Genomic DNA, 144,179 nt, shown 5'->3' with positions numbered 1-144,179 from the left:
GACCTTAGTGGAAGAGAAAGGTTGTAGGTCTGCAGAGACGACCACCCAGGGCAACGGCGGGCACCTGCCCTCTTTCAACATCATGTCAATTGGCTTTTTAAAATGACAACATGGAAGTGACTTTAGTTGCCTATGAGGTCACACTGGGAGCAAGAACAGCCTTCTAAGTCCTCAGGAGATGTAGCTGTTAACACGATTTCAGGGATGGAGGGGGGATCCTTTTAGTCCTACTCAGAAACCTCTCATCCAAACAACTGAGGACTAGATTCCCACCATTTCAGTTCATCTCTCGGTTTGAGATTTGCCTTTGTCCAGTGAAAACTCCCAGTAGGAAGTGTCACACACCAAACCTCCTAGAACTGCACAGTGCCAGCCTGCACAGCTGCCTGCGGTGGCCTTGCAAAGCATCTTAGCATGAATGATGAAGCCCTTTCTTGTGAATGAATTTTACTGGAAAGCTCTGGGATCTGGAGGACAGGAATGTAGAGGGGATGAGTAGTGGTTCCAGCAAGAAAAACTGAATTCGAAGACCAATTTTGCCTATTTCATAGTCTTGCAAAGGGAAATGTAATAAACAGAAGTCCCAGTCTTTGTTGTTAGGGAGCTTACACACCTAGGACACTTTGTAAGGTACATCTCATGCGGCCTAAACATCTGATCTCTGCAGAGCTAGAGTGACAGGCTTAAAGGCGTCTTCCAGTTGGCAAGGAAAAAGCAGACATGAAGGTGAAGGTTCTGAGGTGAGATAAACCCACCCCTTTTTCCCCAACATAGACAGTCCTGGGGAAGGGGGTGTTGAATGGTTCCCTGTCCCTCCATGGGTCTATCCAGCCACGTCTACCAGAGAAGGAAGTCCCCTTGGCACCAACTAGGCATTTGTAGCAGTCAGTTTTTCATGATCTGGTGACTTTATCCTTGTGCCCTGGAAGACAAGAAGGCAATTTCTTCAGCTCAGACCACCAGGGCAGTGACCCTGTACAGGGCTCTCCTGCCAGCAAGCACTTCTCTCAGGCCAGCCCCAGAGGCCTCGGTTCCCCTGCCATCATTTCCCAGATGCCCCTCCGGGGACCAGCTTGCTTTATTTACTCTTCCCAGACGTCCCTCATACCTCCTCTTCTCAGACTTTTCTTCTCAAGACTGACTTCTTAGTAGATTATTAGCTCATCAGCTACACTCTTCCTTGCTATCCTCAAAGGCAAATACAAGCGCCTTTAGTGTTTTCAAGCAGTTGATGGGATGCAAAGATGTCACAAACATGAGATGGACACAAGGCTTCCAGAATTGTCCTCAGTCCCCCTGGGCACTGTCCCACACTGCGGTCGCCCGCTCCTGTTCAGTTCTTAGCCGCCTTTTCTTCTTAGACCTGGACAATCACATGATCCCACTTTATCTGCTATTCTTTAGGCTGAAACCTTCCAAGTATCTCTCTCTGGCCTCAGCTCTTTCTCTGAGCATGAATCCCCCCCATCCCACTGCACCATAGATAGTCTCCATCCAGGACCACGTCAGCATGTCCAAACCCAACCCAGTGAGAGTTCCCTCGGAGGCTGCTCTTCCACCTGGTTCATTTTACTGGCTTCAGCATCCCCCCACTCCCTGAAGCCCCAAACCTGGGACCTTTCCCAGCCAACTTCTCTTTCATCCCCACGCCCCCTTATGTACCTACAAAACCTCATACCTCTCACCATCTCTGTTCCTGACTGCTCCCTTCTCTGCCACTTCCCCCAGCCCCAAGCTCTCACTGTCTTTCCCTCGAACTGCGTCAAGAGTAAGAGTTGTCCCCTCTCCATCTTTTGCGATGCTACCATAGAATGGGTCCCAGGAGGCAGATATGTTGCTGTTACCCTCCTGATTAAAACCCTCAGCATGTAACCCAAGCTTCTTCGGGTGGTCTTTGAGGTGGCCTGCGAAAGTGTCTCTGCTAACTTTCCAACTTCGTCTCTGGTGAAGACCCCCACCTCCCTCATCCCACCTGCCCTGGCCGTCTTCCAGGCTGTCACCCTTCCTTATACCTCCGTGCCTTATTTAGTGGGTGCCTTCTGCCGCTCACTGGTCCCAATGTTACTAAGTCAATTCCTTCTCCAGCAGGTAGATCTGAAGTTAGATTTAAGGTAGAGCAATAGCTGTGATGTAGCTGACCAGTAGCTCTGGAAAATTCAACTGCGTTCCCATTCTAAGGTCCATTATGGTAGTTTGGCTTAATGATGGTGGACTGACCCTTTCTTTCTAGTATAAGTCGAAATAAACTTTAGCTTAGCTAATGTGAAGAGCTTAAATAGATAACAAAGCAAACTCTGGAGTCAGAAGGCTCGAGTTCTGATGTTCATTACTCAACCCTTAGCTTCCTCATCTTTAAAATGGGAATCAAGATAATACCCATCTCATAAGGTGTTGTGAACATAAAGGAATTATGCAAATAAAGACCCTAGATTTTAGAACAGTGTCTGGCAGAGAGCAAGTGCTTGGTAAATGTTAGCAATTGATGTTATTAGTAGTGGTAGTAATATTTATAGACTTCCATGTTCCCTAGCAAATCATCAGAAGGATTTTATCCCGTAACTGTCAGAAAGAATATGGGATAATTGGGTGACTCGGTTGTCCTTTTCGGGGGCAGAAACTGATGGAGCTATGCAAATGAAAACACAGAACTCATTCCTCCCACCTCACCCTGCTTTATATTTCATAAAGGGAATGCATGGCCTGGTGGATCTGGTGTTGGGCACAAGTACTTCCTGCCTCTTCAGGCTTAAGGCCGTCAGAATCTTCCACAATTCAGCCCGAGCCCAGGGTACTACAGATCAGTTTTTGGTCCTGCCCCTCTGTAGGCTACAATTTATGTCACTTCGACCTCCGTGACCTCTTGTGATTCCCACAGTGAGCTCCCCAGCCACAGACAGACTCTGTCACATGCCTTTGGAAACGCTTTAGTTGCTGCTGTCTGGATGGCCATTCAGAAAACACCTAAATATTTGCTTTGGTGGTTTTGTGTAGACACAACTGAAAGGGACCTTGGCAAATAGTCTTAACTCAAGCCACCGGGCAGGGAAACTACCTGGGCATTTGGCCTGGCTTTATAAGAAGAGCCATATTTTTCAGCTGACTAGGAAGAACCTTATAAAGGCAATAAAGGAAGGAAACGAATGAGACACCTCTTTTCTCACAGGTAATGGGGTTGTTCTCGAGTGGTCTGCAGGGGCTAGAGCAGCTTTTACACTTCAGTGACAATCAAATGCCTTGGAGACAGGGCAACAATTATGAGACCTGAGAAGAAATAAAAGAAAGCCCAACAGCAGCCAGATAACACTGCCATCTATTAACAAATTATTACAGGCTGAGGCAGGCTTTAATGAGATTTTAACAAAAGAAATCTAGTCGCGTTCCTCTGGGGCAAAGAGATTTTATTATGATGTGAATGATGAAGCGGGTAAGAGGCCCTCCCTCGGAGCTTCAATAAGGAGGAAATGAGCGAGGCCTGTGCCTGGCTCCCCGGGGCTCCGAGTCCCATTCACGGTGGGGACAGGCCGTGGGACACTGTTCCACCAGGAGTGTCAGTTTGGTACCTGGCCTGGAGAGCCCGGCCAGCCTTTAGGAAAATTATCCTAGCCCTTTGTGTTGTGATTCCAGTACTTCATTGTGCTCTTGACTATCTTAAAGGGCATCAGGAAACTCTCAAGAGATTCTTAAGTGACAGTATTAATTTGGAAGAAAAATGAGGCTGGCTGGAGTGAGGACCTGCCTGCCGTGACCTTGCAAAGCCACGGGGTGTCGGAGGAGTAAGCCGTCTCCCTCTGACAAAGGTTCTCTGCTTGACCAAACTTTAGTCCGGCTGCTGGGCCTTCCCCCTCAGCTCATCTTTGCACTAACCTTGTAAAATCCAGTTCTAGCAAGAACCCCTGACCCTGGAGATCTGATCAGGTTCCCCACCTCCCTCCACCCCTCAGCGACGTCTGATTACCCCGCCCTGTATCCTGCGAGACTCTCGTTAGGTCACTTCAGCACAAATCTCCCTTCCCCCTGACGCTTTCTCTTAGTAAGTTTTCATCCACTGACCCCCACCCTGCTCCTATAAATTCCCGCTGGCCCCCACTGTATTTGGAACAGAGCCTGGTTCTATACTGGGCTCTCTTTTCCCTTACTGCAACAGTCCTGAATAAAATCTGTTTTGGCCACTTTACTGTCTGCCTCTGGCTTTCTTTGACACCTACTTGGTGATGAGTCAGGGAGACCGATCTCTTGGCAGCTGGGGCACAGTGTAAGACTATGTCACCTTTTGTGGCAGAATAACAACCAGAATAGCTTTATACACTGCTGGTTATACTCCCCTTGGGACCAATGGCAGACACTGGCTGTTAAAATATTTAGTGTCTGATAATATGTGATAAATGAGTCAGGAGGATAGTAGCACTTCCCTTAATGGCTCACACTGTAGGAAAGAGATTTAATACAATTGAAGATGAATTTAAAATGACATGGAAGATAAATCTCAGGAACATATATATTTGGGATAGATAGCTCATTTTATTAGAACATAATGCTAGTATTACTATTAACTAACATTTATTAAGTACTTAGGTGGTGCCAGGTGCTGTTTTAAGTATTTGCACATGTTAACTCCACACTTCCCCTACTATCTCTGATGATAAACCAGTATGTTTTTAAAATTTCCTATCTTTCATGGACAACTGCTTTCATAGAATTCAATAAAAATGAATTAATGCAAAATGAATATTTTAATGAAAAAGTTAAACTCAGTTATTTTTTTTACTATAAGATTTAACAGACATAAAATTACTCTGCAAATTGCTCTAGAAGTTTCCAAAAGTTTATTCTTCATTGTTGTGCTTATCTCCCCAAGGACCAGAAACACACCATTGCAGACTGGCTCCTGTCTGTGCACGACGTGTTGAAGAGCACATATGTTGAAGAGTTGCACTAACACTTCATTCAGCCCTCATAAAAAATCCTATGAAGTGGTCCATGCTTCCATTCCACAGATGAGCAAACTGAGGGACAATGCAGTTATTTTGCTAATGAGGTCAAATTAGATCCTTTAGCAATTAACTTTGCAAAGAGAAAAATCTCTGTTGTATGACCAAAAAGTGTAGCCCACTTAGTCATTGTAAAATTAAGAGTAGCTTAAGAGCAGCAAGCCTTGCTCAGCCAGTGTGGCTCAATTGTTGAGCAATGACCCATGCACCAAGAGGTTGACGGTTTGATTCCCTGTCAGGGCACATGCCTGGGTTGTGGGCTTGATCCCCAGTGGGGGGGGGGGGGTGTACAGGATGCAACCCATTGATGTTTCTTTCTCTCTCTAAAAGTCAATAAAAACATATATTTTTTTAAAAAGCGCCCTGGCCATTTTTGCTCAGTGGTTAGGGCTTCAGCCTACAGACTGAAGGGTCTCAGGTTCAATCCCTGCTGGGGCGGGGAGGGGAGACTCGGTTGCAGGCTCAATCCCCAGCCCAAGTCGGGGCACGTGCCAGAGGCAACCGGTTGATGTGTCTCTCTCCATTGATGTTTCTCTCTCTCTCTCTCTCTCTCTCTCTCTCTCTCTCTCTCTTTCTCTCTCTCTCCCTTCCACTCTCTCTGAGGGGCAGTAGAGGGAAGTATCCTCTGGTGAGAATTAAAAAAAAGAAAGCCTTGATGGGACAAGTATGCATAGGGATTTATAATCCAGGCCTCTGTTAGGGAAAGTGTTAAAGGAAGAGACCAAACATTTTAGGAATTTCATCTTTCCTATATTTCACAATATGGTGAAGTGCTTAAGAGTGTGGCTTAGGAGCCAGGCAGCCTGGGTTTTTTTCCTGGCTTGCCCACCTCCTTGCTGCATGAACTTGTTAGTTTCTACTAAAAGGGTAGTTGGGGAAGGAATAACTGTTAATATATGTAAAGTACTTAGAAAAATACCTAGCACATGGTGAGTGCTCAATGAATGTTTGTTATTATTTTTGCATTTGAAAAACCATCCACTGCAAAATTTCAGATTTCCTAAAAAACTCCATCTATAATGGCCTGACTTCTGACTGAAGCCAATTCTCCCTGCCTTAAACTAGAGCCACTGGCAGAACTCAGTGGTGCTGCTCCGGCCACTGCCAGGCCTAAGGCACAGAGTGGGATTTCTCAACCATGGAGCTATTGACTTTTGTTGGGGGGGTGGGGGGGGAGCATTGTGTGCACTGTAGGATGGCGGCATTCTTGGCGTCTACCCACGATGCCAGTATCATCCCCTTCTGGTTGTGACAACCAAAAAAGAAATGTCTTCAGCCATTGCCAAATGTCCCCTGGGAGATAAAATTGCTCCCAGTTGAGAATCACTGTTACAGAAAAAAAAGAATATTAAGAATAGTCTCTTATATTTTTATAGCTTTTCAGTTCAAAAAGGCTTCTGCATGTTTTAACTCAGTTGGGAAAAAAGAAAAAGAAAAGATGAAAAAGATTAGGAGAGAGAAAGAGGGGGGGAGGCAGGGAGGGCGGGCTGGATGCAAACAGCACACAGAGATGGAGAAAGGACAGGTGCCCGTAAAGGAAGGGGTGATCCCAGGTGTGTTACTGGGATCTCCCACGAGTGCATCTACATCTGCATGTCCTGCCAGCACCTCGAAGCCAAAGTGTTCAGATCTGAACTCAGCAGATTTCCCCCTAAACATGCCCCTTCTTTCTAGTTCCAGTGTCTGCTACTGACGTCAGCATCCCCCCAATCACCTGCGCCGGGCAACGTGTGTCTTCTTCAAAGGCTGCCTCCCACCAGATCCCACCACTTATTTATTAGGTTTGCTGATGCTGCTTCTGTTACCTCCCTCGGGGTCAAAGAGTCTCCCATGCACCTGCTGTGAGTCCCAAGAGGGACCTCAGACCTAGTCCCTCCCTCTCACTTCACAGATGAGGAAACTGAAGCCCACGGAGGTCTAGGGCGTGACCTTGGAGAGATCACTGCTGGGAGTCTAGTTTCCTTGATTGTAAAAGGGGTAACACCATGGGCCTTATAGGGTTGTTGTGAGCTGGCACAGAGCTGACCTATCTCCATGCACCCCCTCGTCTGCCTGACCTTCGTGATTATCCCAAGGCCCAGATTCCAGCACAGAGGTCAAGGTCCCCACTTGTGCGTCAGTCCTAAGCAGCTTTCTGCACTCTAAGTTGTACTATAGACCCCCACACCGTGATTACAGGGCACTTGCCAAGCCATTAATAAACCTGCTATTCCTGTCCTTTTTTGGCTAAGGGATCTTATATGTATTATCTGTCAGTCAGAGGGTCATTGCAGGGCCAGGGCTCCTGGCTCCACTCCCGGGTCCGAGTCTTCCCACATGGCTCTGTGCTTCTCTGCCTGTTCTATAGCAAAGCCAACCTTATTTTCATAGGCCAGCTCAGCTGCAGGACTCTTCAGTGACTTTAAGCCATACACATAACTACTATCTAACAAGCCTCAAGGATGGCCGACCACGGCAAATCCATTCATTTTACAGTTGACAAAGAGTGGCAGGGTGGAGAGTTCCTTTCGTAATTCTTGCTTAGGGGCCCAGATCTCAAAACTCAAAACTGCTTATTGTAACTTTGTCAGAAATAACTCACACATGTTAACCAAGTGAAACCTGGCTAAAGCCAGTCTAGGCCGCTTCACTTATAGTTCTCCTCAGCATATGAAAAATAAAGTTTTAGTTCCAGCCTCACCACTCGATTCCTGTGACTTGGACAAGGGCCCCCCTTTCCTCATATGCACACTGGGTGTTGGGTACTGACCATCAGTGACCCCATCCTGCTCTCACATTCTATTTATATGCAGAAGTTGGTCTTTGGGTCAGATTCCTTCAGGGTGTGTTGGTGGTTCTGAGAGGTTTTGGGAGATGAGTGAGTCTAGAGGAAAAAGCTAATAAATATAAAAGGAGAAACTTGCCAGATGCAAAGTGGGAGTTAATTCCAGGCATATTAAATTATCATGAAACACATCTATCTACATTTATTAAGAACAGGAAACTCAGCTCTGCTTGCCTAAAGCCTTCATTTCCAAAGCAGTAACAAATTATTCATTTCCTTCATAAGTTCTTCGGTCCTTGGGGTATTTAACACCAGGAGTTTGACCAGATTATTAGTTATTCTCATAACATGTGATAAAGACGATACTAAATATTTTACACAAATGACAGTGGATATGGCTTATGGATTCTCATTAGTTTATTTTGCTTTTAGCATAATAGCATAATACTTTACCATACTTAATAGTACTTTGCCATAGACCGTAGACTTTTTTCCCCCCCCAAAACAGAACCGATATGTCTCAGATTTGCAGTATTTTTATAGACAAACACCACTGGCCACATAACAAAAAACATTCTTCTTTTATGCAAATGCGTGTTAAACATTATTCACATGAGAAAGCATTTTACTTTCTAAGCCACTTTAAAAAAATAAGATTTTAAAACAAGTCATACCACTATTTAGCTATATATTCTCTATTAGTTTTCTTTTGCTGCATAGTATATTACCACAAACTTTTGCTGCTTAAAGTAACAACTATTTATTAGCTCACACTTCCGTAGGTCCGAAGTCTGTGTGAGCTCTGTGGGGTTTTCGGCATAGAATCTGACAAGCCCAAAATCAAGGTGTTGGCCGTCTGGCTCTTGTCTGGAGGATCTGGGGAAGAATCTGCTTCTAAGTTCATTCGCTTGTCGGCAGAATGTAGTTTCTGTGGTTGTAGGACTGAGGCCCCATTTCCTTGCCGTCTATCGGCGGGAAGAAACTCTTAGTTCCCAAGGTTGCTCACTTCCTTGGTACATGATGACCCTTTCCTTTTTCAAGCCAGCAATGAAGAGTTGAATCCCCTTCATGCTTCGAAGCTCTGTGAGCTGGAGAAAACTCTCTGCTTTTAAAGGGTTCATCTAGTGGGTCAGGCCCACCTGGACAATCTCTCTATCTCAAGATCAACCGACTTAGGACTTTAATTATATCTGCAAAGTCCTTTCTCTGCATTACCTAGATTAGTGTTTGACTGAAAACGGGGGACAAGAATGTTGAGCAGCCATTTCAGAGCTCTGTCTGCCACATACTCTCACACAATTAAGCAAATTACCTAACCTCTACAAGCCTCGGGTGTTGTAGAATCCCACTCTGATAGCTTTGATGACTAGATCTTCAAAGGGTTTATAATTTTACAGCACTGGCTAATTAAAAATAAAACAAAACTAAAAACAAAAACCTCTCTGACTGGGTCTACAAGATGTCAAAACGTAAATGAAAAAGATGTCAAAACGTTAATAATTATCTGTTTTACTCATGGCTATTTGCCTAGCCCTTATGAAGTACCTGAATGAATAAATATATAGCACTAATTAGAGCCCTTTAGTTAACTCTTTATCAAGTGCTTACTGCACACAGTGCATTTGTGCTGAATTTGGTGAAGAGTACCAACATTCATGAGACTACGTCCTCACTTGTGATAGTTAATTTTATGTGTCAAGTTGGGTAGACTTTGGCGTCTAGTTGTTTGGTCAAACACTAGTCTACATGTACATGGGATTAACACTTAAATGAGTAAACATTAGAAAATATCAAGAGACTAGAATGGTATTTGCCAGGGACTGAGGATGGGGGGAAAGGGGAAATGTTGGTCAGAGAGTACAAACTTCCAGCAATAAAATGAATAAGTTCTGGGAATCTAATGTACAGCACAGTGATTATAGTTAATTACACAGTATCATATACTTGAAAGTTGTTGAGAGACTAGATCTTAAATGTTCTCGCCACAAAAAAGAAATGGTAATTATGTGGCATAATGCAGGTGTTAGCTAACACTATGGTGGTAATCATTTTGCAACATATAAGTTTATCAAAGCAACATGTTGTATACCTTAAACATCCATAAAATGGTATGTCAACTATATCTCAATAAATCTGGAAAAATAAATAAATAAACAAACCAGTAGACATTGTGTAATGCAGATTACCCTCCATAATGTGGGTGGACCACATCTAATCAGTTGAAGGCCTTAAGAAAAAAGACTGAGGGTCCCCCGAAGAAATGAGAATTCCATCTCCAGGCCTTCAGACTCAAGACTGTAACCTCAACTCTTCCCTGGGTCTCCAGCCTGCCAGCCTCCTCTACGGATTTCAGACTTGCCAGCCCCCAAAATTGTATGAGCCAAGTCCTTAAAATCTCTCTCTTTCCTTCTGTGTATAAACATACATAAACATCCTATTGGTTCTGTTTCTCTGGAGAACTCGGACTAATACAGCACCCTTAAGAGGTTAGAATAACGTAGGGATGATTAAATAAATGGATGGGAATAAACTGTCTTGGAGTCAGGAGCAGAAGTGGTCAAAGAAGGCTTTATGAACAAAGAGGGATCTACTCTGGAGCTTGAAGAGTGGAGGAGAGATGAACAGATGGAACAAAGACAGGAGAGTGTTGCACATACACAGACCTGGGGCGGCGGGCGGAGAGTGTTCTGTTCTGGTTACAGTGAGGTAATAAAGGTCTGTGCAATATTTTACACACTGAGGAAACACAGAGACAGTGCCTCTTAGGCTGAAGAGGACAGGAAGGCTTCATGGAGGAGGTGCCAGGACATGGAAGGTGCGAGGCAAGGCTGGAGAGGGAAGTAGGTTTTCTAGATTTCAGCCATCACATCAATATAATTTGGGTAATATTTTCAAACTTCATAGCAGAACAAATTTTTTAGTGCATTACTTTGGCCATACTGAATGATGACTTCATGCCTATCCTTTAACCTAAGTGTCAACATGTTAGTGTAGGTCGCTAAATACTAATAAAGGGAGGGAGCAAAGGGAATTGGACATTGTAGAGCCTAATGGGTTGGGGAGCTGAACTGGACACTGAGCCTACTGCTTCATAGGAAGCTACAGCTTCACACACTCCCCAGGGGACCTCTAAGTCCCCCAGGCGGGCATGAAGGATCATTAACCATTCATTACAAAGGAAGCACATTCCTCTGCTGGGCCCATGTGCAGTAGGAGCTGAGATGGTGACTCTAAGGGGGAGTGTCTAGTCTGGGGAAAGGATCAGACAGACCCTCAGAAGATCTAAGGAATGGATTGGTTAGGGGGAGAATCCAGTACCAACCCAGGAAAGCTTGGGAAGCTGCTTAGTTTGAAAGGGTGCCTGGCCCTTCCCCAGCCCAGGATAGTATCTCCACATGCTTGCCAAAGCACTCACATTTTGTAGCAGCCACACAGATCTAGCAGCTGCCTGGGGCCTGCAGCAGACCATGTGGGCTCCAAAGGGCTAAGCTTTAATATGGCACAGAACCTCTGGACACTGGTCTTTGTTCTGGGCTTGAAGAAGACAAGGCTGGACTTTTTCCAGGCAGGATAGACAGAGATGAGACATTGGGAATCTGGGGGCAGCATTCTGTTTCCACCCAAATAAATCTTCCCACACCACAGCCTCCCACATGTGGGCCTCCTGGAATGCTTTCCTTGCGATCCCATGAAAGAACAGGATTTCTACCAGCGATGAACAGGCTTGCAAGCAGCAGTTAAAGGAATGGTTATAGTGTTTCAGAATGGGTTAGAGGCTTTCAGGCTGTGCTGAAGCTGGTGGTCCTGTCAGCTGAGAAAACACATTGCTAAAGCTATGAGCCAGGAGCAGAAGAAAACAAGAAAACATGGCAGGGAGATAGGAGGAAGGAGCCCAGAGCTGCCCTAATGCTACAGAAGTTTGGGACTAGAGTCTGAGTCTTTCAGTGATTTTTTTTAAAAAAGTGGATGCATCATGCTGTTTCTGGAAGAGCATATAATTTAACTGAGAGAGCTCATGCACTTGCAAATTATAAGGCTATGATTAACCACACAGACAAGGAGGAAGGGTGCCTACTGCTACAGATTGGCTATGTAACTCTATTTGACAAATGCTTAGTGGTTCATTTGCAGAAATCAGGGTGAAAGGTAAAAACAAGAGCACATCACACATGGCTTTCTGGGCCTGACCAATTTTGTTGCCAGAGGACCCTTTGCATCAGTAGTAGCTGCCCCTAAAATTATCATCTAAGGTCACTGAGGTGCCCTGTACCTTTCTAACATATTTCTATGAATTTCAATTTTTAAATTATTGACTAAAAAAATAAGCACTTCTGACAAGGATCCCATATTGCTTTCCAAAAGGGCGGTATTCACTGGCCAGCCACCGCAGCGCCCACGCAGGCCAGATTCACCCAGCCGCGGCCTCAGCTCAAGCTGTGGGCCGGATAGCCTTGGTTAAGCGCATTTGATGTTTTAAATGTGCTTAACTTCAGCCTTGGTTAACAGGCATCTCTTTGATCACTGGAGCTCTCTCACTGGGCTGGCACAACGTTACTAGAAGTTTTCCACGAGAAGACGTGGGCATTTCCATTTCAATAGGGTGCCTTTCCGCAGGTCCCGGCTGATCCTTTCTCCCTTTCCTTCGTTTATCTTCCATTGGCCTCAACACATCCAGTCATGGAGTTCTTCTTTCTTCCAAGGGGCTCTGGCATCTATCTACCCATTACTGTTGTTCCCACGGCCGTGGGTATAGTTCAGGCCTTTCAAAGCCAAGTCCTGTGCCACCGCCTGGCCTCCCACAGCCTCCCTGCCTTCAGTCCTGCCCACGGTGGTAAGCGTGGCTCATTTACAGAGCAACCGCTGTGAGCCTGAGGCAGACTTATTTCAAAACAGCCCCGCATCGACTGCAACTTACAGATGAGGAAACCAAAGACGCAGAAGGTTAAGGTAGTCGCCACGGTTGACAGCCACGAAGCAGAAGAGAAGCTTTAACCTGAGTCTGAATCCCCAACCTGTGTCCATGTTGGAACACTTCTCTCGTCGGTTCTCGAACCCGTCCTAGGTATTTCTGCCCTGTTTGTAAAGTCCTTGCCAAAGCCCCAAGCCCACCTTTTTACGCCCTGCTTTGTGGAGCAGGAGCTGGGACCCTCCCACCGTCAGCTGCCCTGCTAGCTGTCTCTGTGCTGGGCTCTGTCAACAGGGGCACCGGGGGGAGAACCTGAGGCCGGAGCAGGGAGGAGGGACTCTCTCCTTCACAGCTGCGGGAGCCTAAGTCCCTGTGAGCGTCCCCTGCAGCAGCAGGTCCCTCCCAGGACAGCGATGTACTTGGGTGTGCGCTTTTCCAGCAATTGTACAATATGTTGCATCACGTCCTCAGACTCCAGCATCGCCAGCAGGCTCCCCTTTCCTGAGGTTTGGGTCCCACCCCCACAGAGCCCCCTCCTGACTCAGAGACCCCCAGCCCGGGCCCCCACCCGCCCCTTCCCTCCCACATGGGCCTGGCAGGGTCTCCTCCCCGAGCCTGAGTTTCTGCTCCTCCAGTTTCTCAGATGGAACAGCTCGGGCCTCTCCCGTCTGCTCCCTGAGCCCTGGGGCAGCCATTCATCCCGCGGCTGCTCACCTCTCATCAGCTTCGCCCTCTTAGCCTTTCAGGTGCCCGGCCAACAACGTCTTACCTCCTTCCCCCTGGAGCAGCTGCCGCCCGGGAGAGCTCAGCCTAGGGAGCAGGCGAGCCCCAGGAAAGCACGGAGCGAACTGGGGTGCGTGGGTGCTCTGTCGCTCCACCCAGATGCCTCTGCAGGGTCAAAGCGGCCACCTTCCAGCTGCCGGGAATGTCAGCTGCGAATGTCCCAGAGCTGGGTCCCCACGGGAAAGTGCCTTCAGCTGCAGGGAACTATCTCCCCCAAGGCTACATCACGTTTCAGAGGTGACTGGTGGCCAAGGACTGGCTGAATGAGGGATATAAAGGCCACCCCCACTTTGTCTTAACTTGGGCTCTAGGTTCCCCGCAGGATCAGCTGAGGCCTCAGGAGCTGCCTCCTTGTGAGTCATTTTCTCTCTCTGCCCAGCCCTGCTTTCCTCAGTTTCTCCTAAGTTGTCTCTAGGTTTATTGGGAATAGATGACTCCCAGTAACCCTTCTGGAGGCAACTGTCCATTCACGGCCCCACCCAGGTGTCCCCACTCTGCCAACCTAAATGAATGATGCCTGGCTCCAGCGTCTGCAGAGAGTCAGACAGACACCACCACTGAGCTTGGAGCGGTGGGGGCAGAAAATGAGAAAAACGGTAGCGACAGGGGCCCTTTATGACTGCATTTCCCTAAACCCCAAACAAAATGCAAACAGAGCATAGGCCTACGGTTCCTAAAGAATAGCTTAATGCAGAGAGGGCTGGCGTAGTAGCACTCGGGATATTTTTGTTGTTCTGTTTTCACTTCCTTTGGAGCTCTAACAAGTCCAATTGCCCCGCTCCCCTGGGGCCGCTCAGAACGCATGAGCCAAACGGGCACTGCCAAGCAGAGCATCTCATTTATTCTTTCCCACTGCTGATAATTCTATAAATAAGAGGGAAAATTATGGATGAAGTTGCTATTTATCCTCAACTCACATTATACGGAAAAACATTAACTTTTGGTGAGAAGGAATCATTTTAAATGATTAAAACCCTGAAAACGCTAATGAACGAAGTAGTCATCGCCCATAACATTATGCATTCTAAAAAGTTGCTACATGAGTTTTCCAAAGGCTTATTCATGGACTAATTTTTCTTAGTCTGCAAATAAATGTGTTTATAAATGCCATTAAAATTATATCCTGCCGTTCTGAAACAATATTAAATTAGTTTTTAATGAAAGGGAATTCGCACAAAGGATAAAATATTCTTTGATTAATAGCACAGCTTATACTTCCAGCAATGAGGTCTAATACATGGCCTTGAGACATTTTTTTATCCAAGAGAACTGACTATTTTTGGTCTATTTTTCAATATCATTTAAAATTATAACTACATTTTTTGGGGGGAGGGAGATAAAAGTTTATAGCAACTAAATATCTGGCTATTAGATATTTGGTCATTGGAACAGATTCAGGATGAGACATTTTTAATATGTCACTTAAAATGAATGACTTATTGTGAAGAAATCTCAATTAGATCCTACATATAGTGATACATTCTCCTGCTCTCACCTGACGTATTATCTGAGTGGTTCTTAAGGCCTTGACGCAGTGCTATGAAACAGTCTCTTCTGTATTTTTAATGTAGCCTGAATTTTGTTTGGATATATTTTACACATGCTTATTTATACAATGGATTATACACCCTGCAGTTTTCCAGTTCAAATTTGATTATAAATATCTTCCAAGTAATAGTTTCTTGATTTCTCTATTTTCCATTCCTACATGTTTTCTCTTCACAATAACTTCTCTCTCTCTCTCTCTCTCTCTCTCTCTCTCTCTCTCTCTCTCTTTCTCTCTCTCTCTCCCCACTTCATGGTCAGCACAGGAAAGTCACACCGAACAGGGGGAGGAAGGGATGCAGGGAGCCCAGGCAGAGGCGCAGTAGCCAGTGGAGCATCTTATCTAACATTAAGAAAGGTGTGGCAAGGCAGCTATTCTACAAGGGTAACAAACTGAAAAGACTGAGCACATATGAGCGTAGTTTAATTATTTTAACCAACCAAAAGCTAAATTTACGTACAAAACACACAAGATTAACATGATTACTTGTTACTAGGCTCCAGGTTAACTTAATAAATCAGATTAATATGATTTCTTAAGTTAACAGGGTTATTGTTAATATGCTACATAGCGACTAGGCCTGGCTGCTAAGCGGTACATGTAAATAACTTGTTTGAACTGTGTTGATCGCTTGAACTGTGTTTAGCACCCTCTGATAATATTTTTGTGAGTATTTGTGTATTATACTGTTTTTCAGTCTGCAGTGGATTTGAGGAGACTTTCCAGATACATATAAAAGGAAACAGAAAAATTAAATTAAAAAAATCACCTGCTGTGTTGGTGTTTGCTGGCTACACAGCAACCAGCGCCCTCTTTGTTCCTCCCACTATTACCATTTTTTTGTTTGGTTATACACCACTTCCCTACGTGACTGTGTGAAAACTGACCCCACTTCAGATCCATTAGTTTAAATCAATCAGGTCTATGTCATCTTTCTTATAACAATGAATAGTATTCTCCTGTTCACAGGTATGGATATAGGCAGTTTAAAACATGGGCCCCAAATTCTTTGACAGCCCAAAGATGACACAAACGTGACTCCCGGGGTCTCACCATTGATAGCTGGGAGAACTGTTCTCAGAGAAGGGGAGATGTGTCAGGGAATAGAACGATATCCTAAAAGATTCGTTTCTCTAGTGTCTCCTCCTGAGACACTGAGAAAGTATTCTTCAATACTTTTTAATACTTGAAAAATTTCATTGTGTGTTAGATTCCTTAACTTAAAACCATCTATGGAGAGGGAAACATTCTGCATTTAAAATCAGTCCTTACGGAGTAACGCTTTGCCTGCATGAGAATCACTTGGAGGAGGTGCTTTATAAAATGTGGATCCTCAGGCCCTACCCCCAAAGGTTCTGATTCATTTGATGTGAAGTGGAGCACGGGAACCTGTGTTTTTAACAAATCCCAGATTGTACTGATGCAGTATGAAGGACCACACTTTGAGAAACACCTGTAGAGGTCTTTTTATCCTATGTTACAAAAAAAAAAATCTGATTTTATTTCAGAAGTCAAGAAAACACATGCATTCATTAAGGCAGGTATTTAAAAAGAAGGGCAGGTATTTAAAATCTTTAAGGGGACATTTTGCTTAACTCGCTAGTTTGGATGGCCACCAGGGTAAACTCTTCTTGGCAAGAGTTATGAGGCTGCTGCCAAAAGTTCTCACTGAAAAATTCAGGTCAATGAGGGTATGGCACAATATCATAATCAGCACAGCCCCTCACCACCCCCTGGCCCAATCAATTTTCTAAGAAAGAGGTTTCTGATCTCTTACTAAAAAGAAATCATATTTTTAAAATTCTCTGTGTCCTTAAATGTATCACTGTTAAAACAGTGACACTGGATCTTGCATTTTTAAAGGCAAGTGCAAGCTATGCTATCATGTGACTCAGAAATGGGATTCACGGAGGTAAATTTAAAAAAACGTAATCCATTGTTGACTTAGCTTTCTGATGAGTTGGCCTCCAATTTCCCCCCTTTCCTAGCTGTGTTTTTTAAAAAAATAATAAACCAGATGTAATGACACATCAGTAGAATCTTTTCTTTTTGCTCTTCATTCACATTCTTTTAGATTTATGAAATTCTTAAAGTATGACAACTTTACTTTGCCTTTTCCCCCCCTCCCTGAAACGTTTACAGTGCACACCATTGTTTGTGTTGCTCAACTGTTATTTTGGCTTTAACCTTGTTTAATCTTTGTTATAACAAATAAAAAGATAGTTAATTTGAACTAATTACCAAATTACATTAATGAAGGATATGCATGTCGGTAACAATTTCATGGATGTTATGTACAAGGATACAAAATAAAGCTAGAGGAAATCATCTCATTACACTGCAAAAGCCCAATGCACTACCCTGGTGAACAGATTCCACACAATAGGTTCAAGTAGTAAGTCAGGCTGTACCTGTGTCTTACTCCTGAGACCTCTCTCTAAGGCTTCGATCTTTTATTAACCTCAATTAGCTACAGCACATTTTTATTTGAATTCCCTGTTGAGACTCAGTCATCTTCCATAAAATGGTTCTAATCCTCTTATTTCTGTGACTAGCACCGTATTTTGGTTTCTTACGCTTATCACAGAACGAAATTTTTTTTTCCTATACTTAATCCTATGTCTGTTGTGTCACTATACATACTAGTTAGGACCCTTTTGGTTGCAAGTGATGAAGTTTGAAACTCCATTTAGCTTAAGGAAAAAGGGGCATTTGCTGGAAGCTTCACAGAATCAAAGAAAGAGCTGCAGGAAGTAGAACAGGTCTAGGAACCTCAGGAACAGGAATCGGCAAACTGGGCCACTAGAACGTGCTCTGTCTGGATGACAGCTATACCTTCTGGATATTTTCCACAAGCCTTGGATGCCAGTAGAAGACTTGATATCATGTGCCTAGAGCCCCCACTTTAAATTCAGTCAGTTCAGGGAGGTCTTTTTATTGATCCAACTTGGGTCATGTGCCTATTCCTTGGACCAATCACTGTGGCTAGAAGGGTGTCGTACTAGGTTTGTGATCAGCAGCTGTATTAATCCTGTGATCTAAGAAGCAGACGCCCAAACAGGGTTAAAAGTGTAAGGACTTTACTTGGGGGAAACGCCTGCGTGAGAGGGAGCAAGCTGGAAATGGATGGGAAGCCATCGGGGTGTGCGTGATACAGTCTGACCCTGAGGGAAGGGGAGAGACTGGGTTGGGCCTTGATTACTGTGCAGTCTGTGGAAGGTTCAGCAAGGCTATGGGGGAGTTCTTGAGACAAAGTTGGCTGGAAAAGGCGCCCCTTGTCTCCTAGAAACCGATCTGCTTTTGTATTCCCATCCTAGTCATCAGCAGGAGCAGCCTGTAGGAGGCCTGGCCTCAGCGCAAACACAGAGGTGGATTTCAAAGAGCAGCATCTGGGGCTCTGAGCCAGCTGAGCATCGTCATGGCTGCACCCCAGTCCTCTCCAGAATCCTATGGCTGGAGTGGGCAGCCCCCCAAAAAGAAGGGGTACATTTTTCCAGACAGATAAAACAATAACCTCTAGTACATTAAGTATTGTCAAAATTCTTCTAACATGCTCTTCAATCCAACTCTTCCTTTTCATTCCCGTAGCTGCTACCATTGTTCATACTTTCATTATTTTATTATTAGACTACCAGAGCATCTTCTTATTACTTTCTGCCTTTATTCTCAACCTTCCGCAACCAATCCTATTCTGCCTTATAATTTTCTGACCAGAACATTGCTGTGAACACATCACTTTCTTACTAAAAGCCTTACAAAATTTTGGGGGAGTCTCAAATTCTCAGTATGGCATTCAGAACCTTCTAATAAAACTCTTACTATTCCCTAATCAACTATTGTATCTTGCAAATATCCCTATCCTGCAAGTGTACCATGTTTTTTCCACCCCAAGCTTGTTTTAGAATCACAGAATCTCAGTGGTCGGAAGTCTCCATAAGAACATCATATGTTCGTTCTCCACTTTAGCTTCCTGATCTTAGGGAGGTTAGAGGTGAGTCTCTGCAGACTAAAAGCATGAATTGAAAGGAGGAAGATGAGAGAAAGAAAGAGAGATATGGGTGGGCCAATGTTGCTCAGTGGTTGAGTGTCGGCCCATGAACTTGGAGGTCAGGGTTGGATTCCGGGTCAGGGCACAGGCCTGGGTTTTGGGCTTGATCCCCCGTAAGGGGCGTGCAGGAGGCAGCCAATCGATGATTCTCTCTCATCATTAATGTTTCTATCTCTCCCTTTTCCTTCCTTTCTCTGAAATCAATAAACACACACACACACATATTATATATATATATATTTTAAAGAGAGATAAACGGGGGAGGTTGGTGTGCAAAATCTAAGGTCTGGTCTGTGTGACAAAACCAGCATGCAGTCCCTAGGATTTAGAGAGCAGGTGGCTGGGATAAAATGACGCTGCTGGAGAGCTCGACTGTGGGAGAGGGAAGGAGGGAGGAAGTTTGGGATGGGTTCCAGGAGAGTCTTGTAGCAAGAAGGGAGCCCGCCTGAAAAAACATCATCATCTTCAATTATCCCAAGTGCCTCCACCAACACAGGGTAAAAAAAGAAGAAAAAAAGGCAAATAAGAGGGGAAAGGGGTGGAGAAGGAGGGATGTCAACTCCCCAAATCTGCCATCCACTTAAGATTTTTGTTGACTAGGCCTGTTGGCGTAGTTTTGTTCCAATAGAGCTTACATGTAGGGTATGATTACAGTCTGGTTTACTGTGGTTAAAAAATCCACTTATTTTTACACACTAAACCAAGAGGGATTATCCATAACAATAATAATCTGGGCACCAAGGCTTATAACAAGCCAAGATCCGTTTCTGTGCAGCTGCCACCACTGGCTCTGGCTCTAACCCCTGCGATTACACAGACTAAGCTTGATCCACCTGGAAACAGTTCAGATATTTGAAAACAATTATCATGGAGTCCCTGAGTCATTTCTTTTTCAGACTAAACATTATCAGCTTTTTAACGTTTTCTCATAGAACATGATTAAAACTATCTTGCTGCTGAATTCACTCCAGGTATTTTCTTCCCAGGGCAGAGAAGAGTGGGATTATTGCTTTCTTTGTGATAGATCATAAGCATCTAAGTTGCAGCCTAAAATCACATTAAAATTTTTAGTAGGCCTCTATATATGAAAATTAAACTTACTCTCAGTGAAAACTCTAGGTCCTTTCCATCTGTGCTGCTTCTGGCCTAGGTCTTCTCTATTCTGTCTTCATTCATTTACTTACTGGAGGACTTTATTGAAGACCTTGTTCATTAAATGCATTGTTACTAATGAGGAATCACTGTGGGTTGGCACTGGGAGTGGGGTAGATTTATCACTACTGGGATCCTGTCCATTGCTGTAACCCAGGGAAGCTAGAGATGGCAGGACCCAGGCTCAGGACTAAGGGGGAGCTACGCCATATGTCTAGGGTGCAAAATTTAAGGAAGCACTCACCCTTGGGTTTGTGCAAATATATTCTGGACAGAGTTCTTACCCAGTCCTCTCTCGAGTTTATTGCTTTGGATAATCTGAGAATATACATCAGATAGGTTAATATAAGTATTGGCCATTTTAACTATAAAACAAAGTTTTAGAGTTGATACTTTTACATCCTGCACAAACAGCTACAGAAGCATATACTCATATTTAATATAGACTGGGGAAATGACAGTCGCTATATGGTATATGGTCAGGGCCAGGGAGTTCAGGATACAACACTGGGTTTTTCCTAGGTCTTCCCATGCAGTAAGGAGGGAGAGAAGAAACATACCAATCCAACCTTTGTCTCCAATTTGGAGGCGTTTATATTCAGGCATTTCCTTTGGGCTGTGGGTCTTTGATATTATTGTCTAAATTTTTCTTTCAAATTACCCCCTGGATCCAGATTCTCCCCTTCTGCAGATATACAGGTCAGAACATTAAATGACTTCCCAGTGACCAGCACAGAAGGAAAAGCTTTGCATAGGAAATTCAGAGAAAATAAAGAGCTTTGGCAGTGATTATATAACTAAGTTTCGGACATAAAAGGAGGCTACATCAAAAGGGAATGTTCCCTGACAGAACAGTAAAGGCCATTCCGGGAACACAGGGAGCAGGAGAGAGCAGGCTAAGTGGATGGAATACACGCCTCCGCCCTCAGGAGCTCCCCATTCTAGCCCCCTTCACGAAAGGGGACCAGGGAGACGAATGAAAAGGAGTTACTAATTTAGGACTCATCTAGGGCCCTTTCTGTTATGAGGAGATGCTCTAAATTTTATAATATATGTAAATGCAAAATGTCAGGAGACTTCTTACCTCTGATTCGGGGGGGAGGGTTGGGAGGCCTCGGAGAGAGGAGAGGAGCTATTTATTTTATTTCATTTTTTAAAAAAATTTCTTTCAATTCTCACCCGAGGATATTTTTTCCATTGCTTTTCAGAGAGAGTGGAAGAGGGAGGGAGAGAGAGAGAGAGAGAGAAACATCAATTGGTTGCCTCCATCTCGCCCACCAACCAGGGCCGGGATAGAGCCTGCAACTGAGATATGTGCCCTGGGCCGGAATTGAACCTGGGACCCTTCAGTCCATGCACCAGCGCTCTAACCATTGAGCAAAACTGGCTAGGGCTAAAGTTGGTACAATTATTTCCATTTTACAGATGAAGAAAGCGAGACACACACATGTTGAAGAACTTGCCCAGACCCGGCCAGCCGTGGCTCAGCAGTTGAGCATCGACCTAGGATACAGGCGATCAGGGTTCGATTCCCGGTCAGGGCACATGCCCGGGTTTCAGGCTAGCTGATCAATGACTCATCATTGATGTTTCTATTTCTCTCTCTCCCTCTCCTATCCTCTCTCTGAAATCAATAAAGATATATTTTAAAAAAAAAAAGAACTTGCCCAGGATCTTGCAGCTGGTAAGTGGTAGAATCAGTTGGTAGTAGGCGTTTTGGTTCATGGAGTAGTTAGGAGCTCATGCTCTACGCATCCTCCCCACTGTCTTCCAGCCCGTAGTCATATGTGCTGCAAATACTTCCTTTCCCAATTTGTATTTATCTTTAAACTTTGTGTATAATGCCTTTCTTCCACACAGAAGTTTTAAATTTTTATGTAGTCACACGTACCCTTCTTTTTAAATGATATCTTGCTGGTCTTATTCTTAAACGAAGAACAGAAGTTTCCCCAGCAAAGAAGATCCTTATTTTCCATCCTAAGACAGGACGATGATCGTGGGCAAGAGACGTCATGAAGGCGTGAAAAGCAGGACACACTCAGGACCAAGTGAGATGATCAGATGCATGAATTCTGGGAAACAAACTTGAAAAGGTCATTTGGAACTAGATTCTCAAGAACCTTGTATGTATGGATCTTGTCCTGTGGGCAGTGGAAGTGGGAGCCACTTAAGTTATGTTTTTTTAAAATCCTCACCCAAGGCCATGTTTTTATTGATTTTTTTTTAAATATTTTTTTTTTGAGAGAGAAGGGTGTGAAAAACATCCATCAGTTGCCTCCCAAAGGACCTTAACCGGGGTTTGAACCCAAAACGTAGGTATGTGCCCTGACGGAGAATGGAACCCGCAACCTTATGGTGCACAAGGTGATGCTCCAACCAACTGAGCCACCTGACCAAAGCATGTTTTTGTTTTTATATTAGTTTATTTTAATATGTCTTTATTGATTTCAGAGAGAGAGGGAGGGATAGGGAGAGAGAGAAAGAGAGAAACATCAATGATGAGAGTCATTGATTGGCTGCCTCCTACAAGCCCCCTACTGGGGATCAAGGCCGCAACCTGGGCATGTGCCCTGACAAGGAATTGAACCGCGATCTCCTGGATCATATGTGGATGCTCTACCACTGAGCCACCCTGGCTGGGTATGTTTTTGTTCCTAATAAAAGTAAAACATGTAAGGGTATAGAATGGTATAAGACAAAATAAAAATAAATATTTCCCAATTGCGACTCCCCATACATCTCGCATATTCCCAAGAGGTAAGATTCTTTTATATGTTTCTGTTTTTGGTTCTTGAAATTATCACCATAATTCTAAAGAAGATACTTGTATGCTCAGCCGCTGTGGCTCAGTGGTTGAGTGTGGACCCATGAATCAAAGTTCTATCCCCAGTAGGGGGTGTGCAGGAGGCAGCTGACCAATGATTCTCTCATCGTTGATGTTTCCATCTCTCTCCCTTTCCCTTCCTCTCTCTGAAATCAATAAGAAAAACATAAGAAAGAATATACTTATATTTTTTGATGTATTACTTTTGACAGCAACTATTGACTCCAGGTTATGAAAGGAGAAATTTGGCTCATATATATTATTTCCGACCTCCCTTGGCCCTCTCTATTTATTCATAGAAGAATATATGTATATATATTTACATCAATCAAAAATATATAAAACTTCTACTTATTTTTCATCCATTTTTAAAAGTAATTTCTAATTTTCCATTATGTAAGATGAAAGGAGTTATCATCCATAAACAATTCTTCATCTCTCATCACTCTGCTTCATTTCTTAGCCTCTGATGACTATATCTTTACTTTGATGTTGTCAGGATTGATAACATTTACATTTTGTTCTCTACAGTAAATATTTCATACTTTTCCAAACACCTTAGGACAAATAGATGGTATTTATAATATTATGATTAAATAATTATTATTTACTACAACCCAAGTTGTATGATTAGCATCCTAAATTAGAACATGTAACACTATTTTGCTAAATCAGTGCTGCCCCAAAGAGAATGTTCCCATTATCAAGGCCAAATGGATTTTCTTGTCTTAAACTCTGACAACTGCTCAAAACCATGCCAAATTTAATTTGCTTCATATGTAGACCAAATGACTACCCCCTTCTACAGTATCTACTTTGCTTTCTTTTTTCTATTAAGAGAACAAATAAATGCTTTTTTATGAGTAAGATCTTCTAGCTTTGTAGTAGATTAGTTGTTAAATGGAAAGAATTTCCTTTCCCATCGTGCTCTTCAGACTTTCTGTGCTAGTTTGAATTTGTTGCTTTCTAGGCCTGCTGCCCAACTGTCATCTGTGATTTCTTTTCATTGTAGTCGGAAGTTAGTTTCACTGCTTCTTGGATCCATAGCTTCCTCTTCCTTCGATTCTATTCTCATCTTGTTGGGCTATATCATCAAGTTAAATTTTAAAAAAGTTAAATGTATATGAAAGCAGATTTTTAGAGTTAATGCACTCCTTAAATAATTTAACTGAGTTTGATTGGACATGGACTTCTAGTCTGATGGTCATTATTTTCCCCTAACACCTAGGCATTGCTCCATTCCTTTCTAACATCCACTTTGTTCTTGAGATTGCTGACGCCAATTTGAGTCTCATTTTTGAGGAAAGTTGACTTTTTTTGTTTTGACTTTACTTTTTTCTATCTCTGGCATTCTTAAGAATCTTCATTACCCTTGATGTTCTGAAATTTGATTAGATATGTCTAGATGTGATTTGTTATTCAATCATCTTACTTAGCTCTTGGAGGGCTCTTTCCATCTGAAGTCCACAGGCTTTCTTTAGATCTCGGAAATATTTTTCCTTTGTTCCTTTAACTGTCTGTGCTCCATGTCCTCTGTTCTTTCTCTCAGGAACTCTTATCAGCTAAACACTAGACTTCCAAGACTGATCTATGAATTTAAAATTTTTCTCATATTTGCCATTCATTTGCCTTTTTCTCTTCTAGCTCTTCTTTTAGTTCTGTCATAGTCTTTATTTTTCGTTCAAACAACTTTATTGAGACATAATTGACATGTAATTATAATTGACATAATTATATCTATGAACTGTATAATTTGATAAGTTTTGACATATGTATACACCCATGAAACCACCACCACAATCCAGAAAAGGAACATGTCTCCCGCTATCAGAAGCTTGCTTCTGCCCCTCTGGAGCCTCTCCCTTCTGCCCTTCCCTAGACCAACTTTTCCCCTTTCCCCCAGACAATCACTCATTTGATTTCTATCACTCTAAATGATGTTGGCTGCATATTTTAGAATTTTATATAAATTCTAACTTTCTCTCTGACTTCTTTCAGGTAGCATAATCAGAGATTCATCCATGATGCTGTGTGTATCAATAGTTCATTCCTTTTAATTGCTTTTAATAAGCTTATCCACTCACCTATTAATGAACATTTTGGTTGGTTCAATTTTGGGCAAATAAAACTATGAATAGTCGTGTACCAGTCTTTGTATGGACATATGCTTTCTTTTCTCTTGGACACTACCTAGGAGAGGTATGACTAGATTGCATGACAGGCATGTGTTTAAATTTTCATGAAACTGCCAAACTGTTTTCCAAAGTCCTGGTACCATTTCTATTCCTTCTAATAACAATCATATTTTTGAATTTCAGTAAGTCTTCCTTGTTCTTGAATTTTTCTCTTTTCTTTCAGTAGTGCCTTTGTTTAATGGTTGGTGATAACTTTTTGGAACTCTCTGAGTTTCCCTTGGGGTCATGTATCTAGTTGTTTACTTAGGTCTTTTTTAAATGTCTGGAGATTCTTACCTCTTTATTTACATTTTAAAATAAAGGACCAGGTTACAATAGGTAGCTAATGTATTAAAATATGGGGGATTTTATCTTGGGGTGTCAACATTAGGAGCCTTACCGCTTCCTAGGCAGATGTTCAGTTTCTTCAGAGTTCTCTGATTTTATTCTAGGTACAAATTCCACCTCTGGAGTTAAGTTGGATGACTATTTAGTAATATAGAAATAAATTCAACAAAGTATCTTTTGGTTGGAGGAGGAGTCTGAGTGGAGAAGAAAAAGACAGGGTTTAGCATCTGGAAAAGTACTCCTTCTTCCCCCCCCATGTAAATTGGTAATAACAAGATATAGTGAACAGAAAGTGGTAGAAGTTGCAGATAATCTAATAAATAGCATATCTATTATTTTTTATATCACCCTTTCTATCAAAAGTTAAACAAAATATTTGTGCATATTGTTATAGGAGAGAAATTGCTTAGGAAGTTAATAACATGTATATTTAAATCAAATTTTGTAGTTCTGCAAGCATCTTCATGAAATAAAAAACTTCACCATAGCGACAGAAGCATATATTATGCTTAGAGTCTTTCCTACCAAACCTTCGCATATCATGTAACACTAAGAAATTGTACTCTTACAAATAATTTTCCTATAATTGATTGTTGGGGCCCATCTTTCTGAATCCTCAAAAGGTGTTCCACAGTTTCTTTAATAAAATGCTTCACTTTAAAGTAAAATCACAAAGAAACTTTGTAAATGCCAGAGCACGGCACACCGCCTCATACTAAACTCTATGAAAAATTTCCCTTGCATTCATAACGGTATGTAGGTAAGAAAAAGAAATTCTACATTGGGGAGAAAAATAATTGGAAAGATGCCAATGAGAGATAAGATTCTAGATAGGGTTCTTTTAAGTTTCTTTTGATCACAACCATCAATAAATACTCACTGAACTAAAGAAAACAGTAAAGAATGAATGCCAACTGGACATAAACCGTGACAGAGGGAGAGATTATATAAAGGCAATGGAAGTTTCTGCTCTAGATTTACAGCCCAACCTCGCTTACATAACTGCAAAGTATTTGCTGCTCCGTGTTACTCCCCAGTGTAGCAATTCTGCGCTGGGAGTTAGCGCTTTGCTCACGAGGAGGAATCTCCCGCTCCCTCGACCTTCTGTTGTTTTGTTGTTTATGCCGTTGGCCGCAGGTCCTCGGGGCGCCAAACGAAGGTGGGAGCGGGGTACTGGTTGTGACTCAAGCCCCTCAGGTAAAAATTAAGGGGCCGATTGTTGCTGGGCTCAGAGTGGGCCTGTGACTGCTCGTCCTGCTCACAGGTTTGTGAAGTTTAAAAGCCGGCGCGGGGCGTGCTTTCCAGGCCCTTCGCCAAAACGTCCGTCTGGTCCCCGCTGTGTGGCCTCGCACGAGTGTTTACAACGCGCAGACAAAGCCAGCTCCGCTCTCCCGGGGAAACGGGGCTCAGGGGGCCGCGAGCTTTCCCAGGGGCGAGGCTAAGGGGGGAGTGCGCGCGCCTGGGTGTGAGTCACGGGAGGAGAAGGCGCAGGAGAGGGGAGGGGGGCAAGGGAGGGGGCAGGGGCCAGGGGGCAGGGCCAGGGGCGGGGGCAGGGGCGGGGGCAGGGGCGGGGGCAGGGGCAGGGGGACCGGGAAGCTGCAGTCCCCAGGATCCCTCGCTCCGCTCGCTGTTGGCCAACATGCTGTCCCTCCACCTCGCAGCATAGACCTGAGGCGAGTATTTGGCCGATGCAGGCCAAGCCAAGCCAAGCCAAGCAAAGCGAGGAAACAGACCTGGGGAAACCAGAGCCTCCGCGCGTCCCCGGCCGGGAAGCCCTGCGCCCGCTGCGCAGCCCGAGACCTGTCCGTGGTCCTGACCGCAGCCTCCCCGCTCCTCGGGCCCCGGGCGGCCCCGCGCGCCGAGGAGCCGGCCCCTCCGTCCGCCGTGGTGCGGGCCCCGTGCGTGACTGGTCCACGCGCCCGGGCGGCGCGGCGCGGGGCGGGGGGCCTCGGGGGCGGCTGCCGGGGCTCCCCGAACCGGCACCTGTTTTGAATCCCGGCGCGGCGCGTGGCGGACGCCGGGGTGGGGGCGGGGCGGCGTCACGTGCCGGGGCGGCCCGGGAAGGTTCCACGTCTGCCGCCGCCCCCGCTCCCGCCGCTCCCGGCCCCGCCCCGCCCCGCCCGCGGCTCCCCTGCGGGCCGCGCAGCCCGGCGATTGCGGGGCCGGCCCCGCCCCTCCCGCTGGCGGCCTCCGCGCGTCCTCCGCCCTCGCGCCCGCCCGCGCCCCCGCGCTCCACTTGGTGCGGTCCATGGCGAGCACATCATGGCGATTGAGGGTGAGTGGAGGCCGGCCGCGGGCGGGGAGGAGGGGTCGCTCCGCGGGCGGGTGGGGCCGTCCCCCGAGGGCGGGGAGCCGGCCGAGCAGGCGCCGGGGTCCCGGCCGCGTCCCGGGAGGCGGGAGGGCGGAGCGGCGCCGCGGGTCCGCCAGACTGTCGCTCGCGCTCGGCCCTCGCGCGTCCGCCGGCCTCGGCCCGCGCCCGGGGCGGGGAGGAGCGCGTCCCGCGGACGGGGACGGGGTCGGGGCCGCCGCTGCCTCCTGGCGGCGCCTAGCGGGGCTCCCGCGCGCTGCGGCGGACCCCGCGGGACGGGCTGGGGAGCTCCGGGCCGCGGGGTGCACCCCTGTCCCTGGACCTCGCTCCAGCAAGCCGTCCTCCCGCAGCACCCGCCTCCCGGCCGAACTGGGAGCCCAGTTGGGCTGCCCCGGCCCGGCCCCTGCGTGCAGCTGCTGCCCGGCTGCGTGCGCGCCTCGGCCGGCCCCTGCCCTTTGCTGTTTGGGGGCCTGGGAATCTGCAGGGCGGTTCGTTTCCTCCTCAAGTGGGTTTTTCCTAACGCTCAGAGCTGCTTTTTTTCTCTACGAAAAGAGAGGTAAATGCGTCTTTACAGCAGTACACACTCTTAGAATCCTGTATTTGTCCATTAAGTGTTCTAGTGCCAACAGTACTCATGTTTTCAAAAAGGAGCTTACTAAATTAAGTTCCTAGATAAGGTAGCTGGTATTAAAGTGTATTTTTTTTTCCCCTCTTGTTTCAAAAACATGTAACTGGAATGCAGTGCCTACATTTTGCTTTGTTTTTGAGGAGGATATTGTGAAAATTAGTATCACACGTCTAGGATACTTAGGTGAAAGACTGCAGCGTCTTCCAGCTCCTACCGCTTAGATTAAGTCAGTGAAAGGAGTTTGTAAAATTTCCCCGTGTGTGTGTGTGTGTGTGTGTGTGTGTCTGTGCGCACCTGTACAGATGTGCAAGGTGCCTATAGCCGTACCATTATTTGCCTAAATTTTATGTGATCCTTTAAGTAAAACTTTGCAAAGCACTTTCCATCTAGTTTACCAGTTACTAGTAGTACATCTCTTGGGGGCTCCTTTTTGTCAGATCCTATGGACTACGAAATTGCTTTAGCTGTGTGTTTTCATTTATCTTATTTATTTAAGAAGCTGATTGGACACTCAGACAGGTTTTTTTGTTGTTTTTGTTTTTGGTTCATACTCACCCGAGGGTGTATTTTTTTTCCATTCATTTTTAGGGAGAGTGCAAAGGAAAGAGGGAGGGAGACAGAGGGACAGACGGACAGAGATTGGTTGCCTCCCGCACGCACCCTGACTGGGGCTGGGGATCGAACCCTCAACCCTTCCCTGCATGGGCCGACTCTAACTGCGGAGCACACCAGCCAGGGCTCAGTTTTAAGTATCTATCCCCTTGAGCTAAAATGCTGGAGAGCACCGGGAATAGGTTTTACCTGTAATCCTTGATATTATTGTTATCCAGATTGGTAATTTCAACCTTTTTTCCTCACTACACTTTCTGCTGGAGTTGAAAATCAAGACACGAAATCCATGGGTGTATGTTCTGTGTTTTGTTTCCTGAACCAATTTGTGGTAGGATTTGTCCCATGCGATAAAGGCAAAAAGGATTATGCAGGAGGTGAGGAAGAATTAGCCAAATAGTATCCAGATATGATTCTATAACTTGTAATTTCTTAAAATATTTTGCAGTTTTTCCTTTTTCTCAGTCCCCCCTGTCCCCCCCGCCACGGTTAAATGTGATTAATTCCTTTTTCATGTCAACCCATGTCATTTTGCTCCGCTTACTACTCCTTGTATGTGTAAAGAACAAGATTGTTAGAGTCTCATATTCTAGAGATTCTCCTGTGTTTGAGATACTCTTGTAAATAATTTCATACTTAAGCATTTGTGTAAGGTTTTATAATATCAAAATCAGGCATTATGTCTTTTTTAGTTTGGCAAAGAAAGTATAGTTAATACTAGCATTTCAAATAAAGATGTCAGGTTAGGTTAGTCTAAGTGCCGGTTTTCACGTACTAAAGCAGATTTTTAAACTCTGTTAGGAAGTAAAATGAGCTCTGGATGAGGCCTTTGGACTGGGGATACCTTAGAATTTTAGGGCCCCAAGAACACATCTCATCCAACATTCTTCCTAATAAAGTGGTTCTTAAAACACCCAGTTACTCCATTCACCTAGTTCCGTAGACTTACTGAGCACTAGTTGTACTCAGTGTTCTGTGCTAGACACTGTGGGGCTATAAAGATGAATTAAGACCACAGTCTTGCCCTCAAGGAGCACGTGTTCTAGTGAGGGAGACAGATCATTGTAACCATGCCTTTCCAAGATAGCATGAACACCAGGAGATAGATCACTCTTTTTTTGTATAAAAACATTAAATAATGTTGAGTTCTTTGGAAGCACATGCCGACCAACATTGAACAGTGTATGTCAGTGTGGAACTAAAATTCTAGCCCGTAAAGCCTTTGTGTTTGACCAGAAGTCTGCCATTTGGTAATGTCTATCTGTGTAGACCTATACTAGGTCTGCTTTCTGCAGTAATAAATTACAAGTCCACTGCTCTCAGGTGCATGACATCCCTTCTCTCATTTGAAGACAACTCTTACGCATTTCCTTTTCTAGACAGAATATCTAATTCTTCCTCTGAATGGTCTATCGTTATATGTTTTAAAGTTTAGAATATGATATTCTATTCCAGATGTACTGTTGAATAGCATACATTAAAACTGACACCACTCCCTGGCTTGTGGATGATACTGTTAATGTAGCTTAATATTAGAATAGCCTTTTTGGAACTTCATGTTGGCTCGAGATGAGGTAGCTGTCAGCCAAAACCACAGAAAGAGTCCCTTTTACCTGCACTACTTTCAAGTCATGTGTCTTCAATCCCTTGCCTAGCTGGTCAGTGTTTTGAATTGAAAAACATCATTTATATCTGTTAAGCATACTCTTATCAGCTCTGGCTCAGTATTTTAGTCATGAGTTTAGACTTTTAAGCACTAAGGGTCACTTTTATTTCCTCCTCTGTGTGAAACTCTTATTTTACAGCACCAAGTAATCATTCATTTTCTCTTCTCCATCAGACAGGTAACTGCTGATAAGTACTTAAGACAAATATAAGATGATGGTGTTACCATACTGAGCTAACGTAATTTCAGTGAGAGGCGAAGAGTTTAGTCCTGTCATAGATGAAGGTATGTGTTTTCAAAGGCATTTTGAAATATTAGGAGTAGTTTACAGATCCTTATTGTTACTCTGAAGGTAGCTGATGTCATTGGTTTAGCCCAGCCCAACGAGTTTCAGCCCTTTTCATCTCATGGCACACATAAACTAATTACTAAAATTCTGTGGCACACCAAAAAATATATTTTTTTGCTGATCTGACAAAAAATAGGTATAATTTTGACTGATTTACAAAAAAAATAATAAAAGTAATTACCTACCCTTTTTGTTCCAAAGTGACTTTTTGAAAAATCAGGTGCCTATTCTTGTATATAAGGATTTCTGGTACCAAAAATTAACCAATCAGATGCAACCTTATCATGTGATATGACCAATCAGATGCAACTATTATATGACCTATATATTTATGGTTCAAGACAGGGCATTCACACCAGACAGCTATTGTTGTGTTGGCTGTTGTTGTTGTTTTTAATTTGACCATCTAAGGGAAAAAAGTTTAGTAACCCTGACTAAATATAACGTATTGCATTTTAAAAAAAATATGTCTTTATTGATTTCAGAGAGAGGAAGGAAGAGGGGGAGAGAGAGAAACATCAATGATGAGAGTCATTGATTGGCTGCCGCGTGTACACCCCCTACTGGGAATCGAGCCCGCAGCCCGGGCATGTGCCCTGACCGGGAATCGAACCACAGTCTCCTGCATCGTGAGTGAGTGCTCAACGCTGAGCCACGCCAGCCGGGCAGGTGTTGCATTTTTAAAAAATTCTCGAGGCAGGCTCGTTGAAAATCGCCGGCCTCGTCTATCAAGACCTCTAATTGGTGTCCAGTGTTTTAACTCTCCTACTATTGGCTTCTGTCAGCCTGGCATTGTTGACCGTTTTCTGTGTTTTAAAGTTTTCTCTTCCTCTCTTGATTAGTTACCTTTCAGTCTTCTCTTCATCTTTGTAACCTAAAGTTCTTGGTGTTTTACATACTCTGCTGCAATTGCACACATGGAATGATTTTGTAATCACTCGTTTACAAATGTTTATCCTCAGTCTGACTATAAATTCCTAGAAGATAAAGTCGTATTTGTTTTTGTGCTCCTTAGATTTTCACTGTATCTGGATATAGTTTGTACTCCACATACGGTTTTTGAACTGTTACGGTGGAATTTCATGCATTATCTGCATTGATTGCGTCCGTGGCCCAGCTATTTGACCAAAAATCTGCTATTCAGTAACTTCTGTCTACTCATCCTGGTCTGCTTTCTGAAGCAATACACAAAAAGTTCATAATGAATAAATTAAAATTGCACAGAAATTTTCTAGTTTCTATTTCCAGATAGTAGTTGGATATTTTGGATGTCCCATAGCAATCCGCAGTGTTTAGCTTGGGACATTCAGAATGTCCTGAACTAAAGTTGTCATCCCAGCCACCAAATCCAGCCTCCATACTCCCTACGCCTTGCAAATTTACCATCTGAGTGGCATTTTAAAATAACTAGACATCCGAGTTACAAATCTGGAAATCAATCCAGATGGATTATAATTATGATACAATTTACCCCCCCACATTTGTTGATCACTAAGTTCTGCCAATTCTGCATCTCAAATTAATTTGTGATTCTTAGTGCTTATACTTCTGTTTATTTCCTATCTCTCATCAGGAGACTTGTATTAGTTCCCTAGCTTGTTTTCTTAGCGCCAGTCTTAAAATTCCTTCCAATCCATTTTCTAAATTACTGCTAGTTATCTTTGTAAAATGCAAATCCACATTATTTAAAACCTCAGGATCACGCTGGTCTTTAATGGCTGTGCTTTGTATTTGCCCAATCCACACTCTCCTGTCTCTTCCATACAAATATCAGAAGACTCCTTGCAAAAATGTTTTGCTGAAGTAAAAATAATTATTTTTATTGTTAACTTGCCATGTTTTAACTTTAACTACTTAACCTTTCTGGGTAGCATTTTTTAAAATTGTAAAAGAAAAATAAGTTAGAATGTGTGTGTGTATGTGTGTATATATTTTTCATTCATACTGCACCTTATAGTTAACCACACACTTTCACATATATTTTTAAAGTCATCAGTACATTTCTGAGATGCTCTTGAAGATTTGTTGTGACTCTAAGTTAATTTCCAAGGGAGAATTTGGGCTTCCAAAGGCCATTTGAAATACCGAATTTAAAAAAAAAGCAGACATGTTATATTATTAGTCTTGAGGGAAAATATCACACTCCTTTTTTGCTTTCCTTGTTATTATTAGAGAGAGATCATTACAGTGTAATGAGGGGCAATATAATTAGAGAGCACCTATCCACAGTCTGTGGCAGAGTGAGGCAATGTTTTTAACAGTTTATATTGGAAGGATTTACAGTTCAGTTTAATCAATGATGTTCCCACAACGGATACTTTGGCTTTAGGCAGCAATACAATTTCTGATGTTTCATAGAGATTTAAGACATGTTTGGATATTAGGTAGATTTGTTCAGAGACCTCATCAAGTACTTTTTAGTCGCTTACAGTTTATTTAAGGGTTCTCTTCTAACTCACTAAATAAAATCAGAAAAAAGTACGGAACTACTAGAGAAATAGTTGTATTTCGTTTTTTGTTGCTTTAGGTGGTATTAGAATGCAACAGCGTGCGCCAGTGTGGAAAGCAGAGAGACTGACTTATATAATCTGTTGAGTAATACTGTTTGCATTATTGCTTCCTTTAAATCTAATACAGTGTTGTACACAGCATATGTGTAGTAGTATAATAGATAGTTTTCATGGATTTGATTTCCATTTAGCTGACTTCATTCTTTCTGCCATAAATCCTGGCCAGTTACCACCTACCATGAAAATGCCTATATAGGATTGGACAGACTACTATAAATTAAACACTACAAGCTTTTGAGTAAAATGACTATATGGGTATTTTATATATGCAATAAAATATGTATATGCATATTTTATAAAGGTAGTAAAATCTTAATTGAAACCCAACAAATTGGAACCCTTGATTTACCATTTTTTAGAAAGAGAACATAGTGACAACACAGCAAGCTGTTATTAGGAATTTATTTAAAAGTAAACTTCTAGGATTTATGTGTATATTCAAAATAGTTTCTTATTTTCACATTTTGAGCCCTGTATTAGAATTGGCATGTACAGTAATTGTGAGTCATCAAGAGGTAGAGGATTTTAATGAAATACTAAATGATCTTCAGGATTCTCAACTTACTATGCAATAGTGCGTATTTGCAGTTTTAAAAAATGATTTGGTGCAGCAGTCAAAACAAAAAGGTGTTCTCAGTGAACTAGAAAATTCAGTAGAATGCCTTTTTGTGAGCATATATTATTCAGGGCTTTATGGTATCTTAATGAGTTTCTAACACTCAAAAGCGTAATTAAAACAAATGACTCAGAAGTGGGAAAAGTTGATTACATTTGTGAACAGTAAATTTACTTACATATGATAAAACTTGCACCTCTTAGAAAAAATTATCAAGTAAATTCCTAGAAATGTATATAAATCAAAAGAGATACTTATGGATCCAAATATTTAGTATGCTCTGCAAATCAAAGTGTTCTAAGATTTGGTTTTGAAAAGAGATACAGTTGGTTATTGTATGTGATGCTGACATGGTGGTGAGTATGTGTCTCAAAACTTAGGGTGTTACTGGCTAGGAATATTACAGATTAAATGAGTTTGTAAAAGTAAATATAGAAAAGACGAATTCAGACTATTTTAACTCTACAGTAATTGCTTAGTAACAACCAAAAAAGTAAAGGAATTCCAATTTGGGAGGATAATTCCCAGAGCTGGAAACCTGAAAGGTTCTTTTTTTTAAGAAAAAAATCTAAAAAGAGGGCAAGTTAGGAAGTATGAGAAGAGTAGCATTTATTTTGGCATATTTACACAGGAGGGTGTTTGAAACTAAATAATTGATTTTGTGGAAAGAAGAAAACATAGAGTCTCCTCCGTTTCCAGGGTAAATCTAAGTTTTCTCTGAATTTTGTCTTCTACCTGTGAGGAGTGCCAAGGGAATTAACATATTTTGGGTGCGCACTGTGGGCCAGGCACCATCCGGCCATCATCTCAGTTGATAGAAAAGCATGGCCCTACTTCTGCCTCCCTTGACAGTAGCAGACATCTGTTTTGTTGAAGTATCTTTTTTATTTCCTTCCAGTTGTGGACTTGGCTTAAGAATCATTCTTGGTATTGCTCTCTACCCCCCCCTCTAGCAGTTACTTTTACAGAATGGGCATACAGGATAAAAACGATTTTCTATCCTGGGGTGGTTATTATTATTACAAATGACTTTAGTTATTTTTACTTTTTTTCTTACTCCAGAGATTAAGTAACAAGCGTAAGGTTTACGAAGACCTACAATACTAGGTGACGCTGACTTTGAAATGGAAGAAACCATGATCTTTCTACAACACTGAGTTGTCAATTAGGGACTAAAACTGGTGTTATTCTTTGAAGGACTTAATTAGGGACAAAACCAAAAGGGGTCTAGTGATTATGGACTGGTCTAAATGGGTTAACGTTGGTTAGGGCAGTTGGCAGTATTACTAGGAAATATTTAAAGTTTCGTGCTTTTATGTACAGTATAGGTGTCTGTTGAAGAATTAGCTGTAACAGCTTATGGGTGTAAGCTAGACACTGTTGGCAGTATTAATAGGAAATATTTAAAGTTTCACATTTGTTATGTACAGTGTAGGTGTCTGCTTAAGAATTAGCTCTAAACAGTTGATCCGTGTAAGCTAGATGTTAATTTAAAGGCTGTGACTACGTCAGTGCATGCGTTTTGGAGACACATCGTTAGATGAGTTGGAATTTAAGATATTTGTAAAGTAGCCTTGCGGTGTTTGAGAAGAAATGAACAGAACCTGTAAATTGTAGTGATTTAGGCTGCATGTAGTCAAAATAAACATGGTAGAAAAAATAGTTTTACAAAGGACTCCTAGATCCAGTTTGAAGGAACTCAGTCTTCGGGTTTAATTCCATTTTTGCGTCTCTGGGTGTATTTTGATAGGAAGCCCACATCGCCACGCATTTTCTTTGTGTAGACACGTGGGAAAGTACATACCTTATAACAAGCCGCTCCCTCCTAAGAATCCCCGGTTCCCAGGCCCATTCTCAGGTACGTGCGTGTTCAGATGCCAGCACACAGAGCACATTCACAGCGCGTGTGCCCGCCCCGCTGTGCCCCTGCCTGGGACTGTGCCCGAACCTGTCCTTTTCCGCGGCTGCCCCTTTCCAGGCTGCCCAGACGATTTTCCCATGAGCACTGCTACTATTATCTCCAAGAATAGTTTTGAGAAATTTACTTTTATTTAAACTACCTTGGAGGGTGAGAAAGCAGTTGCATAATTCTATTTTTTATAAAAATGAAGAAAAGTCAACTTTTACTTTCTCACTCTGTATTCGCATTATTTTTTCTGACAATTAACTAGTGACCCTGGGCAACCTTACTTTTAACTTTTAGGCCTTGGTTTGTTTATCTATAGTGAGCTGGACAGCTTTATTTCTGAGTTCAAGAGTCTTATATTCTGTCATTCTAATAGGGCCTCCAATTCTTCATTATTGTTATGTCTTTGAAGTAAATTTGGGGTGTGAAAAAAGTATATTTATACAAGAGTTCATTTCAGGGAAGATGATTTATTTTAGTGGAAGAGTCATCTCTTTCTAAAGAGATTGATTATTTTAAGTAATCATTCTCTCAAAGTGTTTTAGCCACTTCTTGATTTTTGGAGGTTCCTCAAAAAATTAAAAATAGAACTACCATATGATCCAGCGATCTCGCTCCTGGGTATAATGTGTCCAAAGATAACGAACACAGAACATTGAAGAGATATATGCACTCGCACGTTTATTTCCATCTATTCACAATAGCCACGGTATGGAAACAACCTAAGTGTGTGTCTAGGTGAATGGATAAAGGTGTGATGTGTGTCTATGTATGCGATGGAACAGTATTCAGACATGGGAAAGGAGGAATCCTGCCATTTGCAATAACATGGATTGACCTTGAGGGTGTTATGCTAAGTGAGATAAGTCAGACAGAGAAAGACAAATACTGTATGATATCACTTATATGTGGAATCTAAAAAAGCCTAACCCATAAAAACAGTAGAATGGTGGTTACCAGGGGCTCGAGGGTGCGGGAATTGGGGAGCTGTTGTTTAAGAATATAAACTTGCACACAGTAGATAAATACTTCCTGGAGATTAATGCACAGTATAGTGATTATAGACAATAATGTTATATTATAAACTTCAGAGATGCTAAGAGATTAGATTACAGTTGTTTCCACAACAACAACAAAAGTAATTATGTGACATGATAGAGGTATTATCAAATGCTAAGGTGGTAATCATATTGCAGTTATAAATGTATCAAGCCAACCGGTTCTACATCTTAAACTTACACACTGATATGTCAAATATATTTCAATAAAAAAATCATCCCTCTATATGTTGGATTTATGTATTTGATTATAAGTTTATCAACTCACCACAATGTACACTTTAAATATCTTACAATATGATGAGGTGATTATGCCTCAATAAAGCTGACATTTAAAAAAATCAATAATCATTCCCATTGTGTATTACACTATTAAAATTAGAGAACCACTTTTTGGATTACCATCATATCTAAGTCTGGACATGACTTGCCTTTTTCATACAAATTGGACATTATTCTTGGAAATTTTTCATATGTACTTTTAGAGACTTTTTAAAAGGGCATAAAATTTGTAGCCTTTTGACTTCCAAACATGTACATTAAAACATACATTTTACGTGTAGAATGCATATTTTTTTCCTTACACTCTTCCTGGTCTTAGGAAGAATTGAGGCTAAAAGGAGTGTTGAGTTGAGTGTCTGATACTATGATAAAGTTTCTTTAACTTTTTGAGGGGTTTTTTTTTGGTACTTTTAAAAGTAAGTTTCTTTTCCAAATATTACTTTACTGTCTGGCATTTACTTACCTTTAATATTCTTTTCCATTTCAGTAATAATAGTGATTGCTCTTGAGTCCCACATGTACATCAGTGGAATCTGACTTGGTTTGGAGTTTTCAGAACTAATATCAAGAGCAGTAGAGCATACTCTACTTGCTTTTTCTAGTTGCGTGATTTTTGTGCAAACTTGGGCAGATTTGACAATTATCGGTTGATTCTAAATTTTAAATATACTAATTACTGACTTTTTATTTATGCATTTCTTTCATTTGCTCTAGGTAAATTGAATACTTTTAAAAGTGAGAGTTTTTATTGTCATTCTGCAGTATGGAGAAAAGTCTTAGACTAGTAGTTTTAATGTTACTGTTAACACTAAGCCTTATAAAAACTATGTAGTTATGTTCAAGATTAGGTGTGCATAGTAAAACCTAACCAATTCATAATAACTATGGGGGGAAATCTAGTTTTAATTATAGGCTTTAAAAAGTGCAACCTTGTTACACAAATTAAGTACCTAACTCACACTAAACTGGAAGTGTTACCTTCTAGAGAACAGGCCTTAATGACTATATAAGAAATATTTCTAAGCCTATGCAGACATTAGTGATGGCATCAATATACAGTATAGTTATGTTATTGTTATTACATATTCTTCTAGATTTCCGGAGGCTTGTTTCTTATAATTTGGTAAATACGCTCCTTCCAGTCATTTGACTAGTGTCTTCTCCATTGTAAAACATGTGCGGTGCGGGTATAGTTCATTGTAGCCCTTCATCAAGTCACTTGGCTGCTCATTGGTAATAATCAGTTAGTAGGGTCTCACTGTATTTACACTGAGGTTTGCTGAAAAATAATTCTTCTATAATCATAGCTAAGTTAGGTGCTTTTTCTTGCTGAGCCTATACATACTCTGATAACCAGTGATTAGTCTGTGGTGTCGATAACAAAGAAGCAGCGGCATCCTCATAACCAAGTTAGAATGTAGACCTAACCTACTTTGGTGATAGAAATACTGTTTTCTAGTTTTTTAGCTTGCTTCCTGGATGACCTACTTTTTTTTTTAGTGGACAATCATGGTTTTTATTTCTCATCTTATTGCTGTAAGATATTTCTATGCCTTATAACTTAACTGGTAATAATGAGCTTCATAACAAGCTAAGATGATTAAATTATTTAACATTTATCCTATGCAAAGTTTAAACATAATTTACAGCATAGTTATAAGGTCATGAATATATAGGACACTACAAGATTTTGTTCAGCTTACATTCATTTAAAGTAGTGGCACTATGTTTCAGAGTGAAGTGAATATGATTTCTTTGGTAACTAATAATGTTAGTCTTATGATAAAGTAATTTTAGATAATTATGATAAAATAAGTTTTGGGTTACATTTTTTAGTTTCTATCATCATACTATTTTTTTATAAACTTTGTCTTATTATTACAGGTTTATAAGAGTGGGTAGCCAGAGAATGGGGAAGGGATCATGTTTTGTTTTATGCAATGAGTATATGTGATAAAGTTTAAATAGTGTTTTTACAGGGCTGACCCTCCCATAATAACTTACCTGTATTATGTTAAGGCTCAGACACAAAGTGGGTCCTCTCCTGCAGTACTTCCTTCTAAGTACTGCAAAGAGGTGCTTAGGAAATGGTGATATGTTTCTGCTCTTGGGAAGCTGACCATTTAAAAGAAATACCTGAATGAAGCTTCTTCTTCCAAGATTTTATAAGATCTTAACTTAGGGCTTCAGGAAAATTCTCAGTATCAGGTTGTCATGTTCATACAGTGAAACTGAAAGAGAAGGATTGGCCAACTTTTCCTGAGTTAATCTAGAAGCTAATTTAAAACGGTTCTTTGTAACAAAGTCAGGCTATTTTCTGTTTTTAACTTCTAACAAATTTTTTTGTTTTAAAGGTGGAGAAAGAACCTGTGGAGTACATGAGCTTATCTGTATTAGAAAAGGTAAGTCAATGCTCTGCGTGGATATTTATATAACAAAGTGAACACTTTACAGTGCATGATGCATTTCAGTAATGTGGCAGATAATTTGGACTTATAAAGAATGAAATTTAATAAAAATTAATGTTTGTTATTTGTGTCACAGACGTAAGCACCCGTGAAGTGCATGATAGCTCATTATGTGGCCATGGAGGGCTGTTCCTTTGTATGTAGTTTCATGGGCTGTTCAAGCCTGGTTTCTAGCGTGTTGGTTGTTGGGCCTGGTGAAGAGGCAGGGAATGGAGAATCTGAATTTTGTTCCCTTTCAGAATCTGAAATCAGAGCATGCTGCTCTCCCATTGACTTCTGTTCCTTACCCATCAGAGATGTGAGGACTTGTTGAAATTCAAATCGGGAACATGCCCAAAGACCACAACATCTTTTGACACCAATAACTGTCTATGCTTCCTTAGAAGGAACCACCTGGCAACCGGGTGGTCCACCAAGGGGCCTCAGGAAAGGTAATTCAGTTCCTAGGTGGGAGGCAAGGAATCAGGAATTCTCTTGGGAGCTCCCAGGAGACACTTGGGAGCCCTCACACTTACAAATAATCACAAACCGGTGAAACGGTGTGAAGAAAGGAAAAGATATACCTAGGGAGGCCAGGGGAAGAAATCATAATAAATTTACTATTCTTTTCTCTTTTTAAACCTGGGGGACTTTCTTTTCCTTGCATCTTTCTTGAAAACTGACTTGGCCCTCCTGAGTCTGGCCAGCTAGCTGCACTCCCCTCCCTAATATTCCCCCCGAGGAGGCTTGAGGCGGTGTGGGTGTATGTGATACATGAGCATGATCGGCGGGCGTGCCAGGGAAATGGTAGAATATTTTCAGTAAGTCTTCAACAGGTCTAGAAAGCCTCAGCTGCTTCATGGTCGGAAAAAAATACTTTTTAGGTGAATTTAACATGGTCATACTAGTTTACCTATGTGTCACCACTTGCAGTTGCCATTCATTTAAAAACATTCTCTTTTCTTTATACTAAAGTGTAATTTATCTATATATACCGCTTCCCTGCTACCACAGAGGGGAAGATTGAAATCAGTTCCCTGAAACGTAAAATTAGGATTATGATTTCCACACCGTAACCATTGTTGATTTGTGCGTCTTAGCTAAATGCAGGAGAGAGGGTACACATTTATACATTGTTTCCTTCCTCTACGTAAACATTTTTAGTCTTTTATAATCTGTTAATCCAGAATTAATAAAAATGTTTTAAATAATTTTATAGTAATTATCTGTCTCACTAAAACTTCTAACACAACGAATTTATTTGGAAAGCAAAAGGCACTGGACATAGCAACTGGAATCAGAAGCTATCAAAACTGTGGTGAGGTGAGACCCAAGACAAGAGTACAGATAGCTAGGAGGGAGGAAAATGAGCCGTGCAAAGGCCTTTCTTAGCTACAGTGGGAACAGGAAGCTGCGGTGGAGAGAACAGCATAGATAGGGATAGATGATCACACCTTTTCATCGTGGCTCTAGTCCTGATTGCTGTCTCCATTCCCATCCAAGAATTTTTTTTTTATTTTAGACCAACCAAACATACTTAATATAAAACCTCTTTAATATACAAACTGTAATCACCAACAGCATCCACATAGCAGCGAAAGGATGGGGAATGTGGCAGAGTATGGTAGGGGGAGGAAGGTTTTCAGGGCCCCTCCTGTTTCCCATGCCTGCAGTCGCTCTGTAGCCTGTGAGAGCAGGAGGTCTTAGCAGAGGGGCCCTGATGCCGGCTCAGATGGACAGAGCACAGCAGGCCGCTCCAACATGCCATCTCCCCACAGGGGCAGTCTCCAGGGAAATCCAGATCCAGTTAGGAGGTAACAAGAAGACCATGCCTTGCCCAGATTTCTCTATATTAGTCCAGCCTTTTCACTTTCTTCCATTTTTTTAATAGAATTTTAAATCTGTGATTAAAAAACAAATTGATCACACTGTAGTCATGTCATGGAAAAGTTTCCAGACCTCTGTGTATCCCCCCAGCATACAGTACAGCATCCTATTCTAGTGGACATTCTGTAAGTATTTGAATCTTTTCGAAATTAATGCTAAAGCTTTTGCATTTTAAGATGGACTTTTATAGAGTAGAGCGCATGAAGGTTACAGAAAATAGAACACTTGCAATTGGTCTCAATGATTCTGGTAACACGGAGTCTCTGGTATTATATTCCACTGTCTGGCTGGCTGTTCCTTCCTTGTCGTCTTTGCTGGTTTCTCTCCTCTTTTAGATCTCCGCATGTTGGAATGTGCCAGAGTTTGGGTCAGTTTTCTGTCTTTCCTCTCTGTTTGATTTTTACCTAGTTCTGTTGTTTTAAATGCCACGCAGATTTATAAATCCAGCTCTGAGCTGTCCTTGTGCTCCCTACTCATAATTCAAACTACTTACTTGCTGTCTGGATGTCTGTTAGAGTAACAACTTGACATATCTAAACTGCAAGTCTTGGTTTCTGCCTCAATCTTCTCCATCTCAGCTAAAAAATAGAACAGTTGACTCAGTTGCTCAAGTTCTAGCTTAAGAATCATTCTGTATTTCTCTCAATCTCTTCCACATTTAATTTATTGGCAAATTTTGTCATTTCTACCTTCAAAAAATATTTTTCATCTCTCCTCTTTTTTCCATCCTGCTGTTGTCATCGCAGCCTGGGTCCTTATCTTCTCTTGCCTACACTGCTGTAATAGTTTTCTAACTGGTTTCCCCCTCTTCCACTCTTGCCTCCTTACCGGACATACCGATGATCTTTTAAAATGCAGTTTAGGTGATGTCCCTCTGCTGGTTGAAATTCTGTTGTGGATTCCTACTATACGTGGAATCAGATCCAAGCGCCTTACCCTGGTCTACAAAGCCTTACATTACAGCATCAACTCAAAGTCCAGAATGTCATCTAAATATCATCTTAGAGACGCTTAGGCGTCTCATCATCTAAATCATTTACATCAGGTATGGGCGCAACTCATACGATCCATCCTGGTTCAGAATTCCTCTCCGTCGGAAGACCCATGAAACCGGGAAACAAGTTACCCGGTCTCAAAGCTCAACGTGGAACAGGCATAGGTTTATAGTTATAGACATATCCACCCCAGAAGTGAGAAAATGGAAGGAGGAAAGGAGTCACTGGTACCAACAAGCAATTTTGAAATTCAGCTGGGAAGAAACTTTTAAGTTTCAGAGCCTGGAAATAATACTTTGTGGAGCTTATTCCTGAGGTCTGAGGCTCTAGTCTCTGGGCTTAAAACTCTACCTTTGGAGTCATCCTTCCTTTCCACAAAAGGTAGTGGATATTTGCACCTGTGTAGTTTTTCAGCCTGTTTCCTGTCTGTAAAGTTTTGGTAGTCTGTCTGTCTTCTTTCATTTTGGCTTCTCTCACTCCTTCCATTCAGGCTGATGGTGTTTCTGCTGGTATAATATTCTCAGAAAAGGTCCTGGTGAGTCTTCTCAGTATGTCATGGCGATTCATTCCATTAGACAAGATATTCCTTCTAAATAATTCCATCTCTGTGTTTGGCTTCTGCTGAGATGGCTGAGCGGAATCCATGAGTCACTTGTCTAATCCCTTCCGAGAGCCCTCGGTATCACTGGATATTGTGAACTTTTGTTCATTTTGAGGCACTTGCAAAAGGTTGTCAACCACCAACTTAGCAGATTTTAGAATGCCCCGTGTTCTAGATTTGTTTACACATAATATAGAAAAATATAAAAATAAGATATATATAAGAAATATATCTGATATATATAAATAAGAATTACATATATTCTTATTTCTCCTTTCTACAAAAGGTGAGCTACTGTATATATTATTTTATATTTTGCTTTTTATTTAAAAAACAACAACACCTAACCAGGGAGTTAAATTCAAGTCAGTAGATAAAGCTCTCTTTCAGTCTTTTTTCTGTCTGCATTGTACTCTATTATGTGAAAATACATACCACAATTTATTCAACTACTTTCTTTTTCTTTTCTTTTTAAAAACCAGAACATTTGTTGCGTGACTAATCATTGAAATCCTTTAGATGAGTTGGATGCTGCAACAGCTGCCCTCTTGGGTTTGGGTGTTGTTTCTTCCCCTGCCCCACACCAGGGATTGAACCCAAAACCTGTGTGTGTCCTGACCAGGAATCGAACCCACAGCCTTTTGGGGTACGGAACAGTGCTCTAACCAGTTGAGCCGCCTGGCTAGGGCAGGGGCACTCGTGATATTTGTAGAACCTTGGGGATGGGCCAGGAGCATCCTACATGTGTAAATCTGGAGGGCATGCTCTGGTTGTTTCTATCGCTCATTCTTTTAGTGGTTTGGCATTCAGGATTTTGAATGTATGAGAATTACTAGTGATTTGGTAACATGAGCCTTCCAAAAATGTCTCAATAATTTATTGAAGTGACGGAATATGTATGTAGGAAGCACGTTGCTGATCTCTGAACAGGAAGTGGCTCCTAGTATGAAAAATCCTGACCACTAATTTTTAGATCTTGGCATATAAGCAGACCTTCATGTTCAGTTTCTATGCAGCTCCAGTAAAATCACTCTTCTTTTGTTAGGTCAGCACTCAACTGTGAAATGCTAAGAATTATGTAAAAGCTGTAATTGTGTCCTATCCCTCTGCTTTATTTCTTTGTGCTGACTAAATAGTATGTTATATTTAATGTGCTTTTTTCTCAGCATATAATTTAGTTTGAATTGACTTTTAATAGATATCTAAATTGGTAAACAGTTCTCCCCATTTATACTGTGTTCACCTTTCCCGGTTCTTAGGATAGATGCCTTTCCCTGTGGTATAGTTCAGTGACTTCTAGAGAGTGCTAATGAGAGATTTCCAGAATCGAGGGGACTAATGTATTTTTGCATCTGCTCTGGTGGAGTACATTTTAAGCTGCTTTTTCTGGCTCCAAGCATTTTCAGTTGGGTTGTGAATTTATAGAGCCTCAATGGTAACAAAGAATAGGGCTCTTGCTACTATAATTAAAATGACACCTTCATTTACTGTTTAATGGAAGGTGGATATCAGGGAGCTGCCTTTTCTTTGATTCTTTCTCAGCTTCCTGGAACTTCTTAATGAGAGGTTTATGTGCACCCAGAGGTTATTTTTAGTTTTATACTCCAGACTGAGGCTGCTGTAAATGTACATCAGCATTAAGTAAGGCAGACCCTCGGCATTTGGAGGGGAGTGGGTGGGTGAAGTTCGAGAGATCAAGGGAAAGAATATATGGTGAAGGTTGCAGGAGAACAGACTGTGGGATAGTCATAAGAGTGGAGAGCAAAGTCCTGATGGTGACGCTGTGAGAGCCAGTCCTGTGCCTCACCAAGTTTTGCCTTTCTCTGAAATACTTATCTTTCAAAGTACCATTTTCTCTCTTCTCCACTTACTTCTTTTTCTGAAAGCCTGTTATTAGTTGGAATTTTGCGAGTATAAAACTGTGGCGTTTTGCAGAATGATGTCTGTGGAACAGCTTCGGAAAGTTAAAGCTTGTTTCAGCATTTTCTAGCCCGTGTGCTGTTATGTGCTGTATTATGTGCTCTGAGAACTGACACTGGTAAAGGAAGTTCATTGACGATACTAGGACAGGGGGCCAGAGTGCTTTTAAGGGCCCACCCCTTGGTGCAAGGCAAGTGGTCTCACATACTTTGCTCAGGATAGATGCCTCACTGATCTGAAGCTGAGATGTACATACATATATTTTTTTTTTACTCTTTGAGAGAAGAGTAGTAGGGATGGGTCCTGATGCTATCCTGAGAGAAGGGATGATTTACCTACCAATTCCTACAGCCCCTTTCAATGATAAGAGTCCAACCATTTTACAGAATACTCCCATTGCCAATTTAGTTGGTTTCTCTTTCCTAACATTTTTTCCGTGAGAAGCAGGATGGGGGAGAAGGGAGAATTTTTTTCTTATGGACCTATTTCGTCCTAAAACCCAGGCTGGAGAGTGGAATATATGCTGATTAGTACTGGTTTAAGTACTTGTTTTACTTAAAAATGAATTTTATATATAAAAATATATGGTGGGGTTCTTTTGATCAATAAATTTAATTTTCTGGTTATTAATGCTGGCCTATGACCATTTTCAAGAGGAGGGAAAATATTCGCAGAGGACAGTTCTGTACATCAGCGGATTATGTACTTCATTTTTTCCACCTTCCAACCCCCGAAGTTAGATAACCAAAACAAACCTTTATGAAATACATCCACAAAGGTGAAGCGATGTATCTGGTGATATGGTTTAGGCTTGGAGATGATTTCCCAAAAGAATTGGTTGTTCAGCTCAGTGAATCTCTAATTACTGTAAAATGTGGGCACCGTTAAACATTTAAGTCTTTAATTCACTTGGAATTTATTTCAGGCTACATTGTGAAGGAAGGATCCAGCCTTATGTTTATATTTAACTGATGAGACAGTTATACAAATACCAGTGATTGAATAATTCATTCTTTTCTTGATAATTTAAAATGCCACTGTATCATACACTAAATTATGCATATGCGGGTCAGTTTCTGTATTTAATTTTTTCTTTAGTGATGGTCTTTTCTGGCACCACAAGTACACTGCTTTTTTAAAATTTATTTTAAAATTTAATTTTCTTTAAATTTAATTTTTTTTTGCACTGCTTTTATTATTGTGGCTTTTGTTATCTGGTGAAAAAGGGCATCTTGCATTAGTGTTTGTTTTAAAAATTTCCTGGCTATTCTCTTAGGTTTATTTTTCCAGATCAACTTTGGAATCACCTTGTTAAGTATCCCCTCCTACAGTTTATGTTACACTTCCTTCCCCTAAAATAATTCTAATAGGATCAACTTGAATTCCTAAGTACGTTTTCCATTCAGAAACATGGCTGCTTTCTCTGTTTCCTCTTGTCTCCCAGTAGAATTTTATAGGCAGGCACATTTCTTATTTTTATTGCATTTTATTTGTTTTGTTGTGAATGGGACTTTTTATTTATGTCTAGTTATTTTTTGCATATAAAATAGCTATTGATTTATGTATTTATTTTGTAACCAACCAGGACTATGAATGAAGGCATGGTTTAGTTAGCGAAATCAAACAGCATGCTATAGTGCTGATTTAATATATTTTGTCATAAGGTGTTGAGGGTCCCCAGGACCAACTTCTCTGTTTGATGATTTGCTAGAAGGACTCATGAAACTTAGCATATACAGTTGACTCTTGAACAACATGGGTTTGAACTGTGTGGGTTCACTTAAATGTGAATTTTTTTTCAATAAATAAACAAACAGTTGACCCTCTGTGTCCCTGTATTTTACATTCACAGATCCAACCAGTTGAGGATCAGAACCACTATTCAATCTGTGGTTGGGAATCTGCAGATGCAGAGGGCCTACTTTTTAAAAATTTAGTTTATCTTTTTGTAGTGAATCCTTTTGATTCCCTTCTTTTTGTCCTTTTAATATTTAAAAAATTATTTTCTTTGTTTTTACGTTGGAGATTACAATTAGCATCTTAAACTTTTAACAAAGTTTAAAAGTTTACTCATACTAGTTTACTCTCAGCTGTATATAAACACTTGGCTTCTACACATCTCTGCTCTTCCCCTTTTCATTGTTGTCATAGAATACATTTTCATACATTGTATGCCCTTTAACATAGATTATAATTATTGTTCAGTGAATTTCTTTTTGAAATTATGTGGGGAAGTAGTTATAAATAAAAAATACAGTAATACTTGCTTTTATATTTATGTGTGTATTTACCTATACCAATTTTCTTTATTTCTTCATATGGCTTCTAATTATTGTCTAGTGCCTTTTTATCTTAGCCTGAAGTAATACCTTAGTATTTATTGTAGAGAAGTTCTAATGATGGACTCCTTCAGCTTTTTTTAAAATCTAGAAATGCTTTAATTTCTCCTTCCTTCTTGAAGGATATTTTTGCTGTATATAGAATTCTTGGTTGACAGTTTTTTTTCTTTCAATACTTGAAATGTTACCCATTGTCTTCAGTACTCCATGGCTTTGGATGAAAAATCAGCTGTTATTCTTGAGGATCTTTTTGTTTGTATTGAGCCATTCTCTCTTGCTGCTTTCAAGGTTCTGTTTGTCTTTATCTTTCAGCAGTTTAATGTGGCTTTGTGTGGATCTCTTTGCATCTATTCTACGTGGAATTTCTTGATCATTTTGGATATTTGAGTTTGTTTATTTAAAAAAAATTGGGGAAAATTTCAGCCAACATGGAAAGCAGTATGAAGTTTCCTCAAAAAATTAAAAATGGAACTACCATTTGACCCAGTGATCCCACTTCTAGGAATATATCTTAAGAAACCTGAAACACCAATTAGAAAGAACTGATGTGCCTCTATGTTCATAGCAGTGCAATTTACAATAGCTAAGATCTGGAAATGGCCCAGGTGCCCATCAGTAGATGAGTGGTTAAAAAAAGCTGTGGGACATTTACACTATGGAATACTATGCAGCTGTAAAAAAGAAGGATCTTTTATCCTTAGGAACAGCATGGAGGGAACTAGAAAATATTATGCTAAGTGAGTAAGCCAGTCAGAGAAGGACAAGTACCACATGATCTCACTTATATGTGGAATGTAATAAACAGAATGAACCAATGAACAAAATGGATCCAGAGACATAGAAGCATGGAACAGACTGAGGGATCTCAGAGGGAAGGTGGAGATGGGGGAGTGGGTGGGGAGAAATTAATCAAAGAACTTACATGTTTATAAGCATAACCCAAGGACACAGACAGTGGTCTGGGGAAGGCCTGGGGGTGGGGTGGATGTGGAGTGGAGGGGATCAATGGGGGTAAAAAGGGGACATCTGTAATATTTTCAACAATAAAGATTAAAAAAAACATTAAAAAGAAAATTGTTTGCCCTTTTCAAAATTAAACAAAAATTTGTTAAGGTGGACAATTAGTTTTAACTTAAATTTAGCTTAAAGGAAGACATTTTTTAGCTAGCTGACATTCAACTTTTGAATAGTTGTCTTAGAACATTCCAGTTTGATTTCTGAAAGGGATTATTTATTTTAAATTGTAATATTCCAGAAATGTGATACAAATATAGTTGCTTATATCATTTTTCTTTACTTTAAAACTTTTATTTTAACAATGACATCAGATAATGTATATCGTATTTACTTAAAAGTTAAATATTATACTTTATATTATGCTTTTTAAGCACATTGGGGAAATTAGTGCACAGTTATCTTAACTAGTAGGTATGTGGTGCCATCTAATGGCTAATATGAAAACCTGTTTAGTAAGTGCCAAAAGGCTTAGCAGTTCGTTTATGTGCTGATTAAATTTAACACTGAAACCTTTGCTTTAAATGTCCAAGGATCAATTTTATTTAAACACTAAGATATATGATATATACCTTTACTTTCAATTTATAGTATTTTTAAAATTGAGCTACATCAGTGTCTGATTTTTCATCACATATAAAGGCATATGTATGCAATTAGCATATTTTAAGTTATAGTCAGAATACATCTTGCATGGAAAACCAGTTATAATAAGCAAGTCAAGTTTACAAACCTTACAAACTGATCTTTTTCAGTTCTTGTTTCCTTTTCCTGGTTCCACTATGTACTTACAAATAATGCCATGCAGAACCTCACTTCTGTTGTAAACAGAGAATGATTCTTCTTTTCTCTCTACCTCTTTCTGTTTGTATTTTTAATAAAATATGTCCAAAACATGGTAATGATTAATGAAACCGACAATTTTTAAGTGCTTCTTTGGATTCTTGGGTCTCTGTGGAGCCACTCTAGAGGCTGTCATGGAGGTGACGCAGGTTAGAAAAATGGGCAGTTGAAAGTCTCTTCGAGCCCTGCAGCAAAGATGAAGACTGTTCAGTTGTGTTCAGCCTGAAATTTCCTAAATATATTTCATCACGGAATCCTGGTTTACCTTTGTTTAAAAGAACACACAGTAAAATTCTGTTGATCAGGTGCTCTTTACTCCTTATTTTGAGACTTGTTCTCTGTTCCCTTGTTAAGAATAAAGGAATAGCCCTGGGCGGTGTGGCTTAGTTGGTTAGATTAAGAAACTGTTAAAAATCACGTGTGTCATCCCTATACCCAGGGATGACAACACTATTTATTGAACAACCAGGAAATTTATTTTTTCTAGAATTGAAATTCCTTCATCATATACCAACTTACTGTGTATACTGGGTTATACTGAACTTTTATATTGTTTTGTTCTATCTTTTTAATATTGTATTGCTTAATTATAACTTGTTAATGTGTTTTAATATCTGGTTTAGCAAACCCTCGTTATATGGCTTTTTAAACACCTGGAACTGATTTGTATGTAAGTTAATCAGCCTCCCCCCCAGCTGCCTGACTTTCCCTGCACAGCGTATTGAAAGCTGATTTCTCCCCGCTGCTCTGCAGCCGTCTCTGTGGCGTATCAGAATCCATACGTGCACGTGTCTGTTTCTGGCCTCTGTAATCTGTACTATTGGCCTGTTGGGGATCTCTGTGCCACTACCACCTCATTTTAATTCTAGTTTTAAAATAATTATTGATGTCTCGTAAAACATTACCAGGCAGGTTATTATTTTTGTGCTCACCAAGCAACATTTTAATTACTGTTTTAGCTTTTTATGTATTCTAATAGAGGAATGTCCTGATTTCACACAACATGTCTGCTATTTTAAAAGAGTTTTCTCCAGTGTAAGTTTTAAAAGTTGTTCCTGTATATCCCCAGTTGAATTTGGCCATCACTTCTATGCCTAAATTTATTTATTTTCTCATGTAGGTCCTCTAGACCTTGGTGATAAGTTTTCGGCATCTGAAAGTGAGGTATCAGTGTTGAACTAATCAGAGATAATCTTGTTCCGAAAAGCTTCTTGCTGGCCAATTCCTTGCTGGCAGTGCTCCTTAACTGGCTCCCTTTGTGCCCTGTCCTGGTAGTTCAGTTGGTTAGAGCATTGTTCTGATACCTCAGTCGTCATTTAGCCAAAAGATAGAGACTTATGCAAAGTAATATTCTAACAAGCATCAAAGTTCATTGAAATCTAGTTCTCAGAAACACTGTTCTTCCTTTAGGCGTGTTTCCACGCTTTAAAGCGAAGGCTACGTGGAAGAATAGATGTCTTTGGGTGTCAAGAGGAGCGAAAGCACGGGAAATAATTTTCAAACGATATAAAGAGGTTTGGCTGTCACCCCCCTGAAGTTAGAGAAGACTGAAGAGGAGAGACTTAAAAAAAGAAGAAACAATGTGAGACAGGAGTTGATAGCCTGTCTTTAACTTACTGGTCAGGGCTGTAATAGACCTGACCTGGCCTTTAGGTCTTTGCGCTGGCAAAGACTACAACTTTATTTAGAAAAGATCAGGCTCCCAGCAGCACTCACTCCAAATTGCAAAACAAAAATTAAGCTTAATAGTATTCTAAAAGTCTTTATAAAGGGAACGATACTGTATCTATTCCCTATTTCTGTTCTATCATGACATCCAAACCAGTTTCCCTCTAAAAGTTATTAAATATTGTCAAATTCTTACAAATCATTTTTTGTTGTTGTTAATGCTTTTCCCCTTTGTAAACAGTTTCATTGACAAATGTTTTTTTCTGTTTGCTTATTATTTCTGGTGTAAATTTATTCCTTATTGTGAAATCTCCAAATCCATCCTTTAAGTTTTTAAAAAACTTCTGGATTACTGGATCTACTTTAGTGTTTTTATGCAGTTACAATGATTATTTTCATTCATGTATTTGCCAGTTTGGAAATTCTCAAAATTCCTTTATGAATATGAACTTTCTAAATATTTTCATGACAGTAACTTTAGCCATTTGGGACTGGTTTGAGTAGGACCTCTTAGCCTTTCTCTGAAGCAAATTGTTCATCTCAGTCCTCTAAATTTTATACTCTTAAAGCCTTTTTTTTTTTTAAACTTATTTTATTTATTCCTTTTCACTTGAGGATATTTTTTCCATTGCTTTTCAGAGAGAGCAGAAGGGAGAGAGAGAAACATCACTGTGAGAAAGACACATCGATTGGCTGCCTCCTGCACCTGCCCCAACCAGGGCCGGGAGGGAGCCTGCAACCAAGGTGTGTGCCCTTGGCTGGAATCGAACCCGGGACCCTTCAGTCCACAGCCCACACTCTAACCACTGAGCCAAACCAGCTCGGGCTTATATCCTTTCTTGATAGCCTGTTTTCATTCTTAATCCTCACAGTAACGTTTTGGATGTTGGTCCAGGTCATTTTCTATATTTCCTAACCTGAGAGTTTCACATTATGTGGTCTAACTGATGTGTGTATACTAACACTTTAGATAAATACCTTTTTGCCATTTCTCCTATAGTATAAAGTAATTTCACCCTTGGTATTAGGCCTTTTAATATATGTTTAATGAATTTGTTTGCTTCTCTCTGAACCTTTTTAGTGTTCTCAGTTTTATTTTGAAATTGGAGACCATACTGCTTTATACCGATAGCATAATAGAAGGCTTCGTTTTCACCCGTTAGCAACTTTGCACTGCTGATTTCTGTTTGACTTGTATTATATTATTTTTTATTTTTTATTTTTTCCTGCGACAGTCTACTGAGCCAACATTTTCAGTAACCTCTGTTAGTATTTGGCCCCTGGTGGGGTAGTAACTTGAAATTATCCATATTGAACTTAATTTTGTTTTTATGTATTATTTCTTTAATTTCCTTTAGTAAATTAGCAACCATGCCCAGCCTAGTGTTCCTAGGACCTTTTACAAAATTAATAACATATTCTAATTCCTTCATCCAGGTTACTGGTAAAGGTATTAGGTCACAGTTTACAGAGAGTTTCTCTTTAAGCTGATTATGAGGCATTGAGTTTTAGATGTAATCTTACATTCTTTCATATATCTTCATTCTATCTATCATCTACCTACCCATCACCTATCCGTTACCGGCATTTGGGTTTTTGGGTTCCCCAAGAGAGAAATGGAGAGGAAATCCCAGAGAAGTTTCCAGATGGATTTTATTAAGCTTATGCTCTAGTACAAGGAGAGCGTCACAGAGGAAAGGAAGGGCCTCCTAACTGGCTCGGGGGCTGGCTCTGCTTGGCTGCTTTTATAAGCTGGGGACAGAATGGGCTCACCTGTGGAAGAATTTTTCTACATGAGGGTTGGAGAAGCAAGAGTTAGAAGGGAGATAAAATTTTGCTTTTTTTTTTTGAGCAGGAAGTGTGGGGGCGGTGACATCCTTGTGCTTGGCTTATCAGTGTTTCTTCTGGCCTCCTGGCTTCCTTGGCATCAGGATAGGGGCTGCGGGGTGGCTCCAGCTCTGTGGTGTTTTTATCTGGTGTCCTTGGGATCCTGGGCCCAGGTTCCTGTGCTGTCTCATATCTATCTATGTATTTCAGCGCTCAGTCACATGCACAACTATTTGCTGTTTCCTGACTTCAAGTTGCTGGGCCAGAAAAAGAAAATATTCAGCCAGGGATGGAGTGACCTGAATGGCCTCTTTGACTTTAGACCTAGTCACCGATAGGGGCAAATATGATAAATCAGCGAGGTTGGCGCAAGGTAAAAAACCCAAAATTGGTTCTGTACCAGTATGTGCCTGAGAGATATCCTATGTGGTATAGCTTGCCCAAAAGCCTCCTGACTTACTCAGGCTTTCAAATTTTAATCTAGAATCTAGATCCTATCTGGAATTTTGTTGATTAAACTGAAGTTTCATTTTAGAGAAAATTGTGAGATTTATTTAGGAAAGCTAGACATCATTTATGGTCCAGGTGCTGCTGGTAACGCAAAGCAGTGGAACCACAAACATCAGGAATCATTTTGTTCGGTATTTGTGCGCCCTCAATTCGTCAGCTGTTGCCAGTTTTGTACCATAAACTTTATCTTTTATGTATCCTCATAAAAAAGTCTAGTGGATAAATTTTCTTTGTTCAAAGCTTCACCCATTATTTCAAATCAGTTAATCCTGAAAGAGAGCAAAAATTGAGTTATCAGCTGGACACACAGGGTGTATCCCCAAAATGTACACACACTTTGAATAATTATAAAGATAGTGTTTGTACTTCAATTTTGTTTTCAAACTTCCAGTAGTATTTTAGGATGAATTTCCTTTGTTCAGAGCTTAATCTGGCTGAAAAGAAAGAAACATCAGTTGAGCTATCAGCTGTTAAAGTATGTATACATGTTTTTGGGACACCCTGTATATTACAAAGCTATAGTAATCAAAACAGCATGGTACTGGCATTTAAAAAGGCATATAGACCAGTGGAAAAACTAGAGAGCCCAGAACTAAATCCATGTATCTACAGTCAACTGTTCTTCAACAGGGGTGCCAAGAACACATGAGGGGGACAGATAGTCTTTTCAGTAAGGGTGTTGGGAAAACTGGATATCTACATACAGAAAAATGAACTGGGGCCCTTATTTTACAACCATATACAAAAATCAGCTCAAAATGGATTAAAGACTTAAATGTAAGATGTGAAACCGTAAAACTGCTAGAAGAAAACATAGGGAAGAAGCTTGACATTGGTCTGGAGATGATTTTTTTTTTTTTATATGACACCAAAAGCAATGTCATGGAAGCAAATATAAACAAGTAGGATTGCATTAAAATTAAAAGCTTCTGCACAACAAAGAAAACAGTCAACGGAGTGAAAAGACAGCCTATGGGACAGGAGAAAATATTTGCAAACCATGTATCGATAAGGGGTTAATATCTAAAATATTAGAACTGAATAGCAAAAAAAATTTAAGAAGGATTTAGGATTTCTTGCTGTTATTACCATATTTAACAAAGTTACAGTTTATTATATGGTACTTAAAAGGAATATTGGTTCCGTCTGGTTTGACATTTCAAACAGGTTGGGTAGAACTTACTTGATCACCTTTATCAGGTGACTTTTCCCAGAGGGCAGTATTATTTCTAAGATCCCAGGCATCACTACCATCTGTGCCTTTCCCTCTGTTATCCCTTTAAGTTACTCAGCAAGGAATTTTATCACTTCTGAATAAATGCTTTTTAAAACTGAGTTTTAAAAATAACATTGAGTTAATTTATTATATTCCATTCTTTGATTTATATGCCATCTTTCCAGCTTTGCATCATTTATATCATAATGTAAAACTTTCAAGGGAGATTTTATTTATGCAGGTAGCTGAGATGTTACGAAAGGAAATTTAAACACATCAAGTTGATCTTTTATATTCTGACATTGTTTCATGGAAATACTGATAAATTCTCTATTTTATGTTGAATCAGAGCAAAACAAATTGTGGAATTTTTCTGAATGGACTATCAGAAAAAATATTTAGGGCTTATTAAATGGAAAGAAAGTGTTGTGTGTTTTTTTGTGTGTGTTTTTAATGAAAGTTGACTTCTTACATAGTTCACATTTTGTTCAAGAGATAGAATTGCATCTATTAAATGAATTATTAAAGGCCCTGTGACATGTACTTGGAGGACTAGTGTTTCATGCCCAGCAGGACAAATCGGCAGTAGAGACCTTATAATGCAAATTGTAAGTGGTTTCTTTGTATTCTTCTTTTTAAAAGCCTTATAAGAAGCATAGGTACTTTTAATTTAAATTTGCATTTAAAATATAATAGAATAGTTTGGTAAAACTTATTTTACAATTCATAATTTGCTTTGGTAAAAATGTTTTATTTAGAGAAGAGTATTATTGTACAAATAAATTCATATTGAAAATATGTTGGCTTAATAAATATTTCCCTTATATTTATTATTATGTATATCCTAGTATTTTTTTCATAAGCTTTACTAGAAAATGTTCTCTCGTGATAAAATGGCAAGTAGAATTTAGGAGAATTCTGTAGTACTTTCAAGTGAAATTGGATTTACTCCTGCTTTTACTTGGTTTGACTGTTACTTTGTCATTTTCTCTCTATGGCCAATTTATTTGTAAAAGTGAGTTTTACTGCTATTATTGAAACTTGAATTTTTGACAAAAATTGTATTTTTTTATAAGTTTATCTTTTCTAAATATATATATACTTACTTCTAAATATATAGTAAAGATAACAACTAAAGCCGGTTAAGTATACATAACATAAATAATCATTAATCTTCGACTAGCTGAACTTTTTGTTATTTTCTGGTGACATTGTTATACCTTGGACCCTTTTTTACTTTGTAGTGTTGTCTTTAGATACTTCACATAGAGGATCATACAGCTCACAGAAACCTCATCTATATTGTTAGTGATTATTACTAATGAACATCAGCCTATGGTTCTGTAGACTACTTTTAGTTTTTAAACTTTTATTTATCTTACCAACTTTTCAAACATGATATATTGCGTAATGATGTGACATTGATTTGGTTTCTAAGCATAGTGCTAAAATTAATTTTAGAATATTTTGAAAAGTATCTTGAATATAAAAATTATGCTTCCAGTTTTATAATTTATCTATTTATTTTGAGAAAACTGAAAGTCATTTGCTATCTTTTAACATATATAGAAGGTAAACCATCAGATGCTTTTCACAGAATGCGTAGTAAGCTATATTACTCTGATCACATAGCTTTCCCTCCCTTTCTGTATTTCAGGTTGGCAGATGAGGAAGCGGTGTTGCTTGGAGTCTAAGACCATGGGTTCTGGAGTCAGAATGTCTGGGTTCAAAATGCAGGTTCTGTCATTTCCTAGATGCGTGACCTTGGACAAGCTAATTACTCTCTGGGCCTCAGTTTACTATCTAAAGACTAAGATAATGTATAGTTCTTAGCTATCATAAAATTATTTTGAGCATTAAAGTTTAAAATGGAAGAGAGTATAACAGTGCCTGGCAAATAGGAAGCAGTAGGGATTAATATTTAATATTTTGGGCTCAGGAGTCAGTGTCCCTGCATTCAAATCAAGATTCTGTCACTAAATAATAATTTTAAGAACTCAAAAATTCTGCTTTTTCTGAGCTTCAATACCCATATCTATAAAATTGGGTTGTATTGAGGTTGTAGCTGTGTGCTGTTAGAGATTTTTGAAGGTTTCCTTAAGATGTATTATGTATGCATTTTCAAATATCATTTACTTGTCAGCAGTGTATAATCTAGAATATTTGAAAAAAGTAGGTTTATGTATAGATAGATTAAACAGAATCTTAGAAATATTTATGCTTTATAAGCAGATTCGTAATAGAAATAAAATTTGGGGGGTAAATTTCCTTCTTATCCTAGATGAAAATATTTTATATTAGTGAGATCTAAGTTAGTATAATTTTAATTTTTTGATGGTGTTCTAGCATTCATGTCTTTAGTTTAACTTTAGTGTATTCTGTTGCAGAATTTAGTGTTTTTATACTTAGAACTGTTACTGGTCAATATCTGGTATCATGTCATTTGAAATAAATATTATTCTAATCCTGAGATAAGACTGAAAATAGAAGTCTGAAGCTTTTAATACTTTCTGTTAGAAAATATGCTTTTTATTTCTCGTCTGCAACCCTATTACTTTAAAAAAATTTTAAGCATATAAAATCATTTCAATGAGTGTAGAAAATGGACATTTAGTCAGACAATGAATAAAATGGGAGTTGTGTGAGTAGTATATTTACATTGGACATCTTTCCCCTTTCCTAGTGGGGAAAGATTTTTTTTTAATTTGTCCAATGTCACAGTACATACTTATCTAAAATTTTGTGAAGTAAGAGAGATTTACCATTAATAAAGCCCAGCACCTATCCTTTGCCAGTGTGGCTCTTATTTAGTCAGCGGAGTCTTCCACGTGGCACAGAACGAGCAGAGGGAACACGCCCAGATCTTTTCGACCTGACCTGACCTTCCCCAAAGCACTGCTCACGGGTCCCCCTCCCTACCAGGCACCCACACTGGAACGTTCTGCTGCTGCCTCTGATGTGACGTGTCCCACACTCAGTTCATTACCTGCCCCTCTCCTGCTTCCCTCTTAGCCCTGCTCCCTGAACCACAGGCCGCTCTGACAGGCTGTCATTCGGTTAATAGTGTTACCATGCCCTTAAGCTAGAAACCTGAGGATCAACCTAAACTTCTCCTCACCCACGTTCTCTACATTGGGTTATTCCCAGTTTTCCTTGAACAGAGACTAGAACTCACTTCTCTGCCATCCCTGCTACCACTTGACTTGGAAGAACTCGTATTTTGCCACCATTCACTTCCTACCGTATTTCAGTTTTCTAATCGTTTTAAGCAAAATAGTTCAACAAGTAGAAAAGATTTAGGATGGTATTGAAGGGTCTTTGACATTTCGCACCTTGCTTTTTGATCTCCAGCCACCGCTCTGGTGCGGTTTTCTTTCCTGAGCACACATTCATTCATTGACAGTGTTTTTGCAGCGTCAGCTGGGGGCACTGTGCTCGGCGCTTGGAGAACACGGGAAAGCAGGGCAGCCGGGGCTGCGCCCCTTAGTGCCTCCAGCAGGTGCGCACATTGTGTCTGCGTCTTTGGCCATGGATTTCATCTGCCCTTTTACTGTTTAATAGCGTTCTATTAATTTTTCATGCCTTATTCAAGTGTCGTTTCCTTTCTGAAGTGTTCGTGACTTCCCCAGGTAGTATTTCTCCTTTGTTTTCCAGTAGTACTTTATATTCATACCTCTGTTACAGTACTTACCCTATGATACTTGTTTCTAGTTGACCTTTCCCCCTAGGTTAAATTTAAATATGGGAAAGGGGGGATGAAAGAGGAACACAGAAGGAAGGATTGAGGCAAGAAGGGAAGGACGGAAGGAAAAGGGAAGCGCAGACTCTGGAGCCAGACGTGGTTTGAATCCTGACTCTTGTACTTACTGGCTGGGCATATTGTTTATATGTATTGCTTCGTATCACAGTTTGTAATGGGGATAACAGTATGATTGTGGAGATTAAAAGAGTTAATAGATAAAAAGTGTTTAAAACAGGGAATGGCACCTAATATGTGCTATATGTGTTTGTTGCTATTTTTGTTAGTAATAACTAGCTTTATTAAGTGACATGAGCTCTGTTTTCTCTCTCATTTAGTTATCTGAGAAGTGGGAGATTTTTCAGGCCGCATATTATCTAATCCTGTGTCAAGGCAACACATTTCTGAGTGAGTTTCGGGCCTGGGTTAAAGGGGGGCTCCTACACGTATTTGCTGTTTACGGTGTAATAGTGAATATGAGCCTACTGAGCATTTCGATTCGTCATAAACTGTATGGAGCATTTCTCTTCTTCAGACCAGATTCCGTCTTGCTTCTGACCTTTCTAGCTTTTAGAAATCCTGATGATCATGCCTCTGTTTTCACTTTTATCTCATCCTTTCGGCTTGATGCGTACCACTGCCCTGTCGTTTACCTGAGGTCCTTTTATTAAAATATTATTCTCTTTCCTGGTTATTCTTCAGCCTGAAGACGAGAGGGGCAGGGCATGGTTTTCTTCGTGGTTCCAGCAGCAGGAGCTGCTCCCCAGCATCGGCCTGATGCCCCTGTGGCACTCGTCGGGTTCCTGCCCCCTCCTCCCCTCAGTCACGTTGCCCCCGCCCCCCCCCCCCCCCCCCCCCCCCCCCCCCCGTTGTAACACTGTTGACCCAGCTTTGAATAGATACCGTGTCCTATCATTTCCACGCCTGGGGGCCCTGGCTTTCACAAATAATGAACATTTAGGAGATTACGGCACTCATCCTTGACTGGTCGGTGACTTCATTTTAAACACGTGAGTTAGGTGCTAATTGTCGTGGCTCTTCTGGTTAAGAGAAGATTCTTGGAGGAGGTGACATTTTCGTTGCCGCTTGAGCAGTGGAGGAAGAAAGTAGGTTGTGGAGGGTATCTGAGGCGTAGGATTTCTTCTCAACCAATACTTGAGTATTATATGTAAGGCACCGGGGATATAAAAATTCAGTTCCTGTTAACTCCACATGACTGGCGTAGGGACAAGTGATGCAGACGTTGAACGGAAAGAGGGGTTGCTGAGGATCGGAGAAGCTGGAGAAGACTGTCTGTTGTCACGCTACAGAATCTCTGCGGATGATTTCATGTATTCTGTCGAGATAAGATTTTCTTGAGAATCTTGGTTCTTCATAACAAAGTTTCACGGACTTTCTAGAATATACGGTGATCTCCTGTCTCTGCGCCTTTGCACACAGTTTCTTCTGCCTGTAAGCGAATTCTTACTGATTCTTAAAATACAGTCATGGGGTCCTAACTTTGAGACGGGCTTACTCGATCTTTCAACCCTGGGCCGAGTGTTTCCGTGGGCCTCGGAGCCCTGCTTCCGGCGTAGCCTTTACGGGCCGTGTGGTAGCTGCTTCCCCAGGCTGCTCACGGAGGCAGAGACCGCGTGCGTGCCCGGGCCCGGCCCGCGGCTGCTGCTCCGAAAGCGTCGGCTGGTCGAGGGGGTGAGTGGGGCCGGGTAGAGAGGACACGCGCTCGTTCCAGGCAAGGGGACAAAAGCAAGGTGCGGGTAACGCACGCAGCTGGCTCGGGGGCCGTGAGTGGAGCCCCGGGGCCTGGGTGCAATGCTGAAAAGAGAGGCTGGAGCTGTGAGTGGCAGGTTCAGTGCAGAGTTGAAGCTTTTGGAGAAGCATAAGGATGTATATTCTCACAAATTTGATTAAGTCATACACTCCTGCCTGGGATTTTTTTTTTTTTTTTTGTAATTCTTGTGTTAAAATTTTTTAATACTCTCCACTGAACTAAACACAAAACTGCCTATTTGGTAGACGCTTGTCTTTTAAGATTGTTCTAACGTAGTTTACAGGGAAGTTTCTAGAAAAGTCGAGTAAATGCTATCGGGCGAATTGAACGAGTCGTGCAGCTGCGCAGTCTGTTGTTACAAGCTAAGCTCTTGTGAACGCTGACGGTTCACAGCGCGCTTCACGTAGGACAGTGAGCCAGCGGCCCTGGGGGGTCCCCGGCGGCTGGGGGAGCAGTAAATGCTTACAGCTGTGCCTCTCTCTCCCCAGTATCTCCAGAGGCCGTCGGATTCTTGTCAGCTGTCGGGCTGTTTATTATCTTGATGCTGCTTCTTTTTCTGTATATTAATAAGAAGTTCTGTTTTGAAAATGTTGGCGGCTTTCCAGACCTCGGCTCAGGATACAGCACGAGGAGGAATTCACAAGATAAAATGTGTAAGTATCAGCGCTGCTTCTCTTGTCTGGTCTTCGTATCTGTACTATCCTATTTTTTATTTTTATTTTTGGAATATATAATGAAAAGGTTGGTTTCGACATACCACAGACTAACCTTTGAGCCACTGGCCTGTGAGCGTGAAAGATCGATTAAGTAAATTAGGTTCGGCCATCCTTCTGTTGCCCACAAATTGCCAATATATTGCATGAGGATGAATTGCTGCTATTACAAAATAACTTTCATTTTTGATATGTAAGATTTACTTTTGAGACAGTCATAGGAATAGGTATGCTTTAAGAAGAAGGGGGTGTCTTGTTGATTTGTATAGCTTAAATCTCTTATCCAAATAACTCTCTAGTGAGCTTTTTCCCCGTGTCCCTAGAAGGCTTTTGAAAGTGTTCGCCCTTTACCTGCAGTTGGAGTCTCAGCCGATAGATAATTTTACTGTTTGGAAAAGGTTTTCTTTAGTAACTTAGTGTTTAGTGAAAGTCTGATTATAAAACCCAGTGTTCCTCTCCCTTCCTTGGCATTGTAGGCATTCTGTCACATTACTCCACACTAGGAAAGATGAGGGCTGTAATATTGTCCTTTCTCTTACGGAAAAGTTTTCCTTGGAGTTATTTTTAAAGATGATTGAGTTCGTTATTTGCTATTTCCTAAGAGTGGCTTTATATGAATGACAGCAGGAGCGAGCTGACCATTATAAAGTCAGGGCATTAGTTTAGAAGAATTTTTGAGGAGCTATAGCAGAGAAACTTTGCTTTTCTTGCCTTTGTGCGTATGTTGGAGAGATGCTTTCCCCTTCTGATAACTTAAAAATGACAGCCTCATTGCTTATAAAAATCTATTTGCTATTGAATTACATCTGTGACTTGCATTAGGAAACTGTGGTGCTTTATGTGGCCTTGGTTTCTCGTAATTCAGTCCTGCCTTTTGATCATTTGTATAGAATGAACTGGCTAAAGATGTCTCTTGGGGTGGCCTCCAGTAATTCTCTGGTTCAGCATTTCCCATGTTTCTTTGGTCTAATGACCCCTTTACATTCTTAAAAATTATTGAGGGCCCCAAAGAGCTTTTGTTTGTGTGAGTTCTATCTATTGATAGGTCGCATATTAGAAGTTAAAGCTGAGGAGATTTAAAAATATTTTTTATCAATTTATTTATTAAAACAACAACAGTAAGCCTATTACATGTTAATATAAATAGCATTTTTAATTAAAAAGTATATTTATTAGAACACAAAAAATTTGGTGAGAAGAGGCATTGTTTTACATTTTGGGAAAATATCTAATGACTGGCATAGAAGAAAGGAACAGCTGTGTTCTCACATCTGCTTCTGCGTTCAGTCTGTTGTGTAGTCTGGGGAAGACTCAGTGTGCATTTGTGAGCAAATTGAAGCAAAAAGTTATTACCTCCTTACTGTTGTTATGAAAATAGTTCTGACCTTGAGGATCCATTGGAGAGGTCTCAGGGACCTTAATTTTTCTGAGCCTTGTTTGTCTTTCACTTATTAAGTAGGACTAATAATGTTTACCTCCTAGAATTATTATAAAATTAAATAATGTAACGTTTGTAAAGCACAGCTTTGCATGTTGTAGCTACTGAGCAGCTGTTCACCCTCTGCCCTCCCCTGTTCTAACCTCTATGCACCATTGTTTAGATATTTTCCCCTTAATATTTTGCTTAATTTGAAATAATATTGCTAGTTTGTTAATAAGAGAGGGTAGTTCCCCTACTTTGACTATTTATAGATGAGCTAAAAGTATATAATAAAAATCCTTTTTATACTTCTTCTTACAGGTCTAGAATTAAAAACCAATAGTATTTGAGGGGAAAATATTGTCTTGCTGCTGTTATGATAGCTTTGGAGTGGGAAAAAATTTCATTACATTTAAAGCAAGTGGTTTGATTTTTTTTTTCCCTGGAAGAATGTTTGCTTCAACATGTTTGTTCCAATGCATAATGCATTTACAGAAAGATCTAAAAAGCCACAATGTGAAATACTAATATGGAGCTCAGGAGTAGCAACATTTGAGTAAATGTTAAATTCAGATTCCAAGTGGTTGATATTTTGAGAAGAGAAAACTTCATTATTGCACCTCGTAGGGACCAGGGGATAGAGAATGGCATTTTTCAGAAGCTTCCAGCGGAATCTGCCCTCCATGTCCTCGCTGGTGGACACCATCAGCAGTGCGGTGGAAGACCTGACCTGCGCCGTCGGGGAAGTCAGCTATGCCCTGTCCGACGCCGTCACCGAGCAGGTAGCGAGTATGATGAGTGGCCTTCGCCCCGAAGAGGGAAGCTCTTCAGCAGCAGAAGTCGTAGATGCTTCTAACCCAGAAGACGCCTCGTTACCAGAAGTCTCCCAAAACACCAGTTGTCAGAAAACACCGTCCAATTTAGAGCACAAAGCAGATCAAACAAATGATAAGACTTCCGTTTCACAAAGGCAAGACCAAGGAGTAAACGAAGAGAGACCATTTAAACATGTTCATGATAGGCAGCAGACTCTGTCGACGTGTCAAGGGACCGGTGATGCCCGCAGTTCTTCGGCAGGCCCGGTGAGGGCCGGTGGGATGCCGGCTATGGAGCAGAATGCCAGGGCTGGATCTGCTCAGCAGGAACTTGGGCCTGCCGCCAGACATCACAGCATCAGGTCAGGAATCTCTAGTAATGGTAGGAATAATTTAAAGGAGGTAAGACATCAAGAAATGAAAGAAAATCATTTAAAGAAAGCTGAAAAACATGGGAAAAGTAAAGGGTCCAAAGGGAATGAGTGTTCAGGAAATGAACGCTCTCCCAAAGATATTTTGGCAAACGATAGACACGTGATACAGAAATCCCTTGCGAAAGAGGACACACCTCCAGCACCATCAACTAATCCTAAAGGTACATCACATGGAAAAAGCAAAGAACACAGAAATCCAACAAAATGCTACAGAATGAAAGGAGACATGAAAACAGAGAAAAGTGAAGCCATTTCTGCCAAGAAAGGGAAAGCAAAGAGTAAAGATGGAAAATACTCTAAGATTATACCAGAAAAAGGTGAGGTCTCCTACTGTGGGTTTGAGTGATAACATTCCTCTTGATTTTTGAAATTAGGAATATACCGTCCACATTTCTGAACTTTTCTCTATGTGCCTTACCTATTTTGAGACTTTCTTGAATCTTTCTAGGAGATATTTTTAAAGTCATTCATTTTTTTCTCTCTCACAGTTATTTCAAAGGAAATTTATGTTATCTGTATGCCTCTGAGTTAAGCATTGACCCTGGTCCCTGTGCTATTTGGCCAGTTTTTCAGCTGTCGTAATTTTTCTTAATGTCCGTTTATTTTACAACCAGAAACTACGTGGTTTTCTTAAGTAATGTGCATCCTTTAGTTGGAGTTTATTCGGTGTGCTGTAGTTGCATTTTAAGATTTTATATTGTTGTAACTAACCCCTAAGTCCTTTGTGCAATGGTACTCTTCAAGTCCGTCCCAGTAAGTACCTATATCAAGTGTTTTATAGTTTTCCTTGAGAGCAATAGATTTTATTTTGTTGAGTGACATGCTTCAGGATATTTGTTCACTTAGCCATACATTAAGAATTTTATATGACTGTTCCATGTTTACAGTGAGTATACATGAACAATCTATTATTATTCGTAAGTTCTCTATATAGAATTAAGATTCCAGCTAAGCACTTAGTTTTCAACCACAGTATTTGTAACAGTTTTCAAAACAATTAGCCAACAGCTATTTGGTTTTGGTTGCAGAATTGTTTCACACTGCTAGTAATAATTAGCAGTTAATAGCAGTTAATACTGTATTAACAGCATTTCTGTTAATACCTTAATCATTTATTGTTGATCTGATCACAAGGTCAAAAGTATACTGGCTTTTATTTATAAAATATGCACCTGGAACTTTTCCATAAATTTAGATTCTCATAAAATAACAAAACATGAGTAATCGTAGAAACGAGGAAGACTTTTTCAGTTCTGCTGCATGACTTTATATGGAATAAGGATCTGCTATTTATCAATTATATGAATGTTTTTTAAATGATATAATAGAGGCTGATCCAGGATGAATGAACTAACTAAAAAGAAACACCAGTTTTTGGACATACTGTGGGTCCATAACTGTGGATTCAGCCAACCATGGATTGGTGGGGAAAATATATACAATATATATAAATATATATATATACATTGTCGCTGATATGTACTGTGCAGTTAAGCCTGTGATGGTTGCATCTGTACTAAACATATCCAGACTTTTTTTTCTTACTATTTGCTGAACAATACAGTATATTTACATTGCATTTACATTGTATTGTGTATTATAAGTCATCTAGAGATGATTTAAAGCATATGAGAGGATGTACATAAGGGACTTGGGCATCCTTGGATTTTGGTATCTGCAGAAGGTTCTAGAACCAATCCCCTGTGGATACCAAAGATCAACTCCATGTCCATTTTGGAATCTGCTCTTCTGTTAGCCTTTTGAATGTCAGATTCAGAGGTTTTTTGGTAGCCTTGATATTACTTGAATGAGCAGAAATAAAGAAATAAAAGTTTAGAATAATTTACATATTATTTTGTTCACAAAGTAACGGTAGAGTGCACACTAGTAAATAAATACTTCACAAGTAGCAGTACAGAGTTTTTAATTTTGTTTTGCTTTCATTAAGAAGCATGCTGGTACCTAAAGAAACCAAATACCTCTCAAGTACTCAAGATTATAGCCAGTACTAAACTTAAACATGTTGTGTTCTAAAAATCGTTTTCAAAATCATTTGACCCATAGCTTATCTCTTCATGCAGCCAGACTGATATTACTCGCTCCTGCGTTCTTGGTCCCGACACAGAGCTTATCACGCACAGAAAGAGGAGGGACTTTCCTTCCCTATCTCTGAATGCAGGGCTATTTTAGGCAGTATTTTATCATAGGGTGAAGTGTGACCAAAATATTTAGTTATTGTCTTCAGTGCTCTCTTGCTGCCTTAAGACCACCACCTTGGTTTCCCCCATAGTGTGACAGCTCTGAACTGGAAGTCACAGTGTCTAGGTCCTAGACCAGATCTGCCATCATCTCGTTACCACCCAACAGTTTCCTGCAGTGATGGGAAAGTTTTGCTTCTCCATGTGACTTGGTACATGGCTTTGAGCACTTGAAGCGTGGCTAGTAGCACTGGGGAACTGGATTTTAAATTTTATTTTTTTAATTGTGTAAGTAGCTGCATGTGGCTAGTAACTATAGGTTGGGCAATGCAGAATATGACATTGGTCAGTTTTACCCTTTTATGACTTTGTTTCAGTGAATTAAAAAGTGGGACTTAGACCAGGTGACACTCAAGCTTCCTTACCTCTAACTCTAAACATTCAGTTCCTATCCCGTGTTGTAAAATTACTTATCCTGCACCTCCCCACTTGAATTTCAAACCTTGATTTCTTTAGTACAGATTAGCTCAACCAAGTATAAAGAGGAAAATATCTAGACTGAACTCATAAATTCTACCTGCTGTGGTCTCTTCATCTTTCTAGAGTTGATTTATAATTCTAAGAAGGTTGCATGTTGGTTTAAATGCATGTCAGCATGTTGCAGTTTCAAAAACTTTACCTTTTTAAACGGTAATAACTAGTGCTTTTTAAAATTATAAAAAAATTATACCACCTAAAAATTTTAAGTGAAATGTTGGTATATGTGAGAGAGTTTTCTTAGTAATAATATCACCATTTGCAGATAATAAATTTTAAGTTTGTTGTATATTTTTCCACACATTTTTGTATGCGTATGTAAATATATACTTCATGTATGTGTGTATATACTGCATGTAGGGGGGTGTGTGTGTGTGTGTATTTAAAATGAGACTATAAATATACCTTATATTCTATAACCTTGTTCTTTCCCTGTGAGTACTTGTAAGTTTACCTCGTTTTTAAAGGCTGCATAGTATATCATTGCATCGATATATCATAATTTACTTAAGCAAGGCCCAATGATGGAGGTTTATTTTATTTTTTGTTTTCTTCAGCTATTAAATACAATGCACTGAATTGTCTCAAATATATCTCTCTGCTCACATGTTAATTATTTTTTTAGACTGAATTCTGAGAAATGGAACTGATAAATCCTTAGAAATGGATCTAACAATATGCAGATTTGAAAGCTTACTATGTGTTACCACTTGCTCTCTAGAAAAGTTTTACCACTTACAATTTCACCAAAAATACTGGGTGGGCAAAGGCAGGTTTACAGTTGTAATAGAAATAATACAGTAATTAATAAGTAATACTTAAGAATAAACTCTGACCTGGCCGCGTGGCTCTGTTGGTTGGAAGCGTTGGACCGTATACCAAAAGGTGGCAGGTTCGATCCTGGTCAGGGCATGTACAGGAGGCAACTGATTGATTTTTTCTCTCCCTTCCTCTTTCTAAAATCAATGTGAGGATTAAAAAAACACACATTCTGTTTCACATACTGACAACTGTGAGCCTACTTTTGCCCATGTCTCTTTCACTCCTCGCACTAAGAATTGTCAGTTCTGGAAATTTCTTCTCAGATGATAATAAATGACTTGTAACACCCTCTGTATACTACTGGTCCTTTAAAAAAGATTGTGTAAAATGATGAGCCCCTGTTATTTCTTTATGTGTAACATTGTAGGAAAATCCCCATGACTAACATCATTTATGTAATGAGAGTATCCAAATCAGTCTTTTTTCTATTAAAATATAAAATCTAAATCTTGGGTTTTTTTTAAAAAAAAAAAAGTCTTGGGCTTTCTAGGTGAAAAAATTATAGTTCTCTAAAACTGAAAATTCAGATTGTGTCTGTATATGTGTTTATACATATTTGTATGTGTTTAGGTGTATGTATGTTGTGTGTGTGTATATATAAAACTGTAAGAAATTCGCCATCCTTTATTGCATTACAATTTTTATTTGCTCTCCTCGTTGCAAATAGGTAATTCGTACATGGATAAAGGTGAGCATGGCTCGTCCTCTGAGAGTGAAGGTGAAGCGCTGGGCCAATACCACAGGGCCGCATCCCGGGCCCACAGTTCCAGGCTGCCCTCGGCCCATTCTAGACAAAAGACCTATACTTGGGAAACAAGACAGAAATACAGCCCTCTGTCTGCAGAATATGATGGCTACAGTAGCGAGGCATCAATGGACGAAGGTAAGACAGGCTGCTTTATTTTTTTCAGATGACACACTGTAGTGTTAGATTATTTGTGCGTAAAATTCTAGGCACCTGTGGATGCTCAGTACACGAGACGGCACATACAGTAGAGTTACATTTCTGGGACTATCACTTATTCAAATTCATATCTTTGGGCTCAAGCCAAAACCCAAAACACCCAAAGCAAAACACTAAATAATTTAAATACAGTCGTAATTGTAGCTCTTTTTCCACAATGAGCAGATGCCTCGCAAGCATGACAGGAAAGATGGGACTATGCCGTCCTATCAGGTGGACTCTGTTCCTAAGTACCTGTTACAGGAGCTGATATCGTCTAAATATCTCAGTGTTAGATGTGATTCCAGTGTGCACATGTGTGCTCTTTCCTTCGACGTGGCCTCTGTACATGAGCCGAGCGCTCCCTGTGGCACATGGCAGAAGAAATGGTGCTCAGTGTGTTCCGCGTGTGAGGAAAAACTGTGCAGCTGGGATTTCTGAGAGCTGGTCCTGTGTTATACTATGCTGTAAGGATGGCTCAAGGAATTTCCAAAGGTTATTTCGTCTCGAATTGATTTTTGCCTCATGTAGTGACATTGACTTTAGAACTCAACCTCTGTGGAAGACGCAGGTCCACTCTCACATGGTTTTACACCTTTCTACAAGAGAAAGAAGAGGTTTTAACAATGAAAGCAAACTTATTTCCACGTTTAAGTGAGTTGTTAATGTGCTTGATGTACTATATGACCACTCATACAGTAATTGTTATCTTTATACCCAGATCTAAAGAAAGGAGTGTCTTAGACAGTGTTTTCATTATTACACCAAACCATCCTTAACTTCATAGCTGTGGTGTATGTTTTAGGGCCTCTTACAATTGATGACTTGAAGTCTTACCCCAGCACATACTGTAGTCAAAGGAGCTGCATCTTTCTTTGTATTTTTTGTTTAATGCTAACTAAAGAGCACTAGACCTCTTTTTATTTCTGCTAGTAACCAGGTATAATAAGAAATTAATCAAATACTGAGTGATTACTATATAGAAAGATCTTGATGAGATGCTAGGGAAGAAATAAAACAGACGTGGACTTTACCTTCAAACATACCTTTAGTAATGAAGGAAACAAGACGTGTGCTCCCAAAGATAACTAAACAGTGCAAAGCAGTAAAGCCAGCTCCCAACTTATTTACACCCCAGGCACCTGGGTCGCATAGTGGAAAGAGAATTTTGAAGCCTGACTCTTTTTTATATTCTGGCTCTATGACTTAACATCTTAACGGAAACCTTGGGCAGTGTGGTTCATTGTTTATAGGTTTGCTTTAGTGTCCCTCAAATGTGGGTGCTACCTTCGTGGTAGGGTTGTCATGAACCCTGAATGGTGTGTGGGGTAGTCTTCAGCATAGTGTCTAGCAGTAAAGGGTGAGTGATCAGGAAATGGGTGTTGTAGGGGAGGGCAGTGCAAGCGGCATGGTGGTGATAGTCCTGAGCAGGCCCCGTTTGTAACTTGGGACCCTGGACGCTTCCCTTCTCGTAGCTTTATTTCCCCCTATTTATGTCGCCTCCTCCCTCACTCCCGTCACTTCTCTGCCGTCTTGGTTGCTTCCTCCCCGTGGTCCTGTTATTCTGGTGTGGCTCTGTGTCTGCGGCAAAGCAGTGAGGACAGAGGCACAACCTCAGTGGCTCCCCTGTCCTTGCCCTGGCCTCTGGCGCTGGTGAAAGTGTCCTGGGATCGCCGTCATTTCATTTTACCTGTATATGCAGGACCCAGCTGTACTTCTCTACCATTTCCACCCTAAATTATTTCATAAAACACCCAGGTAGGTTGATTTTAGGCATTCTGAAATGAGATTTATTTCGTAAACAGCTGTTGAAATCTTTTTACTAGATACTATGGATAAAATCTGAATAAAACAAGCTGCTTTCGAAGAGCCCACGGCCTGGAGGAGGAAGACCATGAGTGTACGTGTAATGCAGTGTGATAGGAGGTCTGTTGGTCTCGTGGCGTGCGGAGCAGGAGGTGACTCGGGCTTCGTTCGGGAGGTGGGCATTTGGGGATGTGTGATGCAGCCTTCGCAGAACAGGTGGACTGGGCCTGAGTGAAAGCTGTTTCAACAGCCACGGCCCAGTGATTGCAGGAGAGCAAAGTGTATTTCAGTGTCTCATGTGGGATCTGTGTTTGGAGAATGGGCAGGTAATGGGATTGGATGCTGTGCTCAGGAGATTGGACATTGTCTTATAGGAAATAAAGGGTCCTGGAAGGTTTTGAAGCTGGACAGTATGGCACTTTTGGATCAGTGTATCTAAAAAAGATTGTTTAACTGTTGTATCAGAAGGTGAACTGGAAGTAGTAGCTGCTGGCGGCAGAAAAGACCAGTTATGTAAACAGTGGTGAGATTCTCATTGGCAGTGAATTTAGGGGTACAGAATTCGTAGATTTAGGGATGGTCCCAGTATATCTGGGTGAATGACTGAATGTATGTACTGAGTGAGGAACCAAGATTTTAAATTAGTTTAGAGAGCATTGGGGAAGTGAGTTTGTGGAAGACAGAATTTAGTTTTGGTCACGCTGAATTCAAAATGTCTGTGGAATATCCAGCGGTGATGGATATCCTTATTGTTAAAAATTTTTGGTTGGGATTTGGGGTGGGGAGATGACCAAGTTATAATGTAAGATACAGTAAGCTGGGATACTGGCTTTTGTATCCTAGGTTATTGCTATTGAAAAATCAGAGATCATGACGACCCCATAGTAGATTCGGTGGTGTGGGGAAGGAACAGAAGCATTTGATTGGGGAGGGATGTTTCCATGTGATAGTAAATTCTGAACATGCCCAAAGATGCCCCAGTACTTATAAAATGCTGAAAGGTTCTAAGGAAGGGAGTGAAGTACCGTCCATTGGGAAGGCATGAGAGAGCTTCAGAAAATACGGCATTTGTGTTCAACTTTGAAGAATGGGCGAAAAGACGGTGAAAAGATTTATATAGAGGGAGTTTCGATAGAGGGAACTTCATAAACCCCAAAGTAAAAAGTGGTAAAATGTAGGGAATATTTCAGGAACAGAGAGAAGTCTACTTGGCTCTGGAAGTCTACTTCTGGATTTAATTTCTTAGCCAGTGAGAACTCATCAAGGGACCGTGATTAGGGATGTGTTTCTGAAAGATTCATTTGACAACAGGAAGACTCTAGGAAAGACACCAGTTAAGGTCGTCTTTGGAGTAGTCTATGTGGAAAATGGTAGAACTCTGAATTACAGTTGTGTAATTTGTCCGGTCCCTTCCCCAGTGGCTTACAGGGGATGGACCCGCAGTTCCCTGGGGAGTGTGAAGTTGCAGCTTCCTGGTGAAGCTGCCCAGATGGCCATGCTTATAATGTCTGGCCTCCCTTTTGCTTTTTTTCTCTCATTACTAACTAGCTAATTATAATGGTATCACCTTCACATGACATACTATTACCTTACTGCAGGTAAGGAACCGTTAGCCCATTTCTCAGCACTCTGAATAATTCCAGTAGAGAAGCTTTTGAAGCCAATATTGGAAACGTCTGCGAGAGCAGAGCAGGGGCAGGGAGGGCCTGGCAGGGAGTAGGAGAGACGGTGCAGCAGAACTTCCTGGCCAGGTGGTAAGGACTCTCATCTGTTGAGCTCCGGTGTGCCTGGCCCCATTCGTCTCTCTACACACCGTCCTGTATAATCGTCACTGCAACTCATTGTGGTAGGTAAGAGGATCTCGGTTTACACCAGCGAGAAGAGATTTCAGATTAGTGAATAAGTAACTTTTAACCTAAGGTCATGCAGTAAGTTATAAAAACGTACTTGTCAGGCCCACTGCAAAACGGATGTTGTTCTAGCTTCTGTTGGGTCGTGATGGCTGCTTTAATATCCTCCCTAAGTCTGTTTCGTCCCTGGTTAACCCCTTTAGCTGGGTCCTTCAGAACAGGTTATATACTGTAAGTCTGAAGTACAGGTATTCCAGAAAAGTAAGAAAATGTGATGGCATATTTGTTGATCAACTTTTCTCCCCTAGGTGGCTATAATAATCTTTTCGTTTTTTAAAACTACAAAAGGGAATGATATCTATAAGAAACTTTTCTAGGAAAAAATAAACAAGACAATTTGTCAAATTTCCTTTTATTAATAATTTTAATTCATTTTTACTATGTTGGTAAAATTAAGGGCATTTTCTGATAATCCTCTCTTTAAAAAGAGATAAATGATAGGCTGTGGATATCTTGTTTAAGAGGGTAAGGTAGACTAACCTCTGGAATTCCATTCATGCTAATAATACTTTCCATTTGTATATTAGATAGAAGAAGCCTATTGAAGATGCTTTTCTATAAAGAGCAAATTTAGTGTAAAATTATTAGAATGTCTTTCTATTATTTGTAGCTTTTCTTAGTTCCCCATAGAGATTACCAAGATGTATTTACATATTGTGGCACAGCTACATTATAAAAATCTTATGATGTTATTTTGGGGGGTGAATTAATTTAAAATTTTATTAAAAATAATTTCTAGCATTATGTCTTAAGGTATGTGTGTACCTTATATGTATATATACACACACCTGTCATTCTCTTTCTTACGGCTACTTCACAAGCTCTATAATTTTGATGTTATCCTAAAATTAAGGGTGTTAAAACGTATTTTTTATTCATTTTATTTAAATGTTATTTTAAAAATAATTTAATACTTGAGTGATAAATTCTTTATGTTTACATTTTCTTAAAGTGCATTTTAATTGCTTTATAAAGGTTGTTCTATTAATATCCACAGTTTCTTTGTGATGAGGCTAAGTATAAAAAAAAAATCTGTATTTTTTAGATGCTTTTGACGTAAAAAATGTTTAGTGTCTTAAAATAGTGAAAGTCATATATATTACATGGTTTATTTAGATTTTTGTTAAACTTCTTCTTTGATTTTAGTTTTTGTCCATGAACATTTCTCCTCTGAAGAATTCTTTATTGTGTTATGCGTGTGCTTTAAATATGGTCAACTTGAAGGGAGATTGATCTGGAAGATTTTTCCTCCATCTTTGTGTTTTAGAGATCTTTTACGTGAGATCAGTTGCTCCCAGTAGTGCAGAATTCTTTTTTTTTTATAATATATTTTTATTGATTCCAGGGAGAGGAAGAAAAAGGGGGGGAGAGAGAGATAGAAACATCAATGATGAGAGAGTCATTGATTGGCTGCCTCCTGCACACCCCCAACTGGGGATCAAGCCCACAACCTGGGCATGTGCCCTGACCAGGAATCAAACTGTGATCTCCTGGATCCTAAGTCGATGCTCAATCACTGAGCTGTGCCATCTGGGCCAGAATTCTTTTACAGTACTACTTTTGCAGGCCGCCTCTGACCTATAGATGGGATGTGTTTGTGCAATTTAAGGAAAAGGTACAGCTTGCTGGGTGAGTGAATTAAAAAAAACCTGTCACCTGTGAACAGACACTAGGCCATGAGAATACAGTTCAGTGAGCACATAGCACCCATGTAGGAAGAAAAAGGCATCCTCTCCTCCAGGTGTTAGACTTGGCAAACCCCCAACACAGCCTAGATTTCAGCACCCACCTCAGCCAGGTACCTTTGCAGTGCACACAAGTGCACGGCCATACACAGTGGCCTGAACATCTGTTTACACACTTCCAATGTCAAAATAAGTTGGTAAGATTGCTGTGTTTTCCATTGTATTTGTATAGATCCTTTACAGTTTTTTTTGGGGGGGGGGGTGTCTGGTAGGAGGTAGCTGGAATGACAGAAATTAAATGATAGACATAAAAGATATTCTTACTTGATTGGTTACAAAGTGATACCCAGAGGCATGTGATTTTACTAAGATCACACTAAGATCCTAGTAAGTTCATTCATGGTGAAACTGAGCTATAGTGTTTGTAACTAGAAAACAGGCCCATGCTTTGAGAAAGAACTGTTCAGTAACCAAGTGAGAGATATACCTAAATTGAACTTGGGCTGTGTCCATCGCTGGGGTCTGAGGCAGATCTGGCAAGTGGAGGAATGGATGCTAACAGCAGCCTGGCAGTTCCAGGGCCTGGCACTTCATCTGTGGGTTTCTGTTGACAAAGCCTGTAGGAGGTCAGTCGCAGATACACTCAGGGAGCGTCACATACTGTTACAAATGGACTGACAGTGGTCTTACTACCTGAGGGCAACAGCGGGTGCTTGAAACTGAGTCCGGTATCTGTGTTCACGGTAAGTTCAAGCTTGCTGACGAGGCAGATCTCATAGGAAGCTACACTTAAGGAGGGAGGCAGGTCCCTTTGCACTGCAGCATGCGACGTGGCCTTTTTAAGGAGATATAGTGGAAAATTGAAGCTACTTCTAAAGGCTGTGCCTGACAGGGCTGCCAGCTCTGGATCCCAGAAAGCCCCCCACTGCTTACAGGGAGGTGGAGATCTGCAGGACAGCGCAGCGGCAGGCCCGAAGGTGGAGGGGCCCTCAGGCGAGGGGTGCTTATTAATGTGGCTAGAGCAACATTTGTTTTTCCTGTTTTTCAGGCACTACTGAAGTCTTTGTGTAGAGTACTGTATTTCATTTCCTCTTCACAGAAATCTTGTGATTTTATTAATTATCTAATTAATTTCCCAATTTTGAAAAACACAGCAGCTTAGAGAGGAACATTAGCGTGCCCAAGCTTACACGGCTGTAAGAGCTGGGATGCAAACCCAGGTTCAGTTGAACCCAGGGCCCAGGTACAAGAATAAAGAAACTGTATATTTTTCTTTCAAGAATGCTGTCTTGCCTGGCCTGGCGTGGCTCAGCGGGTGAGCACCAACCTAGGATCCAGGAGATCCTGGTTCGATTCCTCATCAGGGCACATGCCCTGGTTGTGGGCTCGATCCCCAGTGGGGGGCGTGCAGGAGGCAGCTGATCAGTGATTCTCATCATTGATGTTTCTATCTCTCTCCCTCTCCCTCCCTTTCTCTGAAATCAATAAAGACATATTTAAAAAAAAAAAACAGAAAGAAAGAATCCTGTCTCGTTGTTTTAAGACAATTTCATGAAGACTTTGGCCACCTAGGAAAAGGAAGAGCCATACAACTGGGAAATTCCTGGACTTTTGGTCTCAAACTCAGATGTTTTAGCAAAAAAAACTTTATTATACTAATAAACAAGAAGGATTTTTACCAAGTGAAACACACTTCTCACCTTCCTGAACTTTGGTTTAGAATAGCATTGGGTGAGATCTACCATCTTAATAAAACGTTTTGAAGATCTCCTGGTATGTTCTTACCACAAAGCAAAACAACAGAGAGGCACAAGGGGACATGTGGTGGTGATGGTTATGTTGATTACCTTGATTGTGGTGACAGTTTCCTGGGTGTGTAAGCCTGTGTCCAAGTGCATCAAATTGTATACACTAAGTATGTGACGTTTTTGGCATGTCAGTTACTCTACCTTAATAAAGTTTTAAAACATAAAAGCAAAAGTAGTAGAATAGCATTTGAAAGAACCATTTTGGAGGTATTTATCTGTAATAACTAGTAGATTCCGTATATGAAATCAAAGGTGATAATAAATTAGTCAGATCACATTCTGTTAATACAGAAACTAGATTTTGCAAATCTTTAAGGCAGTATTTCATACTTTGTTTCTATTTGGTGGTGGATTGGACCCCAAAGAAAGAAGCAGATATCTGGGGGCACTGGCAGAAACCCCATGCTGGTGTCTGTCTGCATTCCTGCTCAGGTTTGGGTATGATTCTGTGGGCATGGCAGAGGACTTGAAAATACACTAGGTTGTTGTTACGGAATACACCAGGCCGGTGTTGGTGTGGGGAGAAGTGGGGAGGGGAGGAGAGGTTTAAATGAAAAAGGAATGAACACCCAAAGAGTGCGGAGAAGCTAAACGAAATAAATAACTCTACATAATTAATTATGTTTATGTTTAATATAAATTATGTTTGTATATGGTGTATGCCAAAATTTAAAAATTAGGGAAAAAAAACCAGCATGCAGTATGTGTGTTAAATATCACTTCTCCCCTTCATGTGATAGGTTCCAGGAGATTGAAATTATTGTTTAGGAAACTTCTGTACATCTTTAAGCCCCAGGGATAAGGTCATGAGAGTAGATGCCTTTTTTCCCCCCACTGTGTTTATAAATAAGCCTGATGGCAGTATGGAATGTCACAAATTAACATTTTGAGAGGAGGATACACTGGAGATGTTGCTTAGGAAGAATCTTAATTACTAACACGATGATTTACCCTGACTAGTAACTAACAGGATTCTCTAAAAAGATGATTGTAGCAGTTAGGTATCTGAGAAAGGAAAGCGAGGATGATTTTAGGAGTCGTGTCTTTGGCAGTTTGCTGACAGTGCTTTGCGACTGCTGGACGGTACAGACGGCTGGCATCAGTAATGTTTTTGACCTGATAATTTAATTGCTACGTGGTTACAGTAAATAAAGGCAAACAAAAAAATTCGGTAAAATATAGCGGCTGCGTTTTCTACCTTACCAAAAGCATACAGTTTATAGTTACTATCTACATCAAAAGTTTGCGCTTTTTTGGTCCATTTCGTTCCCTTTGACATGATTGAAGTAGTTGATCAACATTAAAGCTTTGTGATAACATTAAAAGGAGTTCCTTGGTATTTTAAAATGTGTAGACGATGCCCATCTACGTAACTAATACATTTTTTCCTTGCAAACTCAGTAATGGTTATTGTGATACTATATTTTGTTTTATACTAAATTCAGTATCAAATGTAAAACACAATTCACACATGCAAAACTGCTAGCGGTTAAAAGTAGCATTTTGAATGAGAAATCTGCTTTCCTGTAGGAGGAAATATTGAATCCCTGAGTGAATAGACTGTTGAGTGTTCCTTAAAACAACACCCTTAGTTTAAAGTTTGTGTATATTTGGTTGAGTAAAATGGCGTTGGTAATTGTCTTAAAATTTAACAAGTTATCTTATTAGTTGGAGTTTTTAAATTGAATTTATTAGGGTGGCCTTGGTTAATAAAATTATATAGGTTTCAGGTGTACAGTTCTGTAAGCTACCATCTGTATATTGTATTCAGTGTTTCCCTCCCCAGGTCAAGTCTCCTTCTGCCACCATTTACCCCCCTTTACCTCTACTACCTCCCCCCAACCCCCTTTTCCTCTGGTAATCACTGTGCTGGTATCTGTGCCTGTGAAGGTTTTTTTTCCTTAATCCCTTCACCTTTATACCCAGCCCCCAGCCCCCAGCCCCCTCCCCTCTGACAGCCGTCAGTCTGTTCTCTGTGTCTATGAGTCTGTTTCTACTTCGTTTGTTGGTTTAGTTTGTTCATTAAATTCCACATATAAGTGAAATCTTACTGCATTTATCTTTCCGTGTCTGGCGTATTCCAGCATCAATCACTTTTTAAAGCTAGCCCTGGTTTCTTTTGTGAGGAATGGTATTTAGAAACCAACATCTGGACGTGCTTGTTACTGCTGGTGCCGTTGCCTCCTGGCTCTCCCACTGCGCACAGTTCGTCCCGATACCGCGGAGTTGAATCCAGCACCACAGGCTTCTTCCTCTCCTTCCCCTGTTGTGAGTTCATGTCTTCTTTCACCCTTAGTCAGAGCTGTGAGTCCCAGCAACATTCATGGACTTACCTATCTGTTTAGTCCTATGATGCACACACCGTAGTTTGGAAATTGCTACACAAGCACTACTTTGAACAATAAACCAGTTAAATAAAATTCAAGAATTGTTTGCATTCCGTTTAGCTTACATCCTACTAAAGTATATAAGTAATGTGTTCACAAGTTACCTGGACTAATTCTTTTTATAGAATTTTTAGTATATTCAGGCCCTTGGAGTTTCCCCCACCATGGTAAACTCTTTGGGACCAATTTCAGGTATTAAGAGCTCTCAATGCACAAAAACAATGGCATTCTTAGGAATTTAATAAATAATGAAGAGTTGACAGGCAGGAAGCATTATAAATGGATAGGGACCCATTCAACAGATTAGCAGGAGATTAACGAGGTATATTCATTAATTAAAAAATAATTCCACTTGTGTGTTAAAAGTTTATGTTTCCTCTTTAAAAAAATTTAATCCATGATGTGTTATCTTGAAGTTTTAGGTGTGTTATTAAATGCCAAGGTCATTCTGTTATATTCTGTACATTTTCTTATGATTTCCAGTATTATAGTTTTATACGATATCTGCTACATGACTGCAGATTTTCTACTTTCATTTATTTCCACATAAATACATAGCCCTGATTAAAGAAAGCCAAATTACACCCAAACATAAAAATTTGATATCTATATGTATGATATAGATAAAAACATTTTACTTAAATTTAACTTTTTAAGGTCATACCTAGAGGATATGGTTATATTGTAAGGGACTCTTTGCTCTTTTACTACAGTGAACCACTAACTTATGCCATAGTATTTTCTGAATTGTCTGCTCTGCACAAAGATAGAAAAATAGCTTTTTAGAGAAAATTAACTTCTTTTCTGCTGAGTCTGAGAAGCAGCAGGTGGTCGTGTGTGGCTGGAGTAGTAAAATATGAGACTGAAAAGTTATCTTGGTGTAGATCATTTAGGTCTTAGCTGCTGGGCTAAGCAATTTAGACTTTCTTTTCGGCAATGAAGAACCATTAGAAGATTTTTAAATAGGAGCATTACATGACCTGACATTTGTTCTAGGAAATAACACTCTAAGTCTGTAATGGATTCAAGATGTGAGAATAGAAGATAACTGTTCAGGCAAGAAATTTTTATAGTTCAGTTTAGCAATAATAGGAGTCTTGTCAAGTAGCTCAGTGTAACAGTTCCTAGCATTCATTATCAATTCTGTGGGTTATGTCTGTGGAATGAGTGCCGAAATGTTCAGCTTCTGCTGCCAATCTCATTAAGACCTAAAGCCATTAACCATTTCTCTAACCCTGGTCTTATCATCAGAACACCTTTTAGTTCTTATGAAAGTAATTCTTGTAGATGAAAGTACATTAAAAAATCAGTGGTCTTATTTGGTTTACTTCCCCATTTTGGTGTGGAATGTATCTTCCAGTAGCTTCCAGAGAAATGTCATTATGGAGGTGAGTTTGTGAAGTGCTGCACTTAGGAAAATACCTTTATTCTAACTTCCTGATGGATTAATGGTTTGGCCAGGTATGGAACCTGCTCTGTTGTCCTCTCACTTCAGTGTTGCTGTAAGATGCCTACTTCATTGTAGTTCTTTGTCATTTTTAGATGTTTTCTTTTCTCTGGAAATTTTAGAGTATTTTCTTCCCCTGTATTATAAAATTTTGTAATGGATGTGCCTCGGGCACAACTGTACTGTGAGTATAGCCTGTGAGGCCTTTCTCTTTTTCAGAAGGATCCTCCATTGTCTTTTTGGTTGGCATGTGGTACATGCTTGTCTGGAACTGAGTAATAAAGGTGGGTGGGCATCGCGCCACCCATGGCACAGATTTGCACCTAATAGTCCGTTGTCAGTATAACTCCTCTCCCTGTCTCCTTCCTGTGCCTGATGTCCCTGAATTCCCGGGATGCTTGGGTGCTTGGCACCAGGACACAGTGGGGTCGGGTCGGCAGCGTATGCTTTCATTCGCCTCTCGTCTCTGGCACACGCCCCGCCCGCCCCTCCACGGTACCTGGGCCTGTCTGGAGCCCTGTGGAGGGCATTGGCTTGTTTCTCATTAAGTTCTGACTTAGTCACGTGAGTCAGGAAACAAATATACGCTGTGGAGGAACTTAATTCAGATTTATCTTTGATCACTGTTATCTGTGTGACATAATTAACTTTTGTGAGTTTGATTTGTTGGAGTGAAAAAGAGTTCATAAACTCGGAACTATCTAAAAAAATGGAAACAGCTGTCTTTTTATTGATATTTGATTAGTCAAGAAGGCAGAGTAGCTCTTTTCCCCCCATCAGAATGTTACTCTTAAATTTAAATTGAGTTCCCAGTTCCCATTGTCACTCCACCTCCGACAAACCTTTTAGAAACCTGCTCTAAACAAGGTTGTCGCTCTTCTTACAGAACATTTAGAAACACCATAGAAATAAGTCTTTTGATGCTATATTTAAAAAGCACTCTGCTCTTTTGCCCAAGACTAACCGCGGGCATGGGGAGACTTGGCTGCCCTCTCTGGGGGGCCGAGCTGACGCTGACACGAAGCATGTGCAGCCCCGTGAAGTAGCCATCGCGTCGGTAAGGGCCACCGCAGCCCAGCGGTCCTTGCCACTCCCTGTACGTCGTGGTCATTGGAGTTGGAAGAGAGAAGGGAAAAGCACGCCAGACCCAGGTGCTGGGGCGGAGGGGACATTAGGAGCGCAGAGCACGCCGCCTCCCCGGCGAGGTCCCCGAGCAGCCCCGAGGGGGCGGCCCGGAGGGAGCGGGCAGGGCCGGGGCCTAGCCGCTCGCTGTGTGCAGCTCGTGTTAATTCTCTTAATGTCCCAGCAGCTCCGTAAGCTGTGCGCTGTCACCAACTGTTTCCCATTAGAAATTTAGGGGAAGAAATGAGGTTTGAGTTAGAGCTGGGAGTGGACTCTGTAAATCCTACTAGCTTGAGGTTCTGTGCTAACAGAGACTGGGGATGTGCGAACTCTGCCCTGAGACTGAATTAGGGGCAGCATGGGGAAATTCAGTATCATGCAGTTAAACCATAGAAACGAGAGTAAAATTAAGCTGCTTAATGTTATAGTCCACTTCATTGAGACTGTTTAATAAACTGCTTACATATTTAAAATCAGTTGGGTTCAGTTTTAGTATATTTAAAATATATGTAATAAATATACATAGTATATCATGGAAACCAGCTATATTAATCTATAGTGAAATACAGCATTAGAGTTATATACAGGGTATAATATTTATTAATTTGGGGATGAATTTGGTGGTAAAGATCTGATGAATTCCCTGCTAATCTGAACGAGAGAGAACGTGTTTGAGTGTGTACATAGATAAAACCCAAATATTGTCAAGTTTCTCCCTTATATGGACATGAACAGGATCATATTGACATTAATGCTCAAATCGTAATAGTGCCAGCTTCACACACTCATTCATAAGGAGACGCCAGTCTCATGCATTTCCCATTCTTTCAACTATTGTAGGGAGCTCTTAGGGGTGCCACTCAGAAAGTCACGGATCAGGCCAGACTGCTACTTCCTTTGACCTTGTTGCTCTGAACTGTTCTTTTCTGGGCAGGTCTGGCACCCAGGACATTGTCCGCACTGCTCTTAGCCGTACTGGTGGCCTCTGCTACTGTGGTGCTCGGTTACCCCTGGGACATGACAATTCAGCTTGCTTTTGCAAGTGAGGAAAAGAATTCCGCTTTTGTTTAATGCTCAGTTTGGGGAGTCCTGTCAGAGTCCTGGGCTCCAAAGTGTTAACCGAGCTTAAAGAGGCTGTTCTTCAGTTTGTGCTGTGCGTGTTTTCTGCTGGCATGTGAATACCTGGCCACAGTCTCTCGGCAAGATGGGTTCACCGACTGCCATCACCTTGCACGAGGGTCTCTGCTTTACTCTGGCTTCAGGCACTATTGCTTAGGATGATTTTCTGTTACAGATTCACCTTCCCTTATGACTCTCCAGTCTCCGTGCTTCTTTCAGAAATTTGGATCGTCTCACTCATTCTACCCTCTAGTCAGCCAGACACGTTTACATGTAGCCTTAGCTTAAGATGCTTTCCAGGGAGGCTTCTCACCTCTGTACAATCCATGGGTGCAGGTAAATCACGGGTGAAGAGTGAGAGGTGGGAAGTCTAATCCATCTATGAGCTGTACCTGAAGCTCAGCTCCAGGCTAGCTTTGGCCTCTGCTGTGTCTGTACCATTTAAACTTAATATGGAACTTCATTATTTCTTTTGCTTAAACCTACTTAAGGTGAATGGTTCAAGCCATCACGTGGTTGTACAGTTGGTGCTCAGCAGTCCTATAAGTGGCAGCCCTGGCTTCCAGTCTTACCCTTCCTGTAAACCATTACTGTGGGCATGTCACAGGCTCTCTGAGCTTCCTTTTGCAAAAATGATGGGGTTGGGTAATAGGATCTAATAAGGTTCATTCCAGTTCTCACGTTCTGAGCTCCTGTGATCCATACTACAACTCATAAAATTTCATTTTATGGCCTTTATAATTTTCAGTATCATATGTTAAGTTAGATATGAAAGATAAATTATTTATGTATGCAATTTATATCTGTAATCATTCTTTTCTTTTTTGTTGGCTATTTTTTAAAAACTTCACTAGTCTCTGTCAAAATTAATATGATATACTCTGCTCTTTGAACTTTGATGCTAAGACTACAGATACTCTTCAAAGTTGTAAATAAAAGGTAAAAACTGAGCTAATAATTTATTTACCTTTGGAGAGCATTAAAAATATTATTTGGTTGTAATTGTGGGCAAGAAATATGGAAATTTAAAGGGAAATATCCTGTAAGAAAGGGAAAAAATTATCCATGGTCCATGCCACTATTACTGCTTGGTGAGATGAACCTTCTTTTTTAGGGCAGTTTTTTATTTGTTGTTGCTGTTACAATTTTGAATTTCTGTCCGTCGAAACTGATGCTGGAGAGACTTCTAGCAACAATCGGTAGTTGGATTGCTATAAAACTTTTTTTTATGTTACTTTCTTTGAGAATAGTTATTGGACAGATGTGGCTAACAGTGTTATCTGTAAGCTCCTAATTAAATTCAGGTCTTAATCAATGAAGACATCTTTGATTTATCCACTCTGTCATTTGAACTTTTGTTTAAATTTTTCATCTCCACAAGAAAACTGAGAAGATATATTCCGTGCACCTGAACTAAATTCTCTGCCTTCCCTGAAAGGACTTCCGTGCCTTGACTGTATTTCCCAAAGGCCTGCCATTTAATCTTTTTTTTCATTATCTCAGATACCATTGAATCCTTTCTCACTATCCCATTAATTTATCCCTTATATTACTGCACCTTGACAGTAATGGACTGTCATCGTAGAGGGTATTATGTTTGGTATGTCTGTAATATTGAATAGGACTAATCTGAGATTTTCATAATTGAGTTGAGTTGCCCGAGCAATGATGTCATCCATATCTGGAGGGTTTCTTTAAGTGACGAGTCCAATTTGAAGGTTCTGGGATGAAAAAGTATCAGAATACATACATTTATTCTTGCTTATGAGAACTTTAATCCAGAGGCTAATCAATTATGTGTCACATTTCAAGTTATTGGTAAATATTTATGTTTTCAGCAGCCTCACAAATAGACCTTTATTGAGTAAGACTCAGTTATCTTTCTTTTCTTACTTTTTAAAAAGCAGATACCACTGTGAAAGTGACAGAGACTAGAATCTGGTTTGGTAGATACTTAGGGCTGTTGCTTGACATACTTAGCTGGTAAACGTCAATTTAAATTTGATAGACTCAAGCTTTTCTAGACCTGGGCCATTTCTAGACATATCACTAGTTAGAAATTCAGTAAAGAAGTTTTTATTTAAGGAATATAAATGAAACTAACTTCACTGATATTAGAACCATAATTTGTATTTAAGCGTGAAAAGAGTTCCCAGTTCATAGTGTAACTTAAATCCTCGATTTTATAAATTTTGTACATTCTGGTTGTTGGCAAAACTTCATATCTGTTGTTATATTGCGAGCTTTGCTGTTTGAGACTTGTTCAGCTGTATCTGTTTCACTATTTAGAATTAATTTTCTTAGACTATGGTAGTTGCCTTATTTATTTTTTCAATTACCTCTTTTTTTGAATAGTGTAAAGATCTATTATACGGTGGCTTTGCATTTTTGACGTTTCATTGCAGAAAGTATCAATTTGTCACAAAAAAAGAAAAATTAGATATACTCTATTCATGTTAAAGTCACACCCTAGCTTTTTTAAAGGCAGCTTTGACTTAGAGTTGCAAGCCTGAGGATATTGATTTGAATTATGCATGACTGTCTGGTGTGCAGTTGCATTAGCCGGCTGGATGGGTAATGTAAACATGTTCTGAATTTTAAGTACATGACAGTATATGAGTGGCAGGTTAAAAATAGAACTAATAACCGAGTGCATATTTGGAAATTTGATTTTCACAGTGTACAACTATACAGGGATGATCTATGCAAATGGTTGGCTGCCAATAGAATAACTTCTTTTGTATTTTACAAATATAAAAGATGCTGTCTAATAAGTGTACTAGGTCAGAACATTTTCTTCTAATTTGTCGAACTTTTGACAGTAGGAAACAAAAACACGGTAATGTGCAGGTGAATAAGAATCGCCTGTCACAGATTATGAGGTAATTGTCCAGGCCTGCCATTTCTAATATATTCTTTTAAATAAATAGGCAGGAAGCTTTCCGTTGCTAGTTATAGCGCCCTGCCATCAGTGTGTCAATTTTGAATTCTAGAACCGTGAGTGGCTACAACTAAACATTATAGTTTACAAATGAAATTTGACTTTCTAGTCTCCTGAAAATCTGTACCTTTCACTCCCAAGGAAATTGGGAAAGAAGTCAATTTGAAGCACAGTCCATATCTTTGACACCTGTATTTTATTTTACATTTCTAAATATAAATTTCCTCTTAAATCTATAATAGCTCTTTAATTGTGAAAAGAATTGCTGGTTCTAGAGTTTGCTATTAAATGTTTCGGTTGCTAAAGGTTATGTGCTTGTATTATATATGATTCATGTATGTAGATTTGTGACTTTTGGTAAATTTGACCCATTTTTGTTCTGCATTGATAGTTTCTTACTGATTCGGAAGGACTCATGCAGTTCTTTGTTGTATATTAATACATATTTTTGTAGTTGATCTTTTTATATTATTGATAGTGATTTTTTGACTCAGAAATTTAATGTTATGTGGCTTAAGATTTTTCAGTCTTTTCAATTATAGCTTCTGGATTTTATGTTACATTTAGAAAGACCTTTCATATTTTGAGGTTTGGAAAATTTTTCATGTTTTCTTCTAGTATTTTTATGGTTTCATATTTTACACATAAATATTTGATCCAGCTGGGATTTATTTTGATGCAGACTGAAGTAGAGATCTAGCTTTCTTCTTTTCCAAGTTATTAACCATTTATCACTATGTTATTTACTGTATTTTAACCGCTGATATGAAGTACAACTTTTCTCACATACCAAATTTCTTTTTGGACTTTGGCTATTTCTGAATTTTATTCTGTTCCAGTTACTTCCTCTATTACAGCATCTAATGATATATTATAACATTGTATTATTTTTTGTTCATGTTTTTCTGATTATTCTTGTACATTAATTCTTCCAGATGAACTTTAGAGTAATTCTTGTGCTATTTTGATTGGGATCACATTGACCTTATAACAAGGGGGGGTTCTTGATTTCTTTTCAAAACTGATATTAATTTCCAATGTGAAGTTTTTCAGTGTCCCTTCTTTTTATTTCAAAATATATTTTATTTGTATCTTTCATCTCTGCTTGATATTTTAGATGTCAAACAATTCCCCTATGCCTTTGCTAAATTCTCCATTTGTCCTCAGGATCATTTATCAGCTGTATTTATTGCACAACTTAATTCTTCCCACGGTCCACTTAAGTTAGAATTTTTTTAAAATCAACTAAATTCTAAATTGAGTAATAGCCTTCTAATCTCGAGTTACTCCGCACTAAACCCTCTTTTCTTTACTCATAAATTCTCTTTAAAGGCTAGTTACCAACACCTCCATATCTTCACTAGCTGTTACTTTCAATCACTTGAAAGCTGGATTTTAACTCTCTCGCTCAAGTGAAATTTTAAATTTAATGTAAATACTATTGTGGTAAAATGTACATAGCAAAAAATTTACCCTATGGAAGTAGAACTTCATATAAACAGAATCATACAATATTAGTCTTTGTGTATCTGGCTTATTTCACCTAGCACAATGTCTGAAGATCTTCCACTTTGTACTACATATTTATTCCTTTTTATAGCTGAATAGTATTCCACTGTGTGTATACATCACATTTTGTTTATCCACTCATCCATTAGTGGACACTTGGGTTGTTTCTCTACCTTTTGGCTGTTGTGAATAATGCTGCTGTGAACATTGGTGTTCAAGTACCTGTTTGATCTTTGCCTTCAGTTCTTGTGGGTATATACCCAGAAGTGAAAATGCTTGATTCTGTCGGTTTTTTGTTTCATGTATTTTGGTGCTCTGTCATTAGGTACATATATGTTTACAATTGTTCTATCTTTCTGCTGGATTGAGCCTTTTAGTATTATAAAGTGCCCTTCTTTATCTCTGGTAACTTTTTTTTTGTTTTAAAGTCAACTTTTCTGATTTTATTATAGCCACTTCTGCTTTCTTGTTGTTTTTGCAAAATATATCTCTTTCTAACTTTTTATTTCCTATCTATTTGTATCTTTTAATCTAAAGTGCATCGCCTTTATTTTTTAAATATGTTTTTATTGATCTCAGAGTGAGGAAGGGAGAGGGAGAGAGAGATAGAAACATCAATGATGAGAGAAAGTCATTGATTGGCTGCCTCCTGCACGCTCCCTGTTGGGGATCGAGCCAGCAACCCGGGCATGTGCCCTGACCAGGAATCAAACCTTGATCTCCTGGATCATAGGTTGATGCTTAACCGCCTAGCCACGCCGGGCAGGCAAAAGTGCTTCTCCTTTAAACAGCATATAGTTGTATCATATTTTAAAAATTCAATGTGACAGTTTCTGCATTTTGATGGGCTATTTAATCCAATCATATTAATTATTATTTCATTTTTCTACATACTTAGTCATCTCTTTTCCTCTGCTCCTCCTTTACTGCTTTCTTTTCCGTTATGAGATGCTTATAATGTAGCATTTTAGTTTCTTTAATCACTTTTTCATTGTGGTATTTGAGTATTTTTTTAATTGGTCACCTAGGAGTTTACAATATCCATCTTAACTTATCCAAGTCAACCTCAGATTTGTGCTAGCTTAATTCTATTGATTTATAAAAATGTTATTCATTTATAGCTCTATTCCCTTTCTGCCTTTTTTGTTATGTTATAAATCATGTTACATCCGTTAATGTTACAAACCAAAGAATAATTACTTTACCATTTTAGTTACTTCCTAAGCCCAATACAGTTTTCTCCCACCTACCCCCTTTGTGTTGTTACCAGCAAATACAGGGTGTCCCCAAAAATGTATACACACTTGAACAGCTGATAGCTCAATTTCGAAAATGAAATGTATTTTAGTAAACATTGCCTTTATAATTATTCAAAGTGTGTGTATACATTTTGGGGGACACCCTGTATATTACACATATATTATACTTCTTTATGTATGTTTTAGGCCCAGCAATATATAATATACATATTATTTTATACAATTACTTTCAAAGTAAAAGAATAAGGAGAAAATATGCATTTGTATTGTCTCTTATAATTAATTACCTCTATTGTTATTGTATATTTTTCCTTCTGAATTCAAATTACCATCTGGGGTCAGTTGCTTTCAGCCTGAAGAACTTCCTTTATTATTATTTATTAATTAATTTATTTGGTAAAAGGAATGTACCAGCAACATATCCTCTCAATTTCTGTTTATCTGGGAAAGTCTTTATTTCACTTTCATTTTTAAAAGATAACTTTGCTGGATCTAGGATTACTGGTTGACAGTTTTTTTTCTTTGATCACTTTGAATATGTAATCCCATTGCTTTCCGGCCTCCAAAGTCTTTACTGAAAAGTCAGCTGTTAATCTTATTGGATTCCGTTTTATGTGATGAGTCATTTTTCTCTTGCTGCTTTCAAGATTATCTCCTTGTCTTTCACCTACAGCATTTTTACTATGGTGTGTATGTTTGTGCATCACTTTGCCTGTAACCTGTTTGGAGTTTGTTGAGCTTCCTGGATGAGTAAGTTATTGTTTTTCAGTAAATTTAGGAAATGTTTTGACATTACATCTTTGAATACCTTTTTCTGCTTTTATCTTTCTCCTCTCATTCTGGTATTCCTATTACTTGTTTATGGGTACACTTGATGGTTCCACATTTCTCTGAGGTTCTCTTCATTTTTTCTACATTCTTTTTACTCCTGGATCTTTGATTTACTAACCTCTGTGGCTCTGTTTCATGTTCACTAATTCTTTCTTCTGTCAACTAATATCTACTGTTGAGCCTTTCTAGTGAGATTTTTATTTCAGTTATTGTAATTTTCAAGTACATAATTTCTATTTGGTTTTTGATAATTTCTATCTTTCAATGATATTAGATGTGACATTCTGATTATACCTTTATTTCCATGCTGCTTTTTCTTCCCCTTTTTGCCTTTGGCCTGATATCATTTTTAGGGACATAATGTAGTATGCAAAAATTTTTGATTGTCTCCACATTTGATGGTATTTGTATCTCTAGAAATAGCCTCAGAAAAGGGAATATTTCTAAACATTCTAAACAGCTTTAGAAATTTAGAAACATTGTAAGAAAACAATGTTTGCATTAAAGTTGAAATTACTTTTAGGATTTAGCATAATATTTATATATATTATTTACTTACTGTATTAATAACTATCTGTAAAATATCTGCAAAATGTACTTACATTACATTACTCAGGAGGAAAGTGTTTTTTGTTTGTTTTTCCCCCTCCTTTAACCCTTACATGCAATCTTTTTTGGCCAGCTTTCCACCTCCTTTTATATTGTGCAATTACCATGCATTTAGTTGTAAAATCACAAAGCTACATGAGCTCTTGAGAGTTATATGTCATTATGCAAGAAAGTCGGCATCTCAGATATCAAAAGGTAAAACGTGCTTTGAGCAAGTAAGATCTCTTTTTTGTTCTAGAAAAGAGATTCTCTAGTTTCCTTTTGTAAACCAATGTGTCATTAGCAATTTTCACTTTAAGAAAATTAATCTCTAATTTTGTACAAGCCCTAAATGGAAATAGTAAATGTTATGGATTAATAGTAGTTACAGTTGCAAAGATCTTTTTAATTGCAAGTACCTTAGTGATCTAGCTCATTTTCTTCGTTTCATGTGCACGGAACCAGAGTTTAAATGCTAACTTAGTTTCTCAGTAGCAGACCATGGATTCAAACCCAAGTTTCCTCCCTCCTTGTCTGATGTTCCTTATTCTCCTTGTGCCTGACATGCAACCTTCACGAATTGGGCATTCTTCTGAATAGTGCCCAGCAAAATAGATACTAAAATATATCTTGTTTAACAATTCCTGAGAGAACAAGACAGGTAAACTTGGAATTGCTCTGTGTCAAGTGGTTTGCGCTTTGTTACATGTGGGCGCGGAGAGGCACATTGAAATCGGATGGGTGCTTTTCAATATAGGTCCACACGTTATTTTCCCAAACCACTCAACAGAACATGGCATTGAGTCTCTTGCAACACTCGTGAGAGAAGCCGGTTTAGGTGGATACATTTTCTCTGCTGTTCAATTCAATTCAGCAATGATAGTTTGAATATAACTTCTTCCACGGACTTTTGCTATAGCCCTTGGTGATCAGGGAAACAGATATTAAACGTGTTCTGTGAGTCCTGATAAGCCTTTCAGAGATGTGTTATATTTCTCTCAGCTAATTTTGATTTAAACAGAGGATTCCCATTTCCTTTTACTGTTTTTATGTTTTGTATTTAGAAATTTTTCATAATCTTTCAATAACTACAAAAAATGCTTTCCCCCTCTACAGATGAAGGGATTGAGGCATTATGAGGTTTAACTTGGAACCTCTTTGTAGAATTTACTGTATCAAACTGAATTTTTGTACATTGTATGTGCTGCTTATAAATTCGAGAACTTCCCCTTAGTAAATCAGTTTTTGCATTTTAAGTAATAAAAATATTTGTGTTTGCCCAGCCTATATGATCTTCAGCTCACAAGTTCTTGTAGGAGGAATAATCTGTATTACTAGGTTGATGTTTCTTAGTTACAAAACTTAGAATAATTAAACATTCATTAAAGGGGCATACCTGTCCACATTTAATATAATTTTTGTGAATTGTTATGTCACGTGAAGAGACTGAAACTTATGATTTGTATGTATATTTATCTTAAAAAGTAAAATTATGTATCTCTGATAGGAAGTCACCTCAGCACCACTTACATATTTATACTATTTTTGAAAAGTAAGTCACAAAAGGAGATGCTGAAAATATTTCTTGTTAGAGGTCAAATTTGATATTCAATTTCTGATTTTTAAAAAAGGTGTTTTAGTAAAAGGTTTTAGTTTATTAAGAAAAATTGCTACAGTAAGAAAAAAAAGTAAAGATAGAATGAGGTGATTTCTGACATAGTTCAAATAATTTTTACTGGTAATTTTGCCTGATAATAAAAAAATTGCTATTCCATTTTGCAGTGTTTTTGTTACAAGCCAGCAGTTAGCCTTGGACATTCCATATGTTCTCATAAATGAATTCTTCTGAAAATTTTTATTATGGACTATGTAGATATGCGTGTTGCTATGAGATATTGTCTTTAATAGAATTAGAAGTTTTCATTACTGCAGATCTGAAACCCAAGTTTATTTTGGGCCTCAAGTTTCAATTTGGATACCCTGTGACTCACTGATGGACTGTTATATTTTGGTTTATTTTAATGCTTTACCTTTTCTTTTTTAATCCCTCTTCATTTTTTACCTTGTGATTGGATATCTTCTCAGATTTTTAAAATAACTCTCCAGTCCCCTGGCCTGTTTAATTTAAAAATAAATACACACTCACACACACACACACAGACCCTTTCTTTATTTAAAGTATGAATAGTAGTAGAAACAATTAGAAATTCCTGGTGTCTAGATGGCTTGATTCCTGCCTTGTCAGTTTTGTGTTTGATGAGACACAGAAGGCAGTTGTGGGAGAATGCTTGTCACTGGTATCCATGGTGACTCCAAAGCCACTTTGGAACTCAGATGGATAGAGTAAGCCACAGTAATAGGTCTCATTATAAGGGCAAAATACATAAAAGGTTCAGGCATATGTTTTTAATTAGTTTCCAAAAATAGCTAGAACCGGAGAGGGTGCAGTGAAACAGTATTTTTCACCGTTAGAAACAGTACCGGCAGCATTTGAAATTTAATGATTATCTTTTACCAGAGGAAGAGAGGTGTACGCTCTGCACACTCGGAGCAGTGTAGTTTCTCGGCCCTAGTTTAGACACGGGAGTCACGCTGGCCAAAGGGGGGCTTCGTTCCTCCCGATGGAGGTGTAGAGCTTGCCTGGCCATGCAGCTCTCAGTCCTCTCCAGAGCTGATGCAGCGCAGCACCTCTAGGCTTTTCCTCGTGGAGTCTAATGTCCTTCGGAAAAGTACTTTCTGCTTTACAACGTGCAAGAATGAGTCCATGCGTTTTTATTTTAAAATGCAAAGAAGACAGTAGACTAAATTCTTACTGTTCAGTTATATTAAATTTTCGATCTTTCTGGGAACATATTAAACTTGAATGAGTTAAAACAGGATTCAGGGAAAGTAGACTGTAATAATTAAGTATTTTCTGTTAGAGAATTATTATGGATAAAAGATTAATAACTCTTTTGAGACAAAATTCTTTAAAGATTTTCTTTTGAATTGCAATCTGTAAAGAATAATCTTGTATTGCATTGCAATTCAACACATTATTTCTTCCTGTTGCTATAGAAACTAATTCTGGTGCAGCTGTGATTGCTAATCAAAATTCTAACATTATACAACCTTTTCCCCCTAAGTGCTTCATTTTATTTTTAGTTACAAAATAATAAAGTTCCATGGTGAGTCGATAACAGTGGTCAAACATTAATGCAGAGGTTTTTTAAAATTTGAGCCCTCTCTTGTGAAAATAAAGAGGTGTTCTTATTGTACAGTTTCAGTCTGAATAACAAAGCTTTTTCGCCGAATTACAAAGGTCTATAATTGCTATATTACATCAACATTGTGAAGCACTTAACCGCTTCATAATCCTAAATTGCTACAATTTCAGCCATCTATTTTTGATGTGTCTGGTTGCTGGTATTATAAAAATGAAAAAATAAAAGGTCCTCAGCATGCCTGAAATCTTTTAACACAAAATGGGAGTGAAAACGCCTTATTGTTTTATCCCCCAGGAATTGAGATCACATTTCTAGTTTATGTCATAAGTAAAAGCTAATTAGTTGTTCTCATTCTTGTCTTTATTAGTATATAACCACCGCCTTGCCAAGCTACACTGTTAACATCATCTAATGTAAGTCTATGTGTCTTTTATAGGCCAGAACTGAATTATATCTTTTGTCTTTCTGACAACATTGGTTCTTTTCCATTTCATAAAACAAATATAAAAACTTCTTGCCAAATTATTCATAGCAAAAAAATGTAATAAATAAACTCAGGAGGGCCTAAGCTAATTCTAAAATGAAATCTTTGGTATGTGTTATAATGTCATATATTATTGCATATATAGCACTTACAAAAATTTATTTTCTGATTTGGTACATTAGATAAGGCAATAAAAGCTGAAATTTATAACTAGATTATTGGTTGATTTAAGTTATAACTCAGACATGTAAAAAAAGTTATTTGTTGTCTGTTATAAGGGTGAAATAAAACACAGTGGAAAATGTGGCAGATATGATTTAATATTACTGTTAATTTTTTACTTGTATTTACTGATGAGATATGATGACTGACAGGAGCATGAAATTCTAGGAGCATGTAAAATCTTGTAGACTTGAGAACGTACAATATATTTAAATTTTGCACTTTGAAATAAAAGCAGCTCTATTTTATTAGATTTGTTGCATCTCTGATGTAATTTGAATATTGTAAATCCCTGGTTATCTATATCCCTCAATGATAACTGGGAATCTATTCCTTAAGCATGAGAACTCTTTAATATTTTAATAGAAATTTTTCTGATTTGTATTTTATATTTAGCTGAATTAAATCTTTAATAACAATTTAGGGTCATGATTAATATTGACTACTAGATAGAACCAAAGTAAAAGTTGTAAATTAAGACTCATGCCAATATAGCTGGCATGGAGTACATTGCTGAGTGACTCTGCTGTGGGCAGTAATCCTGTATCTTGCGTTTTGAAAAATCCTTGTTTGATTACTTTTTGTTATGGCCTCTTGTAAAGGTGGAGCAGGACAACATAATCTGTACAGTTTAGCAGGGTAGAATTCCTGCAAAACTAATCTACAAACAAATTTAGAAGTTCTGTTGCTTTGCTCAAGAACACTAAATAAAGAATGAAAAATATCTGGGTCTAATTCACTTATTCTAAGTCTTGTCTACCTAATAGGGTTATTGTATTAACCCTATTGTATTAACCCTAATAGGGTTATTGTATTAAAACATTAACTCAGGTAATCCTAAAAAATCCTAATGAAATTGCTGCTTTTACAACTGCTGATTTACAGATGAGGAAATAAAGGTATCAGAGAAGTAAACAAACTGCCAGTAGTGACACATCTAGTAAATGGCAGAAGTGGAGTAAGACCCAGGCTGTGTAATATCAAACCCTACATTCTTATATAGTTAAGTATTGTATAGACCATAAGTTAGTGTATAAACATAAGGTGTTGATACAAACATAGGCATCTTTTTACAACCCCTGCCCTGTCATTCACATTGTTTATTAATAATGTCGGAGGAACTATGCTACACTCTTCCAGAAACTTCTGTCAGAATATTTACAGGTGACTTGGTTCCAAATTTTATAAATTCTTTTCTATCCAAAGAAAGGCCCCCCAGAAAGCAATACATTTTTTCTAATTCTTCATAATGTTTCTATTGCATAGATTTTATGACACCAATAGTATATCTTTGATGTTGACCTGGGACTTAATTTGTGGATAGCAGTACCTACATGACATACTTATTTTTAAATATTGTAAAGTGTTATGTTTTGTGTAATTTTCTTTCCCATAGGTTCATCCCTTCAGCAAATAACTTTAAGCATTTTGATAGTAGATCTGCATCTTACTTATTTTATGTTTCCTACAACTAGCATATTTTTGGTAATCATAAAATATTTATTTACCTATTGAGACCTTACATTGTAGACTTCGGGTATATTAAGAGTCAGTTCCTTTACTCAGAGTTGCAGAACAACTCTGAGGATAAATATATATATATATTTTTAAGAGCTTTATTGAGATGTAAGTCACATACCATTAAAATCACTCATGTACAATTCAGTGGTTTTTAGTATATTTACAGAGTTGTGCAGAATCACCATAATTTAATTTTAGAACATTCTCATCACCTTAAAAATAAATCTTGTTCCCATTAGCAGCCACTCTTCAGTACCACTCCCCAGCCAAGGCAACTACTAATCTATTTTTCTGTCTGTATATACAGGGTGGGGCAAAAGTAAGTTTACAGTTGTTTATATGGGAAATAATACAATAATTAGTAAATAATAATACAAGAATAAACTGGGGATGGAGCCCACAACCCAGGCATGTGCCCTGACCTGGAATTGAACCTCGATCTCCTGGATCCTAGGTCAATGCTCAGCCGCTGAGCCATGTAGTGCTGAGTACTATGGGAACTACATACAGAACGTTGGCACAAAGGGTGGAATTGTTAAGCAGAACAGGAAAGGTTTTATGATTGAAATGGAGTCTTGGATCTTGGAAACAAAGGACTTCCCTAGGTTGTCATTGGAAACAAAGAGCAATGTATTGAGCCCTGTCCAGTATCAGTAAGGCATGGTAATATACATCATTTCAGGGAACCATGAGCAGTCTGGCAAAGCTGGCACAGTGGTTTTCAAATTGCATGTAGGTCATGAAATCAATTCAGTGAATCTTGATAAACATTTTTTTTAAATGAAATTAATTGGCCCGGCCGGGAGTGGCTCAGCGGTTGAGCGTCAACCTAGGATCCAGGTGATCGGGGTTCGATTCCCAGTCAGGGCACATGCCCAGGTCGTGGGCTCGATCAATGACTCTCTCATCATTGATGTTTCTGTCTCTCTCTCCCTCTCTTTTCCTCTCTCTGAAATCAATAAAGATATATTTAAAAAAATAAAATAAAAATATATTTTTTAAAAGTGAAATTAATTGACCATAAAACATAATTTTTGCACATAGTAAGGATAAGCATTACTTAGTTCCTGTGATTTAAAGCATATATTTGTAAAATATATTTATTATTGTGTGGATCTTGGTTCAAGAGCTTGAAATTCCCTGGTCTAGACTATACAGTGAAGAGCAGAAAGATGTGAAAATGTTCCTTTAGTGTCTGCACTGGAATTATCAAGTAGTTGAATAGAACATGAGGAAAAAGTTCCACTGACTCTCTTTGTGTAGTATGTGGCACATGTATGAATGCTTAAAGCTGTAGGATTATAACAGTTTTTTTAATCACTGATTTTTTTTCTAAGCTCAATCGAATGACTTGTCAAACTAAGTAGATCAGTGTTTCTCAACCTTTTCCCATTATTGTCTCCCTACAGAGACAATGTTAATTTACGTTACCTAAATTGATTTAATTTGAGTTTAACTTCTACATAACAGAAAATTACTAAGTAATTAAGTTTTTATCAGTCAGGGTTAGGTTTTGATTGGTCACAAAACTTATAATACATGTAATTTTTGTCCCTTACTCCAGAGGTTATTTTAGCCCCCTTGGGAAGTAACATTACCCCATTAAGAATATGTGATCTATCAAGCTTATTTCAATTTTGTTTAAAATTAGAAGACTTGGAATTTCTACTTCAACCCATGAAGAAGTAACTGCTATAGGACTTGCTTTTCTGATAAATAATTAGAACACCGGGAAAAAAATTACAAGAAACAACTGTCTTCCTCAAAATGGAGTTTCCTCAGAAGATTAAAAATTAAAACTTACTCTGAGTGCTACACAAATCTAATAGCTTTTTATTTTACCTTGTAAATGGACCTGAGCTGTACACTTAAAGATGGCATGTGCCGCCTTCAAAGTATAAAAAGGCCAACCAGACTTTCGTTTCCTTCTTAGTGGGAGGCAGACAAGGGGTAGTAAACTCTCTTTGACTTTTGGGAGGAATCTTCCCCTACACCCCTGGATCTTCAGGAACTTTATTGAGGAGGCAAGCCCCTGTGTTTTCATAAGATTTGGTTCTCAGTTCTGTCACACGTGTGTATTTTACCAAGGCACTTCGTCTCTCAGCTCTTCGGGTCTGTTAGCTTGCTGGCATACGCAGCAGGAGTAAGGAGACGAGTCTGGAAAGTTGAGGTGGCCGGGGTCTCTGCAGAGCCGATCGTGGCACAGAACGAGAATATTTTCTTGTTTCCCTGTAGCAGGGCAGTGGGAGAATGGCTCTCCTGGCCCCATGGAAACAACCTGTTACTCTTGCTCTCTCTGGATCGTTCTGAAGGAAAAAGCATTGGCTAAATCAGAGCAACCTATCAAATACCAAGGCTGTCTTAATTTGCTCAATGAGAAGACTCCATCTGGAATGACATCTCCAGTCGCAGTCATCTTCTAATTAACTTTATCATAACCTGCCATCATTTGTCAAGCTTGTCAATTTTTGCAGTGGCCAAACTAGTGAAGAGATTCACCGGACCTGCAGTGTTCAAGTCTATGGTGGTAGACGAGTCTCTGCTTTTCCCTTGGGGTGTCTTGTTGCTGGAGAAAGGAAGCTCCAGTGCCTTCCAGCTGTCCCCTTTTATACCAAATAGCCACTGCTTAGAAAGCCAGTGTGGCTCTGCCAGTTGCTAAGGGTATATGTTCTAATTGTAAACCCAAGAACTGGAAAAAGAATAGCAAGGTGATATCTTAGATCTGTTATTAGGTCTTTGATGTTATTTGATACCATGATATGTGGGATTGTTTTTAAATTTTACTTTCTAATTGCTCATTCCATGTGTGTAGAAATTGAATTTTTTAAAATATTGATCTCATATCCAGTGACCTTGCTCAATTGCTTCTAACTCTAATTTATCTCTAAAATTATTTTGGCATTTCTATATCACAGTTGTCATCTGAGAGTTAAGGGTTTTATCTCTCTCTGGTTCTTTTACATTTTCTTTTTCTCACCTTATTGCACTGGCTAGCACCTCCAGTACACTGTTAAATAGAAGTGTTGGTAACAGGCATTCTTGTCTTATTTCCTATCTCAGAGGTAAAACTTTCAACGCTTATATCACCATTAAATATGATGTTTGCTGTAGGACTTTCAAAGATACCCTTTATGAGATCAAGGAAGTTTCCTTCTATTCCCAGTTTGTGCAGAGATTTTATCATGAATGGATAATGACTTTTATCAAATGCTTTTTTAATCCATTATGATTATCATATTACTTTTTTACCTTTATTCTTTCAATGCAATGAATTAGATAGATCAGTTATATAATGTTAAATCCACCTTGTATTTATAGAATAACTTTATCCTCCTAATATAAACCCAAATTGGTTGTGATGTGGTACCCTGATTATATGACTCTGGGTTTAATTTGGTAATTTGTATAGAATTTTTATATCTTTGTTTACAAGGTGGATTGGCTTATTTTTTATAAGATATTTTATCAAGCCCTGGTGTCAAGGTTATTATGCTAGTGTTAAGGTTAAAATAATTTCAGAATATTTTCTCTTTTTTGTATTATCTGAAATATTTTATGTAAGATTGGTGTTTTTTCTTCCTTAAATGGTAAATTCACCAGTGAAGCCATCTGGGCCTGGAATTTTCTTTGTTAGGAAGGTTTTAAAAATATGCATTCAGTTTCTGTAAGAGATATAATAATATATAATCTTCCTGTTTCTTCTTGAGTTTGTTTTGATAGGTTGTGTTTCTCTAGGAGTTTGTATCATCTGATTTTCAAAATTATTTGCAGAAAGTATGAAGGTGTCTTTTTATGGAGATTTTTTTAAAAATTCACAAAATTAACAAAAGCTGGAAAAATATTAGAGTCCTTTTTACCCCCTTGAGCCATTTGACAGTAAGTGGCCCACTGATCTGCTTCATCACCCCAAGTACTTTAGTGTTTATTTTCTACAAACACGAATATTCTCCTAAATGCCCACAATACAACCATCAAAATTAAGTTATTAATTAGATATGTTATTATATCTAATCCTCAGAACCCATTCATGCTCAGTAGCTCTTCAAATAATATCCATTATAGCAAAAGGATCTTGTTAAAAATCATGGTTTGCATTTAGTTGTCATGTCTCCTTAGTCTCCTCCATCTAGAACAGTTCCTCAGTCGTTGGTTTTTGAAGATTACAGGCCATTTCTCTTTTTAGAATATCTGAGTTTGTTTGATATTTTTATGATTAGACTCAGGTTATACATCCTGAGCTGGAATATCACAGAGTGGATCTGTATTCCTCTCACTGCGTCTTAGCAGGTGATGCACAATTTTTAAAAAAAATATATCTTTATTAATTTCAGAGAGAGGGAGAGAGAGAGATAATAACATCAATGATGAGAGAGTCATTGATCTGCTGCCTCCTGCACCCCCCCCACTGGGGATGGAACCTGCAATCCGGGCATGTGCCCTGACTGGGAATCGAACCCCGATCTCCCGGATCCTAGGTCGACATTCAACCGCTGAGCCACGCCTGGCCAGGTGATTCACAATTTTGATCTGTCCCATTACTCATAACGTTCACTTTGATCACTTTGTTGGGGAGGTGTATCTACTGGGCTTCTCATTGTAAAGTTATTCTTGGTAATTAGTAAGTACTTTGTCAGAAGGTGCTTTGTAACTGTGTCCATACCTGTTCCTTAAAATTCTTTCAATTTTTTCATATATTAAATTTGTGTCTAGATGGACTCTTGGTTTTCCTCTTTTCCTCAGTGTGTTGTGAACAGTTACTAAAATTCTTGACTTCGAAGCTCAGATTGTTAGTGGGATTTGGGCCGTGCTGACCCTTCCAGCTGGCTCCTCTGTCCTTTGAACATGCCCCATCACTCATTGAGTGTCCTTACTCTAAACAATGAGCTTTCCCACGTTTTTCTCGCGCTTTCCCTCTCCCAGCCCTGGAATCCGCTGTTTCTTTGTGGAGCTCTGGGTCCCTTCGGTGAAGACTAGATTTCGCAGCCCGGAGCTGGGCCCTAGGTGTTCACTGCTGTGGAGGTGGCAAAGGGGCAGAGCTGGGACGCTCTGAAATGTGCGTGTGTGTGCGTGTGCACATACAAATCACGTGAATAGTTGCACTATATTTGCTTCTACCTATTATTTTAAACAGTTCACAGTGGTATCTCCCACTCTAATTCAGCACCGCAGTTTGTCCTACTTTCCTCCCTTTCCATATTCGCAGCTCCCTTCTCCAGTATTGAAGGCCAGAGGCCTGGCCTTGGTTACCCTTCATATACTTGGTGTTGGATTAATTCCCTCTCTGTATGCATGTCCCCCCACCCCATCTGGGCCTGATAGCCCATGCAGGCTTTCCCTCTTGTGCATGCCCTCGGGACCCTGAGAGTGACGTGACACCCCGGCCAGCTTGCCCGGCATGGGGTGTTCTCATCACTCCCCCCGAGCTCTGACTCCTGTGTGGGGTCTGACACCATGCTCAGGACTCCCCCTCCTCACACAGTCGCCCCCATGCCACTTGGGCGCTCACACCGCATCCCAGGCTGCCGGCCCACACGGGCACCCTCCCATCCCACTTAGCTCGGGTTTCCCGTGTCAGGCCACCTGTCTCCCTTTCATGGTCCTGATCCTTCTTGGGCAGTGACTCCACTCGCAGGGCTGCTCCCCTTTGCTCCACGCAGACACTCCTCAGGATGCTGGAGCTTGGTGGCCCCGGACGAGGCTGCCTGCTCCCTGGGAACCGTCGTATCCTGCTGAGGCCCTGGCTCCCAGCCTGGGCCCTGTCACGGTCTCACCCAGCCTGGGCCCTGTCCCCGTCTCACCCAGCCTGGGCCCCGTCCCCGTCTCACCCAGCCTGGGCCCCCTGTGTGCCTGGGGCCGCCTCTTTCCTATGTGAGCTGTGACACCTTGTTTGCAACGATGTCCTTGTTTTTATTGTAGGTATTAGGAATTTACGCCACTTCTCTTTTTCTTCCTGTTTAGTCTCTTCCAGTAATTTACCAACTTTATTAGTGTTCTCAGAGAACTTTATTTTGCTTTGCCGATGCTCTCGATCAAAAGCGTGTTTTCTATTTGACTTTTCTTTATTATTTCATTTTTTCTACTTTCGTCATTTCTTCTGTGATCCATGGGTTATTTAACAGTATATTTTAACTTCTAGTTATTTTATCTACATTTCTACAGATTTTTAAAGTTTTTGTTTTATGATTTCCACAAGCCCTTGAAAAGTGAATTCTGCAGGTGCCGAATAGTCACCTTCTAGAGCTGCAGTTAAGAACCACAGGTCGTGTTCTCTAGGGTTGGAAGATACTTTGCCTTGTTTTGTAGGTGCTGTACAGCCTGGAGGTAATAAATTAAAGTGCTTAAAATGTATCCGTGCACGGACCCTTTTATGGGTATGTTATTTCCACAAAATAGTGTATGAAATCAAGTATGAAGCAAGAGGTAAGATAATATAGGGCAGCATCATTTTGGTGTTTGTCCCACTAGAAATTTATTCTTAACAGCGTGATACAACAACTATAATCTAAATTGTGTTACGTTGCATAACAGTTGTCTTTAAAGTTTTCCAGTATCAAGTGAATTTAAGCCAACTCTTAGTTATTGTACTGTGTAGACAATATGAAGTGGTTGTCTAAATAGATAAAAAAGACATTATTGCAAAAGTTTTAAAAAAGGAGAAATCCTCATAACTTTTTAATGAAATTCCTATTCCACATACATTTGGGTGTTTTTCACTTGAAAAGTAAAATGTTAAAATAAAGAATAAAGGGAGGTATTGTTTTCAAAGCTTTGAGGATTTTTATAAGAATTTAAAATTACATAATTTTCATTTTCCAGTATAGAATATGTAATTTGTATATTCTAAGATGACGTGCATATTCCAGTTCACAGCTTTAAAATCGTTTCTCTCAAATCCAGAAACAGTAGGGAGGCTACCATGGGGCCTACTTAACATCTCCACGGCTTTGCTTCTGTTTCACGTGTGTGTGTTCTTATACTCCCAACTAGTGTATAGGCTTTTGGAAAGGAAGGGCTGAGTCATTCTTTACTGTCTTTTTCCAGTCTTACTGAGATACCATTGACATACATCATTGCATTAGTCCAAAGTATACAGCATAATGATTTGATACGTGTATGTGTTACAAAGGGGTTACCACGGCAAGTTTAATTAACCGCAGGTGCCTCGAGTAATCCTGCTATTTTTCTTTTGATAAGAACTTTAAAGATCTACTCTTAGCAGCTTTCAAATACACAATACAGCGTTGTAAACTGTAGTCACCGTGCTAAACATTACACACCCAGGACTTATTGATCTTATAACTGAAAGTTTGTACCTTTTGACCAGCTTTACCCATTTCCCCTGTCCCCCCACCACCACCTCTGGCAGCGGCCCACCTGCTCTCTGTGTATACGACTCCAGTTACTGTTTTTAGCTTCCACATATAAGCGGCATCGTGCAGGATTTATCTCTCTCTTTTCTCTGTGTGTGTGTGTGTGTGTGTGTAGTCTTTCGGGTTTTCTATATATAATATCATGTTATCTGCAAATGGAGATGAATTTGCTTCTTCCTTTCCAATTCGGATGCCTTTTATTTCGTTTCTTGCCTAAATGTTGAGGCTGTGACCACCAGTTGTACGATGAATAGAAGTGGTGAGAGTCTGTTTCCTTGCGTTGTTCCCCATCTTTGAGGAAAAGCTTTCGGCTTTTTACCATTGAGTATGGTATTAGCTATGGGCTTGTCATATATGCCCTGACGTACGTTCCCTCTATACCCAGTTTTTTTTAGAGTTGTTACCATAACTGGATGATGAATTCTGCCAAATGCTTCTTTGCATCTCTTGAGATGATCGTATGGTTTTTACCCTTCAACTTGTTGATGTGATGCATCACGCACGCCGGTTGATTTGTGGATGTTGAACCCTCTTTGTATACTTGGAATAAATCCCACTTTATTATGGTGTATAATTTTTTTAATGTATCGTTGAATTCAGTCTGCTAGTATTTTCTTGAAGGTTTTTGCATCTATATTTACAGGGATATTGGCCTGTAATTCTTTTCTTGTAATGTTTTTGTCTGGCTCTGGTATCAGGATAATACCGACCTAGTAAAATGAGTTTGGAAGTGCTCCCTTCTCTTCGGTTTTCTGTGAGAGTTTGAGAAGGATTGTTATTAAATTTCTCTGAGTGTTTGGTAGAATTTACCAGTGAAGCCGTCTGGTCCTGGACTTTGGTTTGTTGATTCCTGAGTCAATCTCCTTACTAGTAGTTGGTCTGTTTAGATTTTCTCTTTTTTTCTGATTCAGCCTTGGTAGATGATGTGTTTCTAGGAATTTATCCATTTCTTCTAGGTTGTCCAATTTGTTGGCGTTTAATTGTTCATAGTAGTTTTTTATGATGGTTGGTATTTATTTGAGTCGTCTCTTTTTCTCGGTCAGTGACATCTGCTCTTTTCCAAATATATATGAACAGCGAAACTGACCGCATCACAGCTTTAATTTAATGGCTTCTGGTTAACACAAGCCAATTACGGTGATACCGCTCTCCCCTCTGGAGGTGGGTTGAGAGCTAGACATGCGACCCGGTTCTGTCCAGTGAAATCTGTGGGTCATATGCCGGGAGACTTCTGGGCAAGATCACCTCTCTTAAAAAAAAAGAAGATAAATGAAAAGATGGTTTGCTGACTCCTAGAACCACCGCATTAGGAAAGTTTTAATTGACTTCATGTTGCAGTAACTGTTTAACTTAGAGTTCAATGGCTGATTAAATATACCTTTTTAAATAAGGGGAGGATCATGGTTTAATGATTTAAAAACTATCCCAGAGTATATTCGGAAACCACATAAAATCCTACTGTTGTTTTTTGTTACTTTAAAAAAAAAAACGAACAAGGATTTATTTGTCTCAGGCATCAAGATAATTGGAGATGGATGCTTAGCGATGTTTCGCATACCCAGGCTCTTCCTGTTTTTCTGCTTCTCCAGTCTTAGCTTGCTCTCTCCTGCTACAAGCTGGCACTGCACCTCCCGGGGAGGGAGGGGAAGGCCCCTGGGCACAGGGGGTTACCAGCTGGCCACTGCACCTCCCGGGGAGGGAGGGGAAGGCCCCTGGGCACAGGGGGTTACCAGCTGGCCACTGCACCTCCCAGGGAGGGAGGGGAAGGCAAGGGAAGGCCCTTGGGCACAGGGGTTTACCAGCTGGCCACTGCACCTCCCGGGGAGGGAGGGGAAGGCCCCTGGACACAGGGGGTTACCAGCTGGCCACTGCACCTCCCAGGGAGGAAAAGGAAGGCAAGGGAAGGCCCCTGGGCACAGGGGGTTACCAGCTGGCCACTGCACCTCCCGGGGAGGGAGGGGAAGGCCCTTGGGCACTGGGGGTTACCAGCTGGCCACTGCACCTCCCGGGGAGGGAGGGGAAGGCCCTTGGGCACTGGGGGTTACCAGCTGGCCACTGCACCTCCCGGGGAGGGAGGGGAAGGCCCCTGGGCGCAGGGGGTTACCAGCTGGCCACTACACCTCCCGGGGAGGGAGGGCAAGGCCCTTGGGCACTGGGGCTGTCAGTGGAGTCTGCTCGCTTTTGTCAGGAAAACGAGCTTTTCTTGAAGCCCCACTTTGAAATCCGGGATATTGTGTTTTGTTGGCAACTGCTGGCAGTGTATCTATTTAACCTATCCTCTCTTCTCAAATTTAGCTTCAACTATATTAATTCGGTAACTTTGCTACTTTCTGCTCATGTTTAATAAACTAAAGTTAGGATGTTATACTCACTAGGTAAGGCATTCAGTTTTCTTTTTCCAAAGTTAGCGCTTCTGAGCAAATGTGTAAATTTGTGCTAAGTCCATACAAATTAATATTTTTCATTTGAACTAGGCATTGTAATAATTTTAAAATGAGTTTTCCAGTTCTTATGTGAAGTTTTCCTGCCTGAGAAGAACAGAAGACCTATTGAACATTTGAGTGAACTCCATTATAAGAATTGTAATACAAACTATCTTTTTTCAGGGTCCCTCTTGAGAAAGGAGATTCATAGTCCATTTAAAAGAAAAACTGAGCAGTGTTTAAATTTAGTGTCTGATACTGCATTCAGGGTTTTATCTGCACAGACTGGGCTGTTCTTAAATTGTAAACTGAACCCTGTTTTCTGACATCCCCTCCTGCCCTCACTTCTGTCCTGTTCACAGACGTGTTGATTCTCAGTCATTGAGATAAATCATGGAGGTAAAAATTCAAAGGATAACTTAAGAGTGAAAGAAAATGTGGTTTCAAATTAACTGCTGGAGGTGGCGATGCCTGCTGTAGACAAGGTGGAGCCGTGCCTTAGGCGGGGACAGACCCAGACTAGCGCGGGGCAGGGAGTGGCCCCCCGATGGCGACACTGGAGGTGGAGTGGGGGGAGCGCAGCCCTCGGTCTTTGCCGATCGATGGATTCGGCCTTGATCCACAGTGCGCCGCGTTTTAGGGATCACAGCTAGGGTAGGTGTGGAAAAATGGTTTCTGACACTGGTAAGCGGAATGCTGGTTTCAGTTCAACTCCGTAACTGAAGAAAATAAATGAACTTTTTATTTGTGATTTACCGACAACATTTTTACCTACTGTGGCTAGAGAGGCCACAGGTCATGAGGGGGCAGATGAAGGATGTATGCTTCAAGATTATTTTGGGGGGAAAAACCTAAATAAGCTGTTTTACTAATATTTGTCACTCCCATTTTTATGCTGTATAACAGGATCTCTCTTAGCGTGTGAGAGTATGTGTTATTTTTCCTGAAATTTCTGTGCAGGAGAGGAGTGGGAAGCCAGATTAGTTTATTTCTGCGTCTGAACTAGAGGAGAAGAGACTCTACCGGCTACACTGCCACAACGTTTTTAATCCAGTTCTTTTAAAGTTATGTACAATGCTTGTGGTCTGTACTGCGTGCTGAGGCTACTCGGAGACGGTGACCAGATTCTTAATCATTGTCAGGAAACTGCATTCAGAGAATGAGAAGAACACCCCCACTGGATGAACTGCAGCCACCACCGTATCAGGATGACAGTGGTTCTCCCCATCTCTCATGTACGCCCTCAGAAATTGGGGACAGTAAATGTGAATTTTCCCACTGCAGCAACAGTCCGAGATGCTCCTATAACAAGTGCCCGAGTGAAGGAAGCACAGGTCATGAAATAGAAAGTTTTCATAATAAAGGATATGAAGAAGATGTTCCGAGTGACAGCACTGCGGTCCTGAGCCCTGAAGTAAGTAAAAGCACGTAGAAGTTTTTAAGTGAATGTTATTTGGAGACTAATAATCCTGTGCTTCTCCTCTTGGTAAGAAGGTTTTATCGCCATCCTGTCCTGTGTGGCTTATCCTACCAGTTTCTATCCTCGATCTAATGCTTGTGCAGGCGACTGACCAGGGGTGTCCCGACCGCTCTGCAGCCCCCCGACCCCCCAAGGAAGACAGGTAGCTAAAAATGAGAGCAATGCACAAAATGTTGAAAAATTAACTTCCCCCAGGTTTCAACCGCAAGATAGATTTTTAAAGCATTTTAGATAAAACATTCTGGAATTATTTGCCTGTTTCTTTCATAGTGAGGTTTCTATTTGTTTGTGTCTCTTTAAAAATTATTTTATTTTGGATATTTTTGTATTGGGAGGCTGCCCATTAATATTTTTGCAAAAATAACGTTTTTTGCTTTTTCATATCACAGAATACGGAAGAGATAGGTCATGCTCACCTTTACTAATGAAATTTGAATTCATGGCATCACGCATTCAGAGTGGCCAATTGGTGGTTGTGTTTTAAGTTATTTCCTCTTTTGGAGCAAAAATGAGAAAATGACACCAAAAGTAGGGGTATTACACGTTTGAAGCCTTTCCATGCTCTAAAAAGAATTTTTAAAAATATTTCTATAAAGATGAAAATTATAAAGGTAATCTGGAGGGTTTCATAAGGTAGTATTTGCTTTTAAGTTTTTCTTTCTTTTAGATTGCAAATTTTTACAACTTCTGTCCTAGACAATATTTGGTAAAGCTGTAGTGTCACAGGTTTTCTCTGCATTTCTCTAATGGAACACATGGGTGACAGAGCTGTCCCCCCAGAGATGAAATGATCATTGCTCGGGCTTCCCATCCCCTTCCATGGGTAATACTCATTGCTCTGTCATATTTTCTGTTTCTTCTCTTGAACATATCTTACAAGTTATCAACTCAGTTACTGTCTGTAGTTAACATCTTCAGCATCCTGCCGGTCTCTCTAGCTGCTTTGTTATTTAGTATCTATAGTTACCACAGCCCGTGAGTTTTGCCCAGATTTCAGAAGCCGCTGACTTGCTCTCTGTGTTGACACCTCTTTCGAGCCCCTTCTGTCCTGCTTGGTGGTGTGTCTTCCATAGAATTGACTACATTCAAACAGTAGAGCAAATGCACATTACATAAATTTTTAGATGCTAATAGCCCTACGTTAGTACCACTATCCGTTTAATGGATATTCATCAAATATAAAATCTTCACTTTCCTGTGGTTTAATTCAGGGAATAGCTCTCCTAGAGCCTCTCCGCGTACACTGCTGAGCTGGGGAAGGACTGAGGCTTCAGGAGGGTCCCTGCTGATGACCTTTTGCTGGCTGAGGACTGTTCAGACCTTTAAGACACCTTGAAAGGAAGGGTTCTTTTCTAATTGCCTATTTGCAGAATACAAATGTGGGCTTCATCTGTAAGGTCCCACTTTATTAACCCTTGGATTCATGAGAATTGTCGCAACGCCCAGAAAAAAATTAGGGAGAAATTCAGAAATAACTATCTAGAACCTTACAAAAATCCTTATTGCCTTGAAAATAGCTGTCTTGACACTATTTTAGAAAATATTTAATTGAAATTTCAAAGCCCCGTAATTAATCATCTTTAATTACCATTATGAAATGGCATGCATTAAAACATTTTGCTCTAAACTGTAAATTTTTTTGCAGAGTAAGAATACACTCACTCTGATTGAATTATATTGTATAAAAACAATTCTTCTCTGAGACTTTGTTCCCTCTCCCAAGGATTGTTCTTCATTTGTCATCTTTTTTTCCATATGTGTTACCAAGTGCGTCACGGTAGGTAGACATGTAACATTAATAAGGTCAAAAACTTGTGTCTTTTTGGTTCTCTGCTGCATCCCTCCCACCTAAACTAGGGCTTAGCACGTAGTAAGTGTAATGGTTAGGATTAGTATGAAGCTGTTATAACCAGGAGTCAAATGCAGTAGGTAAAACCCAGAGATCACTCATGGGTAAGTAGGTGACTTTGCTCTACAGTGTCACTCAGGGACCTGGTTCTTTTCTTCTTCTTTTTTTTTTTTCAAATATATCTTTATTGATTTCAGAGCGAGGAAGGGAGAGGGAGAGAGAAAGAGAAACATCAATGATAGAGAGTCATTGATCAGCTGCCTGCTGCACCCCCTTCTCCCTCTTGCTAAGGATCAGGCCCATGACCCGGGCATGTACCCTGACTGGGAATTGAACCTCAATCTCCTGGATCCTAGGTCCATGCTCAGCCACTGAGCCACGCCAGTTGGGCCGGTTCCTTCTTTTTTGTCGCTCTGTCATCCCTAGGGTGTCGTTCCAGTCCACATGGCCCACACTGACCCACGCATCCTGTCTCAGAGCCTGCTCTTCTGTGGGGAGTGTGGGAGAGAAGGGAAGTCGGGGCACATCATCACTTCTGCAAACCTGATCGGGATGTTTCCTGCATCACCTCTGTTTACTGCCCATTGGCCAAAGCTGAGTCTCATGGTCAGACCAGCCATAAGGAAACCTTAGCCTTACAGTCCTTTGCTAGACAGTGTGTCTCTAAAAAGACAAGACTGGGAGTCAGTAGTAGTGACTACTAAATAAAAGCTCAGAAAATTTTAGAAAATTATAAAATTGGTCGACATTTTAAAATGAAAAACATTTAATATTTATTAAAATACTTGAAGAGGCAGGCAGTAGAGTTGAAAGGGTTTGACACTGTCAATAACTAGCTGAAAACTCTGTTCACATTCCAGATAGTTACACTGGCAGGAATCTGAGACAATTCCAGGTAAAATGGGTATAATTTCTTTTAACTGCATAATTAAAATGAGCAGATTTGGTCTGTCTTGAACTGTTGAAATATGTATCGTTCTGCCATTTTCAAGAGTAATTAGTGTCAGAAATAATATGTAATTTTAAATTCTGATTAAAAAGTAAATAGTGTATGTTACTGAAAAGAAGTATTTGGCTGCAGATATTTTGAGGCCTTTTGTTTATACTTTCCCATTTCCTCTTTCCATTGATTTTCAAGCCTAAATGTGTTTACATCCTATTACAGATGGGGGCATTTTAGAACAAACTCTGAAAACGGAACCACTCTTTTTAATAGCATTATACTTTTATTTATGTTCTCTCTCCAGCCTGATGTTGAGCTGTCAGTTGCATCGTTTATAATGTTGAAAGTCAAATTCAGTCGTTTCCTTCAACAGGATCAGAGATACACATTGAAGTATAAATTTTCAGTTCTCATTATAAAAGCATATCCCAACTTTTTAAAAATTGTGATGACGAATATTAAATTCTCTTATATGAGTTTTTGAGTTTAACATACCACTTATATACTACTATGGCCTGTAAAGTAGCTTCTGATTGTAGTAAACTGTTGGTTAGTATCACTTGCTTTGTGGTAGCCAATCAGAACAGTTCCCACATTCTCCCTCCTAAGAAGTACCAGGTATTTATTTACATGCCAGATTAAATAATAGAGTTAAAACTGAAAACATTTAAATTTGCTTTTCTTAGGATATGTCAGCTCAAGGATCATCTTCACAGCTTCCTAAACCCTTTGATCCTGAGCCAGAAGCTAAATATGGCACACTGGATGTGACTTTTGAGTATGACTCACAAGAACAGAAGCTCCTGGTAACAGTGACAGCTGTCACAGATATCCCAACATATAACAGGACAGGTGGCAACTCATGGCAAGTACACCTTGTTCTTCTACCTATAAAGAAACAGAGAGCAAAAACCAGCATCCAGAGAGGACCATGCCCTGTCTTCACAGAAACATTCAAATTTAACCATGTTGAATCTGAGATGATTGGAAATTACGCAGTTCGATTTAGACTGTATGGTGTACATCGCATGAAAAAAGAAAAGATTGTGGGGGAAAAGATTTTTTATTTAACCAAATTGAATCTTCAAGGGAAAATGTCATTACCTGTGATATTGGAACCTTCTTACAATCATTCTGTGAGTATCTGGTCAAATAGCCCTAATACACTTTAAGTTCATGGTATATGATGTGCACAGTTTTAGTACGACAAACCCAGCAACCGTGTCATTTTATTTTTTGCATAGTAATCATACCTTCACAAAATTTCTAAGCCCTGAATAGGTAGGTATAACTTTTCCTCATCTATAAAAGTGACCCATGAAGATTATATATGATTTTTTCAATGTATTTTATCTTTCACAGACTCTAGCCCAGTGTCTTAAACATTTCTGTTAACTGTGTTAACATTTATTAGATGGTTGATTATGACATCATCTGAACTCCTTAGAGAACAGATTGTTTTCTTTTCAGGTTAAAATTAGGTGATACATGAAGAACTGTCTAGCTCCATATCTTCTATGATATTATTTGCTCGTATAGAGTATGTACGGCTACCTAGGTCATGATATTTCCAGAGCGGCTATGAGATAATTGTTAAAGCTTCAAAGGCATGGCCTCGTTATATTTTCCACCTTTTTATACAAAGATTTTGAGTATTTCTGGAAGAATACTTAAATTTAGTGCCATCATTGGTTCTCCCTTTTCTCTTTTTTCCTCCAGGTTTTGATCACATACAAGTCTTTCTCTCTCCAGATTTTTAACTAAATTTCCTACAAGCCATTGCAGGTCGCTAGAGAGTTGCATTGTTTATTTAAACCAGGGAGATGCATTATGCCACACAGTTACTTAGATTATGAGAAAATCTGTGATATGCTGTAAATGTAAATTATGAGTTATATTTATTAATTTCTGTTATATTGACTAAAATGTATTTCTGTAATATAAATACACAGAATTCAGAATAGATTTATATTTTAGAATAATGGTACCATATTTTAGGATTGTTTTTAAACTTCTAAAAGTGTAAGCATAAGTCCAAGTCTAAGAAAAGAGTCTCATTGAATTTGTACCATGCAGCATTTGATCTTACAGGACTGTCATTCACAGTAGAATCCCATACCATTTTAGCTACTGATCACTCAGACCAAATAATGAGAATTAAGAATGGCAGAAGATTTAATTGGTCTTTACTTTTTTCTCTCCTTTAATAAGTTGCTGTTTTTATTTTTAAAAAGCATTTCCCGAAATTGTCAAGTCTGAAGTTTAAAATTATAACAAATTATCAATTTCCCTACTAAGAACTATTGTCCTATAAACCCATAGTATATTTACTATCACCTTTTGGTGTTTAAATTTTTAAATGCTAGAAGTGTTTGTGGCAGATAACTTTTTTAGTTACATAGGTCCATAAGTAGGAAGAATTTTGTGCAGGAGTTGTGCTTAATGGACTGTATTATATCAAGAGTCATAATTTAGATAAGAGCATATGATTTGGATAAGATTTTGGACTTTGATTTGAGATGATGAGATTTAGATTCAAGTGTAGGGACTTTTTACTTTGAACTGATAATGTACTAGGATGAGACTTTTAGGAACCTTGGACTGGGGTGAATCCATTTTACATGTCTGGTGTATGTGAATCACGGGGGCCAGAGGGCAGACTGTGGTAGGTGTAATTCTAAGGTGGTCCTCATGACCTTCATTCCCTGGTATTACTCCTGTGATTATTTTATGTTACATGGCAAAGCGATTTTAAAGATGTAATTAAGGTTAACAGTCAGTTGACATTAAGATAATGTATTATATGGGTGGACCTAACTCAGTTACATGAACCCTTTAAAAGCAAAGAGTTTTCTCTGATTGGTAGCAGAAAAAAATAGATTTAAAACATGAGTGAGATTCAACATGAAGTTCTCTGTTGCTGAGATGGAGTGGGTTGTGGTAGAAGGACCTTAGAGCAGCCCCTAGGAGCTGAGAGGGAGGCGTCTAAGAGCTCTGGCCAACTACCAGCAAGAATGCAGACACCTCAGTTCTGCAACTGCAAGGAACTGAATTTGGCCAACACCTGAGTAAACTTGGAAGAATCTTCCTCCCCCAGAGCCTCCAGATAAGAGCCCAGCTGAGCCAACACCTTAACCAAAGCCTCGTCAGACCCTTTACAGAGAACCCAGTTGAACCCACCCAGACTTCTGACCTACAGAAACAGTGAGATGATAAATGGGTATTTTTAAACCTATGAAGTTTGAAATAACTTATTAGACTTCAGTAGAAAACTAATAACAGCCCACAGGGCCTAAAATATTACTATCTAGCTCTTAACAGAAAAAGTTTGCTGACCTCTGCTCTAGGAATTGAAATTGAGTATGACATGTGCAAACTTTGGTTGAGGTAAATACTCAGATAACATTCTGTACATCTGCTTTCACCTTGGTGGGATGTTCTTTGCCAGTTCATGAAGCCTCCAGAAAATACCTTTATGTAACGATAAACGTATGTAAGTCGGATCTGCAGACATTCCCCTTTTGTTCTCTTTCTTCATGGCTGCTCCCTCAGCATAGACGAGTTAACTGGGAGAAACATCATTTATTTAGAAGATAATCTCTGTGAGGAAGAAATAATTTACTCAATTTTATTTTATCCCATTAAATTTATATAAAGTAAAATGGATTTTTAAAATAAAGAGCTACACTTTGATCCCATTTTTAAATAAAAATATTTCTATTTCTATTTGTTACATACTCATAGAATGATGTCTGCAAGATGTTTACTTAATACCAATTTATGTGCAGTAAAGTTTAAGGTATTTTTTTTTACTTCTGCCTTTGTTTACTTCTGTGTTACTTGCATGATTTAGGACACTCATTTGTCAGTTTAAAGAAAAAATAGAGAGTCAGAAAAGGTCAGGGAATTTGGGCTCCGGTCAGTTTGGTGAAGATGAATAAATAGATGAGTTTCTAGAGACATTTTTTTCAGTGTGAGCAAAGGGGTGAGAGAGATAAGGCTTAATGGAAACAAGTTTTCTTCAGTTCTCATGAGAAGGTTCTTAATAGGTGTCTAGATGTCTATATTTCATTAAATTTGATTCCATATTATATTTCTATGTAAATGCATAGAAGTTATAGGAAGTAGACATGGGAGTGGGTGGGATTGTCTCAGGAGTGAGAAGAGAAGATCCTCAAGAACCTCTGGATTTAAAGATTGGAGAAAGGGAGGGATAAGGTAGGAAGAAATGTAGTAAAATATCACAAAAACCAAGAGTAAAATTGTGAAGGGAGATATAATCAACTTTGTCAAATGCTGCCAATGGATCCAGTATTGAAAACGGTCCATTGTGTTTAGGATATGGAGGGAATGGGTAGCCCTAGAAGGACCAGTTTTGGTGGGGTACAGGGACTGGATTCCAAACCAGACTGGCAATCGTGTAGACAACTTTTCTACCAAGTTTGGCTGTGAAAACAGGAAGAGAGGACAGTATTTGGAAAGTGGGGGTTCCGAAAAGATGTTTTTGAGGTTAGGAGAGACTTGGGCATGCTTAAATACTATGCAAATGATACAATAAGATGGAGTGTAAGCTATTCCAAGTATAAGATGGAGAGCTAATTGAAGAAAGATATTAATTGATGTGTCTGGGATGAACAGAAAGAAGCAAAAATGTTTTCAAGAGATTTATTTAAATTGTGGACCATGAAATCTAAGTGGAATAAAGAGAGAAGTGAAGCTACAAAGGGACAGATAAGAGGAAATAAGAAGGTTAGTGGACTGAAAGTCCCAAAGATATCAAAGAACAGATATGAGAGGAGTAGTTGAGTAAGAAATATGGGAAGTTAGGGGACTATGGTTAGAAAGGAGAATGTTTTCATTTAACGTGATGGGATAACCAGGGTCCACAGTGTGATGGTGGAAATGGGCATTAGATGAAGTAGAAGGTAAAATCACTGGAGATGGATAAGTTGGTCAAGAGAGGCCAGGTCCTTGGGTGGGTTGTCCACATGGATATCGAATTCACAGAAGATGGTGGCAAAAGTTGAAATGTAAAAGAAGATTGAATCAAGGGCCATTGTTCTCAGGGAATGAAGAAGAGATGTTCAGGGAATGAAGATGAAATGTCCAGGACAGAATGTTTATGTGGGCAGGATGACATGAGCTTTAAAGGAAAATGTTCTTTTCCAACAATTTTAGAGGATAGATGTTTACAAAAGCAGCAGAGAACTTTGCTTCCTGACCCTGAAGACTTTTGGGTATGAGGAAATAACCACAATGAAAAGTCTGCAGAGGATTATTTCTCCCCAGGGAAAAATTAGATCTCAAGTAAAACAAGGTGTTGGGGGTTTTGAGAAGAAACTAAAGTTCTGGAGGAGTTTATCATAGGTTAGAAGTACCAAAAGGCATCCTGGAAAGATGGAAGTTTATGTTAGTGAAGTAGTACAGAGAATAACAGAATGAATGTTAAAAGAGATGGCCAGTATCAGGGATTTGCTTTCATTTATATTATACCAAAATGTCATTGGTATTTTGATAGGGATTACATTGAATTTGCAGATTGCTTTCAATAGTATGGTCATTTTAATGATATTAATCCTTAACAGTCCATGCGCATGGTATATCCTTCCATTTATTCGTGTCCTCTGCAGTTTTTGTGTTTTTTTTAAATATATATATCTTTATTGATTTCAGAGAGGAAAGGAGAGGGAGAGAGAGAGATGGAAATATCAATGATGAGAGTCATTGATCGGCTGCCTCCTGCACGCCCCCCACTGGGGACCAAGCCTGCAACCTGGGCATGTGCCCTGACCGGGAATTGAACCCTGATCAATGCTCAACCGCTGAGCCATTCCCAGCTGGGCTGCAGTTTCTTTTTTTAGTGTCTTATACTTTTCAGAGTATAGGTATTTCACCTCCTTAGTTAAATTTATCATTAGGTATTTTATTCTTTTTGATGCAACTGTAAATGGGATTGTTTCTTAATTTCTTCTTCTGATTGTTCATTATTAGCATATAGGAATGTGATGGATTTATTTATATTAATTTTTTCTTCTGCTACTTTACCGAATTCTTTTGTTAATTCTATTACATTTTTATGGATTTTTTAGGGTTTTCTATGTAGTATCATGTCATTCGCAAATAGTGACAGTTTTATTTCTTCCTTTCCAATTTGGATGCCTTTTATTTCTTTTCCTTGTCTGATCGCTATGGCTAGGACTTCAAACACTATATAGAATAATAGTGGTGAGAGTGGGTATCCAAATGTCAATTCCAATCATAATTTGTCTGTTAAAATCTTAGGTTTTATTTAAAGCCTAATCTTAAGTCCCACCGTTATAGAAATTTGTTCAAGTATTTCTAATATAATTTAATTAGTTGATCTTAATCTGTCTTTGTATACCAAATATTTAGTACTGATTATTGCTTTATAAATGTTGAATGGATAGATGGGTAAATGAGTGCATATGGTACATATTATTTCTGATGGGTATTTTTTATTGCAGCTAATTATGATTTCTTTTTATCTCTGTCTTCTAAATTTTAAATTCTTTGAGAATAGTGTGTATTTGACTTATATGGTATTTTTCATAGAACCTAGAATATAGGCATTCAATAAACACTTGTTAAATTGATTCATCAACATGTTCAGAGAAACTTGATCATTTTAAAATTCTAAGTTCCATATATTATTATTTCCTAATAGGTACCAGTATCTGTAAAACAGCCCTATTAGGAATCTTTTATGGCCTGAAATCAAATAAGTATGCATCTCAAGGTAATTAAATAAGTACATATCAAGAATAATTTTATTTTTAAATAATTGATTAATTAGGGACATATATGCTTTATAATTTCTCCTTCAAGAGTATAATGCCACAGTCTCCTAAGAGTGACCAAGTTTTCTCAAGACTTACTGCAATGTTGATCTTTTAATTACTTGTAATCTCAACCTTTAATTTCTAAAATCCTGTATGTAAAAAATAGCCTATCTTTATGTTAATGGATTGAATTAATTTAGTTTGATATTGGTACAATAAACCCTTGACTTTTTGGACCTTGATTTAATGGACCTCAGATTTAACAGACAAAACTTCTAGTCTGTATGTATATGAAAAATTAACACCGTGTTAATTTTAACCAAGATTTGCTTATAATTAAATTAACAGGGTTTTTTTGTTATTAAATTGGTTATTTTTAACAAATTTTATTCCATATGTTGGGAAAAACACTGTAGTAAATTTCGCCAACTAAATAAATATTACATATCTACAAATGTAGTCTACATATTTAAATCCAAGAGTCACCCTTCATAAACAATGTTTGGGGAATGATTAGCACATGATCATATCACATTGTGCCTGGTAATTGGCTCTGTTGTCCCATGGCATGACTTTCTGCAGCAGTTTTAACTCACACATGCTGGCAGATGTTCCAACTTCTGCTAAGGCTTTCCCCCACCGTGTGCTGATGTTTACTTGTGGTGACTAGTGAATGCACGCATTTATTAGACCTATTCAGTATAAATTTAAAATTACTGTAATACAAATAGAAAACTTCTGTGAAATTAAACTTTTCATACATACTTAATTTTAATTACACAAACGTGTCTACATAAGTAAATATAGATTAACTAACTTGTCGATTTTTTAACATACGCATTCAGAAAACCTACTGTATTACATAACAGACTTTCGGCTTTAACTGACACCCCCTTATTTGAATTAGTCCATTATATCGAGGTTTTACTGTATATAAGATCTCGTAGTTTTTTAAAAAGAGAGAATACTCTGAAACTGGAACAATCATAGAAGAAAGGGCTTCTGTAAACTACACTACCGTTGCCAAAATAAAGACTGCAGAATGGTCAGTGCAGGGATTGGCAAACTATGGCCATGGCCAAGTCCAGCTAACCACCTGTTTTTGTAAATAAAGTTTTATTGCAACACAGCCAAGGCCATTTGTTTACATATTGTCTTTGGCTGCTTTTGTACTACAACAGCAGAGTGGGGTGTGATGAGATCATATGACTCATGAAGCCAAAACTATCTACAGAAAGTTTGCTGACGCTTAGTTACAAGAGAGAAATGAGAAAATCTCTAGAAATAGAAAATAAAAATTGATGAAAAGACAAAAAGAAAAAAAGAAGCTTAGAGACTTAGACAACCTGGGGGGATTGGAGGCTGAGTGAAAAAGGTGCAGGGATTAGCGGTACAAATTGATAAGAGCGTAGTCGCAGCGATGACAGCAGAGGGAATGTAGTCAGTGTCGTGATAAAAATACATGGGCCAGGTGGGTGCTTGAAGCAGCATGGGGACCACCCTGTAAAGTACGTGATTTCCTAACCACTTTGCTGTACACCTGAAACTAATACAGAATAATATTGAATGTAAACTGTAATTGAAAAAAAATACAAAAAAATTTGTCAAAGGTAAAGGGCTTGAGTCTCCAAACAAAGGACCTGAACCGTAAATGAAAAAGTCCAGACTCAGACGCATCACTGTGAAGTTTCAGAACACCGAGGGTAAAGAGAAATTCCTGAAAGGCCCCAGGTGACATGAAAACGAATGAAGGTTAGACTGGCGTCAGAATTCTCACTGCAAAGCTAGATGCTAGAAGACAGTGACGCGGAGGCTTCGCAATTGCCGGGGGCAAGTTATTTAGACTATATGAAGTGTTTCATATTTATCATCTCCTAAAATCTTCATCACAACACTGTTATGGATATAATTATTTCCCCCCATTTTACGGAGGAGAAAAGTATCTTTTAGTGCCTGACTCTCCCAAAGTCAGTGTGTTACATTTGATGGCCTGGCAACCTATAAGTATTCCCACATCCTTCTGGTTTCTTTCCTGCCCTTCAGAGTACATTCCCCAGGCTCCCTGGAGTTCTCAGCGCTAATCAGGTCCCACCAATTAAATGCTATCCTGCATGATTTGCAGGGTGAAAGTGAAGCAGAAGCCGTCTTCCCCCTGCTTTGGGGCAGGCAAGTTCAAGGAGAGATGCTTTCCTCCCTCCAGCAACATTCTAATAGCTGGTTTTGAGCCTCATGGAAGCGGAGAGGTTAATTGCGGTGGCTGTGGTGACTTCCTAATCCCTTGATCTAACTAAAATAATTATGTTTTTTAACTCCTATCTCCCACCTTCTTGGTAAATGTAGCAGCTCCTTTTGTGGGTCAGTTTTTCAGGGTTCTCGGAGCCATTCCTGCAGGCCCAGCTAGACCTTGTTCCTCCAGCTCTTCCAACAATTTTGTAAGCACCTACTTTCTGAATTAGATCTCTTCTTTCTACCTCAGGTGATTTCTGGTTCCTTCCCTGAACCCTGACTGACATAGTTCAGGGGTACAGGCTTAGTGTTAATGCTGGAATAAGATTTTTGAATTTATATCAAGGCAATTCATGCTATTCAGGGACACTGTCAGTTATAACTAGGGTTTGGTTCTAGCTTTTAACATTCCTGAGAATAATTTCATTAGTAAAAGAGGGAAAAGAAAACCAACAGTAAGTTACTTTCTACAATTGTGACAGTGCTTCCTTGTGCTGGGTACAATTTTAAGCACTTGGTGTATGTTAACTCACTTAATCCTCACAATTACCTCTAATAGTAGTAACTTTTAGCCTTAATTTATAGCTGAGGAAGCAGGCATAGGAAGGTTAGCTGAATTGCCCAGGGTCACACACTTAGTTGCAGAGCAGGGATTTTAATCCACCTGCCTCCACAAGTCTGTGCTGTTAGCTATTCTGGGCTTTATCTACATCTTAGATGACTAAATTTGACCTAAAAGAGAGGAGGGTTGGATTTGTTTGGGAATGTTGTTGATAGGACCAACTTTGAAGTATTAACATGTCTTTACTCCCATATAATTTAATTGCATTAGCTGTAAAAATCTCAGAAGCTCTGTGATTTGGAAAGGGGGAGGGGATCCAATGTAAAATAGATCCAGAAATGAAATCTGAAAGTGATTTTTCATAATCAGCACGGGTGTCCTGCTGAGAATGACCATACCCAGAATAATTTCATGAGACAGCGCTGGATCCCTCTTTGTTGCTTGTTTAGTCTTGGTTTCCCTTTCACATATTTAGCACTGTATGTTCTTTGGGCATTCAAAAAGCAGTTAAGGGGAGTAGAATTATAAAGCAGTGTCGGTGAAATAATAGCAAAAATGTGAAGAGAAGTTTCCTTTTTAAAAAAGTCTACACCTCATTTAATTAATTGAAACTTCACATGAGGAACCAGAGATTACACTGTGTAAATATTTGCATCAATTAGGATTCTGTTTCAACTGAATGCAAACCAACCCCAAAAGGCTTGAGCAATACAGGAGATACCGAGAGTAGGCTTGTCTTCAGGCATGGCTTGATCCAGCGACTAAAATAATATCTCTGAGCTTCCGCTTTCTCTCTCTTTCTGCTCCCCTCCGCCACCCTGACTTCTGTGTATCAACTTCATAATCAGGTTTCACAAAGTGGCCCCTCTTTATAGTTCTTGTGTCTCACTAGGTTACCTGCCTGTCCCAGAAACATCACTGTGGCTACAGGGATGGGCTACACTGATGAGCTTACGCCCTAGAGCTGGCCAGTGGGTCACCTCCCAAGGAATATTAGATGAGATGAAAGGGAGCACCTTCACTACTGGAAGAAAGTGATGATTGGATGCTAAGGAGATAACCAACTAATATCAATATAGTGTTTATTTAAATTTCTTAAAATTAAATCGATTAAAACTTCAGTGATTGGACATACCATGGGTGAAATTCTATTTTTATCAACTTGAAAATAGCTCAGACTCAAACATACTTTTCTATGCATCACTTTATGAATCTTGAAACCTGTGTTGCATGAAATTAACATCTTTCTGATATGCTTAATTGGCTCTCAGCTAAATCCTGAAAATTGTGATTCTCAGTCCTGATTACACTAGTGTGACTTGGGGAGTTTTTAAAATAAAGATGAATAGGCCCCCAGTTAGACCTGTTGAATCAAAAACTTGAGGGAATTGGACCAGAGTATTTGTATCTTTAAAAAGCTCTACGTATTCTCTGGTGCCTGAACAGCCTTGGTGGTTTGCCCCGTGGGATCTTTCTTATCTCCACATCTTGGCTCCACTGGAAAGTCATAGGACTAAAATGAGTCATTGCCATGTTCTGAAACTTCTGCTGTGGCTGGCTGACCGTAAGATTCAACATGAAACTAAATCATTCAGAAAACTCGACTGTAAGACTTGTTAATAGTTTAAAACATTTTCCCAAAATTATCTGCTCAAATTACAACCACCTAAACTATAAAAACATACAAATAGTTTAATTTAAAATATATTAAAATTATTTATTTCCTGGATTTGTTAGAAACTTGAAATAGTTTGACAAAAGAAAAAGACAAAAAATAGTTTAAAGGGGCTTAAAGTCATTATGGCAATAAGAAAAATGTTTTACCAAAAAATATTCATTATATGTAACCTAGAATATTTTAGATTAGATTCTCTTTGGATTCAGTTTATTTAAACAAAATTTATTGTAGCACTGAGACATTAGAACTAAATTTTCATAAATTGACAAATTCAGCATTTCCTGGGCCTCTTTAGGAACACAAATTTGGGAAAATACGCCAAGTGGCCCATTAACAGTCCTCAGGGCCATCTTTAGAGTATAGTCCCACCTGGACTTTCCTGAAATGCACACTGTAAAATGACATAGGTAGGGAATGAAAATAGCATTTAAAAATTTGTTGCAAAATAATGCACATCGTGATAAAGTGAAATAAAAGCATTGCTGTTTCTCTAGCTGTTAGCATTTCATTTCCTAGGAACTGCTTTGAGTGCTCTGTGAGGACATGTACAAAACAGCAGTGATAACATCATGTGAAATAACTCAGGTCGCTGGAGAATTCACTGTGAGGTGCATTAGGACTCAGAAATATCCTTCTATATTCATATTTTAATGAACATATAAATCATATTTTGCTATTTCATTTGTCATTAAATTATTCCTAACATTCAAAATTTGACTCAGAACTAATCTTCAAATAGTCTGTTTTGTGGCATAAGAGAATTGTCATTGCCATTTTAAAGTTTAAGAAATGAAACTTGAAACTCAAGGTGTTCATAAATTTAAACTAAAATCATCATTGTCCTTATGCCTCAGTGAGACCGTTTTCAGATTGTAATTAGTGTAAAGTAGTTACACAGCGCCTGGGACTCAGCGAGCACTCAGTAAATACTAGTCGTACTGATACCATCATCATCATCACCACATAACTAATACCATTACCACTATTACTTCCACCCATTTTTTCCCAAAAGAATAGTTTAACTTGGTTTCTTTTTGGTGGGAGTCCACAGTTCATTAGCTTCACAATCCCTTTGTCCCTGTTAACATTACAGTTGGATAATTTTTTCAAAAATTATTTCTCACTTTTGAGATGGATAGTCTTGTTAATATAAAAGTAGAACTTACAAAATATAAAACAAAATGTAAATTTTTGAAGTTTAATTTTACACGAATACGATATAGACCATACTAAACATCTTTTATGGCTGACACCACTTTTTCAGAGGCAAGACATGAACTATTTATTCTGCTCTTGAGTATTAGTCGATTATATATGTGTAGCATACGTCACATACATGTTGACATTCGTATTTTTTCCTATATCTCCATCCTGAACGCCGTGCAGCCGCACAGATCCCCAGCCCCAGCCCCGCACCTTCTCCGACGGTGAGAAGCTGGCGGCTGCCCCGCCCAGGCTCAGTCCCCGGGCTCCTTTGCCGCCTCCTCTCACCGCTGAGGTGAGCACACAGGGCCAAGAGGTGGGTTTGAGCTGTGTTCTGCAGGAATGCTTCTGGGGGTCTGCAAATGTTTGCATCAAATTTCTTTCTAAAATTAGAGTGTGATTCAGGATTGTAAAAATTACTATAAACACATACTAGGTACTAAGTTTTATTCCATTGGAAACTTTACATGCTAATTCACATTATACAATCTTGTTTTTCCTATAGAGCCACTAACAAAGCTATTTCTGCCATCTCTCTCTACATACTTGAAATTCTTATGATTGTGTCCTTGCTTAGGAATAGTATAGGTTGGTATTGATCCGTTGCTTAATTTGGCCCTCTCTCCGTCTGCCCATAACATTTTACTGAGTTGCTGCATCACAGTCAGTACTGCTTAGTGCTTTTGCTATGACCTAGTAATCAGGTAGTTTCAATGATTGTGTAAATTCAGAGTTATACTTTCTTTAAAATGTAATTCTTAGATGCAAAAATATGAATAATTGTTAGCTAAATTTAAGCGATTGAACTTGAAATTTTTCTTTAATTTTCTATAACTTTATCTTTCACTTTTTTTCAGTCAGTTAGATGGATTAATATTCTGACGCTGGAAGGTGAGGTAATTCACAGTTTATCAGGACTTTATTAATATTTACATAAAGCAAAACACAAACCCTGGATGCCAAACTCATACCTGACTACAGCTGTCACGTACAACCTTAAGATCAAACGTTCTTGTCGTCCAAGGGCCCGCTGTGAGTTAGAACTCAGTACTGAGTGTTCCCCAATATAATGCCGCATGTACCTGTTTCACGTGTTTGAAGTTGGAATAAGATTTTCTTTGTTTCAAAGGGTACTGTTACTAAAGGGTTTTTAAACCACTCAATTGAATTATCTCCGAGACTTTTTTCTAAAATATTCTGAAATAGGGAGCCCTTAAATAATTATTACAACCACTTTATTAAGATATAATTCCCATACCATGAACTATTTTACCCATTTAAAGTGTATAGTCGTGGTTTTTGGAATAATCAGAGTTGTGCAGCCATCATCTCTAATTCCAGAACATTTTTGTTGGCCAAAAAGAAAATCCTATACCCATTAGTAATCATAGCCCCTGGCAACCACTAATCTGCTTTCTGTCTCTTTGGCTTTGCCTCTTCTGGACATTTTATATGAATGGAATCATACAATTTGTGGCTTTTTGGTGTAAGGCTTCTTTCCCTTAAAGTGATGTTTTCAAGGTTGATTTGTGTTTTGGCATGTATGCACACTTTGTTGCCTTTTTAGGGTTAATAATATTCCGTTGTATGGATATCCAGCATTTTGTTTATCCATTCATCTGTCAATAGACACCTGGGTGGTTTGCATTCTTGACTATTATGAAGAATGGTGCTGTGAACATTTGTGTACAGTGGTTGTGTGGACATACTTATTTCTCTTGAGCGTACACCTGGTTCTGGAATTGATGGTAGTTGTGTGCTTACCATTTTTAGAAGCTGCCGAGCAATTTTGTAAAGTGGCTGCACTGTTCTACTATCCCACAGCAATGGACGAGAGTTCCCGTTTCTCCGCATCCTGTTCAGTGCTTGCTACTGTCTGGTTTTGGTTTTTGTTTTGTGCCTTAGCTTTCCCTTCATGTCTGTACAGAGCTTCAAGGTCAGCTAAAAGTGAGAGTTTAGGACCTTTTCAGGTACTTCTTGGACATGTGCATAGCCTCACACATGTGCTTGGACTTTATATTCCTAGAAATGTGTTGGAGCTTATCAAAGCCCCCTGTGAACCTCTCATTCCCAAGATTTTCCTTATAAGTTTTTTGGTCAACTTCTTCTTAGCCTAACTGATACTTTTTCTTCAAGTGGCTGTGATGTCAAGCACTTGCCACTCATTGTTTCCAGCGAATGTCCAAAGATACACCTGTATTGTACACATATATCAAACTCCAAGTAAGGTCAAATCGAAACAAGTCCTGAGAACGAAGCTTTTCTTGGAGCTGTCAGACAAGTCAGGTAATGATAGTTCTCTGTTTCTTACCCCTCTGGTGTCTGCTAGGCTGCTGGTTTTCTCAGGTGCTATAGTTGTGAGGTTGGTGGTGTTCAAGGCTGCCAAGAAACTGGGGAGAGGGGGATTGGAATAAGTTAAATTAAAAATGCCACAAAGCCTATTTTTCATATTGGTATTCAGCCATTTTTCTTGAATAAACACTCCTCGGATTATTGCAAGTTTTTTTTATTAATTCAGACTTTTGAGAAGTTTGACTTTGACAATTTTTGCCAGCAATCGAGTTGCTTTTCTGGAGGAGCCCATTTTCAGAGGTACCTACTTCACCATTCTGTTCTAAATATTTTTGAGTAGAGGCATGTCACCATCAAAGCCAATTCGATAGAAGTCTAGTCTACCAGTGCCTCCTGTCATTTTCTTGGCATGGAGATTGGTGACACAAAGTGTGGCAAGCTGATTCAAATGGTCATCCAATGAAGTAAGACCTGAGAACAGTATCAGAAGAAAGCTACAAGGCTAAAGGTTCAAAGAATCAAAATTAAGTAACAAGTTAAGTGGACAGGGAGGATGACTTAATTGAACATGGGAGACTCTCCTGCGCCAGCTGTCCCCCGACCTGTCCCATTCCCCATTTCCCAATCCATGCACTGTGGCAGGTGCTCAGATAGTGGTGTATAGGAGCATCGTAAAGGAGAAACGCTTACGTGCTGTTGCATTATAGAAATAAAGTTGTCTTACAGTGATCTATTTTCAAAGCACTTATATGTTAGTTCATGTAATCTTACAACTGGGCACAACATGAAAAACGAGCCTCTCAATAGTTAAGTTACCCAGAGACTTAGGGCCAGCAGTGGGTACTGTTTCTCTGAGCTCTTCTGATTTCTTGTCAAGAACACTTTGCACTACTAGCTGATGAGACTCTGTTGAGTTTTTGTCGTCAGGATGAACCAATTTTGAGACGAATCCTGGAGGAAAATCAACAGGTTGTGTCTAGTTGGATATGTGAGATTAAGAGAGGGAAGATTCCCAAGATTTCTAGCGTTGAAAGTATAATTTTAGTACATTGCAACCAGCCAAACTATAAATGCTGTTCTAATGTGGGAAATAAAGAGCAAGCTGCTGTTAATTCAGTGAAAGAATCAGAGAAATAATTACTGAAGATTTAATTCAAGCCCCAAATTTATATATTTTGCTAATTTTCCACAAGGTGTCAGTAGCACTTTAAATAATAGCAATTGTAGCAGTTATTTGGAATGGGTATCTAAATTTGTTAAGTATTACACAGTTGGGAGTATATTATGTTTATTTGTTCCACCGTCAGATTTTTTGTACTTCAGTCTTGACAAATTTTATAAATTATTTAGAGGTATATCCAGTATTTTACCATCTGCATTATTATTGTCTTCCAGTCTACTGTAGGGTTACTTGACTGTAATGCTGAAGTGTAAGTTTTGACTTCTCAGCAGACTCAAAATATGTTGGAGAAACTAGGTCAGCAGGGGGCAGCACAGTCTCACAATGTTTAAATTTTGGTCATTGAATGGACCATTCAGAAACAAGATATAAAGAATATGGTACATGGTCTTTCAAGTTTTTCAAGCATTCACACCCTTTATTTCAAATGGAATATTATTTGTAACCCAAATATATAAAGCAGGTAAAAGCGATATTTTACTAAGAAATCTGATTTTATAATATTTACTTATAATGTCAAACACTGAAAATTATGGACCTGTTTTGATGAACAAAATATTTAGAATAAACTTTTTGAGGTAGTACTATTTCTACAGATAAGGAACTTGAGTCTCAAGGAGATTTTGAAATACGTCCAGGGTTACGCAGATGGCAAAATGTCAGAGCTCACATGCAAACCCACCTGTCTTAGTCCAAAGCACAGGTACCTACAACTATACAATTGAGCTTTGAAGTGCAATTCCGTTTATATTTTTAATTGTACAATATGTAGAAAAAGTCTGATTCACACAGATAAAGAGTTAACAAATGGTGACTCTTTTTAAACAGCTTGCCCTGCAGTCTCCAGAGTTCTCAATTAAATAGAAATGGCAGATGAATCTTTAGTCAAAAATAGTAAATGCACTAGTGTTCTCCAGTATGTTAGCAAGTAGTATAGCTGCTAAGGAAGTAGACAGTTATTCCACGTTTAAGATAAAGCATAGAGATGCTAAATACCCTGCCCAGCGTCACATTCCCGTGACTGACAGGCCCTGGTAGCCTGACTCCAGAGTTTGCTTTCCTTACCAGTATACTGTACGGCCTCTGTTTTAATACTCATTTGTGTGCATCTATTATTTTAGTCTTTCAGTAGTTAAAGCTGTACTTAAAAAATGAAATTTGATAGATTTCACTAGCTACAGTTGGAAAACCAGTAATCTGTGGATAATAGAATATAACTTAAAACTTAAAAATCATTTAAAAATAAATTTGGGAAATTATTTTCTAACCGTCATTCTATTTCATTTTCCAATAGTAATACACACACACACACACACACACACACACACACACACACACAGAATCAATCATCTCATTTAAAACAAAGGGAATATTTAAGACATTTGGATTACTACACTCATTTACTAAGCATAGGAATAACTGATTCTAGCACTCCGTAAGCTTAGTGACCAATTTTTAAAAGCTCTCTCTCCTCCCCCAGATGTATATGAAGGGCATTTCTGGGGTGCAGAGACTTTACTACCTTCGTGACCCCATATGTATTGCCAGTGAGTCAAATATCTCAGAGAAAGAAAGCTTTTGCAGTTTTCGGAAATGTGATAGACCAGTGAGAAGACAGGAAAAGTCAACTACCCTAATTTTGAAATAAAAGTCTTAGTTCTTAGTATGTGCTAAAGCAGTTAGTTACAAAAATCTCATACAATTACTCCCACTAATGTTTCTGGATCTCCAAGGTTGACTGTAATAAATCAGATATTTTTTAAGTCTATGTTTTGCTGCAGGGTAAAAAATTGCAGTTTTTGGCTTAAGATGTAAAATGTGCACAAAGATAGGCTATACAAGTACTGTCTCAGGAAGAGACATCTCTCGCTAACACAGCAAAGTAAGTTACCACCCCGCCTAAGCACTTGGCCATGTCACATGTTTGGCCTCACGTTGTTTTTCTCAGACATAGGCCTGGGCGTGGGACTCCCCAGTTCAAAATGCAGCCTTTGCTTTCACTGTGTATAGAGCAGGCACAGTTTTTCTTACCACCACATCTCACATCTTTCACAACATATGATTTTCATTCAATAATATTGATTAAGTACCTGCTGAGTGGTAGGCACTGTACTAATTTTGGGACATACAGAGGCATATAAAGCAAATGTTCTGCCCTCAAGGGACTGAGGAAACACAGACAAGTAAAGCTTACCGTGTAGTATGGGAAGTCTCTGATAGAAATGTTCCCTAGTGCTGGGTGAGTTAAAATTTGGCTTCAACCTTCCTTTGTAGCTACATTTTCCACCCTTCTCCCCACACATACTAACCACATCAGATCAATTTACATTTTAAAAATGTGGTATCCACTTTTGGTCCTTTGCTCATTCCCTCTGTCTGAAATGCCTGTCCTTGTGCCTATTGAAATCCTCTTAGGGCCAACTTTAAATACCTCTCTTCTCAAGAATATAGTTTCTGATACCCCAAAGTGAACCACATCCACTTGTATTCTCCCATAAAGCCTCTCAAAGTGTTTTATTACTGTCTGCCTCCAAATCAGTTCACTTCTTTCCTAGTGCAGTGCCCTGTTCAGAGCAGACATTCTGTAAACTCCTATCCTGCTGGGTGTCCAAATAGCTGTTTCCTTTCCCTTCTGTCCTGTTCTTGCAGCTTGATAAACAGTATATTGTCTATTAATTACTTCTTGCAGCTAGCCTGAACTCTGGTCACAAATTAAATTAAAACCCAATTATGAGATGAATAGGAGTGTTTCTAAAAATTACTAAACTGAGAATATAAATATTAGGTCCAAGAGTGTAATGGACACTGTTCGTTTTCTACCATTGTGCCAGCCCCATTACTTTTTACCTTAAATGACATCCTGTTTTGTTCAGGTAACGAAACTTAGACTATAAGGAATTCCCACAGAAAAAATACTCCCCCTTAAAGATGAACTCACATTAAAAAAAAGAAAGTATAAGCAGACCCCAAAGATAAGTATATTGGCATCTCTAGGACATGAATTAATAACACACTGTGAAAGAGATTATAAAATAAATATGCTTTAAATGAATTAAGAGCTAAAAGAAGTCATAGAAACCACAAGGCAAAAACATGACAATATGGGGAAAGAGGCAGATTTAAATAATGACCATATGGAACTTCGAGAATGAAAAATGGAGTTCTTAAAAATAGAATCAATGAAAAATATGAATCAGAGGGTAAGGAGAATGGAGGGTGGAATGAGAATGTTAAGTATATTTTCTTATAAAGAACTCCAGAATGAGAGACTAGGGAAAATGAGAGGCAGTATTTGATGACTATAGTAGGTCATCGGATTGAGAAAGCACAAGCCCTAAGCAGGATTATAGAAAATGAGTCCACACGTATAAAAATTACAGCGAAAAGATGAAGCACCAAAGAAAAATGATAAAAGTAACCGTAGAGAAAATGTAAGGGAACAACAGTTTGTCTAGCAGAAGGCTTCTCAACAGCCTCAAAGACCAGAAGGCAGTGACAGAATATCTTCGAGGTATCAAGGCAAATGAACTACCAACTTAGACTATTGTAGCCACCTAAATTATCTTTTAAGGAAGAAAGCAAACTCCAGATATTTTCAGGCAAAGACCAAGAGAATTGACCACTCACAGATCATTGCTGGAATAATTACTAAAACATATACTTTTATAAGAAGAACACTGCATTCAAAGGAAGGAAATGAGATGGAAGAAATGATGATAGGCCAAGAGCTTGTTAAACATGTAGAGAATCTAAATAAGCAGGGACAGATCAAGCAGAAAAATACTAGTAAGGATATGGGAGATTTGAGTAACACTTAACAAGCTTGATTTAATGGATATATATGGGACCTCTCTTTAATAAATATAAGATATGTGGAACTGTTACAAATGTCAACCACATGCTAGTCCACAAAGGAAGTCTCCACAAATATCAAAGAATCAATATCATGTAAACTTCATTCTTTGTTTTACAGTGTTTTTTTAAGTTTCTTTATCTTTATTGTTGAAAATATTGCAGATGTCCCCTTTTTACCCCCATCAGTCCCCTCTGTCCCACATCCATCCCACCCCCGGCCTTCCGCCGACCAGTGTCTGTGTCCATGGGTTATGCTTATAAACATATAAGTTCTTGGATTACTCTCTCCTCACCCCCTCCCCCCTCCCCACCTTCCCTCTGAGATCCCTCAGTCTATTCCATGCTTCTATGTCTCTGGATCCATTTCGCTCATCAGTTTGTTTTGCTCATTATATTCCACATATAAGTGCGGTCATGTGGTGCTTGTCTTCCTCTGACTGGCTTATTTCACTTAGCATAATACTTTCTAGTTCCCTCCATGCTGTCCCAAAGGATAAAAGACCTTTCTTTTTTACAGCTGCGTAGTATTCCAAGGTATGAATGTCCCACAGCTTTTTTTATCCACTCATCTCCTGATGGGCACTTGGGCTGTTTCCAGATCTTAGCTATTTTAAATTGTGCTGCTATGAACATGGGGGGGGGGGCATAAGTTCTTTGTGATCGATGTTTTGGGTCTCTTAGGATATATTCCTAGAAGTGAGATCACTGGGTCAAATGGCAGGTCCATTTTTAATTTTTTGAGGAACCTCCATACTGTTTCCCATAGTGGCTGCCCCAGTCTGCATTCCCACCAGCAGTGCACCAGGGCTCCCTTTTCTCCACACCCTCGCCTGCACTTGTAGTTCGTTGATTTGTTGATGGAGCCATTCTGACAGGTGTGAGGTGATACTTCATTGTCATTTTAATTTGCATCTCTCTGATGATTAGTGACTTTGAGCATTTTTTCATATGTCTCTTGGCCATCTATCTCTATGTCCTCTTTGGAGCAGTGTCTATTTAGGTCCTTTGCCCATTTTTTAATTGGATTGTTTGTCTTCCTTTTGTTAAATTGTATGAGTTCCTTGTATATTTTGGAAATTAACCCCTTATCAGATGTGTCGTTGGCAAATAAGTTCTCCCATCCAGTGGGCTCCCTTTATGTTCTGTTGATGGTTCCTTTTGCAGTGCAGAAGCTTTTTATTTTGATGCAGTCCCGTTTGTTTATTTTCTCCTTAGTGTCTCTTGCCCTAGGAGGTGTATCAGCAAACATACTGCTACGAGAGATGTCTGAGATCTTGCTGCCCATGTTTTCCTCTAGGACTTTTATGCTTTCATGTCTTACATTTAAGTCTTTTATCCATTTTGAATTTACTTTTGTGCAATGGCGTAAGTTGGTGATCTGATTTCATTTTTTTTGCATGTACCTGTCCATACAATTAATTTTTTATATCTTAAATCTTCTTATCAATACATTGTTTTCAGCATTTATTTAAAAGCTTTATGGAAGAGAAAGTGAGAATTTCCTACTCTTTTTCACTCTCTGTTACCTAACCTGAATGTCAGCTCTGTTCACGGAACCATCTGTTCCTCTTCCCTGGCTCTTGCAAGGCTGATGACTGCAGACCAGACCCAGCAAAGAATATGAGGGAAGTAGTCACAGTTGGAGCAACGGCAGTGACATTGTCAGCTCCTTAGTAGCATGGGCTGTGGTCCTCACTGAAGGCCAAGGGGGAAAGTTGAAGGGCTCTGTAATAAACGTGTTTTTTCTGCCTGGCATCCATAGCTGCTTCTTGTGGCCACAGTATCCAGATTTCACTTGGGAGCCAAGCTGCCTCTGTTCTTCTGATGAAGTGACTTTATTCCAAAGCCCTGGAATTAAATTTCATGAGCCCTGACAGCCAGCTCTGGGGTTTTGGTTAGAGCAGTCGGGATGCTGTCTTCCTCTTTCTCACAACACTCAGAGCTGCTGAAAACTGTGGCAACTAAGAGGGAAGAGTGTACCTGAGAGTAAAGCTAAGATTGGGAAACAGACTCGGGAACCGGGGAAGAACTGGCTCCTGGGAGGGAACACAGGTGGAGGCCTGGATCAGTGAGGACTTGAAGCTACTTCTGTACCAACTGCTGTGGCCCATAAGCCGGTGAATTCCCTTGTGTTGCTTAGGCCAGTTGAAGTTGGATATTCTGTCGTTTGCAACCACAAGTATCCTGAACCCAGCAGTGAGCACTCTGAAGTTTACACTGTCCAGCCGTCCCCGGCTCAGCCTGTTAAGTTACCCTTCAGCGTCAGTTGGTGTTTCTACCTTACCAAAGGACAGAATGGGATTGGGGAGGGAGTGGGCTGCAAGGCCAAGATTTGGAGCAGTTTCGCTGCTCTTGCTTTCTCTGTCTGAAATTGCCTCTGGTTATCTCCTCCTTGCCGAGGCTGAAACGTGTTCAGTGCCTTGGGGCTGGGAAAGGGCCCCGAGGAGGAGCACTGCTGGTGGAGATGAAACTCGCCATTAGTGCAGCTCCAACGCCGCAGCAGGTGACTTCCCTCTTGTGGCACTTCACCCTGTGTCCTCATTGCCCCATTTTCAGAAAAGTCTAATGGAAGCATTTCATCTATAAATTAAACTATAAACCAGAGAATATCTTCCAGCCACAGTGAAAGTAAATTCAACAGAAACTATTCAAATTTATAGTAATTATCATTGTACAGTTCGGTTTTACCTTAAAAATATTGTGTATAAGTGATCACAAGTAAATTGGAATCAGTTTGGTACTAATAAAAGTCTAGACATTAATAGGAATTCTATTACATTTTTAATCTTATCTTTTCTCTCTATATTTATAAGTTCCCACCAATTTTAATCTGTTAGCACCATACAAATTCTTCTTAGGGTAAACAGAGTTTATTCATTTTTCTGAAAAATTCGTTTTTTTCTACTTTCACACATTCCTTCTTCACCCTGGGGCAGAGGACTCGGGGGAACCGAGAGGAAGTATTAAAAAAACGTCCTGTTAGATGGGGAGAGGTGTTGCGCTGGGGAGCCTGTGGGACTATTTCTTGAAGTAGACCTAATTATGATTGGGATTTGTTTGACTTTGGGTTAATCACCTGCCGTTCCTGCCACCTAGGCAGGCCCCAGTTATAAATTAATGACGGGGGCTGCAGAGCCAGAGATTGCTGAGCGCACAGCGAGTGGAGCAGCCTGCCCCGAGGAATAGTCACTGGAGAGATGCCACTGGAGTACATCGTATCTGTATTTAATTTGTCTTTACCGCAGTCGCTCTATTTATGGAGCGACTCTGCACTGCTTTGGCTGTGCGCGCTGATCGCAGGCTGCCAGAGCTGTGCCAGCCTTGGATGGGCGGGCACGCTGGCGGCCGCAGAAAGGCCCTGAGACGAGCTCCCTTTCTATGGTTTAAGTCCAGGGCGGACTCTTTTAGGCCATAGTTTTCTTCTGTTAAACGCTGTTCTGTTTCGGCAGGGCCTCCCAAAATAGAATGCGGTCACCAAGGATCTTACCACCCTTGCTCTTTCCCTTGAGGCTTGAGGACAAGAAAGGCCTTTCCCAGGACTTTCTTGGGACCTCACTTCGTTGCTCATAATTGGCAATAGGATGTCTGTGTTGATAAGAAAATATTAGGTTCACATCTTATTATCTGCCAGTAGGCTAATGTGGAAAATACTATATTATGAAAAATGTATTTCACAGTAATCTAGCAGCTGCTGCTCGGATAATAGGCTAATGTAGCGAGTGCACCAAATGTGCACGGGCATGTTTTTGACACTGTTTTCATAAGCGATGATATATCCTAATTGAAACTTACTAAAATTGTTTTCTCCTCCAACTGTCATGAAAACACACCAAACTCTGTGCTTTGTGTACCCATGATTTACAAGTATGAGATGTCTATTCCTTTTGGCTTTCTCCGCTGGTTTAGAGTTAAATTTGGAAAGACGAGATTTTATTCTTCTGAATATTTGTCTAATGAGTTAATTCCCTTCCCGGGTATGTATTAATTCTTTTTTACTGATATAGCCAGCAGTGGGTCCAAACTTGAAGATTTCTATCAAACATTTTTGGGCTTTTTTAAATCTAAAATTTGTTCAATTTACAAATCTGTTATAAAAACAGTGTTATAGCCTTTATATTTAACTCATGGAGTGAATCCCTTTAGGAATCTTCCATGAAAGTCTTAAATATGTATTTTTATTAATCTATGTTAATTTGTATATATTGTATTCTTGTATCATGTAGTTCTTTCATTAAACCTTTTTCCTTATGAAACCCAGCACACACTAGAAAGTGTAAAAAAAACAAAAACTTACTACCCATGTAACTGCCACCCAGGTCAAGAAATAAAGCATCAGTAACCCCGAAGCCCTCAGCGTCCCCTTCCCCATCACTCCTTTCTCTTCCCACCACCTCTAGAGTTAACCACAATTTTGACTTTTCCATTGATCGCTTGCTTGCTTTATAGTTTTATCCCCTATTCACGGCTCTGAAATACTATGGTTTAGTTTTGCCTGGTCTTTGGTTGGTTGGTTAGATTTGGTTTTGAAGAATACATGTATTAAAGCTGAGGACAGTGAAACAGGGAAGGGCTTAGGATAGAAAAGCAACTGGAGAGAGCATAGGCGGGGCTGCTTTGATTCTCTAGAAATATATAGGAAAGAAATGAGCCTAGATGGAGCTGCTTTGGCTCACTGGAAAGTCAGAGAAAAGGCTCCTTGGAGAGAGTTTCAGGGGCTTAGGCCAAGAGGAGCCACTGCCGTCCATTGCTCCTCTGGTTGCAAGTCTCCTGGGGACCCTTAGAGTTTAGGAGCTGCACACCTGAGAGGGAAGGAGGGCAAGGGGGTGCCCCCTGGAGGGAGAGGGCACTAGTTTTGTTTTTGTGGTTGAAATTTACATAAATTCAGCTAAGTATCCTTTTAGGTTCAGCATTTTTCTCCCAAAGTCATGTTTGTAAACGTAGTTACATAGTTTTTGCTATCTAGTGTATACACACTATATATATGGTACAGTTGCTTTATCGTGTGAACTCACAAGTTATTTATGCATCCCACTGTTTGGGGCCATTATAAATAATGCTGATATGGACATTCCTTCATATGTCGCTCGATAAACGTTGCACATATTTCTGTGGGGGTGTATCTATGGATGCGTGGACTCGCCAGGTCACAAGGTATGTGTATTTTTAACATATTTCAAAGCCATATCACTTTACCACCAGAGGGATCTGGGAGTTCCCACTGCTTTGTGCTCTCACCACAGTTTTTTTAGCCCATCTATTTGTTGTGGAGTGTTACTGCAATGGTTTTAATTTGCATTTCCCTGATTACTAATGAAGTTGAGCATCATTTTCATATATTTATTGGCCGTTCTTTTATGAAACCGCTGGTTCAAGTGTCTGGCTGTTTTTATATTGTGTTGTCTTTTTTAATTGATTTATAGATGTTCTTTACATATTCTGGATTTGAGCTAATTATGGAACTAGAAGTATTACAGATCTCTTCTCCCTCTTGGTTGTTTGCCTTTCTGCCATCCTAAAAGTCTCTCTCGAAGTTCAAAAATTCTTAATTTTAATGTTAATAGATTGACCAAACTTTATGATTAATGCTTTTGTGTCCTCTTTAGGAATTCTTTCCCTACCCTGAAATCATGAATATAGTCCCCTATGTTAATGTATAGATTTATTATTTTACCTTTTTCATTCAGATCCACAATTGAATTTTTGGTATGTTTTGAAGGAAGGGTTAATTTTCATTTATTTCTATGTGGGTAACCAGTTGTCCTACCACTATTTATGAACAAGATTATCCTTTCCCCACTGCATGGTAGCTCCACGTTTGTTGTAAATTAAGTGTGTATATATGCGCAGATTAATTTGTGGGCTTTCTATTCTGTTTTTTGTCATTGTCTTAAATAATACAGCTTTATAATAAATGTTGATACTAGAGCAGGACCTCCTATCTTGTATATTACTTTATTATTTTTATTATAAGAACATTTAACATATCCCTATAACAAATTTTTAAGTGTACGATACAGTATTGTTAACGCTAAGTACCATGTTGTATAGCAGATCTTTAGAACTTACTCATCTTGCATAACTGGAACTTTATACCCATTGAGCACAACTCTTCATTCCTCCCTCCACCTAGCCTCTGCTTCCATGAGTGTGACTATTCTAGAGACCTCATATAAATGGAATCACGTAGTAAATGCCTAGGACTGGCTTATTTCACTTAATATAATGTCCTCCAGGTTGTCCATGTTGTCATATATGGTGGTATTTCCTTCTTTTTTAAGGCTGAATAATATTCCATTTTGTGTATATTCCACATCTATTTTTAATTAGCTTGTTGCCTTCCACAAAGAAATCTGTTGAGATTTTGATTGTGATCATATTTAATCTATAGAGCAATTTAGAGAGAATATTATTAAATTGAGCCTTTTAATATATTAGCATAATATATCTACAAAGTACTTCTAAATTTCTCTCAATAATATTGGTATTTTTCTTTATAGAGGCCTTGCATATCATTTATTATATTTACTCCTAGATATTTTATATTTCATGCTCTAATAAATCCTGTTTTCAAATAAATTTTATTTTCAGAGTTGTTGCTGGCATTCAGCAATGTATAGATTTAAATTTTTACCTTTGTATGCAGTTGTTGCTCGTCTGTGGACTTGTTTAGGTTTCATGTGTGCATAATTACATAACCTGTCCACAGGACTGTTTAATCTCCTTTTCTAAACCATTATACCTTTTATTTCATTTTATTGTTGTTAGTGAGGCTAGGCCTCCACTGGCTGGGATCTCCACTACATTTTTACTAGAAGTGGTAATTGTCACATCCCCAGTTTCAAAGGGGAAACATTAAAATTTTTTTCTATTAAGTATGATGTTATAGATTGTTAGATTTGGTTTGCTAATTAGTTTATTTAGGATGTTGAATCTAAGTTCATGAATGAGAAAATCTGCTAACTTTTTTATAATGTCGTTCTCTGATTTTGGCTTGAAGGTTTTACTAGATTCTTAAAGGAAATTAGGGAAAGTTTCTTCTTTCCCTGCTACTGCCTGGAAGAATATGGGTGCGACTAGCATTAATTAGAATTCACTGGTGAAGCCATCTAGCAAAAGTTTTTAGTTTTGTTTTTTGTATTTTTTTAGAAAAGTTTTTAATTGCAAATTCAACTTCTTCAATAAGACTATTTAGATACTGTGTTTCTTTTTGTGTCTGTTTTAGTTATAGTTTTCTATGACTATGTCTATTTCATCAAAATTTCCAATTTATTGGAAGAGAGCTATTCATACTATCCTTTTACCTTTTTTTGGTCTATAGGATATGTAGTAGTGTCTCCTTTTTTATTACTGATATTTAGTATTTGTGCCTTCTCTTTTTTTTTCTTAATTACCCTCTCCACTGTTTATCTATTTTTATTAGTGTTTTCAAGTAACTTATTTTCATCATAATTTAGTTACCTATGGGTTATTTAGAAGTGTATCCTTAATTTCCAATAGTATACAGATTTTTTTTCTTTATTAGAAGATAGCTTAGATTTCTAGTTGATTAAAAAACATTCTGAATGATTTCCATTATTTGAAATTCATTGCTATTTGCTTTATTTTTGTAAATATTTTATAAATATTCCACTGTGGACTTGAGAAAATGTATAGTCTGTAAAGTATGATGTTCTATATATTACCATCAGATCAATTTCCTTATTGTGATAGTAAAATCTTCTTTCTTTTACTGTATTTATTTCCTTGCATGTTTGGTCAGTTATTGAAACAAGTGTACCAAAGTCTCTACTGGTTGTGAATTTGTTTCTCTCTCTAGTTCTGGCACTTTCTGCTTTATGTATTCTGAACCTATGTTATTAATGCATGCAAATTTGGAATTATTTTATCTTCCTGGTAAATTGAAAGCTTTATCATTATTGAGTATATCTCTTCATCCCTAAGTGATGGCTATTGCCTTAAAGCTAACCTTGACTGATACTAATGTAGCTATGCCAGTTTTCCTTTCACAGTTAATATTTTTCCATTCTTTTTCAGTTTTCTGTATTTCTATGTTTTATATATTGATTTATAAATGGAAGCTTGTTTTGTTTTATTTATTTAATGAAAGTGTGCCAATCTTTGCCTTTAAAGACAATGTTAAAACATTTACATTTAATGTAATTGAGTCTAAATCTGTGTCAGTCTTTTAAGGTCAGTAAGTCTTGAAACAACAATTTTTTTAGATTCAGAAAATGGACGGTTTATTAACATCTGTGAGTTTGAGAAATTTAGCTTCTCTGATTTGTAAATATGCATGGGTTTATAAAACCCCATCTCCTATTATTTGACAGCTATATAATGAAAAGATATCCAGGGACTAAAATATGCTCAGAGCAACATTTCTAATTTTAGTGTTTGGGGAATTTTGCCTGCAACTCTCATCTTTATTGTGATTTACCTGCCTAATTCCAATAAACACGTTCATTAACAATGTATCTTTCTTTATAAGTACTATAAAGATTTCACTTTTGATCACAGGGCTGTGACTCCCAGATGAGCATGTCAGAAGTGTCCTGTAGCAGAAGTACATCCTCATGTCAGTCTCTAGAACATGGCTCAGTTCCAGAAATTCTCATTGGCCTGCTTTACAACGCCACCACTGGAAGACTCTCCGCGGAAGTCATAAAAGGCAGCCACTTCAAAAACTTGGCAGCAAACAGACCACCCAGTGAGTGAAAAATGTTTGGTTTTTTTAAAATTCTGTTTTCTGCACTTATGGGGATCTCAGTGTTAGGGGCTTCCATCCTATTATTTAGTCTTAACCGGTGAAAATGAAATGGTGTGATAATAATCATCAGCCAATCTGTTCCATGTTTTCTATTTCCAGTCATTTGGGAAGTAGAAAAATTTGAAATTCAAAATATTCATTGTAAGGTGTCAAGACTTAATTTTTCTAATGTCAGTGGAATAAATTCTCCCTATCAAAGCCATTACCTTCTAATGCCAGGAGAAGTTACAGGGTCTTTTAAAGCTAACAGTTTTCCACCAATATTATCAAGAATATATATAGTCATTGCTGTTAACTGAAGATTGATGTTGTGTTTGCTGTCTGCATGCAGAACTCTACACTTTTCCCCCTTAACAGTTTAAGAAGAAACTGCTTTTTCACATTTCCCTCCTTTAAAATTATAAATCAGTACTGTCACCAGAGTCTTTTCTTAAATGGAATATGCTTTGGCTTTACCAGGAATAAGGAATACTTTGATATTTACCCTAAATGCTAGGAAGGGAAAGCTAGATAGGATGCCTCTGCCCTGTCTCTATGCCTCTCACTCTTCCATCTCCTTATCTCTCTCCCAGCTAAGGTAAGTTATGGGAGAGCAGAGAAATTGTCACCAAATATATGCCCAAAACTATTTGTTCATATCTATGGAAACAAACTGGGAAAGTAGCAGCTTCTTTATACTTCTCTAAATTAAAGCTGTTAATGCCCTAAACTATAAATTTGAAAGGAAATTTTGAATAATAATGACCACCTTAAATTTGTTTAAAGACGTCTCTCAGACTTACTTAAAGCAGTCTTTTAAGTATCAAATAATTCTTGAAGAAGAGGAAACTTTTTTCACCCTTGAATTAAATTAACATTTTTCCAATCAAACTGAAAAGTCATAATACATATTTGGTTTACCCTAAGTGGTATTGGAAACCTTGCGTCTTACATACATCATGAAATGTATCTATCCCTGAATTAACAGTCAGAAGGCCAAAATGATGTTTATATTTCTACCCTTGGACAAGTGACCTAACTCCCCTAAGTCTAATTTTTTAATACATAAAATTAAAGGTGGTGTCTCTCACAGGGCAACAGTGAGACTCAAGTCAGACAAAGGTGCATAAAGAAGAATGGAATTATTATTGTCCCCTTTCTCATTTCAGAATGAAAAATTCAGAGGGAGGAAAGAAACAGTAACTAGAATAAGCAGCTGCTTGGTTATCTTCATTAATACACACTTAGAATGCAAACCCTAATGACCCGGGAAGTGGCTTAATGAGCAGAAGTTGTAGCTGAAAGACAGGAGCGTGGTGAGGCCCGCGACCGGTGGCAGCGTCCACCCTGCACTGAGGCTTTCAGATCGAACACTTTTGTCAACACCGCAACCTAAGACGCTCTGGGGGTCGCCTTTAGCCGCAGGCCGTCCGTTTGCCACTCCGTTCTTGCTTTAGCTAATGGTTGAATTTTTTAGCAAACATTTAACTTGGATGCTAAAAAGAAGCAGAAGGAAGTGATATGTTTGCCTTTGTCTCCGTGTGCTGCCCACGTTGATAGAAACAGAGAATCGCTAATCAGAACTAAAATGAAGGGAGCAGGGTAGAGGCGGCCGCTGTTCCTAAACAGGTTAAGTAAGAGATCAGCATCCACGATACAAAGTAGATCTTTTTGGTTTTAAAGAGTAAGTTAAAGCAGTTTCCATTATTTTAGAGTTAGATCTTCAGTATCAGGATGTTTAGCTGAACTGAATATGTCAACATTAAAATTAGTAAGATGGAGTAAAATATAAGACAATAATGTAAAATATAAGACAGTTTTGTCAGTTCATCTTATACTGTATATATTATATAAGATTGTGACCCTTCATACATTTGTAGGTATAAGCTTTGAACTGTGTTACAGACGGAATAATCCAGTTTTTAACCAAAGAAACAATAGCAGTATTCAAGGGCAAAATTTTTAGTAGTTCTATTTTATTCTTCATAATTTAATTTCATATTATATTGAGAGTAATAAAAGTATTTGAAACGTTAAATATTGCATGGATAAACTTAAAAATGTAGGGTAATAATAATGATCCTATAATGACTTTTATTCAGTCTTTTGTATAGTCTGATAATTTGCATGATTCTATATGTTCAATGTGCTTTAGACCAAGAGGATATCCTTACAAAGATGTCCCCCTTTAAATCAGTGTAATTTTTGTTTAAGATTACACCGTGACCTTAAAAATTCTCATTTCACGAATTTTACCCAACAACCCTTTTGTTCAACCCTCTGCCTGAATTAAAATGCTAAAGGATTGTGTTCTTCCACTCGAGTGAACAGTGTTTCCTCTTTAATTCTAACCTTTGACCCTCTTTCACCCAACAATTGACATCTGGTCATTATTTCTTTTACTGCTTTCCACCCCCTGTTGTCAGATGGACTGTTCTGTTGTCTAAAACACTTGATAGGTGGACAGGTTTATATAATCCGAGGTGAGTTCCTGTAGAGGCTAATTGGATGTTGTCTTTTCATGCAAAAACAAAATACCCTACAACTTGCCAGCAGTGAAGCTGTCCACCATGTTGGTTTCAAAAAATGCACATTTATTATCTGTGGTACTTCAAATAAAACTAACTTAGAATTGATCTCTGATTATGGATGATGGTATTCAGAGTATAAAATAAGCAAAACTTTTTAAATTAAAGGTTTTATTTTTCCACTCCTTGTATTTTTGATTCATACGACAGAAATAGTTACTTCATCAGAAATACCGCAATTTTCATTAAAATTAATTGAAATTTCGATATGAAGTACACATGATGGATCAACATGCTGAAGGTCATTTGCATGAGTCGAAAGAACTTGAAAACACAGTTGTTGGAAGAGAGGGGTTGATCTCCCAAATAATCAGGCAATGAACTGTTAACGTGTCACTTTGTACACTGAACATCACATCAGTTTATTTTCTAATTCATGGACATGGTTCGCACACCATACCTACAACCTGACATGGAATTGTGTCAGAAAGGAGTCCTGGAGTATCTATTTTGACTGCCCAGAAAGCACATTACATGTCCCCTTGCATGAAACCAGGAGAAAGTCGTACTTGATTTGCTGAACTTTGAGCCCTCAATGCATTTGGCTTCATTTTGGCCCTTCGATGGTTTTAAAATGCAATCAGAAACCACATCCATGCAGAGATTGTTTTGACATTTCACCCTCAGCTGTTTCGATGTCCTACCTTTGCATTCTTGTCTTCCCCTTTCCCTCCCCGTCATCGGCCTTCATTTCTCTTTGTTTGTTTACTCCTCTGAAAACACAGTGGAATGCTTTAGTGTCGTGGCTAACTGAGCTTGCTAAGTGTCTCTTAATGCTATCACGTCCTGCTTAGTGAAGCTAAACGGGGGGTGGGCAGGGCGGGCTCGGGAGGCCGCGGGAGGACAGGGAATGGGTGGAGGGCGGAGGAAGGATTATGAGGTATACCTTTAAATTCCAACTATAATGTAGAAATAGTGAGGCTAAGACGTTAGTACCCCCAAACGATTTTCTGCTTCCCTAGCATTCTCTGTACCTGTCTCGTTTTATAAGCATCTACATCAAAATGGAATTAGTCGAATTTCCATTAAAACATGGTATACACCATATCCTTATAAAGTACAAATAAATCTCAGCAAATGTTACAAGAAAGATGTTTTGGGTGTGTTTCAAATGATATTTGTGGTATGTTGTTGTTGTTTTTCTGTAGATACATATGTTAAATTAACTCTACTGAATTCCATGGGTCAAGAAATGTCTAAATGCAAGACATCCATCCGCAGAGGGCAGCCAAATCCCGTGTACAAGGAAACATTTGTTTTCCAAGTGGCCCTGTTTCAGCTCTCTGACGTGACCCTTATCCTGTCCGTGTTCAACAAGCGCAGCATGAAGAGAAAAGAGATGATAGGCTGGATTTCTTTAGGTCTGAACAGCTCTGGCGAAGAGGAGCTCAGTCACTGGGCTGAAATGAAGGAGTCGAAAGGACAGCAGGTCTGTAGGTGGCACGCGTTGCTGGAGTCCTGACGGCTAGGACGAGCCTTTGCAAGCCCAGGCAGCGCTGTTGCCCGCGACGGCACTACTCTTTCACCATTAGGAGGGTTGTCCTTTGAAGAATCATCTTCAACATTCTACCAAAACGTTCTGTGGAAAGAACATCTAATACAGACATAAGTGAAGACAGGTTGTGTCTCCGGTAGGGCTTGTTTGGGACAATGAAAAACTTCCATCATCCTTGTTAAACTAGCAGTCCTCAGAGCTTCAGGAACATGCTATTGGGTTGAAGTTCATTTTACTTCAGCAAAAGAGCCAGTCACTTCCTGAAAAACATCAAAATCGTAAATGATTTTTTTAAATTAGAATTTTCCGTTGCCACACTATTTTAGTATCACCCTACATATTATCCACAAGGCGTTTTTGACTGGCTCGTCCCTGGTGTTTGAAAGGTACCTTAATATGAGAAAGCAGTTCTCCAGCTCCATTGTAAGTCACCTCTGGTGCTGAAAGGTTCCAGTCACATTGAAAATTGTTTTATTTCAGATATTTTCCCTTTGCACACTCAGTTCCATTGTGCCTCCGTTCTTCTCAGTGGCACTAGATCTAAGTGCAAGCAAGATTTCACTGTCGTAAGGGCATTTTGCGTGTTATTTTTAAAACTCATTTCTTCGTTCACCTCTGCTTTTGCCCGATCCAAAGAGACCAAGTCACTGCACTGGTCCCTTGCGAGTCCCTTAGACAGGTTGTACTGCAGAACCACGTAACTTTCTGTTGAAAGCACTTTCTGTATCCTTGTATTCCAGTGTAGGAACCTAACAGAACAGGACCTTACCTTAACATTTCTTTCAACGATTGACTCTTTCAAAGTGTCATAATGTGCAAATACGTTTTTTACAAACTAAAAAACATAGTAGGTAAGCCGTTGAAAATTGAAAACAACTTAAGTTCAAGAAAATTGTAACGATCCGCTCTGAGTGTTTCGTAACCAGCGGTGCATAAAGCAGGTAGCACTCACATAAGAGCCCGTTCTCTCTTCTGAATCTTCTTTGCTCTCACTTCAGTTCGTATTTGTGATATAAAGATTCTCCAGTTCTCAGTTTGAATCAGAACATCATGCTCAAAACAGTTCTGAGATTCCTTATGAAGCTGACTCATGGCTAAATTTTATGAAATTTACAGATACGTTCTTCAACGTGGTGTCATCCTGTGCCTTTCCTGTACGTTAAATTTGCTCATACAGCTCGTAAGTTGTATTTGCAAAGCTAGGCCTTCGATTTTTATAAATGGGAGATCCCTCAGAACAGTGTCACAAGCTCTTTCTTTCCTCGGAAGTGTGTGAAAGTTGTAAAATGTGCTGTTTTTTAACTCGCGAGGCATTTTCATTTCTTGTTTTTATATTTAGGAACTCTGATTAATCAGGAATATTGCAGGCTGTTTTCTTTTAAATTTTGCTTCTTACCCAGTATATAATTTTATGCATATACTTTATTAAATAGAATGTTTTGTATATATGAAAAGTATTTTTCTCTTTCTAATTTCTAGTTAAACTAGACAAAAGCAAACTATTTGCCAGTTACTAAAAAGCAGTATATCATTGTTCCTAGTCCCAACTAAGTACTATATATATTAGTGTAAGCTAGGGCTTGTTATTATAATAACAACAAAACCGTGCATAGATATTATTGTTTCAGCGTGGCTGTACTGAAAGGCCTTAAAAGAAATCCAAAAAACAATCAACTCCTAATATTTTTTAGTTTAAAAATGGCAGCTCTATGCATTCATGCACATGAATTGTAAGATAAAATACAAATGCTATATTGGGTGGCATGAGGTTTAAGAATGTATGTTACAGAGTTGAATTAAAGGGAAAAATTCATTCTTTTATTGTTACATTCATCAGCTTTTTCCAGGGATTTTTTGTGAATGAGTTAGGTTATAAAGTTAGAACATGAATCAGATGGCATGACATCTCATGTAAGCATTTTCAGCAACAGTACAGAAAGGGACTTGCGGGTGGTGTAAATTTTACTGAGAAATTGGATTGAGGCATTGGATGCTCCAGGTAGCTGTTTGGCTTTGAGACAACTGCCCGCATTGCTGACAGCTGGGATCGTCTTAATAAAGATTATCAGTCCCATTTGTAGCTGTAACAGCGCCTAATCACACGCATCACAAAACCAGCTCGGTGCTTTTCCTTCGCTGAGGAAGGACCTCTCTAGCTGTCCCTTGTTAAATCTGGCTGCTTCAGACCACGCCCAGCGTCGTGTGTGTGCTCTGATGTATCCGTAAGATTTGCCTGGCATCGCTGTCAAATCCAGTACGGCCTAAAAGGTAATTAACTATTTTAAAAACTTCCGAGAAGGACTCTGTTTCCACGCCAGCTACTGAGTCCTCAGAGATCATGAATCGTGTGTATGCGTGGCTGTGTACACACGCGCACGCCTGCACGCATACACACGGTGTGCACACATGCACACATACATACACACACATGCATGTATGTAAAGGTGAAGGTGCCCTGACTTTTTCAGAAAACGAAATAGAAAACATTAATAAAATTGATAGATTTTTTTCTCTCCTCTATGTATTTACCAGAAATTATATTTGGTTCGGGGTGCTATTTGCTGACATTCTCCTCTGCACACAGCAAAATATATATCTTTTTGTCCCGTGCATTGACACAAGTTAGAGTAATTACTCCCCAAAGTTGGCCTGTTCTTTCAGAAAAGAATGAAATAAGGCTCCGGGGACCCACTCCACGCTGCTGAGCCCGATGTCGGAGGCAGCGCCGCTGCTCTCTCGTGTGCTTGATTTGCATGAAGGCTGAAAGGCAGAATCTGCGTCCCAGCAGTTGCAGCAGATAGGGGCCCGCTGTGGGCAGCAGGTGTTGTCTCAGACACTCGAGGAAGGCAACCCACTTTCTTACTGTTCTCTCAAAATCCCCTAAGTTTTATAATAAAACGAGATAGTCCAAATATGGCAGTTGACTGACTGGCATTCATGTAATTCCTAAGCCTGGAATTATAGACTTTATTTGTCTCCCAAATGAGCTGCAAAACATAGTAGTTTATTACTGCTCAGGAAACAACGTGTATTTCAAATCAGTGAAGAACTTTAATATATTGTCCCTGTACCTTTCAGAAGCCTCCTCTATAGTCTTGTGTCTTCTGTACTGTTCACATTTTGTGTGAAATCCATCTGCTTATTTTCTTACTATGCATCCAGTGAATTCTCAATAATGTTGTATTTAGTGACAAAAATAATAAATTGGACCACAATTTTAAAAAAGAGAAACCAATGAGAAAATATCTAAACCACCCTGATTCATATACATGTGTCGAAGTGTAGGGCCTGGGAAGGCGGTTTCAGCCAGCCTAGTGCAGGTACCCAGGGCTCTGTGTTGAATTATGTTCTCGATACCATCATTTTCATTTCACTTGTCAATCGAATCAAAAGCGTAATCAATAATTGCAAAGTAAGATGGCACCAGTAGGGGAAGAGGTCAGAGAGCTGTGGCGTTCTT

General features: G+C 39.2%; 1 protein-coding gene across 1 annotated transcript; it reads left to right on the top strand.

Moving 5' to 3' along the window:
• Positions 1 to 27,668: 27,668 nt before the first annotated feature.
• On the top strand, positions 27,669 to 140,923 carry SYT14 (synaptotagmin 14). Its single transcript, XM_081121590.1, has 8 exons — positions 27,669 to 27,808; positions 39,880 to 39,927; positions 60,791 to 60,955; positions 67,909 to 68,124; positions 104,965 to 105,236; positions 108,781 to 109,230; positions 136,408 to 136,597; positions 140,373 to 140,923. Exons 1-8 carry the CDS (start codon positions 27,796 to 27,798, stop codon positions 140,684 to 140,686), a joined length of 1,668 nt encoding a protein of 555 aa, XP_080977716.1. The 5' UTR covers positions 27,669 to 27,795; the 3' UTR covers positions 140,687 to 140,923.
• The last annotated feature ends 3,256 nt before the right edge of the window (positions 140,924 to 144,179 follow it).

The sequence above is a fragment of the Miniopterus schreibersii genome (genome assembly GCF_964146895.1).
Source record: "Miniopterus schreibersii genome assembly, chromosome: 19".
Lineage (NCBI taxonomy): Eukaryota > Metazoa > Chordata > Mammalia > Chiroptera > Miniopteridae > Miniopterus > Miniopterus schreibersii.
This window is presented reverse-complemented; position numbering and strand designations above follow the sequence as displayed.

What these genes read in the sequence shown, in the direction of transcription:
- SYT14 (XM_081121590.1), top strand. An exon ending in GAATTCACAAGATAAAATGT is followed by an intron (nt 60,956 to 67,908) that starts GTAAGTATCAGC and finishes CGTTGCAAATAG; the next exon opens with GTAATTCGTACATGGATAAA. An exon ending in GGCAGCAAACAGACCACCCA is followed by an intron (nt 136,598 to 140,372) that starts GTGAGTGAAAAA and finishes GTTTTTCTGTAG; the next exon opens with ATACATATGTTAAATTAACT.